This window comes from Balaenoptera ricei, chromosome X (genome assembly GCF_028023285.1).
Source record: "Balaenoptera ricei isolate mBalRic1 chromosome X, mBalRic1.hap2, whole genome shotgun sequence".
NCBI lineage: Eukaryota > Metazoa > Chordata > Mammalia > Artiodactyla > Balaenopteridae > Balaenoptera > Balaenoptera ricei.
In genome coordinates this window covers 96,467,693-96,611,134 of record NC_082660.1, presented here as the reverse complement: position 1 = coordinate 96,611,134, position 143,442 = coordinate 96,467,693, and the positions used below count along the sequence as shown (strand labels likewise).

Here is a 143,442-nt window from a genome sequence, read left to right as displayed (position 1 = left end):
CCAGGGGCCAGACAGGTGGCTGCTTTCCGAGAAGGTGGTGATGCCATTGTCGGTTGTGGTGACTGTGTTAACTCCAGGTCAGGCTGTAGGCTGGTTCCGTCTCCAAGGCCTGCTGTTTAACGCATTACCTGGCAACAGTGCCACAGGGCCCCTCAACTGCACACCGGTGCCAAACTCCAGGAGACCGGAGTAGGAGGAACAGGCCTTAAGGTATAGCCTTGGTCTCTAGGTTCTTAGAGGCCTCTTGAATCTCCAGCAGCCTAGAGAGTAATGTTCTAGCCCTGGGTCATCCTGCCCATGGTGAAAGTTGACTCCAGGGCAGGTTGAGGCAGGCAACGAAGCATCTGTCTACACTCTCAGAGTTCAAGTCCTCCCAGCCCTGCCCAAATCCCCCTCCACAGGCTAGCCTGAGGCCTCCCATGTGTATAACACACCCAGACATTTCCTGTCTGCTCTCCTAATAGTTGCGCCACCATCCCTAGGCCTCTCGGGTGATGTGGGAAGATTCAGGATTCAGGAAAGGTTGTTCCAGGGCCCGGAGGGAGCCCTGACATTCCCTAGGCTATTTGTTAGGGGCACTGAGACAAAGGAAAAGGTAGCTTCTCTACCTTATTCAGGGGACTTGGTAAGAGGCAGGCATCTGAGTCAATCCTTTAGAATCTCAGAGCTGTTCAGGATTTTGCAGTGTTCAATGAGTGTCCCCCCCTCACCGCCCCCGACTCTTATCAAGGTTCAAGACACTAAGGGTCAAGGGCACATCCTTCTCTCCATCCACTACAAGACCCTCCAACCCACTAGTTTTTCAACCCACCACAAGCTGGCTATTCCATTTTAGCCTTCTTCAAGATTTCTCGTTCTGTAATCATCTCTTAAATGTGAGTATTCCTCAGAAGTCTATCCTTTGCTCAATGTACACTCTGTCACTGAGCAAACGTATCCACCCCCATGACATAACCTCCTACCCATCCACTGGCACTCCCAAATCTGCATAGACCTTCCTCCTGAGCTTCAAGACTTCCAGAGCAATCACCTATTTAAAATGTCCACCTGGGGGCTTCCCTGGTGGCGCAGTGGTTGAGAATCCACCTGCCAATGCAGGAGACACGGGTTCGAGCCCTGGTCCAGGAAGATCCCACATGCCGCGGAGCAACTAAGCCCGTGTGCCACGACTACTGAGCCTGCACTCTAGAGCCCGCGAGCCACAACTACTGAGCCCGCGTGCCGCAACTACCGAAGCCCACATGCCTAGAGCCCACGCTCCGCAACAAGAGAAGCCACAGCAATGAGAAGCCCGCGCACCGCAACGAAGAGTAACCCACGCTCGCCACAACTAGAGAAAGCCCGCACAGCAATGAAGACCCAACACAGCCAAAATAAATAAATAAGTAAATAAAATGCATTTTAAAAAATAAAATAAAATAAAATGTCCACCTGGAAATTTCACAGGCATCTCAAATTGGACATGTTCAAAAGAAGACTCATCACCTCTCCCCTTGTACCCCTCCCCAAACAGTTCTTCCGTGGGTTCCCTGTGGTCACTGAGTGATACCTCTATTTATCTCCTTGCACCAGACCCAAATCCTGGAAGTGATTCTTGACACCTCTCTCACACTTACCGCTCACCTTCTACTGTCACAGTCTCACCAATTCTTGAAGATACCTCAAATCGATGGCATCCTTCTCTCCATCCCCACTGCTACCTCCACAGTCCAGGGCTTCATCATCCTCTCTCCTCTGGACTATAGCAACAGTTTCTTAATTGGTCTTATTTCCAGTCTTGCCTCCTCCAATCCGTTCTCCATGCTGTTGTTAAGGTGATCTTTCAGCACTAATCTAATCAAGTTTCTGCTCTACATACAACAATCCAGTTGGCTCCCCATCGGCTAAAGGATAAAGTCCAAACGTGTCTGGACTCTATGACCTGTCAAACTTCATCTCTTGCCATTGCCCTCCACATGTTCTATGCTCTTGCTGAACTAAGTTACTTTGAGTTCCTCAATCATGTCCTGTTGCCTTTTGCTTCCAAACCTGACCACAGGTTGCTCCTACTATGCGGAATGCCTGGCATTCTTTTCTCTCTGTTTAGCACCTTCTCATCCTTTAGGGCTCAGATGTCTTTTACTCTAGGCTGGGTCAAGTTCCCATCCTCTGTGTTCTTATGGTATCTTGTCTTTACTTACCTCCATCATAGTAATGCTACTACTACTAATACTACTAATAAAATAGCAACACTAACATAGTGTATCCTGTGTGACCATTATAAGCACTTTATACATGTTAATTCAATCATCACAACAACGTCTTGTGGTAGGTACTAATCCCTATTGTATAAATAAGAAAACTGAGATACAGATAGTACTTATTTCACTATGTTGCACTCTCCTCTTTATATCCTTATTCTTCCCCACTAGTCTGTGAGCTGCTTGAGGGCAAGGACTGTTATCTAATTCACCTCTGTATCTCCAGTGCCTTGCACAGTGCATTACCCACCCATTACACACCCAAAGCCAGTGTTCAAAAATGTCCTCTTAATGAGTAAATAAAAGTGATAAAGAGGTTTCAGGGACTATAAGATATAGACTTTCTAAATGAGTCAATGACACTTCAGTGTAAGGGACCAGGGCTGCGCAATATTGGGAAAGAAGATTGAGAGAGAGGATCAGAGGAAAAGAAGGGAAATGAAGAAGGAGTGGGGAACACAGGAGAGAAAGAGAGAGAGGGAAAGAGAGAGAGAGAGGGAGAGAGAGAGAGAGACGGAGTTTCACCATTTTATAGGTTTGTGCATATGTTGACTATCTTGTCTCTTCAACCAAATTCTAAACAATTTGAGGGAAGAAATCATATATGAAACCTCTGTTGTGCCTCCACAGCATTGGGCACGTGGTTGATAGTCAATACTACTCATCAGTGATGGATATGACAATGCCAATGTGGATGCCAAGCGGTGCAGAGCAGAGGCAAGAAAACATTTGACGGGAGGTATGGAGGGAAATCTACTTGAATCTCATGTCTGTCACTCATCAGTGGGGACACCGTGCAAGTCTTTTCCAGCCATTGGTTTTCTTACTGCTAAAACGGGCACAATTCTACCTGATCATGATTGTGCATCTCTGTGGGGCTTTCAGAGCTGCTTGGAAGTCCTTCTACTTGTCCCTGGTGAGCATCTGCTGGTGACCACTTCAAATGCCTACCACTCTCTTTGAGCTTCCTACTCTACCTATGCGGCTATCACCCTCTCCTCATCATTCTCTTTGAAGCCAAGGTTCTTAAACAAGCCATTTAATACTGATATCTCTACTTCTTCCCCCTCCCACTCACTGCTCAACCCTCTGAAGGCAAGCTGCTGCCATTAGCCCTCCACTGAAAATGTTCTCACTAAGGTTACCAACAATTTCCTTGCCCCAAATCCAGTGGTCCTATCTCTGTCATCTCACCTTGTCCCTCTCCTTCATAAAACTGTCTTCTCGTTTTCTGTAACATCCCTCCCAGTTTTCCCTGCTCCTCAAAATGATTCCTCTAGGGTCTCCTCTATAACTTCCTCCTTTTCTACCCACTCTATAAATCTGACTATTCCCCCACCCCAGGGTTTCAGCTAGACTTCTCTTCTTATTCTTTACATCCTCCATGGGTGACCTCATCCACTCCATCTCTATGCCAATGACTCCTGAATCCATATAACTGGCACAGATCTCTCTCCTGAACTCAAGATGTGTGTATGCAACTGCCTTTGGAATGAGCCCATCTGAACGGTTTAATGGCACCTCAGACTCAACATTTTGCAAAGTTGAAATCATATTCACTCTTCTGTCTCCACTCCCAAACTATTCCTCACACAGTGTTCCCTATCTCAATGGGACTATCACTCATCCAGCAACCCAAGCCAGTCATCCTTGGTTCCTAACCTCTTCTTGACCTATAACCAGTTATGAAGTCCTATCAGATCTACCTTCAAAATACATCCTGAATGCATCCACTTCTTTCCATCTGCACTGCCTAGACTTTGGTTCAAACCTTGTATTATCTCTTGTCCAGTTGGAAATCTCATAGGCACCTCAAATTGGTCTCTCTAATTCTACTTCTGCCCACCCCTGCAATCAATTATCCATCCAGCAGACAAAGATCTTTCTAAAATGGAAATCGAATCATTAGTATCACCCCATCTCTTTGTCATGCTTAAACAATTTCAGGACCTCTTCATTGCTTTCATGATGAAGTTCAAACTCTCTAGCCCTGGAAACCAGGGAAGTCCTCCAATGTCTGACTCCTGCTTTTTGTTCCAGGCTCATCTCACACCAATAACCTCCACCCTCATGTTTTATGCTCCAATGTGCATGCGCACACACACACACACACACACACACACACACAATCTAACCATACCTGAACGTGTGTCCTTATCTGAAGTTGCCTTTCTCTGTGTCTCCAAACCCTTAAGCATGCTATTCAACCATCCAACATTTGCGTGGGTAATTGCTAGTCATCCTTCAGGACTCATCCTCTCCTTGAAACCTTCCTTTAACCACTCTTCCCACCCAAGCTGGCTTAAATACTTTCCCTTTGTACTCCCTATCCATATCTGAGCTTTCAGTGAGGGTTGGTGAGCTGCCTTGAGGGTTTGGGATGGTGACGGAAGAGCCCGGCTTAGGTTTCCCATGGGAGTCGACAGTGGCCCCAAGAGGAGAGCCTCTCCCCAGAGCCAGTCCTGACTCGGTAGGAGGAAGTAGGAAGGTGGTTTGGGGCAGGGGGAAGGCAGAATTCTAAAAATGCCATCACTGAGGCTTGGAATCTCTAAAGAGTCTGACTTGGCAGAGCTGAGCAGGAGGAAGAACAAGTTTTTGGAGCTTATTCAACTGGGAGAAATGGCCCAATGGGGTCAGCTTTCAGCCAGGGTCAGGAAGGCAGGGGTGGACGAAATAGCTAGTGGGTGAGTGCTGAGCCAGTCTACATTCTGCTTTGATTTGTGTGATGAGGCAGTAGGGGGTTTAGAGAACCAGTCCTGGCCTGAGAACCAAGACTAACTTCTCATCTCGGTTCTGCTGGGGACCTGTTGTGGAAGTCCCCTCACTTATCCAGGCCCTAGTTTTGATGAGAAAAATGTCTCCAAAGTTTTGAGTCTCAACTAAGGTAATGGGGACAAGAAGCCACTTTGATAAATCTAGAAGACTGAACAGTTGTTGTTAGAAGCAGGAAGCTTTGAAAGAAACTCCTCTCTCTGAGGGGTCGTCCTAGAAGTCAAGCCCTGGTGTCTCTGGAGGGACAGAGAACTCTAGGCCTGGCCAGCTGAACTTGTCTTCTGGGCATGAGGCCAACACACTCCATGGCCCAGGGGTTGGGCAAGAAGGCTTCATTTAGGATTCTTACTTAATCTTTCTTAGGGGAGGGGCTGGAACTGCAGGAGAGGATTAGGAGGGTCAAGACTGACAGCAGCTCCTGAATTAACCCCTCCTTGCCCTGCCGTTCCCCACTTCTTGCTCCAAGAGTCTTGTGCATGGTACACTTTCTTTGAGGGTACCTTTCATATGACTCTGTGGGATCAGATAGGTGGGGTTCTCAGGCACAAGGAAGGATCTGATGTGCTGCTCTGGTGGTGACAGAGGCCACCACAGCTCTCTTCTGTCAGCCAGTCTCATTGCTCCACCCCTTGGTCTCACAGCCCCTCACAGACATCTGAGATACTTGCTTTCCTCTCCACACCTCACCCCCAGCTCCCAAGGGCTCTAGTAGGTGGCAAAGCCATTCCTTTGAAGCCCTACTTTCTGCAAAGCTTGTCCCTGGAGCAGTTCACCTCTCCTTCTGCATAAGTTGGTTGATGACAGCTCAGGGAACTACAGCTGGATTGAGAGATATTCTAATTGCTTTAAAAAGAAGTTTCTTTTTGTCCTGATCATCAAAGTAAAGCACTCTCACGTTAGAATGCTGGAGAACACAGAAAGGCAGAACTTAGAAAACAGACATCACCTACAACCTCTCCAGCTATAAGTGCTGGTAATGTTTATGGTTCCAACTCCATTTTCAAAGAGGCCACTTGAAGAGAATAATGTCTCAGTCCAAAAAGAGGAATTTCTTTTTTCTTTACTGAGATGTAATGGACATATAGCATTGTATTCATTTTAGGTGTACGGCATAATGATTTGATTATATGCATATACTGCAAACTGATCACCACAATAAGTTTAATTAACATCCATCACCACACAGAGCTACAAATTTTTTTTCTTTTTTCTTCTGATGAGAACTTCCGTCATCCACTCTCTTAGCAACTTTCAAATATACGGTACAGCATTGTTAGCTATAGTCACCATGCTGTACCTTATAGCCCCGAGATTTATTTATCTTATAACTGCAAGTTTGCACCTTTTGACCCCCTTCACCCATCTTACCCACCAATCCCCATCCCCACTTCTGATAACCATCAATCTGTTCTCTGTATCTATGAGCTCTTTTTTTTTTTTTTAGATTCCACATATAAGTGAGATCCTACAGCATTTGTCTTTCTCTGTCACTTATTTCGCTTAGCATAATGCCCTCAAGGTCCATCCACGTTGTCACAAATAGCAGGATTTTCTTCAAAGAAGGAATTTCTAATAACAGACTTAGAGACCAGTGGGAGAGAGTTATTTAAGGGCTTAAGGGGGAGACTTTATGACTTCACTCAGAAATCCATCTTCTGCTGATTCCCTGAGCCTTCATGCCAAGGAAGGCACTGGAACTGGCTGTGAGAGAGCACCCTTCCCGTCCTCCTCAGCTCTCCCACCACCACAGTTAAGCAGAGGGGTAAACTGTAGCTCTTTTCCTCCCATCCTTTTGTCTCAGTCCTTTTGCCCTCAAAAGCTCCATCCAGAAATTATCATCTGACTTGGAGAGTGCTTCCTCTGGCCCTGCAGTTTCAAAGACTGGAAACTTCGTGGTAGCCTTGAGGAAACAAATACTACCAACCCAAGTGCCTCCTGAATTTTCCCTCCAGTACCCTCCCCTCAGAAACCCAAGGTGGCCCAGCCTGGCTTCACCATGGGCCAAATCGATAACAACTAGGAAGCAAGAGCCCACCTAGGTGAATTTAAAAACAAATGAGAATCGAGACACTTACGAAGCAGTTCTTTTACAGAGCCTTGGAGGAGATGTATGGCCCTGGAGAGGAAGGAAGAGATCCTGAGGGAGGGAAGTAAGGTGCAAGGGGCCCCAGGCTGAGGTGATAAAGGATTTCTAATTGTTAGCTGCAGCTTTGCAAAATCCATGTGCAAATCTCAGCCTTGGGTCAGAGACTTATTACAGATCAGAATTAAACCCCTGGAGGCTGTGGAAGATTGAGGTACTTTAAAAAAAAAAAAAAACTTTGGTGAGTTTTGTGTTTTTCCTGTCAAAAACTCCAGCTGAGCTTTTGTGAAGTGACCTCTGTGAGCCCAGGAGAGATCTTGGGGGGGGAGGGGTTTGGCCCAAGGAGGAATTCGGAACATTCCAGCTTTGGGGTGGGGAGAGGAGGGGGCTCTGTTAACCCCCATTAAGTGTTCCTGGCTAGCGGCCCTGAGGCCCAGCAGGAAGTAAGCCTCACAAACACGGTTCTGGTGAGCTAGTACCTCAGCAGCCCTGCAGACTCGTCCACCCAGCTTCTTCTCCAGCGAACCCCCAGTCCTACCCCACCCCTAAGATTGAGTCCCAGGGCAGACATGTGTACTGTAGGGTCAGACTCTGGTGGCTTCAAAGCGCAGGACCTTGTCCCTACAAGGTGGGAGTGAGGCAGCCATGATAATGGTGGGCCTCCCCTTTGTACCACACACAGCAGTACCACATAGACCACAGTCTATGTCACTTGAGTCTCTCCAAAGTTCTGTGGAGTGGATTGCGGCAATTGGGTTTCCTCTCCAAATGGGGAAAAAAAAAAGCTTTCCTGTTTTTTTTTTTTTCTGATTAGAAACATACTAGATGCGATTGCAAAGAATTCAGAAAATTATAAAGTATAAAGAGGAAAATGGAGGTCCCCGTAATACCACAAGCAAGAGGTATAGTTTTAATCATTGTTAACATTTTGATGTACTGTAGAAGACATGAATAGAACATTTTTTTATAAAATTGAATCACATTATTCCCTACCATTCTATAACCTTCTATCATTTCTAAATAATATAATGATAGGACATTGACAGGGTCCATTGACATGGCCCTGTTTTCATGTCAATTAAAAAAATAGATCTGCATCATTCTCTTATGGATGTGCTGGATTCTATCGTATGGAAATATAATTTAACCATTAACTATTAGACATTTTTGTGATTTCCATTGTTTTCACTATTATAACCTAGCATCTTTGCACATAACACTGACAAATTCCGAGGATTAGAATTGCTACGTCAAAGATTGTGAATGCTTTAAAGGCTAATACAACATATTACAGAAGTAGGGCAGCTATTACTATTTCCAGATGAGAAAGCCTGGGCCCACTGAGATGAAATGAATGACTCACCCAGCGTTTCAAGTTGAGCAGGAATAGTTAGACCTGGAATCTAGGCCTCTAGATGTCTGGTTCAGTAAGCTTGCCAGTATACCACACTGACTCCCTCCCAAGAATTCCTCATTGCAAATGATAAGGCCAGTGGCCGCTATTCATTGAACACTTTCTAGGTGTCAGGCACTGTGCTTGAGTGTTTCATGTACATTGTGTACTGAGCTACTGCAGAGCAGAATCATGCTCTACTCCATTTTGGAAGCAATATCAAAGCAAACAGTCCGATTTGTTGCCTAGTGTGAATCCAGTGAAGCAAATCAGAAGTCATCCTCCTTCCCAAGGTGGCCTATAACTGTCTTGCAGGTGTGAATGGGGTACTGACCCCCGGGCAGTGCTCCTGAGCCAGGGTCTCTCCAGGGGGCTACCCCGTGGCTGGCTGGGACAAGCTAAAAGGGCAGCCGTGCCTGAGCTCGGGCCTGGGGAGTCTGTGGGCATGAAAACAAGCAACACCGAAGGGATGGAAGGAACAGCGGGCTAATCCTCTACCCAGCTGTGTGACCTGGGGCAAGTCTTCCTATCTTCTTTCTCCAGGCTTCACCCAGCTGACTTCCCAAGCCTGGGCTAACGTAGAGGAACACATTTTGATAAGTAGAAAATGCTGGTTGAAGCGAGATAGAATTTGTAGTAGAGGGGGCGCCTTATCAGCTCACAGTGATTCTGTGTAATTGAGGAGAGGAAAAGGCAGAATCTTAGGGGAAGGTGCCAGGGCAGATGAGGGCAGGATGTGGTTACCAGATTGGCAATCACTGAAGGACTAGGTTCTAACGCTGCGTTGCCCCAGGTCGGCACTGTCCGTTCCTGGTGGAATCATGCCAAAGACTGTGACTCCTCAGCGTTAAGCCTAGGAGGCTATTTAGTAATCTGCTAAGACTCCTGATGAGATCCAGAGAGCCTAGATAGGTGGGGGAATGGAGAAGAGTGTGAAAGAAGATAAGAAAGAAGAGAGTCTGAGAAAAGCAGTATGTGGTGAAGGAGAAGAGTCAGTGGTGAGAGAATAAAGGCAGGAAAATGAGATCTGGGAAGAGATGGCTTAGGGAAGACAGCAGAAGAGGTAGGAGCGGGGTCTGAGGAGGAAAATCTAAGAGAGGTCTGTATAAAGCGAGGTCTTGAGGGAGAGGGAAGAGATGGTGCTATGAATAGAGGAGTCTAGAAGGAAGAATAAGAAAGATTCTAGGGGCAAAGGGGCAGCGATGAGTGTGGGAGAAGGAGTCAGGCTCAGGGCAGAGAGGATTAGACACAGTCCAACCCCACTATTCCACCAAACCAAGAAGTTCTCATCAAGGTCACGAATAACCCCTGACTCATCAAATCCAATGGCCACGTCTCAATCCTTAACTTCCTCAACTTCTATGCAGTATTCAACATCCGCAGTGACTTTGCCCTTCTTGAAATGTTTTCTTATCTTGGCCTCTGTGATACAGCTCTCCCCTGATATTCCTCCTATCTCTCTGGCTACTACTTCATTGACTTCTCCTCCTCTGCTAGATCTTTAAATATGAGTGTTTCTCAGGAGCCTGACCTAGGACTTCTTCCCTTCTCACTCTGCATTTCCATTCTTGGAAGTCTCATTTATCTCTTATGGTTGCAATTACCCTCTATAGTCTGATGAGTTCCAAATCATCACTTTCAGCCCAGACTTCTCTGAAATCCAGACCCCTACATACTGACATCTCCATTTGAATATCTCAAAAACATCTCAAACTCAACATGTCCAAAATTGTATCCTTGATTCCCTTTGAACTAAAACCAATCCTCTAACAAACAAGGACCTACTGTATAGCACAGGGAACTCTGCTCAATGCTATGTGGCAGCCTGGCTGGGAGGGGAGTCTGGGGCAGAATGGATACATATATATGTATGACTGAGTCACTTTGCTGTGCACCTGAAACTATCACAACATTTTTAATCAGCTACACTCCAATATAAAATAAAAAGTTTTTAAAAAGAAAAAAAAAAAAGAAAACCAATCCTCCCTCCATCTTCTCCATTTGAGAAAGCCAGCTGTTTAAGCCAGAAACTGCAGAGTTAGACTTAATTTCACTCTTTTCTCTTTCTCTGACCCTTTACACCCCCATCACATCTGATCTGTAAATCCTTCTAATCCTATCTCCAGTGTATGGTTCTTTCATCCGTCTACTGGTTTCCCATATAAAAATGATATGTCCATTACCATCCATTACCATCACCTCTCTCTCAAAATTTGTGGTCTCAGGACCACTTTATACTTTTAAAAACTATTTAGGAAACAACCCAATGTCCTTCAGCTACTGAATGGATAAATAAACTATGGCACATCTGTACAACGGAATACTACTCAGCAATAAAAAGGAATGTATTATTGATACAGGCAACCACATGGATGAGGCTCAAATGTATAATGCTGAGTGAAAGAAGCCAGATTCAAAAGACTTCTTATTGTGTGATTCCACTTATATGACATTCTTGAAATCACAAAGCTGTAGGGATGGAGAACAGATTAGGGGTTGCCTGGGGCTGGGGATGGGGGAAGGGGTTGACTAAAATGATGTGGCATAGGGAATTATTTTGGGTGTTGGAACTGTAAACGTTGTTGTATAACTCTGCACTCATGGAGCTATATACCCAAAAGAGTGAATTTTATGTATCTTTTCACATTTTGTCACACAGAATATAAAACGACATGTATGTCAATTTAAAAATAAATAAATAAAAAGTACTAGTTTGGGCTTCCCTGGTGGCGCAGTGGTTGAGAATCTGCCTGCTAATGCAGGGGACACAGGTTCCAGCCCCGGTCTGGGAGGATCCCACATGCCGCGGAACAACTAGGCCCGTGAGCCACAACTACTGAGCCTGCGCATCTGGAGCCTGTGCTCCGCAACAAGAGAGGCCACGATAGTGAGAGGCCCGCGCACCGTGATGAAGAGTGGCCCCCGCTTGCCGCAACTAGAGAAAGCTCTCGCACAGAAAAGAAGACCCAACACAGCCAAAAAAAAAAAAAAAAGTACTAGTTAAAAAATTATTAACGACTCCAAAACGGCTCCTTTTTATGGGTTCTCTCTATCGTTATTTAACATATTAGAAATTAAAATGGATAAAATTTTAAACTATTTTTTAATTTAAAATCACAATGATAAACCCATTGCATGTTAAAATAACATATATGGGCTTCCCTGGTGGCTCAGCGGTTAAGAATTCGCCTGCCAATGCAGGGGACACGGGTTCGAGCCCTGGTCGGGGAAGATCCCACATGCCGCGGAGCAACTAAGCCCGGGAGCCACAACTATTGAGCCTGCATGCCACACCTACTGAAGCCCAAGCGCCTAGAGCCCGTGCTCTGCAACAAGAGAAGCCACCGCAATGAGCAGGCTGTGCACTGCAACAAAGAGTAGCCCCCGCTCGCCGCAACTAGAGAAAGCCCGTGTGCAGCAATGAAGACCCAACGCAGCCAAAAATAAATGAATAAATAAAAATTTTTTAAAAATAACATATATTTATGAAAAATTACTATTTTCCAGAACAAAAAAATTAGCAAGAAAACCGGCATTGTATTACATTTTTGCATATCTCTTTAATATCTGGCGGAATAAAAAGCAACTGGCTTCTCATACCTGCTCTTGCATTCAATCTGCTGCAGTACGTTGTTTTGGTTAAAAGCATTGATGTATGAAGAAAATCTAGCTTAACAAAGATATGTAATTAGAAAAGGGGGTTATTTAATAGCTTTTCAGGCAGAATTCTAAGAATGATCCCCCAAATGACCCTCACCTGTGTATGAATTTCCTCTCCTTTGAGAGTGGGTGTTTACGATGTTTATCATTCCCATGATTATATTAGTTATTTGACAAGGAGAGATTCTCCAGGTGGGCTAATCTAATCATATGAGTCCTTTCAAAGCAGATTGCTTTCTCTGGCTAGTGACAGAAAAGGAAGTCAGAGAGACTGGAAGCATGAGAAGTACTTGACATGCCATTGATAGTTTGAACATGGAAGGGACCACATGAGAAAAAAGATGGGCAGCCTCTAGGAGCAGAGACTGGCCTTTGGATGACAGCCAGCAAGGCAACAGGGACCTCAGACCTACAACCTGAAGTAACTAAATTTTTCTAACATTCTGAATGAGCTTGGAAGCAGATCTTTTCCCCCCAGGGCCTCCAGATAACAGCCCAGCCCAGCCCAGCCCAGCCAACAACTTGACTAAGCAGAGAACTCAGGTGAAACCCCCTGGACTGTGAAATAATAAATAGGTGTCATATTAAGTTGTTAAGTTTGTGGTAATTTGTTATGGCAGCAATAGAAAACTAATACACTGTGGATATTCTTCTTTGATACTACACCTAAACTTCACAAGTGGTAATTTCTTAATGTTTATTGGCAATGTTGAATCTAAAACCACATCAGTGAACCTTTTGTACTTGGTTACATTAAAATCCATTGGCTTAACTTGCACTTTGAATGGATCTATTATCCATGATTTTGTAACATCATGTGTTAGTCATTTGGAAAATATTGGTCCACCCAGTTATGCAGATCTTCCAATTGTTGACTCATTTCATGATTATACAATATAAAAACCCACATTCATTAATATCACTACTAATCTTATCAGAAATGTCCTTACGGTATTGAGAAATTCTCAAGCTTACAGTAATAGATACAGGTTTTCCAAAATTCTACTTCTTACTTGAAAGCTTAGAGTTTATCACTGACAACAGATACTATCAATTGTTTTCCTTGCGATGACAGGTTCACTTGATTCATTTTCAACAAAATGCTGGCCAATACCCAAGTCAGACTAACCGTAGTTTTTCTGTCAGTTGTTCTTTCAAGTTAAAAAAAAAAAAAGTTCCATAAAAAACTGGCTAGTTTAGCTTGCAATTCAATCGAACAAGTGCTTTTCCTCATGCCAACATCATACTTCAGTATGCAGTAGAAGTGCTTTATATATCCTTCCTATTTGTCACACAGACCATTAAAAATAACATGTACTCAAAGGGTTGAGATTTATTAAAAATGAATCATCTTTACTGTTCAGTCAAGACATTCTTAAGTGAAACTGATATTTCTTCTACCAGGAATACATCAATGATGAAGAGTAACGTGAATATGGTTTGGTGCCACCACGTTGATCCATGCTTAGGTGCTTTGACCCACTGTTGCTTTCGCTCCATCAGTGCAAATGTCAACACAGTGAAAACTTCAAGTAATGTCTCAGTATTATCATGCAAGTAGCTATGACTGAACCCCCTGATCGAATCTGAGGGACCCCCATGGGTCTTTGGATCATACTTTTAGGGCTGCTGGTCTAGGCCAAGGCTGGAAGGAGAGGGAAAGGAGGGTGGAGATGAAATTTTAAACATGCTTAGAAATGTTCTGTCAAATAGAGCAGACAGCTGGGAATAAAGAGGAGAGAATTTCTGGATTCCAGGTAATTTCTAGCTTCCCCCTGCCCAAGGACCTCTGCTATGCTGCTCCTTACTAATAACCTGCCTTGCTCCTGAGCTGTCCCAGCCAAGTCAACAGCTACCCTCTAAAACTCTCCCATCCTGGGATCTTGGGTACTCTGTCTTACAATACTGACAGAGAAACCCATCCTGGCCCGTGCACCTGTCACGGCTATTTGTCACCCTACCCTAGAGCCCCGAGGCTCTGCTAGACTGAATCTGTTAGTCTTCTCAGACCAATTACCCTGTGTCAAATGGCATTCCATTCACATGGAATGAGTGCCTGCTGTGTACCCAGTCCTGTGCCAGGAGCTGATGGGAGGGAGGAGAGATGACAAAGCCACGGCCCCTCCCCTGATCACCTCAATAGGGTGCCTTGCTTCACATCTGAGAAGGGAACTCAGATGATAAGGCCACGGAAGTAGGCAGATATTAGGATTTCTTGGAGGCTTCCTGGAGTAAGTGTGGGTTCAAGGAGGACCTGGAAGGGAGAGGTAGAATTTGAGACATGGGGGAGACAGAGGCATTCCAGACCTAGGCAGGGGTAGAGATGATCATGTGCAGGGCCAATGTAGTAACAAGCCTGCTGGAAGTGAGAGGGGGAGTTGGGTGGAGTCAGAAGTGAGGCTGAAGTTATAGGGAAAACTGTGAATGCCTGGCTTATTCTGTCAGTCATGGGTTGCCAGTGCAGGTGTGTGAGCAGGATAGAAGCTGTGCTTTAGGAAGCTGAATCTGGCCAAGTATGCAGAGAACACCTGAAAGTGTGTGGGACAAAAAGAATTAATACCAATTTACCTACAGTATTTCATTCCGTCCTCACTCCAGCCCTGTGAGATGGATACTATTGTTTTCATCTCCAGGAAATTGAGGCTCAGAGAGGTTGGTTAATTTACCCAAGGCCACCTGGATGGTAAACTATACAGGAGGGATTCCAGCCCAGGCCTGCTTCCAAAGCCTATGCTCTGAATAACCACAGTGGTAGAGGGGAAAAACAGAATAATTACAATAATGATAACAGCCAACATATATTAAGTCCTAAATATGTGTCAGGCTGAACAATCTATACACTCTTTCCTTCAATCTTCACTACAACTCTGTGAGGTAGGCGCCATTACTATCTCATTTCACAGATGGGGAAATTGAGAAATGAGAGGCTAAGTTATTTGCCCCAGGTCACACAGCTAAGTGCTAGAGCTGGAGCAGACTCCCAAGTCCATCTGACTCTGAAGCCCAAGCTTTTCCACTTTAAGGTCTACTGCAAAATATAGACGTTAGATGATAAGCACCTGAGCTAGAGTGGTAGCCAAACCATTCTGTAGCAATGACTAGTGAGGGCTGAGTCCAGAGCTGTCACGAAGGAAGCACGGACAGAACTTCTGGTTGTCCCTATTTTGTAGTCGAGAGGTGGTGCCATGGACAGATCAGGCCGAGTCCCAGGGCACTGGTGATGGCTATAGTGGAGATGTGCTCAGCTTGTGGCACCAGTCACCCACTTTCATTGGCCCCCCTCTGCCACCTGCCTAACTCTATAGCAGCACACGGGCCTTGAAGTGGGGCACCCGGGGCAATTGCTAAATGGACCGCACTCTCCACACAGCTGGATTCTAAAATCTCAGAGAGCGCTGAAACAAAACAGACTTGAATCCCAATCTCAGATCTGTTCCTCACTAGCTATTTGGTTAAGTCACTTAATCTTGCTGTGCTTCAGTTTCCAGCGTGCCTTTAAATGGGAGGAATCATAGTACCTACCTCATAGGTTTTCCACAAGGAGTAAATGAAATAATAAAGCAATAAAGCGCTTAGCACAGCGCCTGGCACATCATAAGGGCTCAATACATGTTAACTATTTTTGTTGCGGTGCTGGGTATTCTTACTAGTGTGTCAGGATCCACCTCCCAAGAAGACATCTGGAGCTAGTTACCGGTATCTCTTGTTTACTTACGCAGGATCTGCAGGATGCCAAGACTAAAAAGAAAAGAGAAGAGAATGCACTACTGAGAACTCAGCATCGCTGCATCTTCCCCAGGCCTCAGGCCAGGCTGGGAAAGGAAGCTGGCTCATAGAAGAGGCTGGAGAGTCTGGCCAGAGAAGCCAGGGATGGGGCTGGATGGATTTAATGGAGGAGGGAGTGACCTTCCCAGGCACCCTCCCTCCCACGCCTCCTGCCTCCTCAGCGCTCTGTTTTTCTAGGCCCCTGCCGTCCAAATGAGGAGCAAATGGGGAGCTGCGAGGGGCTCTGTCCAGAGACCCAGCACCACATGGGCCACAGGCCCGGCTCAAATGGCGGCCAAGAGGCAAAAAGCGCAGGAGGAGAGCTGACCCAGCAACAAACTGTTCTCCAGAGGGGACCCCCTGTCCCAGGCACCCAAGGGGCTGGGCCCAAGACTTGGCACATTTGGGACATTTGGACTTGAGGGCAGAAGCCCCAGGCACCATTTGCTAGCTTTGCTCTGGGGACAGGCTTGGGTAGGAAGAGAATTGTCCCCTTCCCTCCTCTCTTAGAGCAGACCCTGCCTAGCTTCTTGCCTCCACTTGGCCCCCATTCTGGTTTTAGGCCTCCTGCCCCTAACCCCAGGGACCCTGGCTCAAGAAGCAGAAGCTAGAGAGAACGAGTAAGATCTCCTTTCCCGAGGTGAGAGCAGAACCTGTTCTGGGCCTTTCAGCCTGGCATTTTAGGTCCTCCTCCGGTTTCCTGCTGGCCTAGGCTCTCCCTCTCCTCTGCTCAGCCCCCTTTCCGCACCGGCCCCCAGTGGCAGGGGGTGCAGCTCAGTGCTTAAGAGAACAGAGACTACCCGAGTTCAAATCCCAGCTTTGTCACTTTTAGTTCTGTGACCTTGGGCAAGTACCTTAATCTCACCTATAAATGAGGCTAGAAATAGCATCTTCTTCACAGGGTTGTTTGTGAGACTTGAATTAATCCATGCAAAATGCTTAGAACAGTGCCTGGTACATAAATGTTTAACAAATGTTCTGCCCTCTTACTATGCACTCCTGTGCCAGGATTACATTTCCCCTTCTCTCTGCCCACATAAGCCCAGCCCCACTCGATCGCCCCTCTTCCATGAGGTCTCCCTGGCATCATCTGTTCTCCTGACCTCTGTTACACGGCCCAGTGAGACTAGACCCATTTTGAGAGCAAGGACTCTGACACGAACAGCACTAGTTAAATGAGTCCCAGAATAACATCTAGTCCCTCGAGTGCAATCAAATTTTAAGACTGGGACCCACAGTAAGAAACGTATTTTACAGCATATTCCAGGACGTGCATCTGTGTATCTTTCAATCTAGATCTAGATATTTGGCTAAAGCAAAAGTTTCGCAGAACAACGTATAGCCTTGCCCCATGTGATTCACTCTTCTATCTGCTATTCATTCATTTTCTCAAATGCTGTCTGCAACCCACTAAATCGATTTTAAGCTCTGCCACTGGTTGTGACCCACAGTGTTTCCCGTGACAAGTCCCATACAGGGTGGGATTGAGACTTTCAGCGTCTCTAAACCGTGAAAAGATTACAGGTGCAAGGCATGGCCTGTTTATAGAGTGGAGGTCTCTAAAGGGGAGCTGCAGTGGCTGATGTAAGGAGGGCACCGGAGGTAGAAGGCTGGACATTTCCCATAGGCAACTGGGAATCACTGGAAGTGTTTAAGCCCAGGAAGAGCATACTCAGTCCTGTGTTATAGAAAGATCACTGGAGTGGCTGTGAGGAGGATGGATCAGAAAGGCCAAGTCAAGGATGGGGGAGCCTATCTGGAAGCTGCTTCGAGCGTCCAGGTGAGAGAGGACGGATGAGGCCATAACTGAAGAAACAACCAGGAGAGTGGGGAGCACAGAGAGGACAAACGTGAGAAATGGTGAAGACTACAATCAATGGGGCTTGGTGGCTGAGGATTTTAGCTTGAGTGACTTGGCCAATATGATGCTGCTTATCGAGGCAGGTACAGAGGAAGTTTGTGGGAAACAAAACCAGTTTGGTTTTGGAACGAGTTTGAGACACCTATCAGGAAAACTTCAGGCTGGAAATATGAGTCAATTTTTCCTTCGTTGAATAAACATTAATGGGACTGACATAGAGAAACTAACACTTTTATTTTGCCAAATAGGGACATTAGAGAAATAAATTAATATCCATCATTGCCATCATTTCAAGAAAGAGAGAATATTTTGCCACCAAAAAATTAGGAAAGGCATAATGTCAGAATAAAGGACAATCTTTTATAATTGAATACATTGAGATTTTTGAAAAGCTCTACTTTTGATGTTTTCCCCATTTTGCTGTGACCTACTGAAAACATTACTGTGTATCAGCCTCATTTGTGGACTGTAATTGAGAACCATAGATGTGAGGACTGAGCAGAGGAAGAGAGGTCAGCAAAAGATACCCAGGGGGATGGTTCCAGAAGTAGGAGGGAAACCATGAGAGAGTGACCAAAAGAGAAAGGAGAGCCTCAGAAATGAGGATTTGGCCAACAGGGCCTTTGGCCACCCAGAGTTCAAAGAGATCATTGAACTTGGCAATTAGGAGGTCAATGGGGACCTTTGGTAGTGCACTTTCCCTAGGAGGATGGGGCTGAGGCCAAACTGGAGTAGGTTGAGATATAAATGGGAAGTTGGGAAAAGTATAGACTCTACTTTCAACAAATCTGAGAGTGAAGGAAAGAAAAGAGAGAGGGAAGGAGGGAGGGGAAGAGAGAGAAAGAGATGGAGAGAGAGAGAGAGCGAGCAAGTTAGGGGAGCAAGAGAACACATCTAGGGAAGGAGGGACCTTGTTCTGGGGGATGACAGAGACAGGCACTTTATAATCAGGAGGGAAAGAGCTGGAATAAAGAAGCTGAAGTTTCCTGAAGAGAAGGGCCTGGAGGAAGGCCCCAGAGAAGGAGGGTGGATGAGGCCATGGCCCCGGGTGAACAGATTAGCCTTTAACGAGAGGGGCACATTGTCCCCTGAGAAGGGCGGGCTGGAGGGGAAGGAAGTTGGGGAGGCAGGCCAGGTTTGGGTGGGGGGCAGGGCGTTGAGGTAATTCATGCTTGAAAGCCTCTGTTTTCTCAGGGAAGTGGGAGCAGAGGTTGTTCTGTGGGGAGAGGGTGGGGCGGGAATGTGGTAGGAGCTGAAGGAAGTTTGGAGCGTGGCCCAGGGAATGTGGAGACTGGAGCTGGGGAGTCGACAAGGGAACATGCTTCAGGGTGGTGGAGGGGTACCAGGCCTGGCTGAGGTTGACCAAGTCTTCCCCCATGCAGGTCTTGTCTCCCTCCCTAGGCTGTCAGAACCTTGAGGCAGTGTCCGCCCCTCTTTCTAGCCCATTCTCTTGCCTGGCAATGCCCAGCAGCGTCTGGCCCAGAGGAGATACCCAGCCCTCTCGATGCTCTGGCAAAGCCATCACCGACAAAAGCCAGAGGCACTGTAGTGCTGTTAGGGGAAACAGAGGTAGGATCGTAATTGCCCTGACAGGAAGTGCTTCATTTTGGTGGTCCCAGGCCTTTCCTGCCACCTTGCTGCCCGCCTCGCTCCAGGCTCCCATTTTTGCCCAGCAACCCTTGTAGGCCTTAAATCCTTCGGGCTGGGGAGAGGCCCCCAACAGGGGCCAGTGGTTTCATCTCCCACAAGCTGAATGAGACTGAGCTAATTCTTAGGAGGTAGTTAAGACAGAGCAGCTGTGTAGGGAGAAGAAAGATCCATGAACACAGGCCTGAAGGCTACCTGAGCTCCGGGAAAGGATGCGAGAGCTGGCGTGAGGGGGGAACTCCGAGGATTGCTGCTCAGGGGAATGAAGGGTCTGGACAGCCCCGATCATGAAAGATTGCGGCTGAATAAACACAAGTTCACGGTTGGTTGGGAATGAGCCCTGGGCTCTGGAGGAATAGCTACCTCTTCTCCCTTTCTCTCCCCGCTCCTGCCCATTTTCAGAGTCCATGGCCACCTAGAGATCAAAAAGATCCCCGGCTGTGACGATAGGTCTGCTCCTTTCTCCTTCACATACCATCTCCTTCCAGCCCAGTCTCTTCAACCTGGCCCCCTCTCAGGCGCTCATTTGAGCCATCGTATTGACACAATACAGGCACGTTTTCATCTTCTGGAGGTAAATTTAACAAGAACCCTCAGAGACTAATAGAAACTCGGGCTTTCCAGCAGCCCTGCTCACCATCTCCTGCCCCACCCTCTAGATTTTCCACTCCAGGATCCAGGATCCACGATCCAGCTCGCACTTACACAATTCAGGGACAGAGAGCTTAGCCCAGCCCAAGGCTCCACTCATTTCTCCACATATAATAAAGCTCTGTTTATTGAGGGCCGGTACAGTGCCAGGTCTCTGGTTTAGGTGTTGGCTGGACTGTTGCAAAGTTTTCCTTTGATTGAGCCAAAATGTGTCTCCCTGTAGCTTCTACCCATGGGCCTCAGCCCTACCTTTGAAGTCACGCAGAACAAGTGTAATCTTATTGCAGTCTAATGCTCAGATATTTGAAAATGGCTGTCATTTTCCCAGGAGTTTTCTCTCCTCTGTGGATAAGCATCTCTTTCTTTCTTTCTTTTTATTTTTGTGTGTCTTTACTTTTTACTACCCAAGGAGTATCAGGGCTTGCAGAACTTTTAGAAACACTCAGAAAAGCCTAAAGAAGGAAGTAAAAATCTACCATAATCTCACTCCCCGGACTGACCACTGTAACTTTCTCCTTTCTTCTAACCAGTCTCTTTTTTTTTTTCCTTTTTTTTTTTTCTTACCAAAGCAAGATCATCCTCTAAGTTATATTGTACAGGTTTCTTTTTTTCACTCTTCAGTATATTAACTTTTTCCCAATCTTCTACCAAGCCAATCTTATTATAAAATTGTCTAACCGTTCAATGATTTATTTAACCAGCTTTCTAAAGTGAGACATTTGGCTTGCTTCCGATTTTCCTTTGCTGCAAAGAACACAGTGGGGCTGGAATTTGAAGTGGGGTGAAGGTAAGGGGTAGGTGAACAGAGAAAAGAAGAGCCCTTGAATCAAATTATTCATGCTATTCTAGCATCTGATTTTTTTTTTTTTTTACATTCTGTGTCGAGAATTATACCTCCCAGAACATGATTGTGAGTGCCTGCTTAGTACTCGGTTACAAGGACTTACTCTAATTAACGTAACTGGTTTCCTATTATTGGACATTGAGGTGGTCTCTAATTTTTGACGATTATACAGCCGGCTGTGACCAATATCCGAGAAGCTAAATAAATCCGCGCCGGTGCTCGACACTGAGGTCAGGAGGCATATTTTCGGACCTCTAAAGCATAAGGAACCTGCCAGTAGTTGTAACTGCAAACTTTTTGGCAAAGACCCCGAAGACTGGCTGAGGCCGAGACTGTGGCTCAGCCACTGGGCTTGCCCCGGGGTCAGTACCCATTTATCCAGCCCCCGTCGCAGAGCATTCAGGCTGACGGTGCCCTTTGGGACCACTGGGCTCGCATCCTGGCGCCCGGACTGGAAGCTGAGCTCTGAGATCCCGATTCTGACCTGGAAACCCTGGAAATGCTGCCCGCGCTCCTTTCCTGGACCACTGACTGCTGAGGCTGGAGAGGGGATTGAGGCACTTTTGCAAATGAACTGACCAGTAAACGGGAGGGCGTGGAAAGAAGACTTGAGGTTCACCCCCTGCAGGCATCCGGACCCGTCCTACCCACAACCTCCGTTTTTTCCTTAACCCCGGTGATATGCTTAATGGCAGTCGCCCCGTATCAGGTCCACCTGGCAACTCCATTTGGGGTCTGAGCTGAAATAACATGAGTCCCTCACTCGCCTTAGCCGGATCAGCTGGGCCTTCTCACTGGGAACCAGCTTTGCTAAAGGCCTGTCTACCCTGCCCTCTGCGCCTGACAACTTTCTGTGGTTTCTAACGAGCTTCCCTCCTTCCCTCCCCGCCCCTCAGGCCTTGCTCCTGCCTGGGAAATTCGCACAAACGGTGTGCGATTTGCCCCTTTTGTGTTTTCCTTTCTGACTTGGAGGTAAAGAGAACCCCTCGCCCCCCACTGACTCTCTGTTTATTCAACTGGGAGAGATTTCACACCCAGCGACACAGTTCTCCCTCCCTGAGCCCCTTTTCCTAAATCTTCATTCCCCTCCCCTCCCCTACCCGTCAGGGAGCCCATCCTTGCACGGCCCTGAATAATTTATGAGTCCAGGCAGGCCTTATAAAAGGGTCTCCCAGGAAAAGCCAAAAGAGTGCGGGAGATTCTGAGAAATAGGAGGACCCCACAGCCTGCCTGGCCGTGACACCCTAAGGATGGACCCTGTTGCTCGTGCCCCAGCCCCAGCCTCAGCTCCAGCCCTAGCACAAGGCCCCCTGGTGCTCCCTGGCCTGGGAAACCCATCGCCCCTTCTCTCCTCTGGACAAGAAGTAGACAGAAGTGAACGGTAAGTGGAACTTGGCCTTTGGCAATCTGAACTCAGTCTTAGTGGGGTTCCTGGGAGAGGAAAGGAAATGAGATGTCCAGGGCACCCCTGTTCTCTGTGCCCCCTCCCCATCTCAGGCGCCAGTATCTCAACTGGCTCTTCACGTCACTAATCCCTCCGGCTGGCAGGAGGGGACTTGGGGACAGTGGGCATTGGCAAAGCTGAAAGCCAACCAGCCAGGCCCTCATGGGCCAAGTTGCCCAGTGCACTGAGAGGCAAAGGGGGAGATTGCCATGAAACGTGGGTTGAACATGACCTAGGCTGCAGAGAGGGGAAAGAGGTCCAAAGTCCCCAGAGGCCTGTGACTGAAGGACCGTCTCTTTCCTGACCACCCCATAAGATTTCCATTTGCTCTTTTCCTACCTTTGGCAGGAAAAGGTAGTGGGGAAGCAGTGGACCCAGAAATATTTTTGGCCCCTTTCCCCAGCCCAGGAAGAGGGTAGAACTGTGAGCTCTACTTCCTGGAGCGGGGGCAAGATAGTTTTCACCCACCCCTCATTCATTCCTCCAAACATTTACCGTTCACCAAACATTTACGGAAACACCTACGTGTACCAGGCATTACGCTAGGTGTTGGGGATTCAGATATGATTGAACATAAATCCGCCCTTAAGAAGCTCTAAGGCGAGTAAACAGATAATCACCAAACAGTGTGATAACATTGTGGAAGCAGAGAGGAGGGGCATCTGTCCTGACCTGGACTCAGGGTCCTTAAGAAAGGCTTCCTGAAGGAGATGGAGTCCGAGCCACGTTTTTGGCGGGCCTCTTCTGTTATCTCAGGGAGCCCGGTCTCTTCTCCCTCCACCAGCTGATCTCTCCCCTTTGTCCTAGAGGAGCTTGTCCTTGGAGACCCTGGCTGTCTGCTACCAATGACTTCCCAAGGCAGGTGAGGAAACCTGTGGATTTGGTGAGTTTGAGCCCCTGTTCCACGTGTTCGCGCACACACACATGACCACGTGCAGGCACGCTGACCCGGTCCCTTCCCAGAGAGCCCCCGACCTCTGTCCAGGGCTGCACACCCCGGAAAGCACCTTCCCAGCCCTGCCCACTTTTGATTCCCACAGCAGCTAGGGGAGGAAGGCGGAGCTGAGGTGTCTGGGGCAATGTAGAAGATGAAGAATCTGAGTCCGGAGTGCGGGAGGGATGAGGGCAGGTTCCACAGCACGTCCGCGGTGCAGCTGGCGCTAGCGTCCCAGTCTCCTGGCACCCAACCCTGGTGCTCTCACCCACCTCCACTCCGCCCCTGCATCTTGGCCGCTCCAGTAGAACTCTGTCCCCTGGACGGTCTCCAAACAGGTGTTAGAACAGGGGCAGGAAAGCAAACAACCCCCCGGACTCTGTCCACTTGTTGTTCAACTAGAACCAGGACAGACCTCCTTACTGGGGGGGCGGGGACTGGACCCCAGAGATGTCTGAGGTCTCTTCTAGACCATCTTACCTACAGGTTGCTGACCCCTGATACGGAAGAGGCAGTTATCTGGCCATGCACTTTGAGCCACATGCTAGCTTTTGCTTTGGACAGGCTGCCGGTGGGGCAACAGGTGCCGAGGTCACCAAGGTTGACTCTGAGTTCCATCACCCTGTCAGGTAAGCTTCTGGCACCAGGCTCGGAACTTGACATAGATCCATTCGCCCTTTAAATCCTCGCAACAGCCCTGTGAGGCAGGAGGAGGGAGGCACTGCTACGATCACTATTTCATAGACCAGGAAACAGAAGCCCAGAGAGGTTAAGGGACTTGGCCAAGGTTGCCTTCCCTGGGGTCATTGTCAATGACCCCTAAGCCCCTATGGAGGGGTCAGTGAAGAAAGCCTTAGTAGGAAACGGAGGACACAGGGCTAGAGAATGCTTGGCTGGAGGCCTTCGGAGGTGGGCGGTGGGCTCAGTGTCAGGACTGATACATGCCGGGGCTGGGGCTCCCCACAGCTCTGAGCTATGGACCTTCCTGTCTGGAGCCACTTTGTAACAATCCAGAAGGTTCTGTTACAAAGCACCCTTTCTTCTTTTCCCTCTCACCCCATTACTGCAGGTAGAAGGAGTTTATGGGCTGGTTTCCTTCTTGGCCCTACTGACCCCTCTGCACATATGCGCCCTAAGTGGGGGCCGTGTTTCTTCTCTGTCCACAGGCTCTTCTGGCCTAAATCCCGTTCCTTTGACTACCTGTACAGTGATGGGGAGATTTTATTGCAGAACTTCCCTGTCCAGGCAACCATCAACCTCTATGAGGACTCAGCCAGCGAGGAGGAGGAGGACGAGGAAGAGGAGGACGAGGAGAAGGAGGGGGCAGATGAAAAAGGGCCAGAAGGGTGTGTGAAGGCACCAGGGCCAGCACCGCACGGGGCCTCAGCTCCTCGTCCCTCCCTGCTCCTGACCTGTCCCAACTGAGCCAGTCAGAGTCTAATTGGGGTTCGGTATGCCTGGCAAGGCTTCAGGGCATCGATTAGCCAGGAATCTCCAGGCACAGCTCTCTGGATTGAAAGTTGGGTCCTCAAGTCACCGGCTCACCCTGGCTACACCCAACAGGCCTGCGAGCCCAGGCCTCTGGCATCTCATTGGGCTGCTGTTGTGTTGCCAGTGAGAGGGTCCTAGGAAGTCTAGGGGAAGGAAGACTTGCTTTCTGAAGCCCCCAGGGAGCAGATGAGGACAGAGCATGGCCACGCAGAGGGGAACTGTCACTCTTCAGGGCTTTTTGACTCCCCAGCCTTCTACGTGGCCACATACTCCTGTCTCCCCATGGAAAGCCTGACTTCTGGCTTCACCTCCACGGATACGATACCAACACCAGATCCAAGCACAGCTGGGGTGCCTTTCTGATGGACCTTGCAGGAAGGGAAGGGGACATCTAAAAAATCAACTTGCTTTGGGGACCTTCCCCCTTTTGGCCGTTATCTACTGGGGTCTATGTGTTGGCATGAGATGAATCAGGAGAAAAATAAACTAGATGATGTTTACCTTTTTTCCTGGAACTGGACTGATTTCTTAACTGAACTCTGCCCACGTTGTGAACCCATGGGGAGAGGGTCAGAGAGCAGCTCAAGGCCACTTCATTGCTCTACCTGCGGTCAGTTGACAGATCTTTCTTCATGGGAATGTACCGCGGGAGGCCCAACATGGGGCCAGGCCCTCTTCGTCAACTTGTGCAATCAGGCTTGATTAAACCTCAAAGACAGCTTGGAAAGGGAACAAAAAGGCCCCCAGAGGGCAGCTTAAAAGTCGGAAGCAGGGCTGGGGGTGGGAGAAGAGGTGAGAGGTGCAGCCTTGGTTATGAGCCTGTGCATGTGGGGAGGGGCCTTGGGAGGCTACTAAGTCCTATCAATTTTACCTTCTCAAGTCCCTTTGTATCTGCCACAGCTCAGGCCCTCAGGCCCACCCCTGCCCCAATCAGTCTTCATTTTCCCTCTGCAATTCATCCTCTACACTGGCCACCAGATCAGACCATGTTGTGCCCCCTGCTTAAAGCCCTATCATGGCTTTTCATTGCCTCACCAACAGTTGGACTTTTTTTTTTTTTTAAATCACAGGTCCTCTTGAGAATCCATAGCTTCTCTACTCAGACATTCACAAATCAAGTCCTCAACTTGATATTCTAGGCCGTTCAATTGCCTGGTTCTTGCCTGTCTCTTCAGACTCATAGCTCAACACTCGAAGCTCACGCTGCCTGTCTTTGAATGTGTCATGCTTTCTAATCCCTCTGTGGCTTTAATCCTCTGTCTGGAATGCTTTTCCACTTTTGTATCTGATAAGCTCCCATGCATCCAACAGGACTAGCTCAGACACGTCTCCTGTGAGAAGCCTCCCCAGACCCCCAAGCCCAGGCTGGGTGCCCCCATCATTCAGTACCTCGTCTACCATAGCATCTACCTCTCTTTCTGTGCAGTAATATGGGACTGTGTTTGATATGCCCACATGACTTCTTTGCACAGCACACTGCCTGGCACAAGGGAGGTGCCCAGGAAATGTTGAAGGAAAAAGATTCTCAGGTCTTCCTAAAGCAGTTCTTGGTAGAACGAGCTCTGTCCCCCCACTTGCTGGCTTCCCATATCTTTGCTGAGCTACAAACAGGACAGGGCAGCATTATCTGATTCAGGAGCGAAACGCTGGTCATCTCCCTTTCTCTCCTCTCTCAGCTTAAGACAGCCTGCTACAGTTCTGAGCCCTCACTGGGACTTCCCTGAATTGGACACAGCCTTAAACAGGCCACCAAACTCACGCACTGGTGCCACCTATTGGTCAGAATTTAACCTTGTTCCTTAATTAAGGCTGCCAGGCAGTTGACCTTTGATCACTTTAATTCCTTTAGGCCATTCTGTTTCTGCTTGTAGGTAAAGTGGAATTTACCATGTGCTAGCTGTATGACCTTGGGCAAGTTACTTATCCACTTTGAACCCCAGTCTCCTCATCTGTAAAATGGGGAAAGTCATGATGCTTCTTCTCAGGGTTGTTGTAAGGATTCAGTGAGATAATATATGCAAAGTAATTAGCACAACTCCTGGCACATAGTAAAAGCAAATAATAAGTGGTAGTATTCATAGTAATCGTAGTTGTAGTAGTAGGCTAGAGTCAGCTAATGACTGTTTTGTTCAACTAACGACTGATTTATCGGTCATCTCCACCTGAGATCCTTGGCGCCATTTGATGGTTTACCAGTCACAGCATCTTTGTAGTGTTTGTCCCCCATTAAACAAACAAAAAAAAGAAACAGAGGCCAAATGTGGCTTCAACTTATTTTTTGTGCTTCAGCAGGAACACCCTTCTTTTGAATTGAATGCAGAAAGCCAACATACCAACCAAATAAAGATGGAGCTGCCCTGGCGGGAGCCACATTGAGAAACACAGAATTCCTACCTTGGGGGGTGGGATGAATTGGGAGATTGGGATTGACATATATGCACTAATATGTATAAAATAAAAATAAATTTAAAAAATAAAAAAAAAAAGAATTCCTACCTTGGTGTCCTCTCTATGTAAAAACGAACTCTCGGGCTTCCCTGGTGGTGCAGTGGTTGGGACTCTGCTTGCCAATGCAGGGGACACGGGTTCGAGCCCTGGTCTGGGAAGATCCCACATGCCGCGGAGCAACTAAGCCTGTGAGCCACAACTACTGAGCCTATGCGTCTGGAGCCTGTGCTCCGCAACAAGAGAGGCCGCGATGGTGAGAGGCCCGCGCACCGCGATGAAGAGTGGCCCCCGTTCGCTGCAACTGGAGAAAGCCCTTGCACGGAGACGAAGACCAAACACAGCCAAAAATAAAGAAAGAAAGAAAGAAAGAATTAACTAAATGTAGATTAAAAAAAAAAAAAAGAACTCTCTCCACCCCCTTTCTGTCAGGCACCTTCAGAGATCCCTAGATTGTGAGGAAGACTATTTGGAAACCACTAACCTAAGGGTTAAACCAAGATTGATTTTTTAGTCAAAGGGGGATTAGTATTTTAACATGTCCACATGTCCAGTGTTCCGTTTAAAATCCTTGTTTTGGGTCCTAAGCTCCCAGCATTTCATTTCATTTGAGCATTTCATATCTCAGAAATTGCTCGAGTCCTTGTACCATAGGTAGTAGAGGTTTAAAATCCTTGGAATCCCAATATCCTTGGTTTTAGGGTATTATATAGCATAGAATTACAAATCCCTAAATCCCCAGTGGCTTAAACACCCTAAAACCCTTGGAGCAGTAATTCTTAACTCAGAAAGAGCTCCTCTGACTTCCCCCCTCCTCCCCCATACTGCGCATGTGCCTTTGCTCAGTGGCAGCCATTTTGTCTCATTTTCCTCCCAGTCCCCTGCCCTGAAATGGCTTCCAATCCTCTTCCCCAGACATGGTTGCTAAGTGATTGGAATTCACCGTTCTGACTAATCAGAGCCCAGTGTGAGTTACCTTGTTATGGGTGTATCCAGTCCTTGTAGCAACTTCAGATCCAGTGCACAAACTCAGGGGAAAAAAAAATCTTTGCAAAACTGAGTCCTTCCTCTGGCTCCACCCTAGCTGGCCCATCCTAGTGCCCCATACTTCCTCATCCCAGCACTGCTGCCTCCCGTTTCCCCCAACCCATAGCAACCGAAAGAGGGCAAATCGGTTGAGTGTGAGACTTCATTTGAGCTGGGCCTTGAAGGATGGGCCCAGGTAGAGATGGAGAGAGAAAACTTTCCAGAAAGAGGCAGCAGTATAAATTCCTTCATTAAACAAATATTTATTGAGCACCTACTCTGTGCCAGGCATTAATATTGTAATGATTAATAGCATGGGCTTTGGAGACAGATGTATCTGGGTTCAAATACCTGCCACTGTTGGTTCTCTCCATAGGCCCACTCCCCTCAGGTGTCAAGGTCAGCTCTGTGCTCTCAACCCTCTCACTTCCGTCTCTGTCGTCCCTGATTATAACATACACACACACACACACACACACACACACTGCACATGCTCATTAAAAGAGTTGCCTATTTTCTCCTCTTTCTCTGGGCAAGGAAAGCCCCCTCCCCGACCCCAGTGGTTGTTACCAACCCCCTCCTCTCTCCCCTCCCCGCGGACTGTACCTGTGTGGTTATCTAGTGGGCAGTTTGTCTCCTCTCCGCCCCAGGCCCCTGCTGTAAAATCGTGGTGAATCCTCCCGAACAAAGTTGTTAGGTGGCCTGAGTTCACTGATTGGACCTATCGGGGGCCTGGTGTTGGTTACTATGTTTTGGGTTTACTCCCCAGCTGGCAAGTCCTGTAGCAACCTCCAGGCAAGCACACAAACCCAGGTAGAAAACCTGGCAAAGAGCGAGTCCTCAGGAAGTGGTAGCCACACCCTCTGCCAGGCATTTGCTGCTCACATTACCCCCATGATCTCCTACAGTACTATAATCGCAACAGTCCTCGGAGAGCGACACCGTTATTATGCCCCTTTATGAATGAGAAAACTAAGAGTTAGGTTTCTGTTCCTGGGTTTGTGTGTTTGCGTGGAGGTTGCTAGGAGCATGGCCCCTTCTAAGTGCCAGGCACTTTACGTTATCACCTCATTTAATCCTTACAACAACCCTGAGACATAAGTACTATTATTATCCCCATTTTATGGATGAGCAAACTGAGGTCCGGAGAGGTAAAGGAATCTGCTCGAGGTCGCACCATGAATCAGTGGCTGAGCCAAGATTTGAGAGATTACAGCATTTGCCCAGGTTACACCAGTGATAAGCAGCAAGACCAGTATTCAACTCTGTCTCACTCCAGAGCCCCAGTGCTTTCAGGAGTTGGAATCTACAGGGCTTGGTGAAGGATTAAATTTGTGGGAGGGCAGGAGAGAAAAGGTTTCAATTCCAGCTGGAGGGAAGTGACTCAGACATTAGGAACAATTCTGGGCCAGGAAGAGCTGAGGGCCACTGAAAGGTGTCACCGAGGGAGGGATATCTGGGGGCCTCCTGCTGGGCAGTGGCAGCCTCTCACGCAGCCTGGGCTCTTTGGGGCACAGGGCTACCAGAGGCCAGAGGCGGATGAGGGACTTCTGTTCCCGCCCCTCAGCGCTGTGCAGCCTCTGTGTGGGCCCGGCCCTGGCTGGGTGAGCTTCCTTCTGGCTGAAGGGTCTGGGCCCAGAAGGAGAAACTACCAACGGCCCAGCTCTCCCGAGATGCGCCAGGAACCGAGTTCGGCACCGCACATGCTTTATCCCGAACAAGGCTCATCAAACGCCAGCAGGGTGGGTGTGCTACCCTCATGCTTACAGATAGGAAATGGGGGCTCAGAGAGGTGAAGTGACCTCAGAGAGGTCAGGAAGTGGGGAAGCTGGGGGAGACCCGGGACTGTGCAGCTACAGAGTGCTGGCTCTTAACCACTTGGCTCCTCCTACCTTTCTACTCATCCCCCTTGAGAGTCTCATAAGGGCAGGCAGCTCGCCTGGTCTCCTGTGGCCTACATGGAAGAGAAGCACATAAACTGTCATGCAAAGGCATTTCTAGCCCCATCACTGGGGACGTCTGGGGCTTGGGGCCAAATGTGAATTAAAAGGGGTTGAGGGAGAATCCATGAACAACCTGGAGTCGGGCTCTCGGTTCTTCCAGAAGTCTTCCATCCCTGGGAGAGAACGGCCAGCTCCCACAAGTCCCTAAGCAATTCAACCGCTGTCCATTAACAGCAGGGGAGGCAGCGCCCCCTAGTGGTTGAGCTCTAACCTGAGCCTGGACCGACAGCACCGCGCAAGGGATCAGGGGGCCCACGCACCCGGAAGATTCTATGGCTGGCAATTTAGTGCCCGGTGGTTATAGGAACAGGCTCTGGAGTCACACTACACCTGGGTTTCAAATACTGGTTCTTTGCTAGCTAAATGATGATGGCCAAAATAGCAAATTAGTCTGTAAGCCTCAGTTCCTTCATCTATAAGATAGGGATGATAATAATACTAATTTAACAGGGTAATTGTAAGGATTAAATGAGACAATACATGTAAAAGACTTAGCAGAGTACTTGGCACATTACAGATATGAGATAATATATCTGTGTGTGGGGTGTGTGTATACATATATCTAATGTGTGCATATATGTAATCATTTTCTTTTTTTGACACATGCTGTCATTTCAGTAAATACATCTTTGACTCCTCTTGACTTCCTTATCTAGCTCTATTAGGCCCCTGGTGCCTCCAAGCCTGCTGTCTTGCCCCGAGGGAAGCGCTGTCAACACTTACCTAAGGCTTGTGGGCAAGACGTGGGCTAAGACACTTGCTTTTCTCCAGGGATACTTTCAAGTGCCTCGGACTGTACATCTTTGCCCTTCACTATCCTGTGAATGTTAGTAAGCTTGCTTTACACACAGGCTGGGCTCTTTCTGCACTTCAGAGCAGCTTGACTTCCATGATCTCATTTGAGTCTCTTACTACTCCCCATGAGATATTCCCATTTTTCAACGAGAAAATTGAATATGATGGGAAGAGAAGTGATTGGCTCAGGGTTGCACGGCAAGTCAGTACAGGAGCCAAGACTGGACCCCCGAATCTTATGTTGAGTCCAGGGTTTTTCCACCAACGCTTGCAGTCGTCCAGGGCCCTGAGCTCCGGCTAAATGGGACGCGTCTATAACCCAGGATACAGCTTTATTGTTTGGAAGCCACATCACTGCACTCTGACAACAGGTTTCCTGCTTCTACCGAGGCCAGGGCTGTATCTCCAATAAACTGTCAAACTATGTTATTTTCCTAAAAGAAATGACAGCAAGTTACTAGGACTGGTGACCCAAGACAGCCACATCTCCAACACATGCCAATAATACAATTAAATGTCAGATGACAGGTTTGAGGAGAGATGAACATTATCTCCCCAGCCAAGCTGCGGGCACTGCTGAGAAATTAACTGCTGTCCTGTACTCACAGCCAACTTGATTTAGCCACTCATCTCAGGTTGGACAGAACCATCAGGGGCTCAGAAGGGCAACTCTGCCCTGAGTCAGTACAAAGATTGGGAGGTGTTGATGTGTGTCATCCGCGTGGGTCCCGATGGCAGCACCTGTTTGCAGGCACTAAGGGAAGCAGTATGGTAATAGCGGTCGGTGTCATTTGACATGACTCTGGGGGGTAGAGAATGCATGCCTGAGTGTCAGTACCAGAGGCTGGGCTCCTCTCATTCTGAGACACTGGCAGCAGCACAAGCCCTACTGGGATAACAAATCATTGAGCCCAAAGACCTCCTCCTCGGGCCCTATGTTACTTGGAAACCCTGGCAAGCTTGCTTCTCCTATGAGGGGAATCTTGTTACTTCCTCCTGGAGCACTGGATCTCTGAGTGGCACTGAATTTCTGTTTCTGCTGTCACTTTCTCCTCACTCTGTCATTACCATGGCAACCTGAGAGGCAGGCAGCATCAAAATCAACCCCTCCCCAACAGACATGTGTGGAACAGCAAGTGTACTCTCTCTCATATTAGGGAAAGGGAACATTTTTAACCCTCTCTCCACACTTCACTCTTGGTCCATGGCAGAGAGCAAATTTTTTCACCTACGATTCCGGTGTTTTTTTTTTTTTTTTTCCTTCGGTGTTTGATAGACCTCTTTCTTAGATCTTCCTGCTTAAGAGCTGCTAATCTGATTGAGATCAATCATTAGGGTACCAGGGAGCACGGTCATCACAGTGAAAAGTGATATGCATCTGTGACTATATTGTTGGGTCCACCTGCTCTGGATGATTGGCACAGGCCATATTTGTTCTGAAGACCTTAGCTTCTCAGATTCAGAGGAGAAGGAGTAGCTTAAGTTGTGTTTTCCAATCATTTGTTAAACCAGAGAAACCTACAACAGAAAGAGAGAAAGAGTGGAGGAGAGGTTACCAAGTGTATGCTGAATTCTCGAATCAAGCTTTTATTAATAAATGACACTTTGCTTGCTGTTCTAATCGTTCTGTGTGCATACAGCTTTCACAGTGGAAAGCCTGGAAGAGAAGAAGGGCGAGCGGTGGGATTCAGCCATGAAATCTCCTCCTTCAACCCACAACACCTAGGAAGGTTTGCCCAGGGTCAGAGTCTTGTCCCAGCCCATGCCTACGCTGGACAGAGAGGGGGTACTTGTTCCATTTCCTCACCTTCCCCTGAGGTCCTCTGAGGACCTGGGGAGCAACTTCAATTTAAATTCAAATTTCATATTGAGCTTCTAGTTGTGTGTAGCTCTTTCATGGACGCCCAGGAGTGACGGGACTATGTCATGAAGTTATGAGCCTGGGAGTAGGGGCTTTGCCTCGGGCTAACAGTGAGAATGTCCCCTGCTTAAACTGATCCATGGAAACTTGTTTAATTACCAAGCACTTTTGGAAAACTGATGACAATTTCCATAGGTAAGAAAAGTTTACAATAAAAATCCCTTGTTTGTAAACGTATCAGATTTTATTAATGGCTAGTAGTTTCTGAGGTAGGGGCAGTGTTGTGGGAAGGAAAGAGCGGCAGAATCAGGAGACTTGACTCAGGTACTTGTTCAGGTTCTGTAATACGTTGGACTATTGACCAAGTGTCCTCATCTCTAAAATGGGGACAGTCCTTAGCCTATCAACCTCTTTAGGTTTGCTGGAAATGAGGTTTGAGTGAATAGTTAGATGATGAAGTCACTCTGAAAATTGTAAAATGTTATATAGACTTGCATTTTAATAAGCCCTGTGAAAGAAACTTCAGTATAATAGTCTGCCTTTCAAAAAGCAGGCATAAGCCCCAGACATTTCTGAGAGAAACCCTTGGAGATCTGGCATAAAAGCCGTTCAGATAAATTACTGGAGGAACTGAAGCTCGTGGCTTCACTCCTAGAGGTAGCTGAAATATTTCCATTTTTCTGTCTGCCCAACTTTCCTGGATACTCCATTTCCTAATCAACTTGGGGAAGCTGTCCAATAGGCTCTGTGTACAAAACTGTGCATATTGGAGCAGTAGCTTTGCTCAAATTGCTGGGGGTGGTGACGTTTGGTAGCTGCCATTGGCAATGGCTTACAAAATCCCCAATGCATGCTATTTCTCCAAAGCTAGGCTGCCTTCCCATATGAGTATAATGAACATATTATGCCATTCCAAACGTACTCAGCATGTTAGCAAAATGAATTCTTTTTCTAGAAACCACCTTAAGGACTCACGCTATTCAAATTCCAAAAAGATATTGGAAATTTTAAAAAATTCTCTAAAATAGTGGAAAAAATTACAAATAATCTATAAAAGAATTACTGCAGGCACAAGAACAACAGTAAAAATGGTAGAAGACATCCCAACTGACCAAAACTTCTGCTGAATGAAACATAAAAAGTAAGATTAAAGGAGAGTAATGGGAATAAAAATAAAATTATTAAAAGTACCACAGCTTGTGTTTCTCGGAATCATTCTCTGCTTCTAAACGCACACAGGCTTTCTGGTGCCTCTAATCAGAACCTGGCCAAAAACTCCACCCTTCTCACCATCTTCTAAAAGAAATCAAAATACAATAAGTAGTACATGACGATTTTTGTATTTTCCCTCAAGATTTGTGAGGTTATAGGAGAGAAAGTCCACTGCTCCTGACAGGAGCAGTAAGATGGCAGATGGCCACGTGCTCCTTGATATGGACTTTCTCTCCTATACAAATCTTGAGGGAAAATACAAAAATCGTCATGTACTACTTATTCTATTTTGATTTCTTTTAGAAGATGGTGAGAAGGGTGGAGTTTTTGGCCAGGTTCTGATTAGAGGCACCAGAAAGCCTGTGTGCATTTAGAAGCAGAGAATGATTCCGAGAAACACAAGAAAATAGAGACAAAATCACAGAAAGAACTCTGAATTTCCTATGATCCTGGAATTGGGGTTCAAGGCAAATATACCAAATCTTTGATGAGGTAGATATGGTAGCTTGGTATTCAACTCCATTCTACCCTCATCCTAGTGTGTCATGCAGTTGATAGAAAGTATATAAAGACACACACACTCACACACACACACACACTTTCCAGATTTCCTTGCAGCTGAGATTCTGAATATGATTTAGGTGCAGCTAATCAGATGCACAGACATGAGATTTGGAAGGTGTAACACGGCTTTTGCTTCATTTCTGCTGCCAAGCATAGCGGTTGAGACGTTTAGTTATTCTGCAGGAGGGTTAGCAGAAGTCCCAGGGTCCAGTCATTAACTACATGGGAGTCAAGAGGCAGTGCATGTGGCACCCATTTTGCTGGTGCAGGTTGTACTATATGTGGCATGTTTCTGGAGCTGGTGGCAGTAGTCATGGCTTCCAGATTGTGGCAATAGTGACATGGCTCTGGAGCCAGAAATTTCTTGACTGTATGGAGAGATAGCAGCACTCTTTGATGGCTTGGTTTTGTGATGTGGCCTTGAGAATCATTTATTTAAATTAATTAATTAATTTATTTATTTTTGGCTGCGTTGGGTCTTTGGTGCTGTGCTCGGGCTTTCTCTAGTGGTGGCAAGCGGGGGCTACTCTTCATTGTGGTGCGCGGGCTTCTCATTGCCGTGGCTTCTCTTGTTGCGGAGCACGGGCTCTAGGCGCGCGGGCTTCAGTAGTTGTGGCACGCGGACTCAGTAGTTGTGGCACGTGGACTCAGTAGTTGTGGCACGTGGACTCAGTAGTTGTGGCACGCAGGCTCAGTAGTTGTGGCACACGGGCCTAGTTGCTCCGCGGCATGTGGGATCTTCCCAGACCAGGGCTCGAACCCGTGTCCCTTGCATTGGCAGGCTGATTCTTAACCACTGTGCCACCAGGGAAGTCCCAAGAATCATTCTTGAAGGCTCAACATAGCATCTGTTTCTTCAGCCCTCCTAAATATAATTCTATAGCCATTGATACCCTGTAATAAATTGCTTCCTCTTTAAACTAGCTAGAGTGGCTTCTGCTCTCTGAAACTGAACCCTGACCAATGAAGGATGTAGTACCAGGAGTGCTCAGAGGCAATAATGTTTCCAGAAAATGAGGGGACTTCCCTGGTGGCGCAGTGGTTAAGAATCTGCCTGCCAATGCAGGGGACAAGGGTTCGAGCCCTGGTCCGGGAAGATCCCACATGCCGCGGAGCAACTAAGCCCGTGTGCCGCAACTACTGATCCTGCGCTCTAGAGCCCGTGAGCCACAACTACTGAAGCCCGCGCACCTAGAGCCCGTGCTCGGCAACAAGAGAAGCCACCGCAATGAGAAGCCCACGCACCACAACGAAGAGTAGCCCCCACTCGCCGCAACTAGAGAAAGCCTGTATGCAGCAACAAAGACCCAACACAGCCAAAAAATAAATAAATAAATAAATAAAAATTTATAAAAAAAAAAAAGAAAAGAAAATGGGGAACTGGAATTGATTAGATAGCCTGATTGGATTTGAAAGCAGTGATAATTCTGTTAGTATTAGAAGATGAGATGCTGGTAGTTCATGACACATAATGGCAAACCAATCAAATCATCACCGGTGGGCATCTACAATGAAGTGCCTATTGAACGCAAGGCTTGATGGTCCAAGTAGCTGCTACTACAGATTATTTGGGCACTAATGATGAACTCAAGAACTATGGAGTGGGATAACTTCTAACTGTGCTCTAGAGGTTTAAAAAAAGAAAATGGCAATCATCTTAGGATTTAAATTCCCAGCTCAAGAAACAGAGGACAGTAAGTTTGTATTCTCTTATCTCTTGTTGACAAAGACCCCAGACCGGTTGGAACCAGAAGGCTGATGATGCTCACTCCCACTTACCTGACCACCAACCAGTCAGAGGAATGTCCACGAGCTGCTCATGCCATCTTTGAACCATTACTATAAAGCTTCTCGCTACCCCCTCCAGGTCGGGACAGACAGTTTTGAGGGCATTAGCCCCTTGTGGCCCCCTTTGCCTGGCAAAGCAATAAAGCTATTCTATTCTACTTCACCCAAGACTCTGTCTCCAAGAATTAATTTAGTGTCGGGGCACAGAGGCCAGATTCCGCTTCACATAGCTGAAAATTAGAGTCTTATCCTATGGGTTTTTGAATTGCAATATACATTGAACTCACAGCCTTTCCAGGTGTCACTTTTGGGAAAGTAAGGGCATGTGTTTGGCTAGATGAGACCTCCCAGAATAGAAACGAGGATGTTTGGGTGAATTCAGATGACTCTAAGTACTTCACCAATGAGACTTCTTTGCCCTAGAAGCATCCCTAGTTTAATGAGGCTGGTCCTGCCTTGCCTGAACATCCTCAGGTTACTTGCGAGGGAATGCTAATTTTCCTCATGTACCATCCCTACCACCTCTCATTGTTTCCAGACCTATAACTAGAGTTAGAACACAGTACGCTCCAAGGATACAAATATAAGTCTGAACTGGAAGGAGGAAGTTGCAAAAGTTTGCTAACTTATAATGGCAGAAATTTGGAGAATATGTGTGGGAACGTATTTTAAGGATACTATACCTTGGAGGAAGGAATGTAATTTTAGATTGGGCCAAATATATTAACACCTGAATACTTACCAGAGGTTCTGGATTCAATTACTAGCTTGCCCAATTGGCAGTGGTTCTATTTGCTTGGTTGATTGAAGCCAAGGCTGAAAATTAGCCCATAGTAAATGAAGTTGATATGCCAGATATCCTTGGTATAATGTAGAGGAAGTTCTCCAAAGGCTTAAGGAAGTAGAAACATTGCAATACATTTATGATACATGTAGGATACCTACATGTAGGATACATGTAGGATACCTACATGTAGGATACATGTAGGATACCTACATGTAGGATACATGTAGGATACCTACATGTAGGACACATGTAGGATACCTACATGTAGGACACATGTAGGATACCTACATCCTAACCATGTCCCCCCAACAGGACCTAGGGGATGTTCTCTTCCCCAAGACATTGAAAAATACACTGATGAAAGGAGCCTTATCACTCTTGGAACATGCTACAGTGGTAGTCTTGAGTAGGCCAGAAATAGAGATGAGAGATGCTGCCACTGAAAGTAATTTGCTAATTTCAATGAGAATAATGGGATCTTAGAATAGCAAAGAACAAGCGGCAGCACTTAATGACCAGAGATGGGGTGAGCATGGTAAACATGACAGAAGCATGGTCAGAGAAGTAATCTGAAAGTTTTTGACCTGCAGAGAAATTTGGTAATGGCTAATTGTTCTTCAGAGCCTTTAGATGGAAATAGATGAGCAACCTACTAATTCCTACTTGATCTGCATAGCCAAAACAGTTCTCTCTGGTGAATAAAGATCTAATTGGACATATATACACTACCAAAGGTAAAATAGATAGCTAGTGGGAAGCAACCGCATAGCACAGGGAGATCAGCTCGGTGCTTTGTGACCACCTAGAGGGGTGGGATAGGGAGGGTGGGAGGGAGGGAGACACAAGAGGGAAGAGATATGGGAACATATGTATATGTATAACTGATTCACTTTGTTATAAAGCAGAAACTAGCACACCATTGTAAAGCAATTATACTCCAATAAAGATGTTAAAAAAAAAGATCTAATTTGAGTTATTATGATGGAGATTCATGGCCTCTTGAAGCCGAATCCTGCCTCTGTACCCAGACACTGAATTAAATCTCGGACAGAGTTTTGGGTGAAGTAGAAAAGAATAGCTTTATTGCTTTGCCAGGCAAAGGGGGCCACAGCGGGCTAATGCCCTCAAACTGTGTGTCCCCGACCTGGATGGGGTACTGAGAAGTTTTATAGTAATGGTTCAAAGAGGGCGTGATCAGCTCGTGGACATTCTTCTGATTGGCTGGTGGTGAAGTAAGTGGTCGTCAGCATCATCAGCCTTCTGGTTCCAGCTGGTCTGGGGTCTACGTGCTTGTGGGCAGCAGTTAACTTCTCCCACCTAGCGGTGGTTTCAGTATCTGCAAAACAGCTCAAAGATATTGTAATATATGTCCCTCGAGGGGGAACCAGGACCGTGCCCCAAGGCTACACTATTGTTTCTCTTGACTGTTCCTTCCTTGTCTCCGCATCCCCTCCCTTCCCTGATTAGCAACTGTTTGAACCTGCTCCCTGGAACCCAGGGAAGGTCATGAAGGCCGAATGAAGCCTATTTCCTGTAATCAAGAAATGGGGGACACAGGAAGGCTTTTGTGTGCCCAGGAGCCCCACAGGGTCCTGCTCGATATGAGTCTCACCTATTTGCAGATCTGAGTCAGTTCACACACCCAGAGGCCCTGGAAGGGAAAGCCAGGTACCCTTGAGGAAGCAATACCATAAGCATGTGTTGTAGATTTTCTTCCTAGCTTTCCTTTTTCCTTCTAGCCAGGGGGGGGGGGCTGTGGTCATTTACCAGGGTAGCAATACACTGGGCAACTGGAAACACTCATACTTCTCAGTCTTTTGGACACTATGAGTGCACATTCATCCAGGACTAGTGTTGTGGGCAGGGGGAGAGTTTAGAGCACAACGGTCATCCATTGGTCGGAGTCAGGGCTTATGGAGTTAAGAAATATAATTTTATCCTGAATCCATCTACAATGGGTCCAGAGGATCTGCAAGTACATCATATGGTTCTTAGTTTATGAATGAATATTTGAAATAGCAATACTCAGCCACTGGCAGACCTACCACTTTTGCTCCCTGACCGGTGTAATAAGGGCTATTTACGGTAGGAAGGGCCAGGTAGAATTCACCGTATCTGTCAATACTGTATCCCTGGGGAAATCACACAGATGAGTGCCCACCAAAGATCTGAAGGATGTGTGTGTGTATGTGAGGTGGGAGGTGATTTCTAGTACATCGTCATTTAACTTGCCTGTTTGGCCTGTGCAAAAGGTATGCAGGTCTTGGAGAATGATAGTTGATAATCAAAATTTAATAATCAATGCCAAACATGACTTTTCTAAAAGCTAGATAAATCATAAGAAACTGCAGAACACTGGCAACACCAAGATCTTAAAAGCAGCCATAAAGAAAAGACATTACCCTCAAAGGAAGACAAACAGAATTAGAGGCTAGGAAATCTACTGCTTGGTGCTTTTGGGATGGCGGAAAAGGTGTAGTTCTGATGACAGAAATGGAAGCTGCAGTATAATGTGAGATTAAGGATAAAATGCCCTTCTGCTGGTGATTGGAAGCCCAGGAATGTAGCTACCAGGATGATTTGCTTACCTGACCTCGAGGGATTCAGTGCTACAGGGCTCCTGCTGTCACATGTATCAATCTTACTTTAGATAGCCAATGAAATAGATTCTGGCTGGCAAAAGCAGAAAAAGACTTTATTGAACTGTTGGGGCTCACAGATGCACTAAGAAGCTCCTCCCCCCCCCCCCCAAAAAAAGGAGGGATAAAGTCTGGGCATCCACAAGCACTTTAAGTCCTACTTCAGAACCAGAGTGTTGATGTGGAGATGCCACCACTGCCACCAGAATGTATTCTCCACTTTCCCTCCTGCTTTCCTATAGATTGAGAAATTCAGGCAGAAGCAACTGATTAACCAGTCCTTGGTCACATGGCTACAAGGGGCAGGGATTCTGGGAAAGCAAACATCTGGTCTTTTATATGTTGGGCAGAAAACTGATGAGTGGTTGTTAGGGGTGGGGAGAGAGTGGTGACTATGAAGGGATGGACCGCATGAGGGAGTTTTATGGGGTGAGGGAATTCTAATTGTGCTCTGTATTCTGATTGTGGTGATGGTCACAGGAATACATACCTGCCTTAAAAATGCACAGAATTGTACACCAAAAAGTAGTTAATTTATTGTATAATTTAAATAAATAAATAAATAAAACACAACTATGGTCTGATGACCAGTTGCAGAAATGAGGACTGCAGTAGCTACCCATAGTTTCTGCCTTTCTCTTTTAGGTACATAATTATATAGAGTAATCAATTTATTTCCCTACTTCTCCTCTACTATTTTATATAAGGTGAGTTGATAGTAGTTAACTTTTTGTAGTCCACACGTTACAGGATATCAAGATGGGACTGAGATTGAATTAGGAGGAGTGGACATTACCCATCGATGGATCCAAGTGACCAACAGAAACTTGGATTTTCCCTTAGGAGAGATTAGTGCATTTTTGTTGGTATGGGGGAGATTTATGTTATGACAGGCAGCAGCATACCACTGATGCTATTAGCTCTTATGTAGAAGTATGGGAAGAAGGGTGTGCTGCGTGGGAAAAGAGGTGAATAACATAGATGCTTGTGGTGGACAGACTCTACAATGCACCCCCTATAACCCCTGCCTCCTGATGTTCATGCCCTTGTGCAATCCTCCCCCCTTGAAAGTGCACGGGACCTGTGACTTGCCTTTAACCAACAGAATATGGCAAAGGGGATATGTCACTACTGTGAGATTATATTATTTTTTTTAAACATCTTTATTAGAGTATAATTGCTATACAATGGTGTGTCAGTTTCTGCTTTATAACAAAGTGAATCAGCTATACATACACATATATCCCCATATCTCCTCCCTCTTGTGTCTCCCTCCCACCCTCCCTATCCCACCCCTCTAGGTGGTCACAGGGCACCGAGCTGATCTCCCTGTGCTATGCGGCTGCTTCCCACTAGCTATCTATTTTACATTTGGTAGTGTATATATGTCCATGCCACTCTCTCAGTTCGTCCCAGCTTACCCTTCCCCCTCCCCGTGTCCTCAAGTCCATTCTCTACATCAGCGTCATTATTCCTGTCCTGCCCCTAGGTTCTTATTATATAAGACACTACCTTGCTAGCAGACTTGCTTTAGAAACTCTCCTTGCTGGACTGATGAAGTAAGTGGCCATTTGGGGGAAGCCCACACGGCAAAGTTGGGCAGCCTGAAGAAGTTGAGGGCAGTTGCTGGGAGCTGAGTAAAGCCTCTAGGAGCTGAGGGTGGCCTCCAGGAGACCACCTACAAGAAGCTGGGGCCTCCAGACCTATAACCATATGGAAATGATTTCTGTCAATAGCCTGAGTGAGCTTGGAAGTGGATTCTTCCCCAGTTAAGCCTCTACGTGAGAACCAGCTTGGCTGACACCTTGGTTTTGCAGCCTTATGAGATCCTAAGCAGAGGACCCAGCTAAGCTGAGCCCAGAGGCCTGACGCATTGAAATGGTGAGATAATGTGTGTTGTGATAATTTGTTACACAGCAAGAGGAAGCAAATATAGTGCTCAATGTCCATTCCAGCCTCTTAGTGTGCCTTCCTGTACTGCAGGGGCTAAAAAGCTAAGAGCACATTTCCCAGATTCCCTTGCAACTAAGATTCTGGAGATATTACAGGCCAATGAGATGCACACTCGTGAGACTTAAATGGCAGAAGGGAGGTGGGGGCTATGCTTCTGCCATTTCTGCTGGTAAACATTTTGCTGGTATAAATCATAGCAGGCGGAGCGTGGTTCTGGAAGTAGCAGCTGTAGTGCTGGCTTTTCATCATGGGGTAGGAAGTAGCAGTTTCCTAACAGCACAAGAATTAGCAACCCCCTTGGTGGCCTGGTTCTGTGGTAATAGCTTTGGAAATTGTTCTTGAAAGCGCAATTTAGAGTCAGTCCTCTTGGTAATTCTGTAAGCCACTTAATATCTGGTAATAAATCTTTTCCTGCCTAAACTAATGAGAATGAATTCTGTTCTCTGCAACTGAACCTTAACTAATATAGGAGGGAAGTCCTCAAGTGATGATAACTGAGTTAAGTATCCATAAAAGTACATCATAATAAATAATAGTAAGATCTTTAAGTAAGCCATTCTTCATATTTATTTAACAGATTTATAACATTTATTTTTATAAAGACCAGTAAAGCCACTTTATAACAATTTAATGCATAAGGTATAATGCACTGGTTCAGTGTGACACAACTACATAAGATTTTAAACATTAAGAACAACCCATTTGCTTAACAAGGTAGCAACTACAAAACTATGTGTTCAGCTTATGTCTCCTGCAGATTCAGAAAATAAATGTTCGTCTTTTTAACTTGCATTTATAATCTTTCTGCAATTCAGAAATCTTTAGGTATTCAATTTTAATTAATCTAGGCTAAAATACAATACTAAGTAATCTTCAATATTCTGATTTAAAAATCATCAAATATTAATGACATATGTTCTTAAGAAAGTATCTTTTTTGTAAATACAATTGACAAAATGTTCAACAAAGTATGTGCAATAGTGCCTTTGTATATAAGCATAGAGCCTTGTGTCTTTATAGAGCTATTGTACTGTAATTTAACAATCATTGCTTAATAGCAGATGTGTGATAGTTCACATATAAACTATTAATTAAACTCTAAAATTTGGACATGTTTCAGGCAAATAATTTCTGAGAAAAGGCACAGATGTTTATTTACCAACTATCTCTTTAAGTGGTAATTTCCTTGAGAAGACAAAGTTGACAAAATCATTTTAAAGACACTACTAGTAAGTGTTTGGCCAAGCCCAATTTACAAAATTTTCAAAGGGTCAACTTGAAAATTCTTGAATATCTCTGAAAATAACATATCCTGTGGTGATGAAGCCCTCTGTGTTAGGCTTTGTTCACAGTGGATTCTTGCCAAAGGCTGACTATACCAATTCTTTTCCAGAAAGGGAGACTTCTTGGGTTGTCCTAAAGGATATCTGCCCTTTCATTGTTTCAAATTTGAAAAGTCAAAAGGCTTAAAACCAAAGTCTTTTGTGAAGAAAGAAGCGCCAATGGATGACTTCTCCCCACAATTTCCTAAATCAACTGATTAATAAATTGTTCTTATCAGAAACAGCACAGAAGATTGGATAGGTGTGTTTTTTTCTCTTTAAAGTGCTAACAAAGCCCATTATCTCTAAATGAACTTTCATTGTAATGACTGAAATATAAGCAGCATAAAGTATATAGAAATTACACATCTAAATCAAATAGATTACAACTTTTTAGATAGATGCCAAAATTCTATACATTATCTTAACAATCATTACGCACAAGTACAGGCACACCTTGGATGTTGCAGGTTTGGTTCCAGATCACTGCGATAAAAGCAAATATTGCAATAAAGCGAGTCACATGAATTCTTTGTTTTCCCAGGGTGTACAAAAGTTACGTTTACACTATAGTGTAGTCTGTTAAGTGTGCAATAGCATTATGTCTAAAATAACAATGTACATACTTTAAACATATTATTGCTAAAAAATGCTAACCATCACCTAGGCCTTCGGTGAGACGTATTAGTAACATCAAAGATCACTGATCATTTAAGTCTTTTGTCATTTACAGACAGTTCTGGGTGTACTCAGATGCTTTTGCAAAAATGTTCCTATAAAAGGGCTTCATCTTCAAGGAATTCATTGAAAAGACTCTGACAAGTACAGGTTTCTGGTAACTGACTATACTGCTGAACTGAATAAATAAGCATTTTCAGAACTCTAATGGAAAACTGTTGAATTCATAAAAGTGTTAACAAAAGATCAAGATGGAAAAAAATTAATTACATGGGACTGAGTGAACTGATGAGGATGATTATAATTTTTGTGACTTTCTGTTTGAATAAAAAAAAATCCCACAAGAAAAAAAAAAAGATCACTGATCCCAGATCACGATGACAACATAATAATAATGAAAAAGTTCCAAATATTGCGAGAATTACCAAAATGTGACCCAGAGACGCAAAGCGAGCAAATGTTGTTGGAAAAATGGCACTGATAGACTTGCTCAATGCAGGGTTGCCATAAGCCTTCATTTTCAATAAAACTGTAGTATCTGTGGGAATTCCCTGGCAGCCCAGTGGTTAGGATTCCGTGCTTTCACTGCCGAGGGCCTGGGTTCAATCCCTGCAGGCAACTAAAATCTTGCAAGCTACAGCAGCCAAAAAAACCCAGAAATCCAAAAACAAAAAAAAATGTAGTATCTATGAAGCACAATAAAGTGAAGCACAATGAAATGAGGTATGCCTATATACTTTATGAACTTGCCAGACTAATACAATAATTCAGTCTATCTAATGTAACTTAAAATATGACTGGTGAAAATCCAAAATCTAAAACTAGAACCAAAGCAGTCTCAAGCTACTCTGAGACAAAGCCACAAAGAGCAGTGCTCGGAATTTCAAGTAATTTCTCAGTCTAATGAGAGACCTGTACACAGTTAATTGTACTGTTTATTAACCCTTCTGAATTGGCTGGCTTTAACCAGCTCAAATCCAAATCCAAAATCGTTTTTCCTTATATCGGCCCAGAGTTTTGAGTTCTTTATTTTTATCAGTAACAGAGCTACAAGTGTGTCAGCAGCTTCTGAACTGCTCAGGTAGGGAGAAGATAGAATTCATTAAAAAACCATTTATTATTAGAAGGCTGAATGAGACTAACTTTAAAAAGTTAATATTATTTCAGTTAGATAACGTGAAAATGAGGTTCCCATATGGTAATCTTCTAGATAATTAAGGCTACAGATCTAAGAGCCTGGTTTTCTAAAGCATTCTAATAGGACTGAGGCAATTTGGAAAGTAGGATTTAGCAATATGACGTGTCAGCATCACTAATACTCAAACGTAACACCACATTTTCAAAAATCATCAGTAATTCATATGTAAATAGCAGCACAAACTAGTAATTTCCTTGCTAAAAGTGATATGGTGGTGCCCTCTGGTGGTAACATTTAGCATTTAGCATACTCCCCCTGATATTGCATACCTTGTGAAATATAAAAAGTATATTTGTATTAGAGAATATCAAAATTAGATAACACCACAAAGGAATGAATCATTGTGCTTCCAAATATCTTCTTTTTAACCTTCAAATACATTGGTAACAAGATAAATCCCTGATCCCTACTCCTAGGAATCAAGCTGACGCCTATGAGAATCTTGGTAAATGCCTATAATAAGCAATTCCTGTTAAAAGATTTACTTCCTGGTTCTAGAACTTAGCTGAGAGGTTTTTGCATTTTCTAGTTTGGCTTTTAGATCTATGGGTTTCTCAAAAAACTTCACCAATGCTGGTTCATTCAACAAAGAGGCGAGAATCTGTTCAAATGCAAATGACCAGTGAGGTTCTTCCCTGAGAGAGGAGGGATCTTTCTCTAAGTGGCTCTCTGTTTGCCCCTCACTGGGTCCTCCAGAAGCACAGACTGCACCAGACAATCCTTTGGTTGATGACGCAGGGTTATGGAGTTTCCTTCCAACTTCTTCCATCCTGAGCAAAAGGCTGGTTACAACAGCAATGGCTTGATATAATAACTCTTCTTCAGGGTCCCCGTGAAATAAGTTATATAGTGTCTTTGAAAACTGAATAAATTGCGACTAGAAGACACAAGTTAGAAATATCACATTTGATATTAGACTTAGCAAATATCAGGAGAACTTAGAAGTAAATAGTCTTCTATTTAGAATTTGTACCATATAACCTTCACCACAGAAGTTATAAGAACTGATGATTAATCCACAAATAAATCTTGATTCTAGAAAGATGGGTATGAACCATGAAAGAAAATTCCACTTAAGTCTTCTCATCTGTTGCCTAATAACAGTAAATTATATACATATATTATATATACAATAATTCTTGGACAGTATCTGCCAGCATTCCATCAATGTTAGGTGGTACTTTTAATTAGGCAAAGTCCCATATTTCCTTACATGTAAATCATCCATTCATTAACCAATCTTAATGAACAGATTAAGAATGAGTTCCCCTTGATCTCCCCGAAGGGCTAGAGTGGGCAGCTCCACTAGGATGACTTAAATTTAAGGAAGAATGTTTTGGGACCTATCTAGTAGTACAAGGTAGCTCTAAGGAGCCCATTTGGACATGTTTCTCTTTAAAGGCTAAGGTGGGGCCCAAGTAAAGAAATAAACTGGATTGTCTGCTAATTGCCTCTAGATAATCCATAGACATTCTTAGAAGATATTTGTCAATTAAAAAAGAAACTATTCCAACACAAAAGTCCTATAAGTCAATCATGCTACCAGAAAAGTTTATATGTAAATAAAAAGCAAATAAAAAAGATAAACTTCATAAAAATGTATTGTACCATACTTTGTTTTATTTCTCTTTCTTTCTTAGTCTGTAATACTGTTTATTTATTAAAAATTTAGAATAAATATATCATGATTAATTTTAAAATGTACTTATTTAACTATCAAATTACCTAGTCCACTGAGAAAAACTACGCTATTTCATATTTCTCATTTTGGTGAAGTTCTGGGAATCCTCAGTATCTATACCAAAAGATGTAAAAAATTTTTTTAATTTATTTTTTGGTCACGCCGTGCGGCATGCGGGATCTTAGTTCCCCGACCAGGGATCGAACCCGTGCCCCCTGCACTGGGAACGCAGAGTCTTAACCACTGGACTGCCAGGGAAGTCCCTATACCAACAGATTTTAATTAAAAAAATATAAGAACATATAATGACTGAATAGTGTGTAAGAAAGAGATGGATTTAGAATTGTGTCAATAGTAGTCATTAATACTGTCTGAGCAGGTTCAAGATGATTAGGAACTAGGGTGTGATCTATTTTAATTATTATTCCTACTACCTAGCATTGGGCATGTCATCTAGTAGGCACTAAGAAATATTTACTGAATAAGTGAACATTTCTAATAAAGCTGGAAATAAAAAACACTGAAATATATGTTATACACACATCTTTTCTACAGGTACAAATGTCACAGCAGAGGACTGTAATGAAACTCTAGATGCATTTAAATGTTTAAAGTAGAAAATCATTTAAAAATTTACTCCCCCTCTTCTATACTCATTTGAAACTTACAGAGATGATGCATAGATTATTTATTTTTGTAATAGCATGTTAGCTATTTTAGATTTGGATACACCCACATTCATTTATACAAAAATACACAAGTAAACCAGAATTTTTCTTTGAAAATACTATACCTGATTCATTCTTGGTAAATCCTTAATGTTTTCTTCTTTTTTCAAAAGCTCATCTTGCCATTGACTTAGATATGCTTGAATATCAACTTTTTCTTTTCCTCAATGAGGGGAATAAAACCATTTCATAATGAACAGCCCACTATATTTTCCCAAATCCCCAAAAGAACATTATGATGGAAAGATATTTCATTGAGATATAAGATTCTACATTTTTTACTCCAGAAATTGATCTGACTATACTTTTTATTTCACTCACTGGCTCTCAAAATACATCCTCCACTTCCGTTAAACTAAAACTTTTACTTTGGAAAGGCTGGGGACTAGAGGAAGAAGGATGCCTTTTAGATTAAACAGTACATGATGTAAATTTCACGTAGACGTTCTCATGCATACCGCTAAGTTTAAAATAGCTTCTATATGATGTTCTTAGTATGCAGTTACCATAGCATACTATGGTGACTCTCTTTCAAAAATTCAAAACAGTACTTATTCATTCATTCCTTTGAAGAGTTTAATCACAATGATATTAATGGGACTTCATTAATAATTATTTAGATCTCTTAGAAAACTAGGATATACTGAACAACCTGGCGAAGTTATCATATTTAAGCAGATCTTCAGCAATTATTTTTTAACTAACTGTTACTCAAAAACATAAAAAGAATGATGGACCTTTGGAGAACAATTTGACAACCTCTATCAAAATATTAAATGTGCATATTCTTTGTTATCCAGCATTCTCATACCTCTATGAATTTATCCTATCCTAAAGAAATATGTGCAAAAGTATCATAAAATGTAAGTGTAAAAATGTTTGTTGGAGAAGAGTTTGCAATATAATTAATTGGAAACAACCTAAATGTTCATCAATATTGAGCTAGTTACTGAAATAAATGATGGTACAACCAAACAGTGGAATACTCTGCACTCATTAAAAGGAATAAGATAGATCCAAATGTACTGACATGAAAAGATGTCCATGATATACTACAAAATCAAAAAAGCAAATTGTAGAACAATATTTATGAAATGTTTCTTTTTTAAAAGGAGAGAGATGTCTATATTTGTTTATACATGGAAACAGGTCTGGAAAGAATACAGACCAAAATGTTTTCACATTTACTTCAGGGTGGGGTTGGGTGAGGGTATGAGGATTTCTGTACCATTTAAATTCTTTTTATAAGGATTATCTATTACCTATGTAATTGAAATTAATATTTTCAAATAATAAAATTAAATAAATACGGGTCATTTACAATTGTATTTCTATAACTTCTGAGACTTAAGTATCAAGAGAAGAAGAAGAAATTGTTAAACTAAAACAAAGGAACTGAAAAAGCTCTCAGGACAAATCAATCAATAGACTTTAAAAGGAATCCATGTTTCCCCTTTGTGTAGTTAACCCTATTTACAAAAACAATAATTTAAACTAAATGATACTCCTAGATCATATACCTTTTTCAGGGCTGTTTTTTGCTGACTCTGCTTCCTTCTCCTTTGCAGGCTTGGAAACTAGAGGAAAAGAGGACAATTGCATTTTGTAAAGTATTTAACAAATACCTTTTGAAAGTAAAATAATATTTTGTATAAAGACTTATAAGCACACTTTATTTTCTTCAATTCAGCAAACCAATTATAGCTAACCTGACCTCCTATCGTTAGATGGCAAAGTATTCAAGAACTTTAAAAAGAACACTGGGGAAAAATCCATATAAAAAATCTTAGAAGGAAGTATACCAAATATTAAGTATTTATTTCTGGGTGGTATGTGGTATTCTCTTCCTTGTGATTTTCTTCAAATTAAATTGTATTACTTCTTTTATTAGGGAAAAAAAAACACACACACACACCGGAAGTCAAAAGACTGAGCTACTAGTCCTGATTGTGGTAAAACCTCATTGAAAACTCTTACACAAGTCACTTCTCCTTTCTGGGCCTCAGTGCCCTCTATATAATTAAGGGACTTGACTAGAAGATTTGTAAGGTCGCTTCAAACACTAACATACAGTAACATAAACATACATTAATAAGAACTTATCCCTCTTTAAGACATTCATATTTATGAAAAAGAAGCAAAAGGCACAAAAATAAGCTCATAACACTTCCAAATTATGTCTTGGAGACGGACTCATCCCAGTCTCCTACACCTACAGTGATCTATGATAAGTATTCACTGTTTGAATAATAGCTATGACCTTCAGTCATCAAAGATTCTATTGTCTTCATCGCATTTTAACAAGGCATAAAAAATGGTCTGATACATTTTAGAAATTTCTGCTACAGAAGTAGAAACAAAATGCATTTTCTTTCTAATTCTCCAGTAAATAAGAAATTCCATAAATCAAAACCCAAAATGTAGTTTAGTTAATCAGTCAAATATTTATAGAGTACTTACCATGCATTTAGGACTGTGCTAAGTGTTACGGTAGCACAAAAGAAGTATAAGGTATAATTAACCCAAATTTTACTAGTGGTAGCTGGGTAAAGAATGTTTAAGCCAGAAAGACCTCTGAGTGGCTAATCATCAAAACAGATAAATTTATTTATTTATTTAGGCTGTGCTGGCTCTTAGTTGCAGCATGCGGGCTCTTAGTTGCGGCATGCAGACTTCTTAGCTGCAGCATGAGGACCTCCTAGTTGTGGCATGCAGACTCTTAGTTGCAGCATGCACGCGGGATCTAGTTCCCTGACCAGGGATCGAACCTGGGTCCCCTGCATTGGAAGCAGGGAGTCTCACCCACTGGACCACCAGGGAAGTCCCAAAACAGATAAATTTAAAACAGATATTTACCATGGAGCTGACTGAAATAAAGTAATTCTTCCTTGGAAAGTTCATCTCCCTTTGAAGGGTCCTTATACTTCACTTCAGTATAAGCTGAAAACAGATAACCCAAATCACATTTATAACAATGAGGGACAGAAACGAGTCCTATAATAGATCAATTAAATCTGGGGGCAGAGAATCAAACAAAGGGTCCCTGTCAAAGAAAGACAGATGTGAAGAAATGTGGAAGTACTCTACCGTATAGCAAATAACAAGAAGTACTTGATCACTTTGAGTTCTATTATTTCTCCAAATTTCTTGCTTCTTAATAGTTTTCCAAGAGCCATTACAAGTTGAAATTTAAAAATATGGGTTAATCGGATATACTCCAATATAAAATAAAAAGTTTTTAAAAAATTTTTAAAAGTCTGGCACTTGGGAACCTCTGAAAACGTGACCTCAGTCATTTAAAAACGTCTTTAATAAGAAGGAAAACACGAAGTTGAGTGCTCTAACAGATACACAGTGTTTTTTCTATTTTTGACCCTTCTATTGAAAGCGTATTCATTCCATGGCAATATTAGACATTCTAATTTGACTTGACAATGTAAAGTCCTTCATAGTTATTATTTGGTTTGTCTTTTGTTTTAAATGCTGTGATTGTGATTTGAGTTTGTGAAGGGTTAAAGATGGCTTTTAGATTTCTGGTCTGGTAAAGAATGGTTCCCAGCTATCCCAGGAAGGCTCTAAAAGAGATCTCAGGTGTAGTTTTAGACAAATTATGAGGTACTTTTTTTTTTTTGTGAATCACCCTATTTAAGCTAAAAGATACTTTTGCAATGTTCCTTTAAAGTCTAAGACTGGTTTCCCAATTATGGATCAGGCCTGGGAAAGGCTGCCTCTTAAGGTCAGAGGGAAATACTTAAGTTAAGTGGAATGATGTGGTAACATTAAGGCAGTGTGGTAGAATAGAAAGAAACCTGTGCTTTGGAGTCAGACCTCAGTTTGAATCTCAGCTAACCAATTTATTAGCTCTGTGATCTTCAGCAAATTTAATCTTTCCCTTAGTTTCCGTATCGTCAAAATTGGAAGGATAATACCACCTTTCAAGGATATCATGAGAACTAAATAAAAGAATGCACGTAAAGCAAACACCTCAACAGAGCAAGTGCTCAATAAATGGTAGCTTTTATTTTGCTTCCTTTTTTAAAAAAATTTATTTATTTTATTTATTTATTTTTAGCTGCATTGGGTCTTCGTTGCTGTGCATGGGCTTTCTCTAGTTGTGGTGAGCGGGGGCTACTCTTCATTGCGGTGCGCGGGCTTCTCATTGTGGTGGCTTCTCTTGTTGTGGAGCATGGGCTCTAGAGCACAGGGTCAGTAGCTGTGGCACGCGGGCTCAGTAGTTGTGGCACATGGGCTTAGTTGCTCCGCGGCATGTGGGATCTTCCCGGACCAGGGCTCGAACCTGTGTCCCCTGCATTGGCAGGCAGATTCTTAACCACTGCGCCACCAGGGAAGCCCTATTTTGCTTCCTTTTCCAAATGTTTAATATCCCTGTTGCCTGGTCTCATTTTTCTGAATAACTTGTAGTATTTCACAAGTTTGGCAGTTTGTCTAAAGTTAAATTTGGCAGTTTGTCTAAAGTTAAACAACACTAAAAATTCAACATTATGACAATATTCAAATGATAGATAGTTCCTACACACAAACTACTTATCATTAAATTGATTGAACACTAACAGGAAGGAAACTTGTGAACCCATCTGTTGCACAGAAACTCTTCCATAGATTTCAGTGTAACTATATATCAGCAAAAATATTGCTAATATGATCCATGGGCCACAATGAAGCAATGACCTTATATCATATGGAAAGTTACATTATTTGTTAAAATGGAATGATATCTGTAATTATACTTGTTAAAATGGAGTCAACTCCTATACATCACTAACAACTGTTAAATTCTTACCTGGAGGAATATGCAGCTTAAAAAGCACCTTAAGCTTCTCAGTAAAACTTCCATTGTACATTATGTCTGTTCAATAAAATTAAATTGCAAATAATCACAGCCAAAGAACATTCAATCAATTCCAGCAACACAGATTAATTAAGACACAGATACTAGCCAGGAATTAGGATTCAGAAACTTTCTGTTACTTAAACTAACCGTTAAACAACTACCCAGTAGGCCAGATTCTCTCCTTGAAGTATATAAGCAAAATACCCTTTATCAGAGGGATAAATAAAATGCTCTTCTGCTGAACTCCCTCCCCCAATCCCAATCTAAAATTTACTTTTTCTTTTGAATGAGGCCTTATGCTTCATCTGAGGAGAGAACTCCTCTTCAATGGGCAATCCCTGATAAGAAAGCATGCTACGTTGTCTGGAAAAGCAAAGGAATGATATAACCGGTGGACTATCTACAGGCACAAAATGTTCATTGAATATTTCTCTACCACTTTTCTAGGCTATGTGGCTGGATTTTTACTGAGGGAGAACGTCCTCCTGAAGAATCCATGTGCCTGAAGGTGGGAAAATCAGGACATTCTCTTCCTTCATGTTAACCATTAAAACATCCACATCTAACAGCTTGCTTTTCTGGGAGGGTTGGGGCAAAATGAGGTGAATATATTTAGACTTAGCAACAAAGAGAGAAAATGGTCCAGTTATTGCTAAAGTTGGTCCAGTTATTGCTAAAGTTGGAAAATGGTCCAGTTATTGCTAAAGTTGTAAATCTGATAAAAAATCTGATATCAGGCTGATAAAATCTGACTAAATTGGCAATGATAGGCAGTACTAAGTATTTCTAGGGGTACCTTTTTTTTTTTGCTTTAAAAAAGATTATTGGACGTCATCCTACCAATTGCAGAGGAGAATTCTTTGAAGTTTATAAGGCAGTCGGAGTTTTCATCCAACAATCTGAATGTCCATAAAGCTAGTGAGTCTCTGTTTGCAGAATGAGCCCAGGGACTCAGCAAGTGATACAACACTCTGAACTGCTGGCAGTCAATCTGATACTGTTCCAAATATGGCAGACTGGGATCATGGTGCTTCAATACTGGAGCTCTCAAACACCAATAGTAAGAAAAAAACAACTCTCTCTATTTAAGAAATGGAAAAAAAAAGCAAAGTCATTATATCAGAAAAAGTAACTTCATAAGACTTTTTTTCTTTTAAACATGTCTACTAAAGTAATTAAAGATAAAATAGTTGAACGGTTGTGGTAAAATTCTACTAAGAATATTATTTTTCATTTAAAGAAGGGAAACAGTACCTTAAAGATGACATAAAGTTCATCCAATTCATGAAGGCTCAATTTCACATCTTGTGATACAACACGCAACTTTAAAAGGATTAAAAGCAATTTAGAATTTAACACTTCAGCATAGAAATTCTCTTTGAATCCATTTAGAAATCTCCCTCTGCCAGAATAAAATATATTTTTTTAACTTTTTAAAGCAATAACAAAGGTAAATGTACCTATTTTGCCCTTTTAAAAAGTTGTACATAGACTACAGCTCAATTCTACCCTGATATGTAATTTGACCTTCATCTCTTCATATCCAGAGATAACTGCCAAAGGACAGCCACTGAATGTCTATAAATATAAGCAACAATATTCTATGGTTTTTTCCATATATTCCTGTCTTGCTATATAAGCAATCTGTCAAGTCACCACATGGGGTTGTCATTAAACACTTCAAAGGCACTGGGAGATGTACATTCCCTCTCTGTGCCAAAAAACGTAATCTATCCCAGAGCATAGAAAAATATGATTTGTTCCAAAATCCATTCTATGACATGAGCACAATTCTAATATGAAAACTAAAGTTAGCACACACACACTGTAAGCCAAAGTCACTTTAACACAGATATCAAGAACCAGGCTAGGGCTTCCCTGGTGGCGTAGTGGTTGAGAGTCTGCCTGCTAATGCAGGGGACACGGGTTCGGGCCCTGGTCTGGGAAGATCCCACATGCCGCAGAGCAACTGGGCCCATGAGCCACAACTACTGAGCCTGCGCGTCTGGAGCCTGTGTTCCGCAACAAGAGAGGCCGCGATAGTGAGAGGCCCGCGCACTGCGATGAAGAGTGGCCCCCGCTCGCCGCAACTAGAGAAAGCTCTCGCACGAAAACGAAGACCCAACACAGCCATAAATAAATAAATAAATAAATAAAAATTAAAATGGATAAAAAAAAAAAAGAACCAGGCTAAACTATTTAGGAAAATTATCAAAGCAGAATATTAAAAGAATAATACAACACGAACAAATAGGACTCATTTCAAGAATCCAACAGAAGTCTAATATTAGGAATTCTTTAATGTACTTTACTACATTAATAAATATAACCTCAAGATACTGAAAAGTTATTTGATCAAAGTTAGCATTCAATATAGATTTTTTAAATGTCCCAAATCCCTTAACCTAGAAACTGAATGAAACTCCTTAATTTGATGAAAGGCATCCGTCAAAAATCAACAGCAAATATCATACTTAACAATAAAATACTAGAGGCATTTCTATTAAATTCCAGAATGAGACAAGGAAGACTGCTTCCACTGCTATTATTTAATACTTCTCTGGAGGTCCTACCCACTACAATAACACAAAAAAACTGAAAAGAGGTATATATATTAGGAAGGGCCAAAACTCTAAGACTAGAAATGATATGCTTGTCTATTCAGAAATTCAACTGAAAAAAATTAGAATTAATGAGAGTCAGTAACACAGCTACTTAAAAAAGCAACATGTGCAAATCAATAGCTTTTACATATACTATAATAAACAAATTAGAAAATATAAAGGAAAAAAGATCTCATTCATATTAGTAACAAAACCATAAAATATATAGGAGTAGACAAACCCAACAAGAAATGTGTAAGATCTATATGATGAAAACAATAAATGCTTACTAAAGGACATTTTAAAAGACATCATTAAAATGGATATTAAAAAGGAATTTTAAAAGCCTTACCAGATTTCAAAATGGACTATAAAGCCACAATAATTAAAACAGTGTGGGGCTTCCCTGGTGGCGCAGTGGTTAAGAATCTGCCTGCTAAGGCAGGGGACACGGGTTCGAGCCCTGGTCTGGGAAGATCCCACATGCTGCAGAGCAACTAAGCCCATGCGCCACAACTACTGAGCCTGCGCCCTAAAGCCTGTGAGCCACAACTACTGAAGCCCACTCACCTAGAGCCCATGCTCTGCAACAAGAGAAGCCACTGCAGTGAGAAGCCTGCGCATCACAACAAAGAGTAGCCCCTGCTCGAAGCAACTAGAGAAAGCCCACGTGCAGCAACAAACATCCAACGCAGCCAAAACTAAGTAAATAAATTAATTAAAAAAACAAAAACAAAAAACAACGTCCCCTGCATTGGCAGGCAGATTCTCAACCACTGCGCCACCAGGGAAGCCCCCAAATCATTTTAATGTTGGTTACTCCTGGGGTAGGAAACTTCTACTTTTTTACATTTCTATAATGTTTGAATTATTCACAATGAGCACGTATTCAGAAATGTTAAATTTCCCAGATTTGTATCTCTGAGGACTTAACCTTTAAGCAAGTAGGTTTACAAAAACAATACATGCTCATGATAAAAGCTCAAACAGCACAGAACGATTCATACAGCAAAGTAAAACACTCTCTCTTCCAACCAGAAATCTATTAATCCCACTCACCAGAAGCAACCAATATTAACAGCTTCTAATGTAGTCATCCAAATACTAAAAAGGAGTACTTAAAATACACTGTTTATTCCTTTTTCACTTTATCTTGGGTATCCAAGGATAATAATACATATTAGCAGCCTAGACTACTATGTAGGTCAGCTGTTCTTATTGATGAAGCACATCACAAATATGTTATGCTTAAATGCCTACATCATAGCATTCAATATTAAAGGTCACATAACACAAAACATGTAGGAGAAACCAATATGTTTCAACCAGAAAAAAATAACTTATTTCCTCTCAAAAAATTTACAGTAAGCTAAGCTGTGGCAAGAATCTAGCTCAAATGTATAGTTATTTTATTTTCTTCACATGAAATGATAATTTTTTAAATGAAGTTCAGGAAAAAAATGTTACTCCAGTTGGTTTTCCCTCATTGGGTGGATACTCACCACATTCTGCTTTGTTGTTTCCTCTAGGGTCTGTATCACATACAACCTATTTCGACAGCGCATGCTGTATATATCTTCACAGCGAATATTCCCATATTTCTGCAAGAAATATGATTTCAGTGGATACTCATTCATAATAAATATCCACTTCTCTTACAATTGAATTTCATCAGATTCTATTCTCAGAGGCCTTGGTTTTATTCCTAGCTATTTTCCCAACTTGTTCAGTGATTATGCAAATTTTCACCTCCCACGTTTCAGTTTTTCTGTATATTCACAGGAGAGGATTCCATCTACTATGGGTCTAGACTAAGTACAAGAACACTGGTAAAATTCTTAGTCTCTAAGAAGAGAATATTTTTCAGCTTTTTATGCAGTGATAGATATTTAAAAGTGGTCATTATTTGTAAAACTATGTGAATAGTTTCATTTAATGAAAAGCAAACTGAAGCAGAGGAGGCGATATAACGTAGGAACAGTTCATAGAACTCATTTTTAAAGTGAAGTCAGATTTTACATTACCACATCTTTACTTGTATTATTATCTTACTCTTAATATACCACTAGAGATATAAGTATAGTATCTATAATGTTAAATATGCTATGTAATTATATTTATGGTATAAGAAAAACTTACCTCATTTGACTCTCTAATCAAATCTGTAATATCCACTCTAATATGACTGCTTTTTTCATCACTTACATTTGAACCCTGCTGCACACTTGAAGGCAACGGGCTATCCTTATTAGTGACATTGTCAAAGAACCTATCCAAAAGTGACAGTAATACAAGAATCAGTAGAAGTAAAATGCAGAGAAAATGACAGCTCATTTCTCCCTAGTTCGAGATTAATTTCTACCAAGAGGACAAGAGACAGTCTTATGAGGGAGTAGAATTTGAAGATGGTTGGGAATTAGGAGGACATGGGACTGGGAAATGGGATGGTGATGAAATGACTTCAGAGGTGGGGAGGAGAGCATGGGGAAGCAGATAGGCTCAGAGTTCTCAGAAAATACCACATGGCCCAGTAAGGGTGGAATATAGGGTATGTAGAGGCACGTGAGGAGAAATAATTTAAGAAAGATACATTGAGGCCTTAACATTGAGAGTTCTAAATACCAGAGTGAGGTGTTTATACTTTATTCTGTACATAAATGGGATTTGATGCACCATTACAAGTTACCCAAATATTCATATATTCATTCATTTAACATATACAGTGTATACACACACACACACACACACACACACACACACACCCCACACACACATGTGTTTCAATACAAAATAGAATTCACAGAAAAGGCACCAGGAAAATAAAGCTCAGCTTACCTGATTGAAACCACTTGAAAACACTTGAAAACCAGAACAATTTCCCCCCACTGGATATTTAATATTATCAACCACCTTTCCCCCCCTCAAATTACTCTTACACACTTTATAGCTCGAACTGGGACTATGAAAGTCCCAGCATACTGAATCAACCATATTAGATGTTAGTGTAAATGTTTATATAACCTAGTGGTTTACTTCAAAGTGAACTGACTTACTTTTGTTATATTCTATTTAGAAACAGAGGAGTGGACTTTAGGCCTAGCGTTTTCATTCAACCAGCTTTGTGACTTTGGGCAAATTATTTAAAGTTTCTAGGGCTCAGTTTCCTCATCTATAAAATAAGGGGTTTGAACAACATAAGCTCTAAGGGGCTCTCCAGATTTAAATGTTATGATTCTCACAGTACCTGTTTAAAGCTGTCACGGCTTCAGCATCATCTTTACATGCCAGAAGTTTGTCTAAATTATAGTCAAGTATTGCCAATCCCAGTTGTAAAATGGCCTTTATTCCATCATAGAAGAAACAGTCCACCACATTCACTGCACTTTCAATAGGTAGCACACTAATAAAAAGTGTGAGGAACCATGAGAGAGAAACTGAGGAAAAGAATGTCATATCAGTCATATGTTCAGTCAGCTGGGGAAGGTGATCTCTGATAAGTTCTTCAAAGACTGCCTGATCCACCAAGGCACCTGGAGAACATAAAAAGAAATTTTAAAATGAACACCTTTCAAAAGGACTTGTTTCCAATACCTTCCCACTTCTATTAGTAGGCTGATATATCTCATTTCTCTTCCTTAAATTATGAATTTCTTCAGTGCCTTTTCTATATTTCACGCATCTCTTTATCTGCTAGCAGTATCATGCATCAAGAAGCACTTGAGAAACTCAATTCATATTCATTTGAACCGTTATTTATGGAATCTTTATTATGTGCAGAAACCTGTAATAGGTACTATAAGAGATACACCAATTAATTAAATGGTCTCATCTTCAAAGCGTTTAATCTCTAATAGAACTTGCGATAAATAGACAAATAACTATAACACAAGACAATACAATCAACGACCTAGCCATGACACCAAAGGCTTATGAGGGTACAAAGGAGACCATCTATGGTTTTAAGGTAGGGGATAATGGATCTATAAATATTTGATGACTGAAGAAAATATTATATAATTAACAAACTAAGAACTTGATCCTTCTTTCAAAGCTTGCATATATCTTTACAATTCATAAAAATGTGGAGATTTTAAGCTGATTAAAATCTCTCTCTCATCAAGAAACTATTAAAATTTTTCCAGTAGCTCCAGATGCTTCAGATCACCACTGTTTTAGCAATACAGAGATAGTAAACTTAAAACTTCTATTTTATAAGGAAACAGACCAGGCACTTTATTTTTAAAAAGCAACATATTAAATAATACGTTTTTCCAATCACGTTCAGTGCAAAAAGCTCTTCTCTTGAGCATGTCAGTGAATGTGACATTTTGATATTGCTTGCATTTTGTAAATTTTGCAACTTAATTGATCAGTTCTTCCATTTGATAGGTAACTGGATAGACAAGAGGCCTATAAATTGTTTAGAAAAGAAATATGTGTTCGTATATGTATATGTGTTTTGTTTTTTACCAATGATTCGACGATTAAAATAATCAGGTAACATTCGTTCACATACAGCAACCAGAAGCCAAAAAGCTTCTTCCTCTTTTGCATACAGAAGCAACACTGAAGTCAAAATGTTCATTGCCTAAAATTCATAGAAAAATAAAAAATAAATATTGTTGGGGTAATAATTACATTTCTTCTTCACACATAGTAATTTTCAGCAATAACAACAACTATGAGAGTAATCATAATGGAAACATGGGAACTCTGAGCCAGTCCAAAGCAAAACAAGGTGAAGTCAGACTAACGTTTGCTAATCAGTTATTTTACACGGTACATTCAAGGAAAATGAAGCAGTAATATCATGGACATAGCACACAATAAGTAAAACCTCTCTAAATTGAGACTAATTTCAAGGAGTAAAAAATATTAATTATCGCAAGTCTTAAAAAAAACACTACATACTTTGAAGGACATACTAACATTGGAGAAACAAACTTCATCTGTATTTTCAACTACCTACAGGAGAACATCCCTTAGATGTCAATCATCCTCAATTGTGTCTGAAACTAAATCTTCTTTCCTCTATTAAATAGGATTCTCTTCTTTGCTACCTTAATTTTGATCACGCTAGAAACACTTTATCTGCCACATCCAATTTGTCTTCACATCCTAGAGTTTCTTCTTATAAAATGTCTTTTATTTTTATTTTTATTTATTTATTTATTTGGCCGCACCACGCAGCATGCAGGATCTTAGTTCCCTGACCAGGGATTGAACCTGTGCTCCCTGCAGTGGGAGTGCAGAGCCCTAACCACTGGACTGCCAGGGAATTCCTAAAATGTCTTTTAGATTTTATTTATCCTCTCCATTCCCACTACCACCCTAACTTTCTCCTTCTTCTAATCTATCTTCCATACAAATGTCAGATCACTACTTTTATATAACATTTGGCCATAGCCCTTATTATAAAGATAATAAACCCTTAATGTATAGAATCTGAGAAGAATGGAAAGGTGTGAAGAAAATTAAATCTCCTGTACCCTACCTACCCAGAGATCACCACCGTTAACAAGCTGATGTACTTCTTTGTGTTTGTATTTCCTTCCTTTTTCCCCTTCTAAAATTTAGACCAAACTGTATATTAAAGTTTGATTTTTCACTTAGCATTATATTATACATTTTCAATGCCATTAAATAAGTCTTCTAAAACAGTATTTTTAATGACTGTAAAAAATCTATTAAGTTGAATATACTATAAATTATTTAGCTATTCTACTATTATTGAACATTTAGGTTGATTTCAACTCTTCACTATTATATATAACACTGCAGTGAATATCTCTGTATATAAATCTTCATCCAAGTGGTTTACTATTTTCTCAGTAAAGATACATAGAAATTAAATTATTTGGTCAATGAATATTATTTGTGTGTGTGTGTGTAATTAGTACTAAATATTCTTTATCTGATACTATACATAAACCACACTAAAATGCCTTTCATTAAGTAAAAGGCAATATTTTAGATAGACAGAGAATTTTAATTAAATTGACATAGTTAAGACCAAAAAGAGAAAGTGGACATTGCCAGTGTATCTTCAGCTCTTGCCTTAACAGGCGAATGAACACAACTTGAAACACAGGTGAATCTTGCTGTTCTATGAGACAGTGAAGAGATCTTCTCAATATTTAAATATATTAATATAACCAGTTATAGAAATCTAAATATAAAACCAATCTCCTATAGGGTTTGAGAAGGCATTCACCATACCCCTGAAAAGTTTAACGTTTCTTATTCAAGTTTAATCATCTCTTTAGAAGGGGAAAAGAGTGATAGTACTTGTTGAACCAGAATTACTATCAAAATTCAAAAAGCTGACCATATTCTTTTTTTTTTTAAATAATCAACATGCCATTAAGGTACATATATATATATATATATATATATATATATATATATATATATATATTTGTTTTAAACAGCAATTTATTTTTTTAAATTTTATTTATTTATTTATTTTTGGCTGTGTTGGGTCTTTGTTGCTGCATGCAGGCTTCCTCTGGTTGCGGCAAGCGAGGGCTACTTTTCATTACGGTGCAGAGGCTTCTCATTGCGGTGGCTTCTCTTGCTGCAGAGCATGGGCTCTAGGTGTGTGGGCTTCAGCAGTTGTGGTGCATGGGCTCAGTAGTTGTGGCTCACGGGCTCTAGAGCGCAGGCTCAGTAGTTGTGGCGCACGGTCTTAGTTGCTCCACGGCATGTGGGATCTTCCCGGATCAGGGCCCAAACCCGTGTCCCCTGCATTGGCAGGCAGATTCTTAACCACTGTGCCTCCAGGGAAGTCCAAGCTGACCATATTCATTTAGCCACAAACCAATCTTATTTAAATCAGGACAGAAATATTACCTCAGCCATTCATGATCTGAATTGCAGTGTATGAGATCAATTTAAATATGGTACACATAAAAAATCATGAGACATTTGTTTCGTAATAAATATGGCAGTGGTCAACTATTACTCATTAGTAGCTTTTTTGAGATAAGCTATCAAGTCTGCCCTTTCTCTCTTCTTCTTAAACCCAGTGAAGATCATTTTTGTTCCAGGGATGTACTTCTTGGGATTCCCCAAATACTCCATCAGCATCTCCTCTCCCCAGGTGATGCTTTTGTTCTTGTTGGCATCTGTGTAAGAGACTCTGAAAGTCTGACCTGTCTTTCACCCAAACAGACCATGGAGATTTGGCCCAGTCTTGTGCTTGCCTCCCTGTTCCACAGTATGGCACTGGGCACACTTCTGAACAAAAATCTTGCCCTTCTCAACATCACCCATTTTTAATTTATTTATTTTTGGCTGTGTTGGGTCTTCGTTTCTGTGCGAGGGCTTCCTCCAGCTGTGGCAAGCGGGGGCCACTCCTTATCGCGGTGCGTGGGACTCTCACCATCGCAGCCTCTCTTGTTGCGGAGCACAGGCTCCAGACGCGCAGGCTCAGCAGTTGTGGCTCACGGGCCCAGCTGCTCCGTGGCATGTCAACATCACCCATTTTTAAATCATTCTTTCTTTGTGCACAACTAAGAGGTTCCCCTGAATATTATTTTTAAACGACTTGATATTACTGCCAAATTGTACTCCGGAAAGACTGTACCAATTTGTATTTCTGACCTATAGCATTTGAATGTTTACTTCACTGCTCCTTTGCCAATACTAAGAATTGTAATAATTAAAATTGTCTTTGCTGATTTGATAGTGAAAATGGTATCTCATGGTTTGAATTTGAGTTTCTTTGATATTGAACTTCCTTTTTTAAACTTTATTATCAATCTGTATTTTTTTCTGTGATTCATCTTTTCATGTCTGTTGCTCATTTTTATAATTCAACACTTTTCTTATAGGTTTGTATATTAAGTATGTCAATCCTTTGTCAGATTTGGTACAATATTTGACTTCAAGTTTAGTTTTTACTCCATCATTTTCCTGTTCATGAAGCCATAATGGGAGGAGCATCAGTGAAAATGGCAGAGTAAGGCTCTCCGAAAATGCTTTCCTCTATAAAAGCAACAAGAACACTAGCAAAAATCATCAAAATCAAATTTTCAGAACTCTGAAAATGCACCAAAAGCTTACAGCAATTCAGGAAGCCTTTACTTAATAAAATGGTTGAATCTCAGTAAAAACAGTGAGCTCTGTGGCATTTTAAATCATCCAAGTTCCATTCCTCCTCAGCTTTACAGAGCCTGAAAAACCAACATTCAGCAATCATGGTGAAAAGCAGCACCTAGCAGCCATGGTAGGGAACAGAAGGGGGCTGGAGCGCCTTCAAAGTCCCATTCCCAGAGAACTGTCATTATTTGACCCGTCTGGTCATTCCCTGGAAAACCGCACTCATAAGGCTGTCTTTATTTGACCTGACACAGAGCTCACCCAAGGCAAACAGCCTTTCCTTGAAAAATTTTCCTTGAAAAAATCAGAAGCAGTTGTTGAACATGCGGCTGCCTGAGGCAGTGGATAACAACTGGGCCAAACAATAGGCTAATAAAGGGTTAAAATGAAAAGCTGGGGAATGGGATATCCAAAAGGGGCTTTGGAACGCTCTAACTTATTCCTGGGAATCTAGAAGGCAAAGTGCATGATATGGCTTCATGCCTGCCCAGAGCTGTATGCATGCTCATGAAAGAACAGAAAAAGCCCTAAGCTCTTACCTCTGGCTAATCTTGAGTCTCTGCACAAACAGGAAGTGATAGAGAATAGAAAAAAAATATGGAAAACTCAACAAAATCAAAAGTTGGTTCTTTGAAAAGATTAAAAAACCTGAAACACCTGTAAGTAGTCTAACCAAAAAAAAAAAGAAAGATACAGAGAGACAGAGAGAGAGAGAGAAAGAGAGAGAGACTCAAATTAAAATCAGGAAATAGAGAACATTACTACCAACCTTAACAAAAATAAAAAGGATCATAAGGGAATACAATGAACAACTGTATGCTAACAAACTAGACAACCTAGATAAAATGGACAATTTCCTAGAAAAACCACCAAGACCAACTCAAGAAGAAACAGAAAAATCTGAAAATACTTATTATAAGTAAAGAGACTGAATTAATAATGAAAAAACTTTCTGCAAAGAAAACTCTAGAAACAGATGGCTTCACTGGCCAATTCTACCACAATTTAAAGAATTAACACCAATCCTTCATTAACTCTTCAAAAAATAGGCGTGGAAGAAACACTACCTAGCTCATTCTTTGACATCCTGACACTAAAACCAGACAAAGACATCACAAGAAAACGATTATCAATACATTTTATGAATATAAATGCAAAAATCCCTAACAAAATACTAGAAAACTGAACCCAATAACATATAAAAAGGATTACACATCATGACCCAGTAAGATTTATCCCAGGGATACAAGAGTGGTAAAACAGGAAAGTCAACAAGGGGAGGACCTTCAAGATGGCGGAGGAGTAAGACGTGGAAATCACCTTCCTCCCTACAAATACATCAAAAATACATCTACATGTGGAACAACTCTTACAGAACACCTGCTGAACGCTGGCAGAAGACCTCAGACTTCCCAAAAGGCAAGAAACTCCCCACGAACCTGGGTAGGGCAAAAGAAAAAAGAAAAAACAGAGACAAAAGAATAGGGATGGAACCTGCACCTCTGGGAGGGAGCTGTGAAGGAGGAAAAGTTTCCACACACTAGGAAGCCCCTTCACTGGTGGAAACGGGGTGGGTGGCGGGGGCGAAGCTTCGGAGCCACGGAGGAGAGTGCAGCAACAGGGGAGCAGAGGGCAAAGCGGAGAGATTCCTGCACAGAGGACCGGTGCTGACCAGCACTCACCAGCCTGAGAGGCTTGTCTGCTCACCCGCCGGGGCAGGTGGGGGCTGGGAGCTGAGGCTCGGGCTTCGGAGGTCAGATCCCAGGGAGAGGACTGGGGTTGGCTGCGTGAACACAGCCTGAAGGGGGCTAGTGCGCCACGGCTAGCCGGGAGGGAGTCCAGGAAAAAGTCTGGAGCTGCTGAACAGGCAAGAGACCATTGTTTCGGGGTGTGCAAGAGGAGATTCAGAGCCCCACCTAAATGAGCTTCAGAGACGGGCACGAGCCACGGCTATCAGCGCAGACACCAGAGACGGGCATGAAATGCTAAGGCTGCTGCTGCAGCCACCAAGAAGCCTGTGTGCGAGCACAGGTCACTATCCACACCTGCCCTCCTGGGAGCCTGTGCAGCCCGCCACTGCCAGGGTCCCGTGATCCAGGGACAACTTCCCCGGGAGAATACACACCGGCCTCTGCTGCTGCACGCTTGCCCCGTATTCCGTACCCCTCCCTCCCCCCAGCCTGAGTGAGCCAGAGCCCTGCATCAGCTGCTCCTTTAACCCTGTCCTGTCTGGGCGAAGAACAGATGCCCTCAGGTGACCTACATGCAGAGGCGGGGCCAAATCCAAAGCTGAACCCCAGGAGCTGTGTGAACAAAGAAGAGAAAGGGAAATCTCTCCCAGCAGCCTCAGGAGCAGCGGATTAAATCTCCACAGTCAACTTGATGTACCCTGCATCTGTGGAATACCTGAATAGACAAGGAATCATCACAAAATTGAGGTGGTGGACTTTGGGAGCAACTGTAGACTTGGGGTTTGCTGTATGTGACTGACTAGTTTGATTTTTATGTTTATCTTAGTATAGTTTTTAGCGCTTGTTATCATTGGTGAATTTGTTTATTGGTTTGGTTGCTCTCTTCTCTTTTTTTAATTACTTTTAAAATTCTTTTAATTTTAATAATATTTTTAAAGATTTTTTATTTTAATAACTTTATTTTACTTTATTTTACTGCTCTTTCTTTTTTTTCTCCCTTCTCTTCTGAGCCATTTGGCTGACAGGGTCTTGGTGCTCCGGCCGGCTGACAGGCCTGAGCCCCTGAGGTGGGAGAGCCGAGTTCAGGACATCAGACCACCAGAGACCTCCTGAACACACCTAACATCAATTGGCGAGAGCTCTCCCAGAGATCTCTGTCTCAATGCTTAGACTCAGCTCCACCCAATGGGCGGCAAGCTCTAGTGCTGGACGCCCCATGCCAAACAACCAGCAAGATAGGAACACAACCCCACCCATAGGGAGGGAGGCTCCCTAAATCATACTAAGTGCACAGACAAGCAAAAGCTAAGAGAATTCAGCAGCACCAAACCAGCTTTACAACAAATGCAAAAGGAACTTCTCTAGGCAGGAAACACAAGAGAAGGAAAAGACCTACAATAACAAACCCAAAACAATTAAGATAATGGTAACAGAAACATACATATCGATAATTACCTTAAATGTAAATGGATTAAATGCTCCAACCAAAAGACACAGACTGGCTGAAAGGATACAAAACCAAGACCCATACATATGCTGTCTACAAGAGACCCACTTCAGACCTAGGGAAACATACAGACTGAAAGTGAGGGTATGGAAAAAGATATTCCATGCAAATGGAAATCAAAAGAAAGCTGGAGTAGCAATTCTCATATCAGACAAAATAGACTTTAAAATAAAGACTATTATAAGAGACAAAGAAGGATACTACATAATGATCAAGGGATCAATCCAAGAGGAAGATAGAACAATTGTAAATATCTATGCATCCAACATAGGAGCACCTCAATACATAAGGCAAATGCTAACAGCCATAAAAGGGGAAATTGACAGTAACACAGTAATAGTAGGGGACTTCAACACCCCACTTTCACCAATAGACAGATCATCCAAAATGAAAATAAATAAACACAAGCTTTAAATGATACATTAAAGAAGATGGACTTAATTGATATTTATAGGACATTCCATCCAAAAACAACAGAATACACTTTCTTCTCAAGTGCTCATGGAACATCCTCCAGGATAGGTCATATCTTGGGTCACAAATCAAGCCTTGGTAAATTTAAGAAAATTGAAATCGTATCAAGTATATTTTCCGACCACAACGCGATGAGACTAGATATAAATTACAGGGAAAAAACTGTAAAAAATACAAACACATGGAAGCTAAACAATACACTACTAAATAACCAAGCGATCACTGAAGAAATCAAAGAGGAAATCAAAAAATACCTAAGAACAAATGACGATGAAAACATGATGACCGAAAACCTATGGAATGCAGCAAAAGCAGTTCTAAGAGTGAAGTCTATAGCAATACAGTCCTACGTCAAGAAACAAGAAAAATCTCAATTAGAGTAAGAAGAACAAAAAAACCCCAAAGTTAGCAGAAGGAAAGAAATCATAAAAATCAGATCAGAAATAAATGAAAAAGAAATGAAGGGCACAATAGCAAAGATCAATAAAACTAAAAGCTGGTTCTTTGAGAAGATAAACAAAATTGATAAACCATTAGCCAGACTCATCAAGAAAAAAGGGAAAGGATTCAAATCAACAGAAATAGAAATGAAAAAGGAGAAGTAACAACTGACCCTGCAGAAATACAAAGGATCATGAGAGATTACTACAAGCAGCTATATGCCAATAAAATGGACAACCTGGAAGAAATGGACAAATTCTTAGAAAAGCACAACCTTCCAAGACTGAACCAGGAAGAAACAGAAAATATAAACAGACCAATCACAAGCACTGAAATTGAAACTGTGATTAAAAATCTTCCAACAGGACTTCCCTGGTGGCGCAGTGGTTAAGAATCTGCCTGCCAATGCAGGGGACACAGGTTCGAGCCCTGGTCTGGGAAGATACCACATGCTGCGGAGCAACTAAGCCCGTGCACCACAACTATTGAGCCTGTGCTCTAGAGCCCGTGCGCCACAACTACTGAGCCTGCGTGCCTAGAGCCCGTGCGCCACGACTACTGAGCCTGCGTGCCTACAGCCCGTGCTCGGTAACAAGAGAAGTCACCGCAATGAGAAGCCCGCGCACCGCAACAAAGAGTAGCCCCCACTCACCGCAACTAGAGAAAGCCCGTGCACGGCAACGAAGACCCAATGCAGCCAAAAAAAATTAATTAATTAATTTTAAAAAAATCTTCCAACAAACAAAAGCCCAGGACCAGATGGATTCACAGGTGAATTCTATCAAACATTTACAGAAGAGCTAACACCTATCCTTCTCAAACTCTTCCAAAATATTGCAGAGGGAGGAACATTCCCAAACTCATTCTATGAGGTCACTATCACCCTGACACCAAAACCAGACAAAGATGTCACGAAAAAGGAAAACTACGGCCAATATCACTGATGAATAGAGATGCAAAAATCCTCAACAGAATACTAGTAAACAGAATCCAACAGCACACTAAAAGGATCATACACCATGATCAAGTGGGGTTTATCCCAGGAATGCAAGGATTCTTCAATATATGCAAATCAATCAATGTGATACATCATATTAACAAATGGAAGGATAAAAACCATATGATAATCTCAATAGATGCAGAAAAAGCTTTCGACAAAATTCAACACCCATTTATGATAAAAACCCTCCAGAAAGTAGGCACAGAGGGAACATACCTCAACATAATAAAGGCCATATATGACAAACCCACAGCCAACATCATTCTCAATGGTGAAAAAGTGAAACCATTTCCACTAAGATCAGGAAAAAGACAAGGCTGCCCACTCTCACCACTATTATTCAACATAGTTTTGGAAGTTTTAGCCACAGCAATCAGAGAAGAAAAATAAATAAAAGGAATCCAAATCGGAAAAGAAGTAAAACTGTCACTGTTTGCAGATGACGTGATACTATACATAGAGAATCCTAAAGATGCCACCAGAAAACTACTAGAGCTAATCAATGAATTTGGTAAAGTTGCAGGATACAAAATTTATGCACAGAAATCTCTTGCATTCCTATACACTAACAACGAAAGACCAGAAAGAGAAATTAAGGAAACACTCCCATTCACCACTGCAACAAAAAAAATAAAATACCTAGGAATAAACCTACCTAAGGAGACAAAAGACCTGTATGCAGAAAACTATGACACTGATGAAAGAAATTAAAGATGATACAAACAGATGGAGAGATATACCATGTTCTTGGATTGGAATAATCAATATGGTGAAAATGACTATACTACCCAAAGCAATCTACAGATTCAGTGCAATCCCTATCAAACTACCAATGGCACTTTTCACAGAACTAGAAAAACCATTTCACAATTTGTATGGAAACACAAAAGACCCCAAATAGCCAAAGCAATCTTGAGAACAAAAAACGGAGCTGGAGTAATCAGGCTCCTTGACTTCAGACTATACTACAAAGCTACAGTAATCAAGACAGTATGGCACTGGCACAAAAACAGAAATATATATCAATGGAACAGGATAGAAAGCACAGAGATAAACCCCCACACATATGGTCACCTTATCTTTGATAAAGGAGACAAGAATGTACAATGGAGAAAAGACAGCCTCTTCAATAAGTGGTGCTGGGAAAACTGGACAGCTACATATAAAAGAATGAAATTAAAACACTCCGTAACACCATACACACACACAAAAATAAACTCAAAATAGATTAAAGACCTAAGTGTAAGGCCAGACACTATAAAACTTAGAGGAAAGCATAGGCAGAACAGTCTATGACATAAATCACAGCAAGATCCTTTTTGACCCACCTCCTAGAGAAATAAAAAAATAAATAAACAAATGGGACCTAATGAAACTTAAAAGCTTTTGCACAGCAAAGGAAACCATAAATAAGATGAAAAGACAACCCTCAGAATGGGAGAAAATATTTGCAAACGAAGCAACTGAGAAGGATTAATCTCCAAAATATACAAGCAGCTCATGCAGCTCAATATCAAAAAAACAAACAACCCAATCCAATAATGGGCAGAAGACCTAAATAGACATTTCTCCAAAGAATATACACAGATTGCCAACAAACAGATGAAAGGATGCTCAACATCACTAATCATTAGAGAAATGCAAATCAAAACTACAATGAGGTATCACCTCACACCAGTCAGAGTGGCCATCATCAAAAAAATCTACAAACAATAAATGCTAGGGAGGGTGTGGAAAAAAGGGAACCCTCTCGCACTGTTGGTGGGAATGTAAATTGATACAGCCACTATGGTGAACAGTATGGAGGTTCCTTAAAAAACTAAAAATAGAACTACCATACGACCCAGCTATCTCACTACTGGGCATATACCCTGAGAAAATCATAATTCACAAAGAGTCATGTACCACAATGTTCACTTCAGCACTATTTACAATAGCCAGGACATGGAAGCAACTTAAGTGCCCATTGACAGATGAATGGATAAAGAAGATGTGGCATATATATACAAGGGAATATTACTCAGCCATAAAAGGAAACGAAATTGAGTTATTTGTAGTGACGTGGATGGACCTAGAGTCTGTCATACAGAGTGAAGTAAGTCAGAAAGAGAAAAACAAATACAGAATGCTAACACATATATATGGAATCTAAAAAAACAAAAATAAAAAGAAACAGTTCTGATGAACCTAGGGGCAGGACAGGAATAAAGACGCAGATTTAGAGAATAGACTTGAGGACACGGTGAGGGGGAAGGGCAAGCTGGGACTAAGTGAGAGAGTAGCATTACATATATACACTACCAAATGTAAAATAGATAGCTAGTGGGAAGCAGCTGCATAGCACAGGGAGATCAGCTCGGTGCTTTGTGACCACCTAGAGGGGTGGGATAGAGATGCAAGAGGGAGGGGATATGGGGATATATGTGTACATACAGCTGATTCACTTTGTTATATGGCAGAAACTAACACAACATTGCAAAGCAACTATACTCCAATAAAGATGTTAAAAAAAAAGCCAGACACAAAAAGGACAAATATTATATTATTCCACTTAAATTAGGTACCTATAATAGGCAAATTCATAGAGATAATAGGTAGAGTAGAGATTAACAGGGGCTGGGAGAAGTGGAATGGGGAGTTATTGCTTTATGGGTGGAGAGTTTTTGCTTGAAATGATGAAAAAGTTCTGGAAATAGGCAGTGGTGATAGCTACACAGTGTTGTAAATGTACTTAATGCCACTGCATTTTTACTTATAAAATGATTAAAATATGTATATTTTATCACAATTTTTTTTAATGTTAATGAGAGGCCTAAGAAAGATTTTTTTTTGGACAAAGCAATTATTCTTGCAAGAAATTGTCCTAAGGAAAATACAAGGAGGTATGTAAAGATTTAGTCACAAGGATGTTTTGTTAAGAGTAGTTTTACAAAACAAAGCGAGACAAAATAAAACAAAAATAAAGAATACAATTTTTTTTTTTTTGGCCACAACATGTGGCTTGTGGGATCTTAGTTCTCCGACCAGGGATTGAACCCGGGCCCTCAGCAGTGAAAGTGCAGAGTCCTGACCACTGGACCACCAGGGAATTCGCAAGAATACAATTTTAATGTCCCCAAACAAGCCTTGATGAAATATACTATGATGTATAACAGAGTGCCATAGAGAAAATTAGGAAAAGAACTATGTTCTTTTTAAGAAGAACACTTAATTACATGGAAAGACTAAGAGGAAATACTGAAAAATGTTAGTGGTGGTTATTTCTGGGTAGTGGGATTATAGATGATTTTTCTTTCTTTTATGTAATTTTTATGTTCTAAATTAATTACAGTAAATATGCACTTTTAATAAACTAAAAAAAAAAGTCAGCAAAAGTAATACACAATGTAAAAAATTAACAAACAGAAACCTCAATTAAAGAGTTGGGAGACCAGAAGGGGGCGCTCTCGTGCCCTGCAACTACAGCAGAGACCAACAGGCAGAAAAAAGACTCTTTTTTCCTGGCAAGGCCAATGAAAAGCCATGGACTCTTAGTTTACTATAGCCCTTCCAACTTCCTTTTCTTCTCTATAAAAGTGTTCTCCTCCCCTTGCCATTGGGGGACTTGCCCATGGCTCGCCATGGTTGTAGACCCCAAATTGCAATTCTCTGCTCATCCTGAATAAATCCATCTTTGCTGAAGAAATATCTGGTGGTCTATTTGTTTCAGGTCAACAATGATATTACTAAAATAAAGGAAAAAAATCACATGATTATCTCGATAGACACAGAAAAATTACTTAACAAAATCCACCACCCTTTCATGATAAAAACACTCAACAAACTAGCAATATAAGGGAAATTCCTCAACATGATAAAAAGAATCTATAAAACGCCCACAGTTAACCTCACACTTAATGATGAAAGACTGATTGCTTCCCCTTAAGGTAAATAACAAGACAAGAATATGCATTCTCACCACTTCTCTTCAACACTGTACTGAAGGTTATAGCCAGGTCAATCAGGCAAGAAAAAGGACAAAAAGGCATCCAGGTTGGAATGGAAGAAGTAAAAAATATCACTATTCAGATTCCATGATCTTATACATAGAAAATTCTAAATAAGGAATCCACAAAAAAAATCTACTAGAACTAATAAGCTTAGCAAGATTGCAGGATACAAGATCAATATATACAAAAATCAATTGTATTTCTATATACTGGCATTGAGCAATCCAAAAATAAAATCAAGAAAACAATTCCATTTACTGTAATGTCAAAAAGAATACAAAACTTAGAAATAAAATTAACAAAGGAAGTAAAGTCTTGCACATAGGAAACTATGAAACAACCTTGAATGAAATTTTAAAAGAATTAAATAAATGGAAAAGAAAAACATCCTGTGTTCATGGACTAGAAGACTTAATATTGTTAATATACAATATCCCCCAAGTTGATCTACAGATTCAATGCAATGACTAAGAAAATTCCAGTTGGATTTTTCTTCTTTATCCAGAAATTGACAAACAGATCCTAAAATTCATATGGAAATGCAAGAGACCTAAAAAGCCAAAACAATTTTGGGAAAAAAAACAGTTAAAGGACTCACAGTTCCCAATTTCAAAACTTACTACACAGCTGTAGTAAAAAAGACAGTGTGATACTGGCATAAGAACAGAAACATAAGTCAATAGAATAGAATTGTGAGTCAAGAAATAAACCCTAACATTTATAGTGAAGTGATTTTCAGCAAGGGTGCCAAGGCAATTCAATGAGTCAAAGACTGCTTTTTTTCAACAAATGGCACTGGGACAACTGGCTATCCACAAGTAAAAGAATGAAGCTGAAGCTTTTCCATACACCACACACAAAAACTAAGACAAAATGGTCCAGAAACCTAAATTTAAGCATTGAAACTATAAAACCCTTAGAAGAAAACATAGGACTAAATCTTCTTGACCTTGGATTAGGCAATGGCTTCTTAGATATGACATCAAAAGCACACACAACAAACGAAAAACATACAAAAACAAATATTAAAACTTCTGTGCTTCAAAGAACACCATCAAGAAAGTGAAAAAACAATCCACAGAACAGGAGAAAAATTTTGCAAATACTATATCTGATAAAGGATTAGTATCCAAAATATATAAAGAACCATTACAACTCAACAGTAATAAGATAAATAATCCAATTTTAAAAATGGGCAAAGGATTTGAATAGACATTTCTCCTAAGAAGATATACAAATGGCCAATAAGCATGTTAGGGAAATGCAAATCAAAACCACAACGAGATACCACTTCACATTCACTAGGGTGGCTATAATCAAAAAGAGAGATAATAACAAGTGTCACCGAGGATGTGGAGAAATTGGAACCATCACACACATTGCTGGTGGGAATGTAAAATGGTATGGTCTCTTTTTAAAATAGTTTGGCATTGCCCCAAAATGTTAAAGTTACATAAAGTTACCACATAACTCAGCAATTCCACTTCTAGCTAAATACCCAAAAGAATCAAAAACCACATCCACACAAAAAGTTGTATACGAATATCCATGGCAACATTATTCACAATAGCAAAAATGTGGAAACAACCCAAAATGCCTACCAATTGTTGAACAAAATGTTGTATATCCATACCATGGACTATTATTCAGCCATAGCAAGGAATGAAGTACTGTACCAATACACGCTACAACATGGATGAACCTTGAAAACAATATGCTAAATGAAATAAGGCAGACACAAAAGACCACATATTGTATCACTCCATTTAGATAAAATATCCATAATAGGCAAATCCATAGAAACAGAAAAGTAGATTAGTGATTGCCTAGGGTTGGGAGTAGGGAAAAATGGGGAGTAACTACTAATGGATGTGGGGCTTCTTTCTGGGGTGATGAAAGTGTTATGGAGTTAAGACTGTGATGATGGTTGCATGGCTTTGTGAATATACTAAAAAACACTAATGGGTGAAGTTTCTGGTATGTGAATTCTATCTCTAGATAGATGAAAGGAAAAAGGAATGAAAAAAGGAAAGGAAGAAAAGAAGGAAGAAGATAGATCAGATAGATGGAAGGAAGGGAGGGAAGGATGGAAGAAGGAAGAAAAGATAAACAAAGCCAGTCAGTCAGCCATGAGTCAGTATGGCTCACCTGAGTTTTTGATCAAAAGCAATAAAACCTGCTTATCATATTAAATTCAAACTTCTCCCAAGCTTGAAAGATTCACCATGATCTTGCCTCACACAAACTTATTCACTTCTTGATTCCAGCACAAACCTAGCCAGTCTGATCTCCATGGCAGGCTTATTTTCACCTGAATGGTATTGCTTATAGTGTTACCTAACTCTGAATAACTTTCCTCTGGCCCTCCATGTTTCTAATTTTGCTTTCATTTTTTAGAAGTCAAAAATCAAGTATTGCCTACTTTGAAGCTGCCTTTAAACTACCACATATAGATAACATTACAGGCTCTCTGAGTGTAAGCTCTTTGAGAAAAGAAGCATTATGCTTCTTTATTACCTTTCAGAGATCCTAACACATGCTAAATACTTGTCATTCAGATGATCCACTCACTTAAATTGCTTTTCAAAAATACCTCCTATTGATAAGTTTCAATGGATAGGTCGGACTGATATGTAATCATTATGGGTACTCAACCCCATCATAAATGAATGTGTGGCTGAGAGTGCTAGCTATCCACCCTAACCCAATCTCCCCTTCTTCCATAGTATCTGGATGTACGAGTGCTCAACCGCGCTACATTTTGCAGACTTCTTTATGAATAGGTGTGGCCATGAGACCAAGATCCTCCAATAAAATGTGGGTGAAGTGATGTATGCAACTTCCAGGCCTGGCCAATAAAATTTCCCATAATTGTTTCTCCATGCTCTCTCCCCTCTTCCTGTGAGTAGTAATGGCAATGAAAGAGCACCTTGGAAGCCATGTTTTGAAGATGACAGAGCCTGTTGTCAGCCTAAATCCCTGAATAATCACATGGAGGAGAGCTACCTACTGACTTGAATATTTGCTCTCCTCTGTTTATTCCTTTAAGTAAACTTCTATTGTGTTTGAGATTATTTCTGTTAGCAGTCTAGCATACCCTTTAGTGTCCTCCTAAAGGATTTTTTTCAGTGATTCCCCCACTGCCTACAAAGTAACATTCAAACTCCTGACCTATCCCAATCTACCTTACTGATTTTTTCCCTCAATTACTTCACTTCATTCACTCTACAATTCTACTAGACAGAACATGGTCCTACATATATTCCACATTTACCTCTGTGTTTGGTTACACTGATCCCTTCACCTACAATGGTATTTCATTCCATCTCCATACATCTAAAATTCACCAATTTCAAGACCTACAAATGCCACTTCTTCCATGCAGCCTTCTCTGTTCCTCCAACTTATCCCTATTATAAATCCTGGTGAGACTTAATATTTCTCTAATAAATTGTCTCATTTGTTTTTCTTTTGCCAATGAATATGCTTTTTTGTTTGTTTTTGTTTTTAAATTTTTTATTTATTTTTGGCTGCGTTGGGTCTTTGTTGCTGCACATGGGCTTTCTCTAGTTGCAGCAAGCGGGGGCTACTCTTCGTTGAGGTGCGCGTGCTTCTCACTGCAGTGGCTTCTCTTGTTGCAGAGTACGGGCTCTAGGTGCGTGGGCTTCAGTAGTTGTGGTGTGTGGGCTCAGCAGTTGTGGCGTGTGGGCTCTAGGGTGCACAGGCTTCAGTAGTTGTGGCTCGCGGCCTCAGTAGTTGTGGCTCATGGGCTCTAGAGTGCAGGCTCAGTAGTTGTGGCACACAGGCTTAGTTGCTCCGTGGCATGTGGGATCTTCCCAGACCAGGGATTGAACCGGTGTCCCCTGCACTAGCAGGTGGATTCCCAACTACTGCACCACCAGGGAAGTCCTTGAATATGTTTTAATACCTACCAGTCCATATACTTTTAAGGGCAGGATTCTTATCTTATTCAGCTTTATATAGTCTTGAGCACCTAGCACAGTATCTTTCACAGAGCAGGAATTCAGTAAATATTTGTTAAATATAAAAGAAAAATGAATTAATGGAATATCAATTCTAAGTATTCCCACTATCATTCTTACATTAATAATATCCACTATCAATCTCAGCCCAATCTCTGTCCTTATTAGTAGAGTTGGATTTGATGTGATTTTATCATTTGGAACACAATAACAGTGGAGCTCATAATGAAATCATACCTGGCAGTATCCAATTTTGGGATTCCTGAATGCATAAGCAGTGAGTACCCGCCTCAGAGCAGATATGCCAGTGTCACTCTGAAAGGCTGGATGCTCAGGCAGGGAGCGACGCAAATCACGTTCAATTTCTTCAGTAGCCAAGTTGCAGGTCCCTAAAGACTGCTCAACCACTTCAGCATAATAGCCAGGATTAGCAGCCATGTCGTTAACAGCACCTGTACAGATGATCACATTAATATACAAAAGAAGAGGAACATAACAAAGCTACTACTTGCCTATATACATGAAGAACTGGATTACTTTTAAATTAAGCTTTATGCTCAAGTGTTATCTGAGTACAAACAAATAAAAGGAAAAGCTTCACACTAGAATCTATAACATCAGGACAGCAATCTTATCCAAAAGAATAACATTTTCATGAACTGTCTTTTCCCCTTAAATTTCTTCTGACACTAGAGATTCCCACCCCGTCCCTTGCAGTTAGCTATTGCCTAATAAACTAATCTGCTCAGACAATGGATGTATGGATATATAGGTAAGTACACATAACTACCGTACTCTCTGTGACTAGTCTGAACTCATGATAAGACTTAGTCCTAGCCATCTTTGTAATTATTTTTATTTAGCTTAGTACATAACTCCTAGAAGGGGCATAGTTAATGTCTGTTAAATGAATAAAGTGAATAAATGTAATACCTGAAAAAAGCATCCAGAGCTCTCCTCTTAAGGTCTCTGGAATCCCTCTTACAACCAGATCTTGAGTCTTTTTGGTCCGAAACATGCTAACACCACGCCCACATTCTGTAAACAGGATGTTCCAGGACTGTTCCTTCATCTTTTCTTTCAACTATAACAAAAAAATCAAAGCAACTAAACATGGTGAGAAATTAACTTAATTTGAAATTAAGTTTCAAATAACTCGATAACTCTCTTCACCATGAAACAATACCTATGGAAAACAAGAACATAGAAAGTCAAAATCAGTATTCACAGATGGGCTAAACACTGGACCACTGTCATCACAAAAATCTTTAAAATCCGTGGGAGCATAACAGGTTTAATTTACTATTTTAGTTCTTAGCTAAACTCATATTAAAATGGGAAAACCATGACACCTAGGAGGTAAAGCTTTGAACCATCATTCTCACCAATCACCCCAATTAGGATTGACTGTTAGAAATCTATGCAAATAAAACCCAAGGTTCAACTTTCATCTTAATTCTTGATAACAGTCCTATTTTGTAATGGAACCAAACACGTCACACAGTAGTACCTGCTAGAAAACCTTTTCAAGCTCAAAAAGAAGAGTTTTCAGTCTGATCTAAGATTTTTATTTTTGATCAACTGTTTCAATCTATAGATTTAAATATTTTGTTTTCCTACCGTTTTGGAATTAAGAGTCTCCAAATCCTGAGGGTGAAATACTGTCATTAAGGCTTCAGTGTTCACAGTTTTGCTGCATTCTTTCTGACATATCAAAGATTGTACCTCAATATCATCAGAGGGGTCTACAGACTCAGAACTAATAGGAACCTGAAAAAGAAAGAATATAATTGTCCCAAATGTATGCCTGAAAGTTTCTGCAAAAAGAAAAAGTGCTAATGTTTTATCTGTCATTTACAAACCACAATTTATATACATAATAAATATTAAAGCAATGTCTCAGAAGAACATTGTTTGTCCACCAAAATTAGAGGTGTCAACAAACTAATGTCCAGAACATCAAGCTCAGGACCTTAGTGAATGAATTCCCCTACTTGGGCAATAAAATACAGGCAAAACATTAAAAAAACAAAAACAAAAAAACAGGTCAGAACATTGGAAATTAACCAAAGGCACAGAATGAACTGAAAAGTATCGATTCAAAAAAAACTAATGAACCTCAGTAAGAACACCAGTCTGTGAAGTTTTAACTTGAGGTTATTCCCATCCTCCCTCCCTTCCAAGCTCAGAGGTATGGTAGCCATGAAAGTCAGCATTATCACAGCCAATGGATCTTTTGGAGCTTCATTAAAAGCCCCATCCCCAGAACACAGTCAATATTTTCACCAAACTAGCAGCTACCTGGAAAATCTCCATTCCTAGGGTGTTGTTATATTTGATTTGACTCAGAGCTCAGCTCTATGTAAAAAGTCCTTTCCCCCAGGCATACCAAGAAAACCATAGCAATCTTCTGATAATATCACAGCTGCCTAAGGCTGTTATTTCAATTTGGGGCAAACAAGAGCCTGGCTAAAAATTTAAAAGGAAGACCTTGAAAACCAGATGGTCATAGGGGAACTTTGAAAGGTTCCAACATATTCTTGGGGATCTGAAAGTATGCATGAGTATACAAGACTGTGAACCTACCCAGGAAAGAAATGGGACAGGAGAAGGCCCCAGTCATTCACCTCTGGAAATAAGAAATGAAAACTAAGGCTAATTTATAAACTTCCTAAAGTATGAAGTATACCTTCACACAAAGATCCTCTTGGCAAAAGATGGAGAACTTACTGGTTCAAGGCATTTAAGGAAATCTTCTGGCCCATCATTGGCTGACCACTGATTTATACTGACTCAGGGGGGTGATCTGAGGAAGCTATGCTTAAAAATACAAACATGGGCTTCCCTGGTGGCGCAGTGGTTAGGAATCCACCTGCCAATGCAGGGGACACGGGTTCAGGCCCTGGTCTGGGAAGATCCCACATGCCGCGGAGCAACTGGGCCCGTGAGCCACAACTACTGAGCCTGCGCGTCTGGAGCCTGTGCTCCACAACAAGAGAGGCCACGATAGTGAGAGGTCCGCGCACCGCGATGAAGAGTGGCCCCCGCTTGCCGCAACTAGAGAAAGCCCTTGCACAGAAACGAAGACCCAACACAGCCAAAAATTAATTAATTAATTAATTAAAAAAAAAATACAAACAGGAACTAAAAAAAAAAAAAAAAAAGCAATCAACAAAAAAAATGTCCGAGAAGGGTCTTACTTCTTAGATTTTTTAAAATTAGGAATGGAAAGCAGCTATTATATATATATTCAAAGAACTAAAGGAAACTGTTTAAAAAAATAAAGGACCAAGTTTAAAAGTGGGCAAAATATCTAAGCAGAGACCTCACCAAAGAAGATATAAAGACGACAATCATATGAAAAGATGCTCAACATCATATGTCATTAGGTAATTGCAAATTTAAACAATGAGATACCATTTCACATCTATTAAAATTGTTAAAATCCAGAACACTGATAACACCAAGTGCTACTAGGGATGTGGAATAAGAAGAACTCTTATTCATTGCTGGCGGGAATACAAAGCAATACAGTACTTTAAGAGATGGTATGACAGTTTCTTATAAAGCTAAACATAGTCTTACCATATGATTCAGCAACTGTGCTCCTAAGTATGTACCATAATGAGTTGAAAACTTATGTCCACACAAAAACCTGCACATGAATGTTTATAGCAGCTTTATTCATAATTACCAAAAACTGGAAGCAACTAAGGTGTCCTTCAATAGGTGAATGGATAAACACTGGTATATCCAGAGAATGGAATATTTTTCAGCAATAAAAAGAAATAAACTATCAACACAACAAAGAGCTGGTTTTTTTGAAAAGATAAACAAAATTGACAAACCTTTAGCTAGATTTACCATGAAAAAAAGAGAGAGGATTCAAACATAAAATTAGAAATGAAAGAGGAGACTTTATGCCTGATGACACAGAAATTAAAAGGATCATAAGACATTACTTTGACCAATTATATGCCAACAAATGGGATGACACAGAAGAAATGGACAAATTCCTAGAGACATACAATCTACCAAGACTTAATCATAAAACATAGAAAATCTGAACACAACCAATAATATGTAAGGAAACTGAATCTAATACAAAACCTCTCAACAACAACAACAAAAAGCCCTGGACCAGATGGCGTCATGGGTAAAATCTACCAAACATGTAAAGAAGAACTAACGCTAATCCTCAAACTCTTGCAAAAAATTAAATAGGAGGGAACACACCCAAACTCATTTTACAAGGCCAGCAGTCCCCTGAAACCAAATCCAGATGGGAACACTACAAGAAAAGAAAACCACAGGCCAAAATCCCTGATGCATACAGATGCAAAAATTCTTAACAAAATACTAGCAAACTGAATTCAACAGCACATTAAAAGGATCATACACCATGATCAACTGGGATTTATCCCTGGGAGGCAAGGATGGTTCAAAATATACAAATCAACAAAATGTGATACACCACATTAATAGAATGAAAGGTAAAAATCATATGATCATTTCAATAGATGCAGAAAAATTATTTGACAAATATTCAACATCCTTTCATAATAAAAACTCTCAATAAAGTGGGTATAGAAGAAACATACCTCAATATAATAAAGGCCATATATGACAAGCCCAAAGTTAACATCATACTCCATGGTGAAAGGTTGAAAGCTTTCTCTCTAAGATCAGGAACAAGATAAGGGTGCCCACTCTCACCACTACTTTTCAACAAAGTACCAAAAATCCTAGCCAGAGAAACTAAACAAGAAAAACAAACAAAAGGCATCTAACTCAGAAAGAAAGTAAAACTGTCTGTTTGCTGATGACACGATCTTGTATAGAGAAAATCCTTAAGACTCTACCAAAAAACTGTTAGAACTAATCAACAAACTCAGTAAACTTTCAGGATACAAAATCAGTTGTGTTTCTATACACTAAAAATGAACTATCTGAAAAAAAAATAAAGAAAACAATCTCATTTACATTAACATCAAAAACAATAAAATACTTATGAATAAATTAACAAAGAAAGTGAAAATCTATACACCAAAACTGATAAAACACTGATGAAAGAAACTGATGAAGACACAAATGAATGGAAAGATAACTTGTGTTCATGGATCAAAAGAATTAATATTGTGGGACTTCCCTGGTGGCACAGTGGTTAAGAATATGCCTGCCAATGCACGGGACACGGGTTCGAGCCCTGGTCCAGGAAGATCCCACTGCCACAGAGCAACTAGGGCCATGTGCCACAACTACTAAGCCTGCACTCTAGAGCCCGTGAGCCACAAACTACTGAGCCCGCGTGCCACAACTACTGCAGCCCACGCGCCTAGAGCCTCTGCTCTGAAACAAGAGAGGCCACCACAATGAGAAGTCCGCGCACCACAATGAAGAGTAGCCCCCACTCGCTGCAACTAGAGAAAGCCCACGTGCAGTGACGAAGACCCAACACAGCCAAAAAATAGGTAAATAAATAAATTTATTAAAAAAAAGAATTAATATTGTTAAAATGTCTATGCTGAAGGGTGGAGTCAAGATGGCGTACTAGGAGGACGTGGAATTTGCGGCACCTCACAACTAGGGCACCTACCAGGCACTGGTGAGGGACTACAGACACCTAAGGGGACAGGAGGAACCCCCAGACACCAGGTTGTGGGATCTTGGTTCCCAGGCCAGAGGTCAGGGCCGAGTTCCTGTGGTGGGAGCTCTGAGTCCAAACCACTGGATTAACAGAGAACCTCACACCCCAGGGAATATCAATCGGAGTGAGGCCTCCCAGAGGTCCTCATCTCAGCACCAAGACCCAGCTCTGTCTAACTGCCTGCAAACTCCAGTGCTGGACGTCTCAGGCCAAACAACCAGTAAGACAGGAATACAACATCACCCATCAAAAAAAAAAAAAAAAAAAAAGAAATGACAAAAAAAATTTGTTACAGATAAAGGAGCAAGGTAAAAACCTACAAGACCAAATAAATGAAGATGAAATAGGCAACCTACCTGAAAAAGAATTCAGAGTAATGACAGTAAAGATGATCCAAAATCTCAGAAACAGAATGGAGAAAATACAAGAAACATTTAACAAGGATCTAGAAGAACTAAAGAGCAAACAAACAGTGATGAACAATACAATTACTGAAATTGAAAATACTCTAGAAGGAATCAATAACAGAATAACTGAGGCAGAAGAACGGATAAGTGAGCTGGAAGATAAAATGGTGGAAATAACTGCCAGGGAGCAGAATAAAGAAAAAAGAATAAAAAGAATTGAGGACAGTCTCAGAGACATCTGGGACAACATTAAACGCACCAACATTCGAATTATAGGGGTCCCAGAAGAAGAAGAGAAAAAGAAAGGGTCTGAGAAAATATCTGAAGAGATTATAATCGAAAAGTAACCTAACATGGGAAAGGAAATAGTCAATCAAGTCCAAGAAGCACAGAGAGTACCATACAGGATAAACCAAAGAGAAACGTGCCAAAACACATATTAATCAAACTATCAAAAATTAGATACACGGCTTCCCTGGTGGCGCAGTGGTTGAGAATCTGCCTGCCAATGCAGGGGACACAGGTTCGAGCCCTGGTCTGGGAAGATCCCACATGCCACAGAGCAACTAGGCCCGTGAGCCACAATTACTGAGCCTGCGCGTCTGGAGCCTGTGTTCTGCAACAAGAGAGGCTGCGATAGTGAGAGGCCCGCTCACCACGATGAAGAGTGGCCCCCACGTTCCGCAACTAGAGAAAGCCCTTCACAGAAACGAAGACCCAACACAGCCATAAATAAATAAATTAAATAAATAAAAATTAAAAAATATATATCCATGGACTCCCATATGCCTATGTAATAATCCACGAGCTCATTCTATTAAAAAAAAATTAGATACAAAAAAAAATACTGAAAGCAGCAAGGGAAAAGCAACAAATAACATACAAGGGAATCCCCATAAGGTTAAGAGCTCATTTTTCAGCAGAAACTCTGCAAGCCAGAAAGGAGTGGCAGGACATATTTAAAGTGATGAAAGGGACAGGAACCAAGAGAGCGGAGTAGAAGGACGTGCTCTCACTTCCTCTTGTGAGAACACCAGAATCACAACAAGCTGCTGCACAATCATTGACAGGAAGACACTGAAACTCACCAAAAAAGATACCCCACATCCAAAGACAAAGGAGAAGCCACAATGAGACGATAGGAGGGGCGCAATCTCAGTAAAATCAAATCCCATACTTGCTGGGAGGGTGACTCACAGACTAGAGAACACTTATACCACAGAAGTCCACCCACTGGAGCGAAGGTTCTGAGCCTTACGTCAGGTTCCCAACCTGGGGGTCCGGCAACGGGAGGAGGAATTCCTAGAGAATCAGACTTTGAAGGCTAGTGGGATTTGATTGCAGGACATCAACAGGACTGGGGGAAACAGAGACTCCACTCTTGGAGGGCACACACAAAGTAGTGTGTGCATCAGGACCCAGGGGAAGGAGCAGTGACCTCAGGGGAGACTGAACCAGACCTACCTGCTAGTGTTGGAGGGTCTCCTGCAGAGGCGGGCGGTGGCTGTGGCTCACCGTGGGGACAAGGACACTGGCGGCAGAAGTTCTGGGAAGTACTCCTTGGCGTGAGTCCTCCCAGAGTCTGCCGTTAGCCCCACCAAAGAGCCCAGGTAGGCTCCAGTGTTAGGTTGCCTCAGGCCAAACAACCAACAGGGAGGGAACCCAGCCCCACCCATCAGCAGACAAGAAGATTAAAGTTTTGCTAAGCTCTGCCAACCAGAGCAACACCCAGCTCTACCCACCACCAGTCCCTCCCATCAGGAAACTTGCACAAACCTCTTAGATAGCCTCATCCACCAGAGGGCAGACAGCAGAAGCATGAAGAACTACAATCCTGCAGCCTGTGGAACAAAAACCACATTCACAGAAAGCTAGACAAGATGAAAAGTCAGAGGGCTATGTACCAGATGAAGGAACAAGATAAAACCCCAGAAAAACAACTAAATGAAGTGGAGGTAGGCAACCTTCCAGAAAAAGAATTCAGAATAATGATAGTGAAGATGATCCAGGACCTCGGAAAAAGAATGGAGGCAAAGATCGAGAAGATGCAAGAAATGTTTAACCAGAGAAGGACCAGAGAAAATATTTGAAGATATTATAGTCTAAAACTTCCCTAACATGGGAAAGGAAATAGCCACCCAAGTCCAGGAAGCCCAGAGAGCCCCACACAGGATAAACCCAAGGAGAAACACGCCGAGACACACAGTAATCAAACTGGCAAAAATTAAAGACAAATAAAAATTATTGAAGGCAGCAAGGGAAAAACGACAAATAACATACAGGGGAACTCCCATAAGGTTAACAGCTGATTTCTCAGCAAAAACTCTACAAGCCAGAAGGGAGTGGCATGATATACTTAAAGTGATGAAAGGGAAGAACCTACAACCAAGATTACTCTATCCAGCAAGGATCTCATTCAGATTCGATGTTTGGTAATTGCAATCATTGTTGCTTTTGTTGTGGTCATCCATGTACAATGCTTGGTGTCAGTCGATTTACCTCTTGTAAAAATAAAATACAGTGTGTGTGTGTGAAAAAAAAAAAAAAAAAAAAAAACTCTACAAGCCAGAAGGGAGTGGCATGATATAATTAAAGTGATGAAAGGGAAGAACCTACAACCAAGATTACTCTAGCCAGCAAGGATCTCATTCAGATTCGATGGAGAAATCAAAAGCTTTACAGACAAGCAAAAGCTAAGAGAATTCATTGCCACCAAACCAGCTCTACAACAAATGCTAAAGGAACTTCTCTAAGTGGGAAACACAAGACAAGAAAAGGACCTACAAAAACAAACCAAAACAATTAAGAAAATGGTCATAGGATCATACATATTGATAATTACCTTAAACGTGAATGGATTAACTGCTCCAACCAAAAGACACAGGCTTGCTGAATTGATACAAAAATAAGACCCATATATATGCTGTCTACAAGAGACCCACTTCAGACCTAGGGACACATACAGACTGAAAGTGAGGAGATGGAAAAAGATATTCCATGCAAATGGAAATCAGAAGAAAGCTGGAGTAGCAATACTCATATCAGATAAAATAGACTTTAAAATAAAGAATGTTACAAGAGACAAGGAAGGACACTACATAATGATCAAGGGATCAATCCAAGAAGAAGATATAACAATTTTAAATATATATGCACCCAACATAGGAGCACCTCAATACATAAGGCAACTGCTAACAGCTCTAAAAGAGGAAATCGACAGTAACACATTAATAGTGGGGGACTTTAACAGCTCACTTACACCAATGGACAGATTATCCAAAAGGAAAATAAATAAGGAAACAGAAGCTTTAAATGACACAATAGACCAGACAGAAGTAATTGATATTCATAGGACATTCCATCCAGAAACAGCAGATTACACTTTCTTCTCAAGTGCGTACGGAACATTCTCCAGGATAGATCACATCTTCGGCCACAAATCAAGCCACAGTAAATTTAAGAAAACTGAAATCATATCAAGCATCTTTTCTGACCACAACGTTATGAGATTAGAAGTGGTGAATTACAGGGAAAAAAACTTAAAACACACAAACATATGGAGGCTAAACAATACATTACTAAATAACCAAGAGATCACTGAAGAAATCAAAGAGGAAATCAAAAAATACCTAGAAAGAAATGACAGAGAAAACACAATGATCCAAAACCTATGGGATGCAGCAAAAGCAGTTCTAAGAGGGAAGTTTATAGCTATACAAGCCTACCTCAAGAAACAAGAAAAATCTCAAATAAACAATCTAACCTTACACCTAAAGGAACTAGAGAAAGAAGAACAAACAAAACCCAAAGTTACCAGAAGGAAAGAAATCATAAAGATCACAGCAGAAATAAATGAAATAGAAAAAAAGAAAACTATAGCAAAGATCAATAAAACTAAGAGTTGGTTCTTTGAGAAGATAAACAAAATTCATAAACCATTAGCCAGACTCATCAAGAAAAAGGGGGAGAGGACTTAAATCAATAAAATTCGAAATGAAAAAGGAGAAGTTACAACAGACACTACAGAAATACAAAGCATCCTGAGAGACTACTACAAGCAACTGTATGCCAATAAAATGGACAACCGGGAAGAAATGGACAAATTCTTAGAAAGGTATAACCTTCCAAGACTGAACCAGGAAGAAATAGAAAATATGAACAGGCCAAACACAAGTGATGAAATTGAAACTGTGATTAAAAATCTTCCAACAAACAAAAGTCCAGGACCAGATGGCTTCACAGGTGAATTCTATCAAACAATTAGAAAAGAGCTAACACCCATCCTTCTCAAACTCTTCCAAAAAACTGCAGAGGAAGGAACACTCCCAAACTCATTCTATGAGGCCACCATCACCCTGATACCAAAACCAGACAAAGATACTACAAAAAAAGAAAATTACAGACCAATATCACTGATGAATATAGATGCAAAAATCCTCAACAAAATACTAGTAAACAGAATCCAACAGCACACTAAAAGGATCATACACCATGATCAAGTGGGGTTTATCCCAGGAATGCAAGGATTCTTCAATATATGCAAATCAATCAATGTGATACATCATATTAACAAATGGAAGGATAAAAACCATATGATAATCTCAATAGATGCAGAAAAAGCTTTCGACAAAATTCAACACCCATTTATGATAAAAACCCTCCAGAAAGTAGGCACAGAGGGAACATACCTCAACATAATAAAGGCCATATATGACAAACCCACAGCCAACATCATTCTCAATGGTGAAAAAGTGAAACCATTTCCACTAAGATCAGGAAAAAGACAAGGCTGCCCACTCTCACCACTATTATTCAACATAGTTTTGGAAGTTTTAGCCACAGCAATCAGAGGAGAAAAAGAAATAAAAGGAATCCAAATCGGAAAAGAAGTAAAACTGTCACTGTTTGCAGATGACGTGATACTATACATAGAGAATCCTAAAGATGCCACCAGAAAACTACTAGGGCTAATCAATGAATTTGGTAAAGTTGCAGGATACAAAATTAATGCACAGAAATCTCTTGCATTCCTATACTGTAATGATGAAAAATCTGAAAGAGAAATTAAGGAAACACTCCCATTACCATTGCAACAAAAAGAATAAACTACCTAGGAATAAACCTACCAAGGGAGACAAAAGACTTGTATGCAGAAAACAATAAGACACTGATGAAAGAAATTAAAGATGATACTAACAGATAGACATACACCATGTTCTTGGATTGGAAGAATCAAGATTATGAAAATGACTATACTACCCAAAGCAATCTACACATTCAGTGGAATCCCTATCAAATTACTAATGGCATTTTTTACGGAACTAGAACAAAAAGTCTTAAAATTTGTATGGAGACACAAAAGACCCCGAATAGCCAAAGCAGTCTTGAGGGGAAAAAACGGAGCTGGAGGAATCAGACTCCCTGACTTCAGACTATACTACAAAGCAACAGTCATCAAGACAATATGGTACTGTCACAAAAACAGAAACATAGATGGAATGGAACATAATGGAACAAGATAGAAAGCCCAGAGATAAACCCACGCACCCATGATCAACTAATCTATGACAAAGGAGGCAAGGATATACAATGGAGAAAAGACAGTCTCTTCAATAAGTGGTGCTGGGAAAACTGGACAGCTACATGTAAAAGACTGAAATTAGAACTCCATAACACCAAACACAAAAATAAACTCAAAATGGATTAAAGACCTAAATGTAAGACCGGACACTATAAAACTCTTAGAGGAAAACATAGGAAGAACACTGTTTGACATAAATCACAGCAAGATCTTTTTTGATCCAGCTCCTAGAGTAATGGAAAAAAAACCAAAAATAAACAAATGGGACCTAATGAAACTTAAAAGCTTTTGCACAGCAAAGGAAACCATAAACAAGAAGAAAAGACAACCGTTAGAATGGGAGAAAATATTTGCAAATGAATCAATGGACAAAGGATTAATCTCCAAAATATATAAACAGCACATGCAGCTCAATATTAAGAAAAACAACCCAATCCAAAAATGGGCAGAAGACCTAACTAGACATTTTTCCAAAGAAGACATACAGATGGCCAAGAAGCACATGAAAAGCTGGTCAACATCACTAATTATTAGAGAACTGCAAATCAAAACTACAATGAGGTATCACCTCACACCAGTTAGAATGGGCAGCATCAGAAAATCTACAAACAACAAATGCTGGAGAGGGTGTGGAGAAACGGGAACCCTCTTGCACTGTTGGTGGGAATGTAAATTGATACAGCCACTATGGAGAACAGTACGGAGGTTTCCTAAAAAACTAAAAATAGAATTACCATATGACACAGCAATCCCACTACTGGGCATATACCCTGAGCAAACCATAATTCAAAAAGACACATGCAACCCAATGTTCACTGCAGCATGATTTACAATAGCCAGGTCATGAAAGCAACCTAAATGACCATCGACAGATGAATGGATAAAGATGTAGTACATATATACAATGGAATATTACTCAGCCATAAAAAGGAACGAAATTGGGTCATTTGTAGAGACGTGGATGGATCTAGAGACTGTTATACAGAGTGAAGTAAGCGAGAAAGAGAAAAACAAATATCGTATATTAACGCATGTATGTGGAACCTAGAAAAATGGTACAGATGAACCGGTTTGCAGGGCAGAAGTTGAGGCACAGATGTAGAGAAATAACGTATGGACACCAAGGGGGGAAAGCGGCAGGGGGTGGTGGTGGTGGTGGTGGTGTGATGAATTGGGAGATTCGGATTGACATGTATACACTGATATGTATAAAATTGATGACTAAGAAGGACCTGCTGTATAAAAAATAAAATAAAATTCAAAAATTAAAAAAAAAAAGAAAAAGAAATGACAAAAATCTGCAATGCGATAAAATAAGAAATGTTTGGAAAGGTCATGGATTCAGTTAAATAAATTACAGTGTATAGAGCAAGGGAGATAAAATAAATAAATAAATAAATAAAGTGATGAAAGGGAAAAACCTACCACCAAGATTACTCTCATTCAGATTTGATGGAGAAATTAAAACCTTTACAGATAAGCAAAACCTAAGAGAATTCAGAAGCACCAAACCAGCTCTACAACAAATGCTAAAGGAACTTCTCTAGGCAGGAAACACAAGAGAAAGAAAAGACCTACAATAACAAAACCAAAACAATTAAGAAAATGGTAACAGGAACAAACATATCGATAATTACCTTAAATGTAAATGGATTAAATGCTCCAACCAAAAGACACAGACTGGCTGAATGGATACAAAAACAAGACCCGTACATATGCTGTCTACAAGAGACCCACTTCAGACCTAGGGACACATACAGACTGAAAGTGAGGGGATGGAAAAAGATATTCCATGCAAATGGAAATCAAAAGAAAGCTGGAGTAGCAATTCTCATATCAGACAAAATAGACTTTAAAATAAAGACTATTACAAGAGACACAGAAGGACACCACATAATGATCAAGGGATCAATCCAAGAAGAAGATAGAACAATTGTAAATATTTATGCACCCAATATAGGAGAACCTCAATACATAAGGGAAATGCTAACAGCCATAAAAGGGGACATTGACAGTAACACAGTAACAGTAGGGGACTTCAATGCCACACTTTCACCAATGGACAGATCATCCAAAATGAAAATAAATAAGGAAACACAAGCTTTAAATGATACATTAAACAAGATGGACTTAATTGGTATTTATAGGACATTCCATCCAAAAAGAACAGAATACACTTTCTTCTCAAGTGTTCATGGAACATTCTCTAGGATAGGTCATATCTTGGGTCACAAATCAAGCCTTGGTAATTTTAAGAAAACTGAAATCGGATCAAGTATATTTTCCGACCACAACACTATGAGACTAGATATCAATTACAGGAAAAAAACTGTAAAAAATACAAACGCATGGAGGCTAAACAATACACTACTAAATAACCAAGAGACCACTGAAGAAATCAAAGAGGAAATCAAAAAATACCTAGAAAAAAATGACAATGAAAACACAACAACCCAAAACCTATGGGATGCAGCAAAAGCAGTTCTAAGAGGGAAGTTTATAGCAATGCAGTCCTACCTCAAGAAAGAAGAAACATCTCTAATAAACAACCTTACCTTACACCTAAAGCATTTAGAGAAAGGAGAATTTAAAAAACCCAAAGTTAGCAGAAGGAAGGAAATCATAAAGATCAGATCAGAAATAAATGAAAAAGAAATGAAAGAAACAATAGCAAACATCAATAAAACTAAAAGCTGGTTCTTTGAGAAGATAAACAAAATTGATAAACCATTAGCCAGACTCATCAAGAAATAAAGGGAGAAGACTCAAATCAACAGAATTAGAAATGAAAAAGGAGAAGTAACAACTGACCCTGCAGAAATACAAAGGACCATGAGAGATTACTATAAGCAACTCTATGCCAATAAAATGGACAACCTGGAAGAAATGGACAAATTCTTAGAAAAGCACAACCTTCCGAGACTGAACCAGGAAGAAATAGAAAATATAAACAGACCAATCACAAGCACTAAAATTGAAACTGTGATTAAAAATCTTCCAACAAATTGGGCGATTGGGATTGACATGCATACACTGATGTATATAAAATTGATGACTGATTAAAAAAAAATCTTCCAACAATCAAAATCCCAGGACCAGATGGATTCAGAGATGAATTCTATCAAACATTTACAGAAGAGCTAACACCTATCCTTCTCCAACTCTTCCAGAATACAGCAGAGGGAGGAACACTCCCAAATTCACTCTATGAGGCCACCATCACCCTGATACCAAAACCAGACAAAGATGTCACAAAAAAGGAAAACTACAGGCCAATATCTCTGATGAACGTAGATGCAAAAATGCTCAACAAAATGCTAGCAAACAGAATCCAACAGCACATTAAAAGGATCATACATCATGATCAAGTGGGGTTTATCCCAGGAATGCAAGGATTCTTCAGTATATGCAAATCAATGTGACAGATCATATTAACAAATTGAAGGAAAAAAAACACATGATAATCTCAATAGATGCAGAAAAAGCTTTTGACAAAATTCAACACCCATTTATGATAAAAAACGCTTGAGAAAGTAGGCATAGAGGGAATCTACCTCAACATAATAAAGGCCATATATGACAAACCCACAGCCAACATCGTTCTCAATGGTGAAAAACTGAAACCATTTCCTCTAAGATCAGAAGCAAGACAAGGGTGCCCACTCTCACCACTATTATTCAACATAGTTTTGGAAGTTTTAGCCACAGCAATCAGAGGAGAAAAAGAAATAAAAGGAATACAAATTGGAAAAGAAGAAGTAAAACTGTCACTGTTTGCAGATGACATGATACTATACATAGAGAATCCTAAAGATGCCACCAGAAAACTTCTAGAGCTAATCAATGAATTTGGTAGAGTAGCAGGATATAAAATTAATGCACAGAAATCTGTTGCATTCCTATACACTAATGATGAAAAATCTGAAAGAGAAATTAAGGAAACACTCCCATTTACCACTGCAACAAAAAGAATAAAATACCTAGGAATAAACCTACCTAAGGAGACAAAAGACCTGTATGCAGAAAACTACAAGACACTGATGAAAGAAATTAAAGATGATACAGACAGATGGAGAGATATACTATGTTCTTGGAATGGAAGAATCAAGATTGTGAAAATGACTATACTACCCAAAGCAATCTATAGATTCAATGCAATCCCTATCAAACTACCAATGGCATCTTTCACAGAACCAGAACGAAAAATTTCACAATTTGTATGGAAACACAAAAGATCCCGAATAGCCAAAGCAATCTTGAGAAAGTAAAACGGAGCTGGAGGAATCAGGCTCCCAGACTTCAGACTATACTACAAAGCTACAGTAACCAAGACAGTATGGTACTGGCACAAAAACAGAAATATAGATCAAGGGAACAGGATAGAAAGCCCAGAGATAAACCCATGCACATATGGTCCCCTTATCTTTGATAAAGGAGGCAAGGATATACAATGGAGAAAAGACAGCCTCTTCAATAAGTGGTGCTGGGAAAACCGGACAGCTACATGTAAAAGAATGAAAGTAGAACACTTCCTAACACCATATACAAACATAAACTCAAAATGGATTAAGGACCTAAATGTAAGGCCAGACACTATAAAACTCTTAGAGGAAAACATAGGCAGAACACTCTGTGACATAAATCACAGCAAGATCGTTTTTGACCCACCTCCTAGAGAAATGGAAATAAAAACAAAAATAAACAAATGGGACCTAATGAAACTTAAAAGCTTTTGCACAGCAAAGGAAACCATAAACAAGATGAAAAGACAACCCTCAGAATTGGAGAAACTATTTGCAAACAAAACAGTGACAAAGGATTAATCTCCAGAATATGCAAGCAGCTCATGTAGGTCAATATCAAAAAAACAAACAACCCAATCCAAAAATGGGCAGAAGACCTAAATAGACATTTCTCCGAAGAAGATATGCAGATTGCCAGCAAACACATGAAAAGATGCTCAACATCACTAATCATTAGAGAAATGCAAATCAAAACTACAATGCGGTATCACCTCACACCGGTCAGAATGGCCATCATCAAAAAATCTACAAACAATAAATGCTGGAGAGGGTGTGGAGAAAAGGGAAACCTCTTACACTGTTGGTGGAAATGTAAATTGGTACAGCCACTATGGAGAACAGTATGAAGGTTCCTTAAAAGACTAAAATAGAAGTACCATACGAGCCAGCAATCCCACTACTGGGCATATACTCTGAGAAAACCATAATTCAAAAAGAGTCATGTACCACAATGTTCACTGCAGCTCTATTTACAATAGCCAGGACATGGAAGCAACCTAAGTGTCCATCGACAGATGAATGGATAAAGAAGATGTGGCACATATATACAAGGGAATATTACTCAGCCATAAATGGAAACGAAATTGAGCTATTTGTAGTGAGGTGGATAGACCTAGAGTCTGTCATACAGAGTGAAGTAAATCAGAAAGAGAAAAACAAATACCGTATATTATCACATATATATGGGATCTAAAAAAAACAAAAAAGTCCTGAAGAACCTAGGGGCAGGACAGGAATAAAGACACAGACGTAGAAAATGGACTTGAGGACATGGTAGGGGGAAGGGTAAGCTGGGACGAAGTAAGAGAGTAGCACTGATATATATACACTACCAAATTTTAAATAGCTAGTGGGAAGCAGCTGCATAGCACAGGGAGATCAGCTCGGTTCTTTGCGACCACCTAGAGGGGTGGGATAAGGTAGGTGGGAGGGAGACGCAAGAGGGAGGTGATATGGGGATATACGTATGCATATAGCTGATTCACTTTGTTATACAGCAGAAGCTAACACAACATTGTAAAGCAATTATACTCCAATAAAGATGTTAAAAAAAAAAAAGTCCATGCTACCCAAAGCCATCCACAGACTCAAGGCAATCCCTATCAAAATTCAAATGGCACTTTTCATAGAAATAGAAAGAAATCCTGAAATTCACATGTAACCACAAGAGACCCTGAATAGACAATGAAATCCTGAAAAAGAACAAAGTTGAAGGCATCACATTTCCTGATTTCAAACTATATTAGAAAGCTACAGTAATCAAAACAGCATGGTTCTGGCATAAAAGTAGACACACAGGCTAACAGAACAGAGATGAGAGCCCGAAATAAATCCACATATATATAGTCAACTAATATCTGAAAAGGGAACCAAGACTACTCAATGTGGAAAGAACAGTCTCTTCAATAAATGGTGTTGGGAAAACTGAATATCCACATGCAAAAGAATGAAATTGGACCGTTATTTTACACCATGCACAAAAATTAACTCAAAATGAATTAAGGACTTAATCATAAAACCCAAAACTATAAAATTCCTAGAGGAAAATATAGGGGAAAAAGTTCCTTCACAGTGGTCTTAGCAACAATTTTTAAGATAGGACACCAAAAGCATAAGCAAATGTCAATAAGTGGGACTACATAAGGTTAAAAAGCTTCTGCAAAGAGAAAGAAATAATCAACAAAATGAAAAGGCAACATATAAAACAGAAGGAAGTATTTGCAAACCATAAATCAGATAAGGGATTAACATCTACAACATATAAGGGACTTACACAACTCAACAGCAAAAAACAAAACAAAACAGAACAAAAATCCTGATTAAGAAATGGACAAGGGACCTGAATAGATATTTTTTACAAAGATATACAAATGGCCAACAAATACATGAAAAGGTTCTGAACATCACTAATCATCAGGAAATGCAAATCAAAACCACAATGAGGTATAATTACACACCTGTTAGAATGGCTATTATCAAAAGACTATTATCAATAGTCTTATCAATAGCTATCTTATCAATAGCTATTATCTATTAAGTGTTGGCAAGAATGTGGAAAATAGGGAGCCAAAGCGCACTGTTGGTGATGATGTAAATTGGTACAGCGCTATGGAAAACATGTATGGAGGTCCTCAAAAGATTAAAATTAGAACTACCACATGATTTGGTAATCCCATTTCCGGGTATACATTCAAAGGAAATGAAGTCACTATCTTGAAGAGATATCTGCACCCTTTTGTTCATTGCAGCATTGTTCACAAAATCTAAGACAAATCTAACTGTTTCCAGATGAATGGATAAAGAAAATTTGGTGTGTGCATATGTGTGTGTGTGTGTGTGTGTGTGTGTGTGTGTGTATGTATATATATATATATATATATACACACAAAAGATTATTATTTAGCCATAAAAAGGAAGTTCTGCAAGGTGCAGCAACATGGATGGACATTGAGGGCACTACACTATAAATATCAGAAAATAAATCAGACAGAGAAAGACAAATACTGTATGATCTCAGTTATATGTGGAATATAAAATAGCCAGCTTTATAGAAGCAGAGTAGAACGGTGGTTTCCAGGGGCTAGGAGTAGGGGAAATGAGATGTTGGTCAATGTGTACAAACTTCCAGTTTATATGAAAATAAATTCTAGGGATCTAATGTACAGCATGGTGACTACAGTTAACAATATTGTATATTTGAAAGTTGCTATGAGAGTAGAATTTAAATGTTCTCACTACAACAACAACAACAACAAAATTGTAATTACATGAGGTGGGAGATATGTTAACTAACCTTACTGTGGTAATCATTTTAATATATGTGCATCAAATCATCACATCGTACATCTTAAACTTACACAATGTTATATGTCAATTATCTCAATAAATCTGGGGGAAAAAAAAGAACCTGGCAGTTCCTTACACACATAGTCGAAGTTTAACAAATATTTGTTGAATTTTTAAAAATTCAAAAAAAAATAAATGAGGTATCAAACCACAAAAAGATATGGAGGAACCTTAAATGCATATTGCTAAGGAGTCGGTCTGAAAAGGATACATATGGTATGATTCCAACTATATAACATTTTGGAAAAGGCAAGAGTATAGAAACAGTAAAATGATCAGTGGTTACCAAGGGTTGGGGAGAGGGATAAACAGGTAGAGCACAAGGGATATTTAGGGTGGGGAAATTATTCTGTATGATACTATAATGGTAGATATATTATGTTATTTGGCAAAAGCCATAGAATTGTACACCACCAAGAGTGGATCCTAATGTAAACTATGCACTTTAGTTAATAATGTATCAATACTGGTTCATCAATTATAACAAATGTACCATACCAATGCAAGATGTTAATAATAGGGAAAACTGGGCATAGTAGAGGGCGGGTGGGTGTATATAGGAACTCTGTACTTTCTGTTCAATTTTTCTGTAAACCTAAAACTGCTCTAAGAACTAAAGTCTATTAATTAAAAAGATTTAAAAAAGGAAAGTATGACAACTATGTCCCATCAAATAGAGAATATCAACAAAGAGAAATTATTAAAACAAAGAATCAATCAACAATGTATGAAGGATTTCAATTTCTTCACATCCTCCTCAACATTTGTTATTGTCTGTCTTTATTATTAGAGACACCCTAGTGGGTGTGAAAGGGTCTCTAATTGTGGCTTTGATTTGCAGTTCCCTAATGACTATTTACTTCGAAGATCTTCATGTGCTTAATGGCCATTTCTTTATCTTCTTTAGAGAATTGTATATTCAAATCCTTTGGCTGTTTAAAAAAAATTAGATTCTTTGCCTTTTATTTTTGAGTTGTAAGAGTTTTTTATATATTCTGGATAGATGTCCCTTATCAGATATATAATTTGCAAATATTTTCTCTCATTCTGCATACTGTCTCTTCACTTTCTTGATGGTATCATTTGTACAACAAACATTTTTAATTTTGATGTAGCCAATTTGCATACTTTTTCTTTTGTCGTGTTTTTATGTCACAGCTAAGAAAAAAATTGCCTAATTCAAAGTCATGAAGATTTAGTCTTACGTTTTCTCTAAGAGTTTTATAGTTTTAGCTCTTACATTTAGGTCTTTGATCCATTTAGAGTTAATTTTTGTGTATGGTGTAAAAAAAGGTTCAACTTTGTTTTTTTGTGTATGTATGTGGATATCCATTGTCCCCACACCATTTGTTGAATAGACTATATTTCCCTCTTTGCATTTATTTGGCACTCTGTTGAAAAAATCAATTGACCAGGGACTTCCCTGGTGGTGCAGTGGTTAAGAATCCGCCTGCCAATGCAGGGGACACAGGTTCAATCCCTAGTCTCGGAAGATCCCAAATGCCGCGGAGCAACTAAGCCTGTGTGCCACAACTACTGAGCCTGTGCTCTGGAGCCTGCGAGCCACAACTACTGAGCTCATGTGCCACAACTACTGAAGCCCACGCACCTAGAGCCCGTGCTGCGCAACAAGAGAAGCCACCGTGGTGAGAAGCCCCCACACCACAACGAAGAGTAGCCCCCACTCGCCACAAGTAGAGAAAGCCCGCGCGCAGCAACGAAGACCCAACACAGCCAAAAATAAAATTAATTAATTTTAAAAAATCAATTGACCATAAATGTAAGACTTTATTTCAAGACTCTCAATTCTATTACACTGATCTATATGTCTAACCTTACACCAGGAACATGCTGTCTTGTTTACTACAGCTGTGTAGTAAGTTTTGAAATTGAGAATTGTGAGTCCTCCAACTTTGTTCTTCCTCTTGAATACTGTGTTAGCTATTCTGGGTCCCTTGCATTTCCACATTAATTTTATGATCTCCAAAGCTTTACTTTGAATACATATCAGTTACCCAGCTTCTGTGGATTGTAACTATACCAGAAGTCTGAAGTTACCACTAGAGGTACGAAAAAAAGGCTCACTTAACATCATCCCTTTAACTTTAGTAGCTTAAGAAAGATGAAAAGAATGTCCATGACTAAGGTGGAGGAAAAGTAGAAGTTTAGGGTAAAGCAGTCCAGTAGTATTTCACCTTGAAACCCAAGAAGCCAACAAGACCTAGAAGGGTTGAAAGTTAAGAGGATTCAGGGAAAGTTTAAAAGGAGTATTCAAATCAATGTCTGAATATAAGGGTAGGACAGAAGAATATTACAAAGGAAAAAACTATTAGTGAGTATATGTCCCATATTACAACACTTTTCTTTTTTAAAAAGCTTGTTTTCACAAGTCTACTTTACTATTAATGTTACATTTTGCTGTTCTAATGAGGGATTATGTTTTTGCAAAACCGGTTTAAAAACTCATGGTTGGAGTCTGGGTCTCAAGCAAAGTACATTCCCTTAATTTAGGCCATATGACTGAGGAACCAGTTTATCTATTAGTAGTATATCTAAACTACAGGAAAAGTAGCCAAGAAGGAAAAGAAAAATTAACCCTTAAGTTATGAAACCCCAAACATCAATATATAAAAGGGATGACAAGTGTGCTGCTTCTATCCATGATTACCTTTTAAGTATTCATAAAAATCACACTAACATATTCACCTTCAAAGATGCTGGTTTAAATCAATTTAATATTTGAATTGTTTGAAGAGCATAATAAAGTATTCAGGAAACTAAGCTTAAATTACTTAACTTTTGGGCTTCCCTGGTGGCGCAGTGGTTGAGAATCTGCCTGCTAATGCAGGGGACACGGGTTCGAGCCCTGGTCTGGGAAGATCCCACATGCCGCGGAGCAACTAGGCCCGTGAGCCACAACTACTGAGCCTGCGCGTCTGGAGCCTGTGCTCCGCAACAAGAGAGGCCACGATGGTGAGAGGCCCGCGCACCGCGATGAAGAGTGGCCCCCGCTTGCTGCAACTAGAGGAAGCCCTCGCACAGAAGCGAAGACCCAACACAGCCCAAAAAATAAATAAATAAATAAATAATAAATCCATATGTCTAAAAAAAAAAAGATTAATATTTCTTTATGCGTAATTTTTCTACAAACTATTAGATTTAAATTAGAATATCTCACAAACTCAACATAATAATGATGGTTGGGGGCCAGAGTTGACCTGTAAAATAAAAAATTAGAGCAAAAATACAAAGAAATACTTCTCTTAGATATCAGAAGCTTATCTTAAAATAGGCTCCTGTTCATAGCACATAATTTTAAATTAGCGCTAATTTTATTTTTAATAAAATTTCTGATTTCCTAACGTTGAAATAAATCTACTCCACACAGCCTAATTTATATTATAGTTACAGAAAACATATTACTTTATTCTTATTAAGGCAAACAAACACCAGTTGTGTGCGTTAAACTATTATTCTTATCTGCATTATTGTGTAGGATAAGGAAGCCATTACTTCTAATTTAAAAAACTTAGAAAGATAGGGCTGGTTATGAGAACTAATGAAACAAGTATGTTTACATATACTTTGATAATCTGTAGAAGATATCTGCCCTTCTAAACACTTCAATGCATACATAGCTCAATTTCTACCTCTTCTTGACATTCTATAGTTCCTATGATCCACTTATAATGTAGTCTCAAAGCATCAAGTAAAGGATCTTTAGCCGTATTTTCCCTCTTAGGCCACTTTGCTTAAAATTAAGCTAAAAGGGCCCACTTTTCTTTCATTTAGTATAGTTTTGAAAAATTACCATATCTGGTAATATTTCTTGAGTATATGTGTTAATAAAAAAATTAAAAATTAATGTGTTTTCTAAGCATTTGATTAGAATTTTTCAAAACCTGTGTATGTACCCAGATTTTAACATAACTTAACAAAATGTGGAGAATTTTAATTGACATTTAAAATTTTAGACAGAACTGGTACATACGTACAATCCCAATTGTTTCTGGGAGCATTTGTTCTTTGTATCACATTTTGATGTACTCACAGGAAAAATTTCCTAGTCCTTCCTGTATTCATATTTAGAGTTGTTGATTTAAACTTCTTTGAGATTTAGAATAAAAAGTCTTGTTGTTTGTGTAAATTTTACCAGATTTGGTAAAATTACAGAGTATAATTTTTTTCTTTTTGTTTTAGTATGCTAGGTATAGCTATAAAATAATGTAACTACTATTTCTGTCATTTAGAAATCAAATGGAACCAGCTCCTGTTTAACAAGCTCTCTCTTTACTATTTTAAAAAATGTACTATAAATAAAGCTAGACATATACAGATAATACTAAAACAAGTTAATATTCTTCCTCATTGCTAAGATAAAAATCTTCAGTGAAAATAGAATGTTATGACAATTTTTTAAAAATACATTTCCAAGCACCCAGTATACCAACTGGTATTTTGTACATATCTTTATTAAAACCTTTAAAAATGGGTAAGAGAAACTAGAAAGCTTAGAACTTTGACATACACCTGCAAAGACAATAAACATTTTGAAACAAAATCCTTTCTTAACTGCTGAGCATATCCAACTATTAGAGGGGCCTGAGAGTTTTCAGGGGGAAAAATTCCAGTTATTCAGGTTTAAGAGACACAGATAAATTAAAGGAGAAGGAAAGATAAGCAGAGCATTACATCCAACATACAGACTGAATCTGAAATGGACTAGGACAGAAAAACAAAAGTGAGATAAGCAAGAACATGGGAGCAAGACTGATCAGATTTTACTTATGTCCTCACATCAAACTATGGTATATCCTGGGTATATATTTGAAGAGAATGAAAGATTAGCAAATTGGGGCAAGAAAACTCTTAATGGCCAACACGAAAGTTCTGTGTCTGGAACTGAGATACACATATTTTTTAAATTATGTTTTCATTGTGCTTTTCTATTATCAAAGGAAGAGTTAGTCTTGTCAATCCTGCATTCTAATTGACTTAGCATAATATTTTCAGTCTCTGCTCTGGAGAAAGAAGTAAAAGCCTCTATAATTCAATCCAAGTAAAATAATATAGCCAGTAAAGCCAATGTTGATTTTTTTCTTTGCATTTTTAATTAAAATATAAGTAGTTATAATGTGATGTTTTATCAATCTATTAAAACATGAGATTCCTTGGCATTGAAAAAGAAAATTAATTTGAACTGAAACTATCTACATTTCCATAAAAGACAAACATCAAAATCAGGCTTTTAATCACCCTTTACCAAGAATATTTGCCTTCTCTAATATTTTACTAGTAAATAGATATGTCACTATTTTGCTTTGGCCTAGATTATGCAAATAAGGCTGACCTACTTGATGTTAAATAAAAAGATAGATTGTCTCTCTACAGCAATAAGAGGAAAGAAAGTCCTTTTTCAATGCCTTATTGAATTCTCAAATATAGTTTGAGTTGTTAAAAGCCATGTTATGTGAAAGTACAAGATGTGTATATATGATAAATAGCAAATATAGTCAAGAAAGATCAAATGATAATAATTTTTTTTAAAGTCTGAATTCCTAAAAGAAGATAAAGTCCTTAATTCTCACTTCTGCTTTATGATGTGCCTTAGAGAATATAATTTCTTTGGTGTTCATCTTTTAAAAAAACTCAACCTAAGTATAAATGGGAAAGGTACTATGAATTCCTTTTGAAAGTACGGACCACACAAAACACAAACCTTTTTATCAAAATGACTTGATTGCTAGATACTTACCTCTGTGCTAGTATCGTGATACTGAGTTGAAGCTGCCCCGCACTTGAGCCTGAGTTTTGCCACCAATTGCTCAAATTCTTTAACTTCACTGAAGCGAAAAGCTGTTTTTCCTTTGATGCTAATGATGACAGATTTGCTGGAATCATTTGTCTTATCTATAGCTAAGACCTGGGGGATGAAAACATAAATGAATCGCATTTTCCCTTGTTACTGACAAGGTCAGGCAAAATGTGTTTAGCTTATTTTTTTGTGGCTACAAGTTTTGGTCTGTGGTAGGGCTTAGTAAGAAATAGACTTTGGGTACTAGTTGTACCACTAATACAAGCAACCTCAGTGCAAGATATTTCACTTCTAAAGGAAAAGGTTTAACTAACATATAACCTTTAAAAATGACAATACAAATGTAAAAATTCAGTGCCGCAATACGGACAATTGATTTCTGACTTACACAAAAGCTATCAATTCTATTCTTTCTCACCATGGGTATCAAATATGATAGCATAAATTTTGGTATCCATGTCATAAACATCTGAGTGATCATGCTCCATGTTGAGTCATCCCAAACCCTTATCTTGTTTATTAATTTTTAATTTTTTTTTCTTTTTTCATTTTCAGTAAGAGCTATAAGGCTCTTATCCTAGTACTCTTATCCTGAAGAATATAACTGGACTTAAAAATGATTATTTAAAATTACTAAAAGGATGTTGCATATTGAGTTTTTAATAATTTACAGAATTAAAGGGTATTTTACTCTGTGAATGGTAACATTTTTGAACTAAATTTGTTTTACCTCTCGTAATGGAATGATTACACTACATAGATTGCCATCCTGGCTAGCAAAGCAGATATAGTTTTCTGAGATGCACATTTTTCCATGAGTGTTGAAGTGGCTGAATGGTACCCATAAGAAACATTCATGTACTTCTTTCAAAGTCTCTTCTTTGGGCAGCCTAAAAAAAGCATTAAACTGCTCACTGTGGGCTCGATTTTCCAGACCTCTATAGGAAAGAAAAAAAGGGGGGGCTCAAATGATGACTTCTAAAGTATACACATGTCCATACTGATTAATCTAAATGCACTGTAAAGCAGAATGATTAAGCACTACATGCTATGTTCTTCAACAAATTATGAAATGGAAGAAACACTGATTCCTAACCAATTTATTTTGTTTGTTCTCTTTTCCAATTTTGTATTATTATTAGTAGATTACAATGCACAACAGTTAGAGATGATGTAGGTCTTCAAACCATCTATTAAAGGGTGATTTTCTGGAAGATTACTATATTATTATATATTCATAATATGTGAATATGGCTAAAATCAATCTTGGCAGACAATAATTTTTACATCTGGTTATCAGAAAATCAAAAGAGCTACCCAGTTCAAACAAAATAAAATAATGAAAATTTATGGCATCAAAATTTAGATGGGAAGACTAGTACATAAAAATAATATTAAAATTAAGTGAAGCAAAAATGTAAATGAATGTTTAAAAAATTCAAAAGTAGAGGCAAGATAAAACAACACTGCTTGCACAATATTGGGCACAGAATGGGTGTCAATAAACACAGATGACTTGTTAACTGATACATAAGTATATAAATAAAAAACAATTGCTTAAAATAGTACAATTTTTCTAGAGGCACTAAACACTTGTGCTAAGCAGCAATGCCATCTGGGGTAGTGAGTAAATTATGCAAGTTCGAACTCAAAGCCAACAAAGTTAAAACTAAATTTATCCTTCCAGCATATACTATTTGAATATGTGGCAGTTCACAATGTCTTTCAAAACTAATTCTGATAAATATGAACAAAGAACCACATTAATTTTTACCTCACTTAAATTGTAATTTGGTGGGCTATTTCACTATTATTTAAAAGGATAAGGACTTTTTACATGAATGAAAAGATGTCCATGATACATTATTTTAAGGGGGAGAAAAAGCAGATTGTAAAATAATATGTGATGTTTAGATCCCCTCCATGCTTTTGGCAAATATTTTTAATTCATGCATTAAAAGGCCTGGAAGGATATACACTGAATTTAGCTATTGTAGTACATATTTGTAAAAACAATAAGCCAAAGCAATAAAGATACTCCAGTTTATAAAAAAGTCATTTGGAAACTAAGTCCAAATAAGCTATTGTTCTTTTTAACTTACTAGAAAAAAGGATTTAGATATATACAATTTTCAATAGGCTCTTTTAAAACTGCACATAGACGAAAATGAATTTCCTATACCTCATTTAAATACAGACTTGGTAATGAATAACTCATTGATAGATGGCCTTTTAGAATATTTTAAGGGAAATAAAATGGCTAAAAATGTTTGTTTATGGTGGCTAATCAAAACAACCTACAAAAACAAATGCCTCACTATAACATAACATAAACTGTATTTTTAATCCTTATAGAGTTCTATTTATAAATCATGTACACTGGGACCTAATTTTGGTAATAAGGTGTAAAAAAATTCACCTCGCTGATCTATTTCCAGAAAAGTAGGAAGGCTCACAAAGGAACCCTTATGTATATAGCTTTTAGGAATGGTTTAAGAATAGGCAAGAGGAACAACTGTACCCAAGTTAGGGCTATGTAGCAATCACACAACCATCCAAGTCACTTGTTCTGGTCTATCCATAGGACTGCAGCTTAGGTTTGTCTCATTTACACTTTCCCATACAGTCTATACCCTCATCCTTCTTGCCAGAAGTGGTTCTCACTAGCTATTTCTGGATCCTCTCCGCCCTCCCTCCCCTTTGGCATGCTCAGCTCACTTCAGTCAACTGTTCTGAGTGTTGAGCAGGATGAAATGGCTCTGGTCAGTTTCAGCAAACCAAATATAGTGGCAAACAGCTACCAGACAGATACTTCTGATGCAGGCATTAATAATGATTAACATTTATCTAGTGCTTTATATTTTACAAAGTACTTTCAAACGTTATATTGCTCATTCCTCACAAGTGCTCTCTGAGGTACAAATGACCGCTGAGAAAACTGAGGTCCTGAGAGATTATGACTTGTCCCAGGGTTGCTCTACTCTCATTCTGAAGCGCATGTTCCATTGACTCTACTAACTTACCCTTTTAATAAAAAGTGAAACTGTCGGTGAGGGGGGTGGGGGATGGTGGGAGAGGGAAATATTGGGAGTTTGGGATTAGCAGATGCAAACTATTATATATAGGATGGATAAACAACAAGGTCCTACTGTATAGCACAGGGAACTATATTCAATATCCTGTGATAAACCATAATGGAATGGAGAGGATACTATTTGTGAAATGCACATGAATAAACTAAAAAAACCCACACATCTATGATTACTTCAAAGAAAAACTATCATATAACATAGAACAATTAAATTTTTTAAAGAACAGTTAACTTTTAATGCTATTCAATGCTACCATTCTTTGGTCAAACAATACTTTAAAAGTAAATATTAATTAAGCTTTGAATACCTTTTAGTAATTTGTAGAGGATCATCAAGGATTGGGTCATTATCAAATGTTTCCTTATCAAAAATTCTTTTTATAGCATAGTTTGCCAGCTGTTCCATAAGAAGGTATGTTTGGTTAATATGCAAAAACATTGAAAAGTAGTGATTCTCTCCTTGGGAACACACATGAATACTCTCTGTCAGTATGACATTTGAAGTCTTTTCAAGTTTTGAGACCGCATCCCAGGAGATAATGAGTTTTACTGCAAATAAGAATTATAAGCAGATATGATTAAATTTCTCAATGTTGATTCATATTTATCAATCAGGTGTTTCAAAACAATAGTTAACCACTTGAAAAATGCTATGAACAACTAAAATATTTTAGAGTTCAAGATATTAGTTAAAATTTTGAAGCATAACAATGAACATACAATAATTGGTGATCCTAGGAACAGATATAATTTTAAATAATTTTTAATTTTTTCTGATTCGATATTTAAACCTGATATTAAATTTGATATTTCAATTTACACAATTATATAACCATTGGTGTAAAAGCTATACATGTGCTATGAACAGTACTGTTTGATTCTTCTTTGTAGCTGTGAGCCATTAGGTACTATGATGACTATATGCATATTGTATGTTTAAAACAAGTATTAAAACATAGATTAAAGAAAGTAGGTAGTTTAGAACAAGTGAAAGAAAGGAGTCACATGCTAGATCACCATCATCATTTAATATTCATTTGTCTCCCACAATATGCAAGGCATTCTATACACAATTCTAATGGTTCTTATGTTAAACAACCAGTCTTAAAAGTATTCTTTCCCTAGATGAAGTAAACTTTTTAATGCACAGTTTAATTACCCTTAATATCTATCCTATTACTTTATATGCAACCTAACACCACCACAGAGTTGATAGGTCAGTCTGCAAGTTCAAAGTCACAGTAAGCAACAGAAACCACTTACTTTCTGATCCCAACAAAAAAGAATAGAAGCTCAGAAAGTTGGTGCTAAGATATAGCCAGCCCTGACAAGGAACCCGTCCTTTCCAATAACTGCACGAGTAATAGGTCACTAACTTTTCCTGCTCTGGTAAACCAAAACATTTTTCAAATTTCAAAAGGGCTTCTCGAAATTTCTCAGGGTCATCTTCTTTTGCAAAAGAATGTTTTCCCTCTTCAGCAATTAATCCCTAAAGGAGACAAAATATTTTCTGAAAATTAGTAATTACCTACCAACAAAAATATCTCTCACATATTTAAACAATTCATTGAATAAAACTGTACACACACACACACACACACACACACACATGCATGTGCACACACATCTCTTAGGACAGAGGTGAGCAGATTTTGTTTAATTTTGTAATTAGGCTTTTTCTAATGCCTCACAAGGAGCTACCACAAATAGAGGTGCTAAATATTATTTTGATTGAGTGAAGGGTTCATTCAAGCTGCAAACTCAAGAGATTCTGAAATGAAAATATCCCTAATAGCACTCACAAGGGCACCAAAGACTAACCGCTAACTTTACAATGTCTTTAGTTCTGATTCTGATATTCATATATGTGATTCTGCCAATTCTGAAAGGTGGCAGTAAAACAATGATCTGCCATGCAGCTTCGATCCTCAAATAAGAGGGTCAAAGACTTTAGTATTCCATCTACAACATATATCCATGCCACTTACTCTTATCTTTCCTTGTACAAAATTAGTAATATCTTCATTAGAATCAAACACAGACAAGGTCTTCATGATATTTTGTTCTAACCATTCCCAATGTTTGGTTATTTCTTCTCTGTTGGCTCCTGATTCATAATAAAAGAGAATGAAAGACTCAAAGAAAACTCCACACACAAAAAACTGCTCTTGATATTTATAAGCTTAGTTTTAAAAGAAATAAAATTATATTTGCTCATTTTCAAAAATGATCATCATAAAAGAATAGGGGTACTACATTTATTCTCTATTTCATCACTATATGTGGGTAGGAACACTATAAGTAGAAAGAATAAAATATTTAAGGAAAGTGGAGAAAAGTAAATACAACTCATGAGAAAATATATAAAATTCTGAAAACAAGGTGCCAGTAACTGGTGCCTACGGTAACCAGTTCTTTTAAGAGAATATATAGAGTAGCAGAATATAAATATACATAATGTAATCTTTGGCCTTCAAATAATACAGTCAGTACTGTGCCTATCTGTGTGACTGAAAACAGCATGCACATGACAATCCTATGCACACTGTGTAAATGTGGATTTCAACTGTGGCAACTCTATCTCAGAAAGTATGAATGAAGCCTTTGCTCAGAGTCAACTCCTTCATTAAAAGGTCTAGTCAACTTAAAGAAATTTTATGAAAGAGGTTAGAAATCCTGTAGCAAGGTTAAATCCTTGTGACCTCCTGCATCAGTGTTAGGTGGTTTATTGAGGGTCAGACTAAATACTACACTTAGCTCTGGGTTGCTTTGGCTTGAAGAACATTTCAATATCTATCAATTTCCCCCTATAACCCACAGACCTTTAAGATCTCTCTAGCACTGCAGATTATACAAATCTCATTCAAAAGAAATATCCTGACTTCTAAGTACGTTTTATGATATATGGAGAGTGATACATTAAAAAATTTATTGACACTGCAAAATCGCCTATTTCCTACAGTTCAGTTAGAATTGTATTCATGTTTCTCAAGTCATCATACCATGTGTAATATCTTTCTTTAATGAACAACAAATAAAAGCCATGGGGAAATTTTAAGGCCTTAATTTTGGTCCTTTAGGTATAAAGAAGCTTCATTAGTAGGTAACTACTCTATTTCTGTATCAGGTTAATTTGGGGGAATAAGTTGTATTATCATACATTTTTTTAAGTAAAAGGGATATTTTTTTCTAAATAACTTCTACCAACCAGATTTAGAGTTGAGGTTATAGACATCTCATGATGTCAGCAGGTGTAATATCGTCTTCATTTAGTTTAAACAGCATTCAATTTAAAAGAGCCAGGAGAAAACACTCACCAGAAACACTAAAGGAAGTTTAGAGGGAGATGCACAAAACAAGCCACACATCTTAAAAAATTAATTGTATGCTGTATGTTCACACATATGAACTGTCCAGAAATTGACAGGCTTTTATTTTTTAAAAAAAGTATGTATACTTAAAAGAAGAGGGGGGAGAAGAGAGAAAGAATGAGAAAAAGGCAGCCTTTCAACATTAAAAAAGCCACAAATCTCGGATTCTAATTTAGACCAACATTGTAATGGCATCATAAAAGAAGTAAACTGTCACTGTATTTTTTTTTAATTTTGAGTTTCTTTGTTAGGAAGAACCATCCTAATTCCTTTTCTACCACAAAAGATATATGTGGAAGCATCTGAACCACCCCAGCATGGATGAATATGTAGCATTACATGTAAGATATCCCTTCATATTTCAAGGATATGGTGCCTTTTGCGAGAAAGTCAGTGTGTAACTAAAAAAGGTTCAGATTTTTAGGCTTAAATTTTCTTAGGGATCAGCCTTTAAGTTTTGAACTTGATTCTCCTCATCTGAGTTATTAGAGATGAAACAAAGTACTTCATGGGGGAGGTTCTCATCTTCCTAGCAGTTGGGTTAAGCAGGACAGGTATTGGGTTGGCCAAAAAGTTCATTTGGGTTTTTCCATAAGATAGTATGGAAAACCCAAACGAACTTTTTGGCCAACCCAATAAGTTGAAGAAAGGAGTCATACAGCAGTAGCACTAAGCAAAATTTACTCAGAATCAGCACTGCTGGAACACATGCTTTAGGTCCCTCACATTAATGGATTTTTAAAAAATAATTTGTAATCCTTCTTAAATAAATAGATATCTTTCTAGTCTCTCAAATAGAGCTGCACATTTAACTCGTTTCTAAATCAAAACAACTGGGGAGATTCTATTCCCATATAAGTCATTACAGAGTATTGAGTAGAGTTCCCTGTGCTATACAGCAGGTCCTTACTAGTTATCTATTTTATATATAGTAGTGTATATATGTCAATCCCAATCTCCCAGTTTGTCCCTCACCCCCCCCCCCACGTTTCCCCCTTGGTAACCATAAGTTTGTTTTCTACATCTGTGACTATTTGTAAATCAACTATACTCCAATAAAAATTAATTTAAAAAAAAAACAAAACAACTGGGGAATATAAGTAAATTTAAATATTCAATTTCTTAAGATCCTTATTTGTTTGAATTCCATGTTTTAAAAATCATACTCACCACAAGCAATTGACAGGTAAACTTGAGAATCTGGTGTCTGGTGTAGGATGCGAAATGGAGCTACTTTAGCAGTGGAGTCTAAGACTGAATCAAGAGTCCCAACCAGAAGCCCTATTGTAATAAAGAGACTGTTGAAACAAGGATTTTACAAGAGATAAAATCAATATCGCTTCATATGACTAACAACCAATGTTTTTTTTTTAATTTCTAGCCCAAAGCTTCCTTATAGAGATTTTTCTTAAAGAAAAAATAAACTCAGGATGAAGAGATTACGCTGCTCCAATGTCAGTAGTTCTTGAAAATATTATCTTTCAATAAAAGAATAAGTCAGGTTCAGTTGTCTAAACCTCATGATATATTTGCAGCACTTATTTACCTCCTTTACAAGGTTGTGTATAGAGCAGATAAGAATGTAGATTCTGGTACCAGAGATTACTTAGGTTTGAATCCTGGCTCTGGTACTTACTTGTGTCAACTTGAGCCAGTTGTAATTATGTTTTCTTCATCCTCATTTGTAAAATAAGGGGGTAAAAATGGAGTCTACCACAAAAGGTTGTTGTAAAGATGAAATGAGTTATTATTACACATAAAACACTTAGCATATAGCAAAAGACTCAGTGTTAGCTAATACTATTATAAGAAAACAATGGATATTTAAACAAGATAAAAAAAAACCTTGATTAATTAAAATGCTTAGGTAAGGGGAATTTCTTTTTAACATTTAATTTCTCAATTTGGAATTCAAGCCTTTGATCATTTAGCTTCAATTTAATTATCTGATATTTCCTACTCCTCCCTAGAATAAAGTTTGTTGTTTTCTTAAACAACTAATTTCTCCCTTAAAGTCTTTGCTAAGCAAGTCTCTTTTTACCTAGAAATGCTAATGCAAGTCTTGTAGCCCAGTCTGGCTAATCCAAATTCTACATTTTCTTCAAGACCCAATTCCCCTATGAAATCTTCACTGGCAACCCCAAGCAATTATGCCTTCCCTTTTCTCTGATCACTTATGGCACTTAAAGTCTATATGACACAACCTAGAATTCTGATTATTAGGCTAGTTTTTACAACTACTTTCTAAGTGCTTCATGTGTATTTATCTTACCTCCTTATCTAGATTATTAGTTCTCTGGGGACAATAAGCATGTCTTCTACCTCTGGGTTTGTATCCCTAACTTTCAACATATTGCTGGACACAACAGGAGCAAAATTTGTTGACTTAACTGTATCAGTGAGATAGCTGAAATACATAAATCTACCTTCCTTTTCTGGAAGCTTTGATTGGTTGAGTGTTTGTTTTAGTTTATGAGGCATTCCTCTTTTATTTAGCATACAGACTTAGAAAAAATCAATCAATTATAAAACAGGCCTTTGGCTATTTTCCTATCTTTACCCACTTAAAAGGAGTTAAGACTTCAAGCAAGCTTTGAATGAGAATATAGGTAGGTTGGCAGATGTGAGGTAGGAAGTTTATTATAAGCATAGAGGGAGGCAAATTAGAAGAGTAGGAGATAGAACAAAGAAATAAAGAGAAATTTGGCTCAGCTGAAAGAAAAGGGTGGGAAAGTAGATGTAGGAATTGGTAAAAAAGTAAAAATAGGGGTCACAAATGCAGCATAACATCAACTAGCAATCTTACAGAGGGTTTTGATAGTGGGGGTCAAGTATCAAGAAAGATTTTGGCAATCACAACACGTGCAGCTTAGAGAAAGAAGAAATTATCTGGGACTTCCCTGGTGGTCCAGTGGTTAAGAATCCGTCTTGCAATTCAGAGGACGCCGGTTCGATCCCTGGTCGGGGAACTAAGATCCCACATACCGTGGGGCAACTAAGCCCGCGTGCCACAACTACTGAGAGCCTGCCTGCCGCAAACTACAGAGCCCACGTGTTCTGGAGCCTGCACGCCACAACTAGGGAGACGCCCGCGCACCGCAAGGAAGAGCCCGCATGCCGCAACTAAGACGACGCAGCCAAACATAATAAATAAGTAAAGTTTGCATAAAAAAAGAAATTATCTGATATGAAAAACCTATACTATGAATTGAAGACTAAGAAAAAGAAATATGAACATCCAAACAAATATTATGAAAGAGACAGTACCGGGGAAGAGAGAATGGGAATGAAGAGGAGAGACAGAGGAAGTGATTATATATCAACTAATAATGAGGGAATTCCTGAAGGGCTTGGAGATAAAAGGCGAAATCTATCACTTTCAGAGTGAAAAAGTGTAAGAAATTGGAGATCTGGCTAAGAGACCAAGGACAAGGTAAGAAAAGTAGAAGTTGGTGAAAGATAAAGAAATAAAAGTGGGAGCTAAACATATGCAGATAGCTTCCTCAGAGCAATGTAATTGAAATTATTCAGGAAATGGAAAAAAGGAGGATTTTCTCAGTTTGAAGATGGGAAAGTAAAAATACTAAAATAGATAAAAGAGTAGTAGTAGAAAACAACCAAAAGAGGTAACTATCTTCAGGTTGAAAAAATGGAATCAAGTGTATGAATGTCTGTTTATATAAATAAACATGCAATAACTTGACAAAACTGTCAAAATAAAGGAGTTCAAATAAAAGCATTCATTAAACACAGCACTGTTAAAGCTGCTGGATTTGGCTTCCAAGAATTTAAGTTCTAAAAAAGCTTTCAAAAAAGTTTTTTCAAATTTGCGAGGAAAATCATTTATTTCATGTTTACCACATTTTAAATAAAAGTAGCTCAAATTCTATTTCCTTCTTTATATACCCTAGAAAAAGCAGTATTAGAAGAATGGGAAAAAGAACAAAGAGGTAAAGAAAAGTTTGGCTCAGCTGAAAGTTAACAGTGGGAGTGTGGATGTGTGAGGAGGCAGAAAGGAGAGGCCACAGATAATCATTCCTGAGTAACATAATAACAATTAGCTCTTTGATAGAAAGTTTGAGACTGGGGACAGACAAAGTGGTCAAAACCACTGGCAGGAAAGGTCATTTTTTTGCAACAGAAATGTTTGCAAGATTATAAGTGCTTTACACTATGTAGAAAGGAAATTGTTCGGTTTTTGTAAGTGCTTTAAATCAGGCAGTTAGTGTAAAACCATGCAACAAATAATTTGGAAGCTAGTGCTAGAATACATTTCTAGTCACTTGGGGAAGTCTTCCAGCGCATTAAGCTATAATCATCATCAAGTCCCTGCAAGTCATTTAGGAATTAATATGTGCCAGTGTCTGGGTTCTAAAAGTACATGAAAACAAGCAGACAACTTTGGGTTGCTTTTCCATATACACAGAGGTTTATCATGTGACAGCCTGAATATCCAAGGTCATGAATAAGCCTACATATGGGAAGTTCTATAGCAATATTAAATTGGGAACAGAATAGATACGGTCTCTCAGCTGCATGACAGAACAAGAGATTTAAAAATATCAAGAAATTCAAATCATTCTTTGAATGTCTATAACTGAGTAAGGTATCAATGTTCTAGACCCTATTAAAGGTCTATGTGGTATTGGTAGCATCCTGACATATAAGTAGCAACAAACTCCTTAAGGAAACTCATCACCATAAGTGATGTGAAATACTTTATTAAATGACACAGCAAGATAACAAAAAAAGCAAGGTTCTGTGATTTTTCAAAATAGGCAATTTACAGGTAATGATTATTGTTCATGAACCAGTTATTTGGATGGATAGAGATAGAGCACCACTGATGTCAGAGGTGAAAAACACCCTAGCGTGTCATGTAGTCCAACCACTCATACATTCGTCTGCTCTGTGGTATCCCTGATAGAAAGCCTAGCTTTTTCCTGTAAACTCCAGAGTTCTCCCAAGGCAGCCTATTGCACTGGTGGGAATTTCTACTAATTAGAAAGTTATTTCTAAAATATTTTATGGTTGACCCTTGAACAACACAGGGGTTAGGGGAGGTAACCGCCACACAGTCAAAAATCTGCATATAACTTCATAGTCGGCCCTCCTTATCTGCGGTTCTACATCCTCGGGTTCAACCAACCGCGGATCATGTAGTACTGTTGTACTTATTGGGAAAAAAACACCCCACATATAAGTGGACCTGCACAGTTCAAACCCCATGTTGCTCAAGGGTGCACTGTATATATCCAGATGTTATAATCAGGGCTGGCTTTATGAGCTTGTGGCCTGTCCATTAAGGCCTCATGCTCAGAAGGGCCCCGTGCTTGCTTAATACTCGACTGTCACCCATCTTAAAATTCTAAATTTTTGAACAAAGAGCCCTGCATTTTCATTTTGCACTGGGCCACACACATTAGGTAGCCAATCCTGGTTACAGTGGTTTTCTCCAGGCAGCAGGATGATGGGTGATCATTATTTTCTTTTTTACACCTACACATATTTTCTGAAATTTTTACAATGAACATTTTTAACCTTTAAGATAGAAAAATGAAGGTATTTCTTATATACTTAAAAAAAAGAAAAAGGAAGGTCTTTCTTAGGATAAATAAAATGCTATTCAATACTTCCTTGCAACTTTGGGGCAATACAAAACATATGCTCTATTCAATATGATGGGTCTTCAAGTATTATTATTATAGTTACCTTGTCTCCCCTTGCTTATTCTTCTCCTCCCCTACCTTAAAATATACCTAGTTCTTTCACCAGTTTGTTGCATGAGATTGTCTGGGACTCTTATTATTTCTTCTATCATTCTCTTAACATACCTATTTGTCAAAGTCTCTTTTGAAATGTGTCACTCAAACCTGAATACCAGGTAAGATCTGAACAAATGCAGGTTTTTTATATTGTGGGCTACATGGTTCTATTAATGCAGTCAAAGATCATACCAGCTTTTTCAGTCCCTATGTCATACTATCATCATACTAAGCTTGTGATCAACTAATCCACTGTGATCTTCTTCACAAACATAAGCACCAACCTAGGTATTCTCTGTCCTGTACAGCTGATTTTTAAAAAAACCTAAATGCAGTTTACATTTACCCATGATTAAATTTTAGCTCACTGATTTTAACCGAGCATTCTAACTTGTCCAGATCTGACTCTTGATTTTATCTTCTATGATAGTGATTCTCAACCCTAACTGCAAATTTGAATCATTTGGAGGACTTTTAAAAACTCCTCAAGCTCGACTTTTAAAACTACTAAAGCCTGGAGATTCTAATTTAATTCATCTGGGACAGGGCCCGGGTATTCTGTTTTTTCCTTAACTTTGTATTATAAAAATTTTCAAAAATAGAATAATAAACTAAAACTTCTATGTGCATCACATAACTTCAGTAATTATCAACATTTTGCCAATCTTCTATCATTAATCCCTCCTAGAGTATTTTAAAGTAAATCCCAGATATCATATCATTTTACCCATAAATACTCCAGTGTCATTTAGTTTATTTTAAAAGGTTCTCAGTTGAATCTAACATACGGCCAGTGTTGAGGAAACTGATCTATGGTATTAACTGTCCCTTTCCATTTTCAGACACCTACAAATTTGATAAACATTTCTTTTTTATATTAGGTTAATGATAATGATGAACAAGTAGGACCAGGAGCTGAGTGTTGGAGGAAGGGCCACTATAAAAGAGCCAAAGCTTGAAGATGGTACTCATTATCAATGTGCTAGTCTAGTACACTTTCATTTGACAAGTGGCTCTTTCTGCTGGTAAAGTAGATTGAGGACACTGTGTAAGGCAACACTGCTCTAGCTACAGAAGTCATTAAAATGAACTTCCTAATACAAACAAAATTTAATTTCCATTCGAAGTAAAATGTTAGATTACAATTTGGGGCCATAGAAATGATTACTGGAACTTTATAGTGGATTCTGTATCTTGTCTTAAGTTGCCGTATTTACAAAGTCAAACAAGTACACCTTTACTGAATTTTTTATAATCTCAAGTTCATTAAAAGTTGATGAACAAACTAATTAGTAAAATGACAACACACTTAGTAGGAAATACATTCAAATAGGAGAAAGTAGTGTTCTCAGTAGAGGTTGTAGGTTTTCCTGTTTCTACTGCTTTTGCTGCCAGTTCTAAGTCCTTAAAACAAGACTGTGAATGCTTATTTTACAATTATCCAATAGCCACAGCTGACATTTTGAAAGCTGCCAACTTTACACTAAGAGCTTTGGAAAACTGTTAATAAAAATAACTCTTTTGTCCTGTTTTCCCTCTCCCTGCATTTTTTTTAAAGACATTTACTTGAAAACTAGATATACATAAGCTCTCCTTTCCTTCCCTAACTGAAATTTTTGTTTCATTAAAGGATTTAGAATTTTTTAAAGGTAAGTAACTGATGACATAAATGGCAGATTACAGTGTCATGGGGGTAAAAAAGCATACATGAATTATTAATCAAATCCAGCTATACTTCTAAAGATTAAAACATAGAGAAATATGAGAATTGTTACCATCTTTATTTACAGCACCTTAATACACTTCAAGACTTATGCATCACTGTACAAAATGAGTAGCCCTCAGAAAATTTAAAAAAATACAACATCTGAATTCCCAGGTGCAAAGCAAAAAGCAAGTGTGGCAGCAAATGAAAACTCATACATAGTATAGTGCTTTAAAATCATTATTTAGAAGAACTAAAGCTGGCCATGATTTTGGTTAGTTTAAAACAAGAGGAGAACTAATGATTAAAACTTCACTTTTTTATACTGGAGTGAGAGAGAAAAAAACAAGACCATCTAGGCGGGAATTGAAATGTCAGTGGAGACAAAAAACAACAAAGGTTTAATTCTCAGGTCCCTTTGATGTTCTATCTCCGGTTTTCCGGGTTTTCCTCTTCTATAGAAGAGGACATTGCTCTTCAACAACTTTTCTGGTTGCTAAGGGCACTATATCTTGAGTCTCATATTTTCAACCACAAATAAATGAATCTGGAGTACTTGCTGTGTCCCCAACAACTGCCATCTTTTGCTTTTTCACTACCATATTATTCCTCCCACTTAGAATGTCCTCCCCAGTTCTCTCTATCAAACCACAGCCCAGATATTGTTGGTGCTGAGAGATGGCTGATTTAATTTTAAAAAACAATCCAAACTGGCTTTTGGCAAGTTGCTCCACAGATGTCACACTGGGATTCTGCCACCAGAATACCACCTATTGTTATTAACCACTGCTTTTAGGAAATCTTTGTATCATTTAACAGGACATTAGATAAGCATACTTTACACCAGATCTGGCCCTGGAAAATTGCTTTGGGAGTTTCAAATACTCCTCATGCATGACTATTTATAAGCCACTCAAACCAGGCTGATATTATTATTGACTACCCCAATAATTACATATTTTGCTTGCTTACTTGTTTATTATTTGTCCCACCAGATTATAAAGTCTGTGGGGGTAGAAACTATTTCTGTTTTATTCACCACTGTATACCAACACCCAGGACAGTAGCCAGCTACTACCCATTTCCCTGCTTCCCTTCACAGTGAAATTCCCAGACAGAATTATGTATATTCACTCTGCTCCCAAATACCTGTTTGGCTCATATACTCTAGTCCCTCTGGTCTCTGCGCATAGGTCATCTTAAAGAAGTGTTCCTACACCAAATTTATCTAAAATACCAATCCCCTTCCCCCTCTATTACTATACCTTATTTTTTTTCATATAGTTTACTGCCACCAGCCATATATTATTTGTTTATTTGCCTCCCTCAACTAAAATGTTAGCCCCATGAGAATGGGGATTTTGCTCTGCTCACTGCTGTTATCTCTAGCACCTAAAACAGTGCTTGATTTTTAGAAGACACTTGGTAATTATCTGTTCAATGAATGTATCTTGTAACATCACATTTAGGATTTACTCTTACCTGTTGTGCTCATACAGCAGCAGCAAAAGGTGAAAAACTGGGCAGATTTTCTAACATCAAGGTAATATAAAATCCATGTCACAGCTGTACAGCAACATGGTAAACATTATAGTGCCCTTTATTTTATTAATTTTTAGCTTACTTTACATCTATACTCTTTCCACAACTGTCCACCAGAAACACGGGCTTTCACCAGCTGAATCATTATTTCTTCTTCAGGTATTATGTTTTGAAAACTGTAACTAAGATAACTAAAGTTATACATACTCTTCAGTACCACTAAGACAAGTGATGCTTATATCTATAGAAGCACTGTTTGAGAACTTCTGGGTTTTGGGAAATTGTAGATCAAAAAGAAATTCTGTCCTGCTATTTTATTCTAATTGCTGTATATTATTTTGATTAAAAACCATAGATGCAGGAATTCCCTAGCGGTCCAGTGGTTATTACTCTGTGCTGTCACTGCCGAGGGCCCAGGTTCAATCCCTGGTTGGGGAACTAAGATCCCAGAAGCCATGCGGCCAAAAAACAACCAAAAAAACCATAGATGCATTGTCATTATCATACCAAAATTCTTGAGTGATTAACTATGAGTGTTTTGATTTTGTAGTGATATCACTGCATATTGTATATACTCAATGTTACTACTCCAAATCAATTTCTATATACAACATGGGAAAAGTAATTACTAGGGAAAATGGTACAAATATAGATCCTCATTTGGTCTTCGGGTAAAGAAAATGGCACTTAACATCTCATACCTTCATTAATAGATAAATGAACGTCAAATGTTTATATAGTTGCTCGCAGGTTTCAAAACTCATTTGACTCACATAACAATGCCATGAGATAGGGAAGATAAGTTTTGTTCCCATTTTACAAATGACAAAACAAAGCCTTCACAAAACAATTACAACTGAATAGACACATAAAAATATTAAAGAAACAGGGAAAATAAAGGAAGCAGGGTGAATGGGGTAAGTGGAATCACTGGACTAGGTGGTGTATTCATGCATTTGTGGATTCTAGCTTGTAGTTGACTTATTAAAGAAAAATCTCATAGGGTAACCCCTGGGGAGGGCAAATCACACTGTGCTCAGTTCCCTCCCTGGGACATTCTGATACAGGTGAAATCAAGTAAAAAATTACCTTTAAAGATCTCTTTAAATGATATAATAAAGAACAACTCTGTAGGTTTTGAAAAATGAAGGATGGTCAGTATCATCACTTTTAAGTCTTGATTTTCTTTTCATTAGAACGACATCTACTTGACAGCAAATATTAATTTCCTACTTACATTATAAATCTCCAATATCTTAACCAAAAAAAAAAAAAGAAAAGAAAAGAAACCAACCTAATTGCATACAATCTACATCATTACGACTTTAACGTAACTCTTGGGGATTGAGGATTCAGGACCCTAAGGTAAACTGGAGTGGTGGTTTCCAGCCTATGCTTAAGGGAGGAAAGACTCCAGCAGCAAGCAGGGGAGGGGAAAGGGAGAGAGAGCAGAGTATTACCAGGTATCTGAAGAAAGGCCCAAAGCTTATAGGTATGCAGTCAATAATCCTTCCAATGGAACAGGATAGAAAGCCCAGAGATAAACCCACACACATATGGTCACCTTACCTTTGATAAAGGAGGCAAAAATATACAATGGAGAAAAGACAGCCTCTTCAATAAGTGGTGCTGGGAAAACTGGACAGCTACATGTAAAAGAATGAAATTAGAACACTCCCTAACACCATACACAAAAATAAACTCAAAATGGATTAAAGACCTAAATGTAAGGCCAGACACTATAAAACTCTTAGAGGAAAACATAGGAAGAACACTCTATGACATAAATCACAGCAAGATCCTTTTTGACCCACCTCCTAGAGAAATGGAAATAAATACAAAAATAAACAAATGGGACCTAATGAAACTTCAAAGCTTTTGCACAGCAAAGGAAACCATAAACAAGACGAAAAGACAACACTCAGAATGGGAGAAAATATTTGCAAATGAAGCAACTGACAAAGGATTAATCTCCAAAATATACAAGCAGCTCATGTAGCTCAATATCAAAAGAACAAACAACCCAATCCAAAAATGGGCAGAAGACCTAAATAGACATTTCTCCAAAGAAGATATACAGATGGCCAACAAACACATGAAAGGATGCTCAACATCACTAATCATTAGAGAAATGCAAATCAAAACTACAATGCGGTATCACCTCACACCGGTCAGAATGGCCATCATCAAAAAATCTACAAACAATAAATGCTGGAGAGGGTGTGGAGAACAGGGAACCCTCTTACACTGTTGGTGGGAATGTAAATTGGTACAGCCACTATAGAGAACAGTATGGAGGTTCCTTAAAAAACTAAAACAGAACTACCATATGACCTAGCAATCCCACTACTGGGCACATATCCTGAGAAAACCATAACCAAAAAGAGTCATGTACCAGAATGTTCACTGCAGCTCTATTTACAATAGCCAGGACATGGAAGCAACCTAAGTGTCCATCAACAGATGAATGGATAAAGATGATGTGGCACATATATACAATGGAATATTACTCAGCCATAAAAAGAAACGAAATTGAGTTGTTTGTAGTGAGGTGGATGGACCTAGAGTCTGTCATATAGAGTGAAGTAAGTCAGAAAGAGAAAAACAAATACTGTATGCTAACACATATATATGCAATCTAAAAAAAAAATTGGTTCTGAAGAACCTAGGGGCAGGACAGGAATAAAGACGCAGACAGAGAGAATCGACTCGAGGACACGGGGAGGGGGAAGGGTAAGTTGGGATGAAGTGAGAGAGTGGCATGGACATATATACACTACCAAACGTAAAATAGCTAGTGGGAAGCAGCCGCATAGCACAGGGAGATCAGCTCCGTGCTTTGTGACCACCTAGAGGGGTGGGATAGGGAGGAGCAACAAAGCCCGTGCGCCACAGCTACTGAGCCTGCGCTCTGGAGCCTGCGAGCGATGACTACTGAGCCCACGTGCTACAACTACTGAAGCCCACGCGCCTAGAGCCGGTGCTCCGCAACAAGAGAAGCCACTGCAGTGAGAAGTCCGCGCACCACAACGAAGAGTAGCCCCCGCTCGCCGCAACTAGAGAAAGCCCACGCTCAGCAACGAAGACCCAACACAGCCAAAAATAAATAAATAAATTTATTTTTTAAAAAAAGAAAAGAAATCTTGGTTTATTTCTTCAGACAAACACTCTCTTATTCTAAAGAGATGGGGCTAGAGTAAATGGGAGAGGGTAGGATAGAGATAAGAAACTGATGCAATTGATCCATGCTCTAAGAAAGCATGTCAAGGGAATTCCCCGGAGGTCCAGTGATTACAACTCCCGAGCTCTCACTGCCGAGGGCCCAGGTTCAATCCCTGCTCGGGGAACTATAATCCCACAAGCCGCGTGGCAAAAAAAAAAAAAAAAATACGTCAAATGAAAAACCAAACACAGAAAACAAGGAGTGATTATATAAAGAAAATTTGCAACAAGTAAAAAAACATTTACTACTACATAACAGTGATTTGATTCTCAAAAAGCTGATTTACTTATTAATTTTCAGGAACACAGTAGTTGTAACAAAGTGAAATACACTTCTTTGGTAGATGAGGCCAGGAGTACCAGAAAAATTCTGGTAAAGTGAGATTATGGGGAACCAAAATATTGTGCTGTAACACTGGGCTGGAAAATCTATTTTAAATATATTCTGATCTGTTCTCAACGGACTCAAGTGGGTAAATTGTCACTGAGTAATTATGACCATTGATTCTCAAGTTTTAATCTGGTAAACATATACATCTAATAAATGGAAAGACTCCTCTGCAAAATAACACTTGTAATTTTTGAGAATGAGAAAATGACAAAATGTGAAGTTTAATCAGGCAATTTTTGTTGCCGTATTTTCAAGAGGGGCTTTTCAGACGCTGGATAGGATGAATAGGCCATGCAAGATTTTTTTTTAAATGTCCCACAGAACCTCAAAATTCTCTCCACACTGCTGGGGTGTTGGGAAAAAAAGGAAACAACAGCACATGTTCATCACCATCTTAACAAAACACATTGATTTGGCTCCTGTTATCTTTCATTTTATCCTCTCAGCTCTGAGGTAGACACCATTTACCAGAAGGGAAAAAGCAATGTCACCTCCTCCATGAATCTTTACCCAACCCTTCAGTTATTTGGTTCTAATTATAATTTGCCTAGTTTAGTAGTTAACGGGTTATAATTATAATTTGCCTGGTTTGCTGGTTACTTCCCCCAAACCCGACCCTCTGCCACTTATCCAGATTAAGAGCACTTCGAAGGCAGGGAACTGAATGTTAATTATCTTTGTACCCTAGCATTCCATGTGGCACATAGTAGGCGCTTCAGGTTGAATAAATGAAAGAATGTGTCGAATATAATTCAACAGGCGATTAGGATGGGATTAACATGCAGGTTTTGGGACTCTTCCCTCTTCCTGTTCCATCTCGCTGCTGATAAGCCTGGTTCATCACTTCAAGGCCACAATACCAATCTAGAAGTTGTCACGAAAAAGAGCTCTGGTCTCCCAATGACCAAAAGTTTGCATGCCCCTGCCCAAGACGACAGGTCTCAGACCAAAACTCCTTGGAGGCTTTAAACACTAGACCCACACAGAGTTCTTGATTTGTAAATCAAAGAAGTGAAGGCAGGATAGATTAGGCGGGAAGAGAAACTTCCGTTTGTTTAACTGGTTTGCTTACAACCTTGGTTTTGAAAGAAAGGGCATTTCTCTCTTTTCTCAAGAGAGAAATGAATTACGAAGGTTACTTTGAGAGGGGAGCCCAAGGATTGAAAACTTGGAGACAAAGTGAAAGATGCTAAATAGGGAGGGTTCAGCAATTCTGAGACCTACCCCTCACCCTCCCCCGCACTCGGACCCTCCCCCTGACTCCCTAACCTCTCATTTGATGCCGATTCCTCGAGACAGGATTGGAGCTCCTCCCTTTTTCCCTCATCATCCCTCCTCCCACACAATTATACCTCCCACCCCCAGGGTGGCGGTTACCGATGGGGGGAGGGGAGGGGCTGGGAGGCTTGTGAAAAAAGTTAAGTGCACAACTGCGAACTGGCCCGGGTCACCAGCCTAAATGCGACCTGTCCACGTCTAACGCTCGTCACCAGACCCCTCCCCCAGGAAAGCTACAGGGCAGGTACTCTGCCTCAGAAAGAACACTTCCTTTACCCCAGATTCTTCCTTGGCTTCAGAAGGAACCCCTCCTCCCTTTCCCCGTCCCACCCAAAGACCGACTGCTGGTCCAGGGAGGCGTTCTCAGGACTCAGTGAGGACGACGGAAAGGTGGTGGCGGGAGAAGAACCCCAGTCCCCCCCGCCCAGGGTTTAGGATCGGGCGGCGGGCGGCGACGACTAACTGTGTCCCTCACCACCTTTTAAGTACCAGCGAACACGGCCCCGAGGCGAGGGGGTGAGGGGGATGGCCACAGCTTACCTGTGAGCCCCCCGCCGCCTTCCTCCCGGTAGCCCCGACGCCGCTGCAGCACGAAGTAGTCGTTGGACCTTTCCATCAGCCACAGCTTCAGCGCATTTTTCAGGAGCACTTCCTCGGGCTTCAGCCACATCGCGAAGAACTTTATGCCGCCCGGGAGCAGCGATCCAGATGCCCTCCTCACCTCACCCCTCCACCCGTTTCCTCCCCTCTACTTCTCCCACCAAATCTGCCTCAGGCGGCAGCCGCTCAGGTTCTGCTTTTCCACACTTCCCCCAACCCTCCCTTCTCTCCCACGTAGGCAGCGAGATTGCCAATTCCCTCCCACAGCGCTACCGCCCGACTGGGAAATAGTCCCGTCCCTTTTCCTTCTGGGAGTTGTAGTTTACTCCCCGCTTTTCTGTACTCAAGCACCTGGAGCGCGGGACTACACTTCCCACAATCCACTGGGGTGAGAATTGGGTGGGGTTGCTTTCAAAGCGCGTCCCGCCACCAGTTAAGTGGATTTTGCCTATGGAAAGTTTAAAGCCTTTTGTGGCAAATAAGTGAGCCCGGGTACAGAAGTGTTGTTTCTTCTCATCCTTTTACAGCCGAGGGTGTTAAACTGTCGAAAACAGTTTCCGGAATTTGGGAGTAACGAACGGCCATTCTGGGAAGGAGCAGTAGCGGCAACTAACGTTTAATGAGCTCTTACGTACAAAAGAGATTTCACACAATGTCTCACATAATCCTTGCAGATGTCTCACGAAGCATATCTCATTCCTCAACTTGCACGTAAATAAACAAATGCGCAGTCGGGTTCGGTGACTTATCCAAGGTCACACAGTAAGTGGAGTTTGATACGATTCCTTGTCTGATTGAGAATCTTCCTTTGATTAAGCTCTTTCCGCGCGTACAATAAGAATATAAAATCTCCAGAAGCCACACAGTGTTTTTTACGCCGCGCTCCTCCCTTCCCAGATTTGTTCTATTTAACTGTTGTAATCAGCCACAGAAAATGTCGTCCAACTTTGCTTTACTGGATATAAACAATTTATGAGCGATTTTTTTTCTTTGTTAAACTCTTTAAGAAAAAAAAATTCCTTTCAGGGCAAGCTGCACCTCTTTGTACCTTGGCAATGATACGCAGCTGCTTAAACACTAAGGTGAATGAGGTCAGTGGTTTGTGAGACATCATTGTGAGAAATTACTTGAGGGACGTTTTTATTTACTGCGATAACTAAGCCCACCAGAATTAAAGAGTGCACTAAAAGCGGAAACAGGTTTATAGGAAGGAAGGAGTTGGGAGGCAGTGTACAAAAAACAAGGGGCTCTTGGCAAGCTATTTTGAGAATGAAGCCTCAAGGATCTGGCTTTTTTTTAAAAAATGGGGTGGGGCACACCCGGATGCCAAGTCGTGGAGCCAAAGAACTCTGCCTTGGAGTTGCGTCTGTGGCTTAACCCTCGCAAAATGTGGGCCAGCTCAAAGAAGGCAGGCGTGTGCTATGAGTAGGGATTTTTCTTGGAGGTGAGAAAAAGGTCAGTTTGGGATTCTCTTCTGAAACGCAGTCGTTTGTCCAAAGGCAGCTTTCCGGACAGGGTGGGAAGAGGCAGTCTTCCCACAGCCCAAACTGCAATGTATCCTTGGGAAAAGCCATCATAATTTGGATGTGTATTAAGGAAGATAATTTCTTATCTTCCTGGTGAAAGATCAGTAAATGTGGCAAATGTATCTTCCTTCTTTACTTTTACTGATACCTTTCCTTCCCCTTTTTATTTCCTTCCTCATCAAACCACATTCTTTTCCAATACCCTTAAACTTTAAGAGTTGTAGCAAGGACTGTGCAGAACTGGATGGTTCCTGTGCCTCGTTACTGCGCAACTCCATTCAGATACACCCACATGCTCCCTGTTATATAGAATCAGGCCCGCTTTTGGCTTAGAGCGGGGGGCATTTAGCGAGCTCCCGCTGTAGTAAAACATTTCATTGATTATGTAAATAAAACACTTTTAAATTACTCCTGCGATATTAAGTTTTGGCTTGATCATGCACTATATTTCAAGCTTTTACAAATAAAAGTATTTTTCTGAAAGTGCCTTAAAAAAACAGAGCATGTCACTCTATTCAATTGTTTATGTTAATGTACATTGTTTTTAGGGACGAAGGACAGGAATTACAAACTGCCATGGATATCACTGCTGGTACTGTGCTGGTAATATCTATCTATATCTATCTATGACTGTATATACAGATAGTCATTTAACCCTCATTAATAAGCTTGTACATTTTTTACATCCTTAATTTGCAGATGAACAGGAGGCTCAGAGAAGTTAAGTAACTTGCCTGAGATCACAAAACTAAATAAATGGCAGAGCTGGGATTTGAACCTGGATTTGTCTGACTACAAACCATGACATATCGTTTATAGCTACCTCAAGGCAACATGTCCAAAGCCAAATTTATTTTTCTAATATCCTCCCTGCCCAAAGTTGTTTCTTCTACCAGCTTCTCATAGGTCAGAGCACCACTGTTTACCAACATGCTCAAGCTAAGAACCTTGGAATAGTCTTTTATTTCCTACATTTAAAAAAAATGAAGTATAGTTAATTTACAATATTGTGTTAGTTTCAGGTGTACAGCAAAGTGATTCAGTTATATAGATAATTTTCCATTATAGGTTATTACAAGATATGGAACATTGTTCCCTGTGTTATACAGTAAATACTTGTTGCTTATCTATTTAATATATAGTAGTGTGTATCTGTTAATCCCACACACCTAATTTATCTGCCCCCCTTTCCCCTTTGGGAAGTCTGTTTTCTATGTCTGTGAATCTGTTTCTGTTTTGTAAATAGATTCATTTGTATTATTTTTTAGATTCCACATATAAGTGATATCATATAATATTTGTCTTTGTCTGACTTCACTTAGCATGATATTCTCTAGGTCCATCCATGTTGCTGCAAATGGCATTATTTCATTCTTTTTTTATGGCTGGGTAATATTCCATTGTATATATATACTACATCTTCTTTATCCATTCATCTGTTGATGGACACTTAGGTTGCTTCCACATCTTGGCTATTGTAAATAGTGCTGCTATGAATATTGGGGTGCATGTAAGGAACCTTGGAATAGGCTTTTTTTTTAATTAACTTTTTTTTTTTTAAATATTGTGTGGCCATAATAAACCAGTCTAGAAAAGCTATTTAGGCTTATAATTAATTGGATTAATGGTGCTATAGAACTTAAAAGCTCTAGGAGAACATAATCCTAATTTTTTTTTTATCAGATGCGTATGTTTGATTTATTTATTTTTATTTTTGGCTGTGTTGGGTCTTCGTTTCTGTGTGAGGGCTTTCTCTAGTTGTGGCAAGCGGGGGCCACTCTTCATCATGATGCGTGGGCCTCTCACTGTCGCGGCCTCTCTTGTTGCGGAGCACAGGCTCCAGATGCGCAGGCTCAGTAGTTGTGGCTCACGGGCCTAGTTGCTCCGCGGCATGTGGGATCTTCCCAGACCAGGGCTCGAACCCGTGTCCCCTGCATTAGCAGGCAGATTCTCAACCACTGCGCCACCAGGGAAGCCCCTAAATTAACTTTTATTGGAGTATGGTTGCTTTACAATGCTGTGTTATGGAATAGTCTTAAACTTCTTACTCTCACCACCTCCACTGTCTCACACACACACACACACACACACACACACACACACACCCCTCTACTTTTTTTTTCAAAAGTCCATCCCATCCTCCTATTATCACTTCAGATAAGCCTCACATCCTTTCCTGCTGCACTATAATAATAGCTTCCCAACTCATCTGTCTACTTCCATGCTTGTTTTCTGATTTATCCAAGCCACGTATTTATGGACAGAATGACATACCACGCAGAGATGAATAATACCTCATCTATCCAGAGGTCAGTCTTCCAGCTGACTCAGCCTTCTAAATCATAGTCTCAAACACCTACATGAAAAGGTACTAGGAAACCCCAAATCGCAACTCCAAACCTGTGCCATGGAAAGGCTGAGGCTGTCACTCAAGATTCCACTGGATTCTTATTTGAAATGAATTTCACAAGCTTAGTTGATATTTTACAGTCTGCAGCAGGCTTAGGAGCAGTAAGATTCTAGAGGAGAGCCATATAAAGCTGTAGTACTCAAAATACAGACTCTGGACCGGCAACATCTGCATCACCCAGGAGCTTGCTAGAAATTCAGAATCTCAGAACCCATTCCAGGCCTTAGAATCAGAGTGTGCCATTTTAACAAGATCCCCAGGTAATTTGTAGGCACATTAAAGTTTTAGATGCACTAATTGAAAGCAAATTAGATATTTGAAAATCAAACTTCACAACAAATTGGGGGTAATCGTGTTTCCATTAAGAGCTAATAGGCATCTTTTAAAAAATAAACTCTATTAATGAATTTTAGATGACTGAATTGCTTTTTTTAAAAGTTTATATTAGGACATGCCTATTAAAATTTTCTAAGGCAGTGGTTCAGAACTGGGATGTTAGTTGGAAGAGAAATTGCCACTAACTATCCATGCTAAACTCTATTTATATATACTACTACTCTCTCTAACCATCAAAAATGGTATGTCCACAAGTGTCTCACATTCATGAGATTGTATGTTTCTGGAGGAAAAAAAGTTAAGAACTAGTGAGTAGTGGTTTTCAAACTTTTCACTGAATTGCCTCTAAGGTAGAAGATAATGAACATTTTTCTCTGGTGGTCAAAGTGCCCCCCATAATAATGAACTTCCTTTAAGTTCATTACATTAAGTAGTATGTAAATTTTATATTGTTTAATATGTTTAAAGATATTTTAAAAATCCACTCCAAACAGAAGATACAATGAGTAAGGAAAATTTTTATAACCTAAGGTGATAAAATTGATCCAGATATTATAGAACATAACTAAAATATTTAGTAAATGAACCAAAACCAGAAGGAGGGGGGAGAAGAATTGTTCCCAGCATTCCAGTTGTATTTTTAAGTGTATTTTTACTGATTTACCTGGGAACCATGTGTATTCTTACTTATAAGATAATACAACCTGACTTCTACTAAACCTACAAATGAACTCTCAGAAAACCCCTTCTTAAGTTGGAGACTACCTATACATACAAATACATCTACTGCCACTGTTAAAGGAATCAGCTTATATTTTGACCATGTGAAAGTAATAAAGTCTGTTGCTCAAACTCTTTTTTCTTATCAAAAGATAATACCAGGAAGAAAATTCACAAGTGACATGTAATTCCTCTCCTTTGCATATACCCAAGAGAACTGAAAGCATACATCTACACAAAGACTTGTACATGAATGTTCATAGCAGCATTATCCATAATGGCCAAAAAGTGGTAACGATCTGAGTGTTCATTAACTGATGAATGGATAACCAAATATGGAATACCTATACAATAGAATATTATTCAGCAATGAAAAAGAATGAAGTACTGTTGCATGCTTCAACATGGATGAACCTTGAAAATATTATGATAAGTGGAAGAAGCCAGTCACAAAAGACCATATCTTGTATGAGTCCATTTAAATGTAATGTCCAGAATAGGCAAATCCATAGAGACAGAAAGCTGATTGGTGGTTGCCTGGGGTTAGGAATGGGAGCAGCAACTGAGTGCAAATGGATATGAGGGGACTTTCTGGGGTGATGAAATGTTCTCAACTTGATTGTGGTGGTAATAATCGCACAACTCTATATACATTTGCAAGGCATCTTGGAACCATACATGTACAATGGGTGAATTTTTGGTATATAAATTATATGTCAATACAGCTATTAAAAATTTAAAAAGTTATAAATGCCTCCCCAGAAGAAACCCCACAAAGCTTGAAATGATTAATTTTCTAAGAATATAGGCCAACTTTATTGTGTGGCATCACACACACGTACATTTGGCATATTGCCACAGAAGACATACGTGTACCCTGGTTTGATAATCATGGTTCTGAAGTGTTACAAGCAACTGTTTATTCTTAACATGTTTGGCAAAATAACGAGGTGCATTTAACTCATTAACAGCATCCCAAGAATGATACTGCCAAAGAGAAGGCTGAAGGAAAAGGTAACTTTAAAGCAATAAAACGGCCTTATGTCTTGGGTAGTATAAAGATGGACTGGCATCATGGTCTTTTTCTAACCCAATATTATCAGTGGTCAACCTCATTATTTACCTTGCTGACATTTAAAAATAATTCATGGTAGGTTCAGTTATATTATAATGGCAGCAGTTCCTCTCTATGTAATGAAATATGTAAATGTAAAGTTGTAGTTTTTATTGATCAAATATATCAATGACCATTTACATTAAACCTTTTTCCCTCCTAAATCCAAGCATATATTAAAATTTAGGGGCTTCCCTGGTGGCGCAGTGGTTAAGAATCTGCCTGCCAATGCAGGGGACACGGGTTCGAGCACTGGTCTGGGAAGATCCCACATGCCGCGGAGCAACTAAGCCCGTGAGCCACAACTACTGAGCCTGCGCGTCTGGAGCCTGTGCTCCGCAACGGGAGAGGCTGCGACAGTGAGAGGACCCCGCACCGCGATGAAAAGTGGCCCCCGCTCACCGCAACTGGAGAAAGCCCTCACACAGAAACGAAGACCCAACACAGCCAAAAATAAATAAATAAATAAATAAATAAATTTATAAAAAAAATAGGATTTTCATAACTAAAAACAAGAATAAAACATTCTTTAAAAAAACGTTAGTATATGATAACTAAACACCAAACACAAACTTTTATTGGAATATTTTATTTACATTTTATATTTAAAGAGAATCAATACAAATCGGGACATTTCAAATCAGTGTACAAGAATGCAATGGTTTCATCCATTCTACATTTAGCCAACAAAAATACATGTCTATTCTGCTTTTGCCTAAATTCTGCTGGAATTTGTACTGGAAACAAAACTCTAAAACCAAAGATAAGCCACAGAGAATAGAAGTAAAGTGCATTTTTATAATAGCTCTATTTAACTTTGGTGGATGAAGCTTCAAACTTTATATTAAGGCACCTGGAATTCTCCCCCTCCCCCAATTCGTTTTCAAACACCAAGAAAATGCATTCACGAAATTTATAGCTACATGGACAGAATTTTAGTTTACCTAATGTTATTTTAGCCCATTTAGGTAAAATGTAAACTCAATTTTCAAAGTCAACATTGTTTGGAAAATATTTTCCACAGACTAATTTCTGTAGACAAATTCATACACAAAGATCAATTACCAATTTTTGTGTGACTTATTCATAATCATTTTCAAATAGTATGATGATTTATATACTCTGCTTTTGAAAGTCCCATAAGTAAAGTTTGAGAAATAGTTATACAGTGTTTCTGTAAGTACAGTTTTTATCTATAATCTTTTGTCAAATTGGTGTCACTAATATACCAATCAATCCAGTCCAGTCCATATTCTCTGATAAACTATGCTTGACACTCAAATGAAGTACATTTAGCCTAATTTTAAAAACAAAAAATAGTTTAAATGAATATTTTGCTGTAATCTTGTTCTATCAACTTAATGTAGCTTAAATAGACATTTCATGAAGTACTAGCCTAAGTTTGCATTGTTTTTTACATTACAATTCCAGATCAATATAAGCACCTGGAGAAAAACCCTGACACATATAGCCCAAGCTAAAGTAGTATTATTTTTAATTAAGATACTATCGTAAAATAAAGTGATTACAGCTACTCCACATTTTAAAAGGAACATGTTTTTATAAGAAAATTGTTATAAATGGAAAACATGACTACTTGACAAGAGTTTTGAATGTTTAAAAATGTTGCTACCACTATTGAGAGGAAACTTGCCTATGAAAAACATTATATAATGAGTTTGTGGAAAAAGTTAATAGGTTAAATATTTTAAGTCATTTAACTATAGCATAATATTAGTCACCTCATCACTTTCAGTATCATTCTTATTAAGTTATTCCAATTCATTAATAGCAAACTAGGCCCTGATTGGCAGTTCTGTTATTACTAAAGGTTCAAGTTTTCTATTGACACAGATTTTATGATTTAATTTCTCGAACAGCAGTCTCTCGATCAGGAGTTTCATCTTCTTCAAAGGTTGGGTTGTCAACGTGAGGAACAACATCCACTGCCATGGAACTTGCTTCATGGTTTACCAGCTGTAGATTTTCATCTTTAAAAAGAAATGGTAATTTTAGGATGATTTCACCCCTCTCTTCTTTAAGACAAAATTCAACACACATGTCTAAGAAGCCTTTCTTATATAATTTCATCATACTCTGATTATTACCCTCATTCCCTGTTCCTTTAATATGATTTGTGCTGCCTTACATAAAGCACATATGGCATTATTTTAATTTACAATTACGATTTTATTGATTCACACGTGTGCTTACTTTTACCTAGATTATAGCATCCTTAAGAGCAAAAGTTATATCTTCTGCTTCTCTATTCTAAATGTAATAGCTCTTAAATCACATTTCAATCACCTGGGCACTTTAAAAAATTACATATGCTATGCATAGATAGATAGATAGATAAATAGATAGATAAATAGATAAATAGATAGATAAATAGATAGGTAGATAGATAGATAAATAGATAGGTAGGTAGGTAGATAGATAGATAGATAGACAGACAGACAGACAGACAGACAGAAAGACTAAAAAAAATCAACCAGGAAGTTGTGGGGGGCGGGAGTTCCCAAAATGGAATACAAATAGTAACAAGTGAATATAATTATATTACAGATGAAATATATAATCATCCTGAAGAGAGTGGGAAAGAAAAGAACTAACCTAAGTAACTTTGGAAAATGATACTTTGACTATATCCTATAAGGCTAAAACCAAAGAACTACACTGGTTAGTGAAACTGTTTTTCACAGGGGTGTGTTAGCAATGTTGAAACTTAGGTGTACTTTAGGATTGAACAAATAAGTAAATATATTGTGGATAAAAACAGCCAGGTTTCTCAATGTCAGAGAAAGGAGTTACAAATAAGGAAAGGGGAAGGCTAGAATAAACTCTGTGGTGTTGGACTGGAATCAGAAATTAAGTATGAACTAGCTGTTCTTCAGATAGGTGAATGTAGATGTGTGTGTATATTTGTGTGAGTACATACACATATTTCCTAGCGTTGTTCCTTGAAAGGGCTAATAGCAATGACACCCCAATAGCAATGAGCATACCTAGTGCCCAGATCTTGATTTCGAGGTACTGTTCTCCAATAAAAGCCCCCACCCCCTGAAGAAATAACTGATTCCAGGGCTAGGACAAGGAAAGTACAAGATTAATCTAGATTCAAGCCTAGGGATCAGCAAACTACAGCTTGCAAGCCAACTCTATAGCTAAGAGTGGTTTTTTCATTCTTAAGAGGTTGGAAGAGAAAACAACCAAAAGCAACAAAGACCTATGGCCTTCAAAGCCTAAAAAAAAAAAAATGATGGGGCATGTTGAAAGGAAACAAACCAACTTGAGGGAGTTCCCAATCACCAAATCTAGGACAATCTAACCATGAATAAATCATGAGAATAATATTATGGAATAAAAGAAATATCTATGAGTCCATATTATTATAAATAAATAATTGAATAAATAAGTGGAGAAAGCTTCCTTAAAATAGAAGCTTAATTAATGTAGAAAGAAGGATGGAAATAGAAAATCACCATTTGGCACACATTTCAGTAATAATTATTGTAAGCAAGAAACATCACTGATTGATAAAATTAGTAGGTAAAAAGTAAGATGAGAAACAGGATATTTGCATAGTCTCCAAGTGTCTCTCTATAAAATAATTAATAATTATAAAGGGAAAAAGAATAACTTTAAAAGGAGAAGCTTGGCAGATGCTACCTTAACCAAGTGAACAAAATTAAAACCATTGGTAATAAGACATGGGCATCATGTGCCTCATTATATGATATGAGCCAGAGAAGGGCACAACATAATTTCTGTGGTATTCTTGCCAGAAATAGACAATGGACAATAAATTTAATCATTGGGAATCAGGAGACAATTCCAAATTGAGGGACATTCTACAAAATAACTAACTGGTGGCCTTCAGAAGTGTCAAAGTCATGAAAGAAAAAGACTAAGGAACAGTCACAGATTGGAGACTAAGAAGACGTAACAGTTAAATGCAATGTGGACCTCTCAGAAAATTGGGTATAGAAGGAACATTCCCAAACATAATAAAGGACATACATGGGGACTTCCCTGGCAGTCCAGTGGTTAAGACTCCATGCTTCCACTGTAGGGGGCGTGGGTTTGATCCCTGGTCGGGGAACTAAGATCCCACATGCCGCGTGGTACAGCCAAAAAATTTTAAAAATAATAAATAAATAAATAAAGGACATACCTGACAAACCCACAGTTAACAACATACTCAAGAGGAACAAGACAAGGGTACCCACTCTCACCACTCCTATTCAACATAGTACTGGAAGTCCTAGCCAGAGAAATTAGAAAGTAAAAGAAAAGTCATCAAGGGACTTCTCTGGCGGTCCAGTGGTTTAAGACTCCGTGCTTCCAATGCAGGGGACGCAGGTTCAATCCCTGGTCGGGGAAACTAAGATCCCACATGCCATGCAGCACGGCCAAAAAATAAAAAAATTTTAAACAAACAAACAAACAGAAAAAAGGCATCAAAATGAGAAAGGAAGAAGTAAAATTGTCTGTTTCCAGATGACATGACCTAGAGAAAATGCTAAAGATACCAACAAAAACTGTTAGAACTAATAAACGAATTCACTAAAGTTGCAGGTTACAAAATCAACAGACAAAAATCAGTTGCATTTCTATACACCAGCAATGAAATATCTGAAAGAGAAATAAAGAAAACAATCCCATTCACAATAGCATCAAAAAGCAATATAATACTTAAGAATAGATTTAACCAAGGAGGTAAAAGATTTGTACTGAAAACTATAAGACATTTATAAAAGATATTGAAGAGGGCACAAATAAATGGAAATATATCCCATGTTCATGGATCAGAAGAATTCATATTGGACTTCCCTGGTGGCGCAGTGGTTAAGAATCCGCCTGCCAATGCAGGGGACACGGGTTCGATCCCTGGTCCGGGAAGATCCCACATGCCACAGAGCAACAAAGCCTGTGTGCCACACTACTGAGCCTGCTCCCTAGAGCCCGTGAGCCACAACTACTGAGCCCACATGCCACAACTACTGAAGTCTACGTGCCTAGAGCCCGTGCTCCGCAACAAGAGAAGCCACCGCAATGAGAAGCCCGTGCATCGCAACGAAGAGTAGCCCCTGCTCGCTGCAACTAAAGAAAGCCTGCATGCAGCAACAAAGACCCAACACAGCCAAAAATAAATAAATAAATAAATAAATTTATTAAAAAAAAGAATTCATGTTGTTTAAATGTCCATACTACCCAAAGCCATCTGTAGATTCAATGCAATCCATATCAAAATTCCAAATGCATTTTTCACAGAAGTATAAAAAAAAATCCTAAAATTCATATGGAACTACCAAAGACACTGGATAGCCAAAGCAATCCTGAGAAAGAAAAACAAAGTGGGGAGGCATCACACTTCCTGATTTCAAACTATACTACAAAGCTATAATAATCAACACAGTATGGTACTGGCATAAAAACAGACACATAGATCAGTGGAACAGAATTGAGAGCCCAGAAGTAAACCCATGTGTATGAGACCATGTGTATGAGATGAACTAATATTTGACAAGGGAGCCAAGAACACTCAATGGGGAAAAGACAGTCTTCAGTAAATGGTGTTGGGTAAACTGGATAAATATGCAACAGAATGAAACTGGACCCCTATCTTACACCACTTAAAAAATGAACTCTAAATGGATTAAGGACTTAAAAAGCCAAAATCAACAAATGGGACTACATCAAACCAAAAAGCTTCTACTCAGCAAGAGAAATAATCAAAAGAATGAAAAGGCAAGCTACAAAATGGGAGAAAATATGTGCAAACCACATATCAGATAAGGGGTTAATATCTAAAATATATAAGGAATTCATACAGTTCAATAGCAAAAAAGCAAATAATCTGATTAAAAAATGGGCAGAAGAACTGAGATATTTTCCCAAGGAAGACATACAAATGGCCAACAGGTACATGAAAAGATGCTCAACATCACTAATCAGGGAAATGCAAATCAAAACCACAATGAGATATTGCCTCACACTTGTTAGAATAGCTATTATCAAAAAGGAAACAGGTAAGTGTTGGCAAGGATGTGAAGAAAAGGGAACTCTAGTGCACCGTTGGTGGGAACGTAAATTGGTCCAGCACTATGGGAAACATGTATGGAGGTTCTCAAAAAATTAAAAATAGAACTACCATATCATCCAGCAATCCCACTTCTGGGTATATATCTAGAGGAAATGAAATCACTATCTTGAAGAGAGAGCTGCACCTCCATGTTCACTGCAGCATCATTCACAATAGCCAAGACACAGAAATAACCTAAGTGTCCACTGACTGATGAACAGATAAAGAAAATGTGGTATATATATATATATATATATATATATATATATATATATATATATATATATATATAAAACAATGGAACATTATTCAGCCATGAGAAAGAAGGAAATCCTGCCATTTGCAACCACATCGATGGACCTTGAGGGCAGTGTGCTAAGTGAAATAAGTCAGATAGAGAAGACCAATACTGTATGATATCACTTATATGCAGAATCTTAAAAAAAAAAAAAGCCAAATTCATAGAAACAGAGTAGAATGGTGGTTACAAGAGGCTGGAAGGTGGGGCAAATGGGGAAATGTTTGTCAAAGGGTACAAGTTTCCAGTTATAAGATGAATAAGTTCTGGGGAATCTAACATATAGATGGTGACTACAGTTAACAATACTGTATTAAATACTTGAAAGTTGCTAAGAGAGTAGATCTTAAATGTTCTCACCACACACACACAAAATGTGTAATTATGTGAGATGATGGATTTAACTAATCTTACTCTGATTATATGTCAAGTATATTTCAATAAAACTGGGGAAAAATGAGAAAAGAGGAAAGGCAATGTGGGATCCTAGGACAGAAAAAGGACATTAATGGGCCAACTGGTGAAATTTGAGTAAGATCAGTTTAGTTAATAACATTTTATCATTTAATTTCCTGATTTTGATAATTGTATATGGTTATATAAGATGTTAACTTTTGGAGAAGTTTGGTGATGGGTATATGGGCATTCTTTTTACTGTTTTTGAAACATTTTTTGGTCAGGCTGAAATTATTTCAAAATAAAAAAATAACCTGTGCTTGGGCCCCACATCCCATGGATTCTGACTTAACAATTCTGGGGTAAAGCCCAGGCATTAGTAATGTTTAAAGTTTCTATGGGTGATTCTAATGTGCAGCCAGGGTTAAGAACTAGGGCCCTTATTCGGTGGTTCCCAAAGTGTGGTCCCTGGACAAGCAGTATCAGTATCACCTGGAAACTTCTTAGAAATGAAAATTCTCAGGGCCCACCCCAGACCAACTGAGTCTGAAACTGGTGGTTGCCCCTCTGTTTTAACAAGCCCTCCAGGTGACTCAATGTATGCTTACGTTTGAAAATCAGTGCTCTGATAAAATTCAGCACAATGATGGAACACACAGGCATGAACTAATCAACTGTATGTTTACAAAGTTATTTAAATCACAACTATCACCATAATAATCAATGGTTAATAGGCATAATGCCCAAACTATTAATATATAATCATAGATAAAATTAAATCTATTCTATGTGGTCACTCATTCAACACTTATTTGAGTATTTACTATGTGGCAGTCTGTGCTAGGTGCTTGGGTATACGACAGTGAATAATAAGACACTGTCCCTACCCAAAGGGACTTTTTAAGGTTTGAATACAATTCAGTGCAATAAATGCAATGATAGAAGTTCTACCGAAGTAGACAGTAGGACCACACAGGTGAGTCAAGGGAAGCTTCTCAAAGGGGAGCAAGTTTTAAAGGAGGAACAGGAGTTGGACTGGGCTTCCCCAATTTCTTGGGGGAGGAAGAGTAGAAGGAATGGGCAGAGAGAAGATAGTGGCTCAAACTATGACTGTTGAATTAAGGTTGGAAATTAGGGGATGGTTTAGAGGAAAAATGATATTGAATCAATAGGAAGGGGAGAGGGTAGGATCTAGGATCGACCTAAGTTTCTGGTTTGACTCACCCGGGTAGGTGTTACTACCATTCACGGAGATAAAGAATACAGGAGAAGGGGCTTCCCTGGTGGCGCAGTGGTTGAGAATCTGCCTGCTAATGCAGGGGACATGGGTTTGAGCCCTGGTCTGGGAAGATCCCACATGCCGCGGAGCAACTGGGCCCGTGAGCCACAACTACTGAGCCTGCGCGTCTGGAGCCTGTGCCCCGCAACGGGAGGGGCCGCGATAGTGAGAGGCCCGCGCACCGCGATGAAGAGTGGCCCCCCGCACCACGATGGAGAGTGGCCCCCGCTTGCCGCAACTAGAGAAAGCCCTCGCACGAAACGAAGACCCAACACAGCCAAAATAAATAAATAAATAAATAAATAAAGTAGCTATAAACCCATTGCTAAAAAAAAAAAAAACATTTAAAAGAAGGAACATGGATCATCATTTTATTTGCTTATTCTCTGCAAAAACTGTTCTGCCTTCTACCCTCCCCCCAAAACTCGCAAATTCTCTGCAAAATCTGTTCTGCCTTCTACCCTCCCCCACAAGAACAGAACACAAAAAAAGTAGGTTGGGATTTATTTCTTTTTTTTAAACTGGGCTGACAATAAACTGAATTATCCCATACACTCAGGTCTCCCGTGTGGCAGGCAAGAATTCTACCACTGAACCACCAATGCTGCTAAACTGAATTATCCCATACACTGTCCTTTATCTTCACTGAATTCTATTACCACACAGTTACAGGAACCAAAAATTCATCTGGGGCAAATAGACAATGATTATCTATTATAGGTAGAACAAAACACAGATTATTAAGATTCTTATGACTACTTTGTACTCTAGGAAATGTCCAAAGGTTAGATTACAACATGAGGTTTGCGTTTGCATGATGGTATTCCTCGTGACCTCTGTAGAAATGGTATCTATGGCACTTATAAGCCTACCAAGGACAAAGGTTCATGTCATAGGAAGCTGAAACTTTTACAAGTCATCTTGACATTTCATTTTCCTTCTACTTTTATGCCAGAATTAGGTTATCTCAAAATGAGGATAGAGGAAAAACTATCAACCAACAAAAACCATGAAAAAGGTGGAAGTTAAAGAAAGGGGAAGTAATTTGTATACGGGTTTTCTCTAAGGAAAAAAGTAACAGAATTCCCTAAAATCTCTCTACTGGTATGACATTAGTAAGTTGCTAATACTGATTCACATGAATTTTGAAATTAATACATTCAATTTTACTTTCCACAGTTTGTTCACTTCATGGCAAATAATCAACAGGTGGCAGCACATCATTCTTAAACACAGTTTCTGATCTGTGCAAAAAATGGGTTCTGGAGTTGTGTATAAATCAAGCTTTTGGAAATTAAATTCTGTTTTATCATTCCAGGAATTCTTTATCTTAATTTCTTTATCTTAATTTCTGATTGATATGCAATAAACAATGGCTTCTAAAGTTGAGAAGTTTCTCCTTAGCCTAAGTTAGTAAGCCAACTCTTAAATGCATTGGAGAGAAGCTTTCCAATAAAAAAATCTTTTTCTTCTGTGACTAATCCCCACTCTTAATGCATTTCATCTGTTTCAGGTACATTTGAATGTGTATATTAAGTTAAGGTAGGGGTGCATCCTGCATTGCATCATTGTTACTAGAAAAAACCTGGAATGTGTTAATGGATGAATAGAATAAATGCTAAAAAGCAGGAGTACTCTGCCTGGTGTCTAATCCCCAATGTGGGGATCATTTGTGGGGCACTCATTGCCCCTCAGCATGGTGCTTACTTGCTGACTGCACATGTTCCTCCAAAGGCGGTTCATCTGCGCCCTGAACTGAAGCATATCCAGACGATGCAGTTTCACTGCGATTATCCTCTTCATGAGGAGAGGCACTGTTGGATGCTTCGTTGGATGCCGGAACTTGTAAAGACACTGATCCATCTTCAACATCCACCTGCGGAAAGCATTTAAACACATTAAGAGGCTCTCAGAGTATATGTTTTTCCTTGACATATCATTACAAAGTTTCTTCATAGGTGACTTATTAGAGCAATGCTTCTTAACCTTTTAAACCTACAATCCATTTTTGATGATCACAAAAATTTCTTGCAGGTCCCAGCCAGAGCAGTTGGAGTAATTGGCTCCAATGGAGTGAAAGATGTTACAGGCAGATTGCCATCAACATCTGACATGTTTATCTGGGTGAACACTTCATAATATAATGCCTGATACCAGGAAGGCACTCAAAAAAAATTCCTATGCTGTCCCCTAGGGGTTTTGAGAATCACTGTCATCTGTATATCTCCTCAAGTCAGGAAGAGTTTGTTGAGTTTGACTTTCTGTTGTGTGTACTGTGAAATAGGTAGTTTTTTTTTTCATTTACGAAATATAACTTAATATTTATTATACTCTCTCAAACTTTACATGCTCAGTTAACAACAAGTTTGATTGCTATGCAATAGTAAGAGAGTAAAAAACAGCAAGGGGTATCAGAAGTCAGTTGGGGTCATCACTTCCAATTCTGACCAAATAATAAGTACATTTGAGGAGAGGGAAGAAGGAGGAAAATGGAGGTGGTCCAACATGGTACCTCTCTGTCACTATGATGTAAGTAGGTCCAATTTTTGGTATAAACTGTAAGTCTAGCACATTACGTAGCTAAAAAATAAGGATTTTTTTTCCTGAAGGCCCAGATATACAAATAACACACTGCTTAAGTTCCTTCGTATAAATAGTTTAGCAACGTTTACCTCAATTCCCAAAGCTTTGAGTATGTCACATTTGCACATGGGGCAAGTCCTGTGTTCTAATAGCCATGGGTCAACACATGTCTTATGGAAAATATGGCTAATGAAGGAAAAAAACACATATTTTGGTTATCAGTTGTGAACTAGCAACACTTTGCCTAATATACTAATGGGTTACCCTGTAAGTTTACTTAGTCTTTTAATGGATGCCTTTTTTTTCCCTTTTAAACACACTATTACAGAAACAATATTTGGAAATTTCATAATACGGTACTTTTAAATAGAGCCTCATTACTCTAGCTTCATAAAAACTATTTTCAATACCACTTACTTGAAAAATAGCTAAGATGTTACCTGACCTAAGGTTTTGTTCAGTAATTCGGATCTTAATTATTTTGTTATTCCCTAACTATAAAATAGTACAGTTAGTCATTCTCAATAATATAGTACAATAAAGTATTGAGTGTAACATAATTCCGATACTTTAGGCAATGTGATAAGTTCCAAGAACGCCACTATTTAATAGCTAAAAGGAAGAGTGTTAAGAACAACTTCCGGGAGAGGGATAATAAGAAGCTAAAGAATGAAGACTTCCAAATAGGTGCTCATAAGTTGATTTTATTTTTTTCTCAATAGGATTGGTAGAATTATTTTGAATTAAATAATCCAGTACCACACACACACACACACACACACACACACAGTGATGCTGGCTAGGTTCTTAAGTTTTTTACGGAACTAGTTTCCAAATTGTACCAGATTATGGAAATATTATATAATTAGCCTTGTACCATTTCCAATGACATTAAAAATAAAGCAATCACCTATATTTAAATGAAAAGAAGTTAAAAATAAACACTTTCTTTACATCAGATTGGAAACATTCAAAATAGTTTCCCCCACTACAATCATTTTTGCAAGTCAGCTATTCTCATTGACGACATAAAAGAAAATCAAACTTACTTGCAGGTTAAGATGCGCACTAAATCATTAGGTTTATATAGTTCAATACACACAGCGCAACTATCTCCATCAGGGCCAATTTCCTAAGAGCAAATAGTTATTGTTATTCAGATGGATAAGAAAAATACATTAAACTACAGAGCAAAATCAGAATATACATGTATTTAATAAATTACATAAATTCCTACAGAAGAAGGAGCATCACATCACTAAAACGACTGTTTCAATAAGCAGTTTAAAATTATCTAGACTTAATTGGAATCTAAAAAAAGAGTCAAACTTATAGAAAGAGTGAGTAGAAAAGTAGTTTCCACGGTCTGAGGAATGGGGGAACCAGGGAGAAGTTAATAAAAGGGTACAAACTTTCAACTATAAGATGAATAAGGTTTGAAGATCTAATGTAAAACATGGTGACTACAGTCAATAACACTGTGTATTATGTAATTGAAGTTGGAAAATAAAATAAAATATTTAGACTTTAAAAAGTAAAAGAAGGAAGTTCCTTGGTGGCCTAGTGGTTAGGATTCCGGGCTTTCACTGCTGTGGCCCGGATTCAATCCCTGGTCGGGGAACTGAGATCCTGCAAAGCCACTCGGTGCAGTCTAAATAAATAAATAAAGTAAAAGAATAAAGTCCTGCAAAGCCACTCGGTGCAGCCAAAACAAACAAACAAACAAACAAATAAGTAAAGTAAAAGAATAAAGTCAACCAAAGGGGAACAGTACAAAGAGAAACATGTAGTACTGATTTAAACCTCTTCCTGGTTTTAGAATTTACACAATGCCACAAGTTCTATGGCTATGTTTTTCCATTAAAAAAATTAAGGTATAAGTCACATGCAATAAAATTCACTCTAAATGTTGAGTATACAGTTTTGCAAGTTTGGAGAAACATGCAGTCACTTAATCACCACCATAGTCAAGATATAGGATAGTCCTGGTACCCCAACAAATTCCTCTATACCACTTCGTAATTAACCCCTCTGTAATTAACTCCTCCTTTTATCACTATCTTCTGCCACCCACTCATCTGTTTTTCAGTGCCTGTAGTTTGGGCTTTTCCAGAATATCTTATAAGTGGGATTGTGCCTTATATAGCCTTTGAGTCTGCCTTCTTTCACTTAACATAATGCATTTGTGATTCATCCATGTTGTTGTATGCATCAGTAGGATTCCCCCCTTTTTATTGCTAAATAGTATCCCATGATATGGATGTACCACAGTTTTTTTTATCCATTCAACACTTGAAGGACATTTGGGTTCTTTCCAGTTTCTGGTAATTATCAGTAAAGCTGCCATGAACAATTGTGAAAAAGTTTTTATGTGAATGGGTAAACATCTAGCAGTGAGATTGCTGGGTTCTTTCGAGAGTGTATATTTGACTTCATAAAGAACTGCCATTCACTCTGCTGTACAGCAGAAAGTAATACAACATTGTAAAGCAACTATACTCCAATAATTAATTAACTTATACATACACACACACACACACACACACACACACATAGAACTGCCAAACTGTTTTCCAAACTGGCTGTACATTGCATTCTCACCAGAAAATGCATGAGAGTTCCAGCTGTTCCACATCTGGTCAGCTCTTGGTTTTAGCCATTCTAATAAATGTGCTGTGGGTATCACATTGTGGTTTTAATGTGCATTTCCCTAATGGCTAATGATGTTTAGCATCATTTTATGTGCTTTTTTGCCAGCCATATATTTCTTTGGTAAAATGTCTGTTTTGCCCATTTTTCCACTAGGTTGTCTGTTCTCTTCTTGAGTTTTGAGAGTTCTTTATATATTCTGAATACAGTCCTTTATCAGATATGTGATTTGCAAATATTTTCTCCCAGTCTGTGGCTCGTCTTTTCAGTCTCTTAACAGTGTCTTTCAAAGAGCAAAAGCTCTTAATTTTAACAAATTTCTCTTTTTTCTTTAATGGACTTGTTTTTGGTATCATATCTAAGTAATCTTTGCCTAACCCAAGCTACAAAGATATTTTTCTCCAAAGTTTTCTTCTAAAATTTCATAGTTCTAGGTTTTATATTTAAGTCTGTGATCCATTTCAAGTTAATTTTTGCAGAGGGCATAAAGTATGGATTGAGGTTCATTTTTTTTTTGTCTATGGATATTCAGTCATTGCGTATGGAGAGCCAACAATTGGCTGCCCTTTCTTCTTTGAATTGCTTTTGCACCTTTGTCGAAAATCAATCGACCATTTATGTGTGGGTCTATTTCTGGACTGTCTCTTCTGTTTCAAAGATCTAAAGGTCCATCCTTTCCCTAATACCATGCTTTCTTGACTACTGTAGCTTTAAAATAATTCTGCAAATCAGGAAATGTGAGTCATCCAAATTTGTTTTTTATCAAAATTGTTTTGGTTATTCTAGTTCTTTTGCTTTTCCAAATAAACTTAGAGTCAACTTGTCAATTCCTACAAAGGATGCAACTAGGATTTTGATTGAAACTGCATTGAATCTATAGATCAGTTTGGGGAGGAAGTGACATCTTGACAACAGAGTCTTCTAACCCATGAACACGGTATATCCCTCCATTTCTTTAGGTCTTCTTTGATTTCTTTCTTTCATTATGTTTTGCCCTTTTCAGCATATAGATCTTGTACATATTTTGTAAGATTTATACCTAAGTATATAATGGTTTTGGTGCTGTTATAAATGGTATTTTTTTATTTCAGTAAGTTCTGTAGCTATATTTTTATTGTAGTACAAACTTCCATAGCTATTTTTTGATACGTGTTTTATACATCAATGGTAGTTTTCAACTGTGCTAAATCTGAAAATGGATGTTCAAGTAGAGTTGTACTGAAGCACTGTAGTAATTTCCTGTTGCTGTAACAAATTACAATACCTTAGTGGCTTAAAATGACACAAACTTATACTCTTACTGTTATTGCTCATGGCCCCTTTCTTGCATCACTGCAACCTCTTGCTTCCATTGTCACATCTCCTACTGCACTGTAGTCAAATCTCCCCTTTCCTCCCTCTTATAAAGACACTGTGATTATACTTAGGATCCACCCGGATAATCCAGGATAACCTCCCCATCTCAAGATCCTTAACTTAATCACATCTGCAGAGTACTTTTTGCCATATAAGGTAACATTTACAGGTTCTAGGGATTAGGACCTAGATGTCTTTGGGGGCCATTATTCAGCCTACCTCCAGCATCAAATAGATTAAAAAATCAATAAGATTTATAAATTCCAATGAAAATCATACTTTGGAAGAACATTTAGCTTTTAACAATGGCTTGGTAGCACTGCTTTAAAACAAATAGCATTTACAAGTCATAAATGCACCTTGTCTCCTTGTTTCAGTGTGCGGAGTTGAAGCCTTCCAATAGCTTTTTTAGCATCTGCCTTTAATTGTCTCTGTAATAAAAAAAAAAATAGCCAGTATTAGAAAAAATATTTCTAAAAGAAATACGATAAAAAAGGTAGAGAGGATTAATAAAT

General features: G+C 39.7%; 3 protein-coding genes and 1 pseudogene across 8 annotated transcripts in view; 1 reads left to right on the top strand and 3 right to left on the bottom strand.

Moving 5' to 3' along the window:
- Positions 1–22,125: 22,125 nt before the first annotated feature.
- On the top strand, positions 22,126–27,221 carry RIPPLY1 (ripply transcriptional repressor 1). Of its 2 annotated transcripts, XM_059911022.1 has the most exons (4): positions 22,126–22,297; positions 23,168–23,222; positions 23,859–23,923; positions 24,461–25,285. In XM_059911022.1, the coding sequence occupies exons 1-4, from the start codon at positions 22,167–22,169 to the stop codon at positions 24,717–24,719; spliced, it is 510 nt and encodes a 169-aa protein (XP_059767005.1). In that variant the 5' UTR covers positions 22,126–22,166; the 3' UTR covers positions 24,720–25,285. The 2 variants fall into 2 exon arrangements, 1 of the variants encoding a protein (XP_059767005.1); XR_009500231.1 differs by lacking the exons at positions 22,126–22,297; positions 23,168–23,222; positions 24,461–25,285 and adding an exon at positions 27,075–27,221 and having other exon boundaries at positions 23,837–23,923.
- A 15,180-nt stretch (positions 27,222–42,401) lies between these two features.
- On the bottom strand, positions 42,402–122,358 carry TBC1D8B (TBC1 domain family member 8B). Of its 4 annotated transcripts, XM_059910943.1 has the most exons (21): positions 122,113–122,358; positions 108,840–108,950; positions 106,287–106,405; positions 105,562–105,787; positions 104,607–104,847; positions 101,938–102,145; positions 101,148–101,315; positions 77,729–77,878; positions 77,042–77,192; positions 76,346–76,560; positions 59,391–59,508; positions 58,165–58,450; positions 57,060–57,189; positions 56,423–56,521; positions 53,572–53,640; positions 53,158–53,398; positions 52,267–52,332; positions 50,322–50,405; positions 48,986–49,042; positions 47,531–47,628; positions 42,402–45,933 (listed from the first exon to the last, which is right to left on the bottom strand). In XM_059910943.1, the coding sequence occupies exons 1-21, from the start codon at positions 122,240–122,242 to the stop codon at positions 45,538–45,540; spliced, it is 3,363 nt and encodes a 1,120-aa protein (XP_059766926.1). In that variant the 5' UTR covers positions 122,243–122,358; the 3' UTR covers positions 42,402–45,537. The 4 variants fall into 4 exon arrangements, with proteins under 4 accessions (XP_059766926.1, XP_059766927.1, XP_059766928.1 ...); XM_059910944.1 differs by lacking the exon at positions 47,531–47,628 and having other exon boundaries at positions 45,816–45,933; XM_059910945.1 differs by lacking the exons at positions 42,402–45,933; positions 47,531–47,628; positions 48,986–49,042; ... (2 more) ...; positions 53,158–53,398; positions 57,060–57,189.
- LOC132357003 (cytochrome c-like) lies at positions 61,881–62,195 on the bottom strand (annotated as a pseudogene).
- Positions 122,359–128,851: 6,493 nt separating the features above from the next.
- The window catches only part of RNF128 (ring finger protein 128), a 101,820-nt gene continuing 87,229 nt past the window's right edge, over positions 128,852–143,442 (bottom strand). For both annotated transcript variants that reach the window (XM_059910062.1, XM_059910061.1), the window contains exons 3-7: positions 143,287–143,358; positions 139,972–140,054; positions 139,012–139,108; positions 138,047–138,215; positions 128,852–130,269 (exon numbers count right to left, since the gene is read on the bottom strand). In XM_059910062.1, the coding sequence (XP_059766045.1) occupies positions 130,136–130,269; positions 138,047–138,215; positions 139,012–139,108; positions 139,972–140,054; positions 143,287–143,358 (555 nt within the window). In that variant the 3' untranslated portion in view covers positions 128,852–130,135. The remainder of the gene's footprint in view (positions 130,270–138,046; positions 138,216–139,011; positions 139,109–139,971; positions 140,055–143,286; positions 143,359–143,442) is intronic.

Coding starts and splice junctions, on each gene's coding strand:
- RIPPLY1 (XM_059911022.1), top strand. CDS start 22,167: ATGGACCCTGTTGCTCGTGCCCCAGCCCCAGCCTCAGCTCCAGCCCTA. Junction 22,298..23,167: donor GAAGTAGACAGAAGTGAACG/GTAAGTGGAACT, acceptor CCTTTGTCCTAG/AGGAGCTTGTCCTTGGAGAC. Junction 23,924..24,460: donor GAGTTCCATCACCCTGTCAG/GTAAGCTTCTGG, acceptor CTCTGTCCACAG/GCTCTTCTGGCCTAAATCCC.
- TBC1D8B (XM_059910943.1), bottom strand. CDS start 122,242: ATGTGGCTGAAGCCCGAGGAAGTGCTCCTGAAAAATGCGCTGAAGCTG. Junction 108,951..122,112: donor AGGCGGCGGGGGGCTCACAG/GTAAGCTGTGGC, acceptor TTATTACAATAG/GGCTTCTGGTTGGGACTCTT. Junction 53,399..53,571: donor AACTTTATGTCATCTTTAAG/GTACTGTTTCCC, acceptor TTTCTTAAATAG/AGAGAGTTGTTTTTTTCTTA.